Genomic DNA, 115,882 nt, shown 5'->3' on the forward strand with positions numbered 1-115,882 from the left:
CAGTGGGGTTCCAGTACCTGGTGTTTCAAAATATTGGGATAACAAGGTAATTCCAGTGAGGTGTTAATTTGGGACATGATGGGTGATTTTAGAGATATAACAGCAAATAGGCTCAATCTGTCATTTAAATCCCTTTATTTTACTTGAGTGCAGGATGCCAGGTGGAAGAGCTCTGCCTGCACGGTGGTGGTTAACCTGGATGGAGGGAAGGGGAAGGTGAGGAAAGGAAGGGAAGGGGAAGAAAAGCAAAGGAAGGGATGGGAATGCATGGGATGGGAAGGTAAAGGAAAAGAAGAGGAAGAAAAAGAAGCGATAGGGAGGCAAAGCAAGGGATGGGAAGTGAAGGCATGGAAAGGGAAAACAAGGCAAAGAAAGGCAGGGGGTGGGGAGGAATGGGAAGGCAAAGTAAAGGAAGGCAAGGCAAGACAGAGGCCACCTGAAGCAGCCTGGGTGGGTCTCCCAACCCCATTCTGAGGACAGGATGGGAAGTTCCACCTGTCCTAATATTTCCCCACCTCCCACTCCCAGGCCCTCCCAGCCAGGAGATGAGCCCATGGTGGGCAGAAGATGCCCAGGATGAGCAGGCTGATGCCAGAGGTCTCCTGGAAAGAGCCTGAAGGCATCTCCACTCTGAACTTGGGAGCCCTTGGGAACTCTGCTGATGTGAAGACAGAGGCCTCCAGCCTGCCCGGTGTCTGGGCTGGGTGACAGCAATGGCTCTCCTGACACCAGGTCTCCTGAACCCCCTGCCCCAGGGGTTTATCCCTGACCCTCTTCAGTGTGAGTAAGGAATTATCCTTGACCACTTCCTTCCAGATCCACCACTCCTTATCCTGTTTCACCAGCAGCTGCTGGATCCCTGGACCCTCAGGTCCCTGGGCGGTGTGAGGTGATCATCTCCCTCGGGATGGCTTCTCCAGTGACTTCAGATGGGAGTTGCCAAGCCAGAAGCCTCAGAGCACTTGGGAAAGCCCTGGAAAGGGAAGGTGCTGGCTTCTGGGAAAGGGCTGCACACTCAAAACAACCCTGGCAGTGTTCAAAGAATGGTGAAGCCATCCACATTAAAGCCAGTGTTTACTGGGACAAAACCAACTCCTGAAGGCTGCATCCATGTCCCAGCCATGAGCTGGCTGCTGGAAGGCCCTGAACTGCTGCTGCTCTGGCTGATGATGAGTAGGGGAAAGAGAGCAGGAGCACAAGGAACTTCTTGCAGGAATGATGTGATGTACTGAGATGCAAACCCTCAATCACACAAGCCATGATCCCGCATCTGTATCCCACGGAGCATCCCCACAGCTCTGGGGAGCTCTGCGAAAGCTTGGGCTGCAGGAGGGGAGCTGGGGTGAGATTTTGGGGCAGGCAGCTCCACTCGTGCCTGAGCATGGGCTGCACTTTGGGATAAGGAACAGGTTGCCTGGGGAGCTTGTGGCTGCCCCATCCCTGGCAGTATCCAAGGCCAGGTTGGACGGGGCTTGGAGCAACCTGGGCCAGTGGAAGGTGGGTGGGACTGGATGAGCTTTAAGGTCCCTTCCCACCCAAACCATTCCATGATTCTGTCATCTCAAGCACAGTCTTTCCTTTAACTCTCACCTTCACCAGGTGATTTATTTCCTTATCAGTCCCTCCACTACTCTTCCAGAAACCATCCATGAATGCAAGCCAGAGCATCCTGCTGGGACAAGCCACCGGCAGCTGGATTTGGAGCAGAAGTGGACAAACCACGTGTACCAGGTGAGGTCCAGTTCCTCTTCCTGTGGTGTGGTTTGCAGAAAGACGAGACAGGAGCCTTTCTACAGCCCCTGACCCTTTCAGAGGGAGGGTATTTCCAGCTCACAGCAATTTCTGAGCCCTCTCATTTCTCACCCTGCAGGGACAGGACAACATCCCCCAGAAGAGGCTGCCCAGAGCCCCATCCAGCCTGGCCTTGGACACTTCCAGGGATAGCAGTTCCCTGCTGCCTTTCTCATGGCCCCTACAAAATCTGTAAACCAAAATGTCACTGTCAGACAGCAAAGCTGGGGCTTCTTCTGGGCTGGGACATGGGACTGGAGAGGATGGGAGTGCTCCTGCTCTCTCAGGGCAGGATGGGAGCTAACAGGTATTGACACAGCGTGCTGAGCACTGCTCTGAGCCCGGGGGTCTCGGGGCTGGAGCTGGAGCAGAGGCTCTCTCTGCTCCCGTGGGCTCGGATCCAGCACTCGGTTGATTCAGAGCGACCCTGCCTGACTCAGCCAGGAGCAGGGCTGAGTCTTTCCAAAGGAAAACTAGCATTAAACTCTGCCACAAGGCTCTGGCGACCATATGGAGCTGGGAGAGGGGTGGGGGCCAGGCCTGACCTTTATTGTAGGGAGGGCAGCGCCGCTGACCCTCTCCCTGCCCCCCAGGGTGGCTGTTCCCAGGCCGCTCAGGTTGTTCCACAGGGCTCTCTGCTAAATAAGACAATTAAATCCTTGAGCCCAGGTTTCAGTGTTTCCATGTGCAGCCAAGTATCTTAATCTGGGCTGTTTGGGGAATTTTTATCCCGTGGATCCCTTGGTATGCCTGGAATGTTTGCTTTTCCTACTGTGTGCGTGTGTTTGAGGCACTCCTGTAAAAACAAGAGCTTCCTGCCTGCCTTGTAAATCTTTCCTTGATTGGCAGAGTGGCCTTTGGTGATTAATCAAGGGGCACGACGGAGCTGACACCCTCCAGGAGCTCGCTCCTTGCAAATCCCCGGCACGGCGGTGGGAGACCTGGGAGGGGACCCCGGGAGCTGGCTGCTCTCCAGAGCCACGTGGTGACATCGGTTTTCGGTAAGAGCCTGGGAGAGGAAGGACTAAACGGAAATTCCAGAGAGCTAAGGAAATGCTCCAGAGGGCCGGGACTTCAGAGGCATTTTCTATTGTATCATCAGGCTGAAACATGCGGCTCTGCTGGGGGGATCCGCTCGGTGGCCAGCCAGACCTTCCCACCTTGGCTGGGCTGGGAAGGAGGAACTTCATTCCAACCAAACCTTCCCTCCTTGGCTGGGCTGGGAAGGAGGAGAATTGTCCCAACCAAACCTTCCCACCTTGGCTGGGCTGAGAAGGAAGAGAATTGTCCCAACCAAACCTTCCCACCTTGGCTGGGCTGGGAAGGAGGAACTTTATTCCAACCAAACCTTCCCACCTTGGCTGGGCTGGGAAGGAGGAGATTTGTCCCAACCAAACCTTCCCACCTTGGCTGGGCTGGGAAGGAGGAGATTTGTCCCGTGGTAGCCTGGTGGAAACTTGCCATGGCAGAGTTCAGCACTTGGCATTTTAGAGGAAATTGTGAGATTTAGCAGGAACTTTTTTACAATGAAGGTGTTAAAACACTGGCACAGGGTGCCCAGAGAAGCTGTGGCTGCCCCATCCCTGGAAGTGTTCCAGGCCAGGTTGGACAGGGCTTGGAGCAACCTGGGCTAGTGGAAGGTGTCCCTGCCCATGGCAGAGAATTGGACTGGGTGACCTTTAGAGGTCCCTTCCAACCCAAACCACCCTGTGATTTGCAAGTTCTGGTCTTCCCACTTTTTCTCTTGGCTTTTGCCTACTGCTAGAGGCAGGACCTGTGCTGTGTGCCAAGCAGGGCCACGGCCAGGGCCAGGGCCAGGATGAGGAGCTCCAGGAACAGAGCACTGTGAGCAGGCAGCTGAGCCATGGGAGGCAGGACAGGTAGGAAGGAGCAGGGGAGCACTCGGGACACACAGGAGCACTCGGGACACACAGGAGCACTCAGGACACACAGGAGCACTCAGGACATGCATGCTGGCTGCTCCCTGGACCACAAAAAGATGATCTTTAAGGTCCCTTCCAAGCCTTCCAACCCATTCTGGGATTCTGGGAAAGAGCATTTCAGCCACTCACAGCGGTGACAGTGTGGGCAGAGCCCTGCAGCCTCTCCCTGCTCTTGGACAAACTTCTCCCGAGGCCCTGCCCGTTTATCCCGCTGGATATCAGAGGTGCTGATGATGGGTCCCCCTGGAGCCCGTTTCTCCACACCTGCAGGTTCATCCCTGCTCCATCTTTCCCAGGCAGTGTTGGGTTTGGAGGTGCTGCTCCACCCTCCACCTTTACACCCATCTGTGCTCCCTCCATGCACCTGCTGGAGGATGCTCTTCGCTGTCCCCTCTCCACACCTGTCCTGAGGCCACTCCAGCCTCTCTCCCAACCATCATCAACAGCAGAAGCTCAAAAACTCATGGCAAGAGGGTCCGTGGGTGTTTTCCAGGCATTTTGTGTCCCCAAGCAATGATCCCTGGGGCCATCCAGCCCTGTTAGCTGTGACCATCCCGGTGACACCCTCACTGCCACGGTGCCAGGGGATGTTCAGTGCCATCAAGGTCACCTCCCTGTCTGGCACGTTGTCCCCTCGTGTTCTTCCCACCACAGATCCCAGCATGGCTCTGGTGTTCGGATGCAGCTGGCAACGATCCCAGAGGTGACACAGGGCTGCTCTGTCCCACTCTGTCCCACTCTGCGTGGCCTCCTGGTCACCTCTAATTCATCAGCACAGAGTGGCTGCAAGTCTCCAGCACTGGTATGAGCCAAAGTGAGCAGGCAGCAAGGGGGTGAAGCAGCAAGATAGTGACAATTCCTGCTGTCTTTGGGATCCTGGGATGAAGAACAACCCCTGCCCAGCGCTGCACTGGGGACAACCTGCCTTTAAAGTGTCATCACTGGGCACTGGAGTGAACAGCCCTTTTCTCTCTCCTCAACCTCTCCTGCTCTTCCAGTTCACTTATTCTGTGTTAGTGAACACAAGGCCGAGCTGATTCTGCCCTGGCTGCAGAAACCCTGGCAGGTTTTCCTCATAGCCAGGAGGATGTGAAATTCCTTAGGGATCCAGAGGTGTGCTGATTTTCACCCCTGCAGAGCAATGGGGACCGGGGTGTCTGGCGTCCCTCTGCCCCTCTGGGTTCTGCCCCCTCCTTCTGCAAGTGGTGGCTCCAAATTAGGGTGCAGATCCCACACACGGGCCTGGGGAGGGGGCACGGACCCATGCACCCACTTGGATGTGCTCTAAAGTCAAGTGGGCAAATGTGGCCAGCGAGGAGGTGCTGCTGGTGGCCACCTGCCTGTGACACTGTTCCGGTGTCTCTGTCACCCCACACTCCCACCAAGCTCTGGGGCAGGGGATGGAGCCTCCCCCATCCCGGCGGTTCCCTGCCAGGTGGGCAGGAAATCACACCCAGCACTTTGAATTTCTCAGGAAAAAGAGAAAATTCCTCAAAGGTGGCAAAACAGCAGAGAGGGGCTTTGCTATGGAAATAAGGAGCTGTGTCCCCTGGGGCTGGTGGCTCCTGGGATCTCGATGGGCTCCACCTTTGTCCCTGCTGGCATCTCCTTGGCAGCTCCCTGGACAGGGTCCCACTGGTGCTGGCAGTTCAGGAACAGGGAAATAAAGGAAAGCAGAAAAGAACAATTTAACATCCAGGAATGGAAATGACTCAGGGGGATTAAAATGCAGGGAGGATGAGAAAGAGGAGGGTCCTGGCCGTGTTTTCAGCCACATTTTTCCCCTCACAAAATTCCTAAGAAGGGGCTTTGTGAAGGTGCCTGTGGCATCACCTCCCTGAGTGTTTGATCGAAGAACTGTGGCAGAAGTTCCTGGGAGTGGGGATGTGAGCATGACCAGGAGCATCCCAATCCCACCCATGCCCTCCCCAGTCACAGTGAGGAGTGTTCCCTGTTAGAATTTTGGGACTGGAATTCACCCTGCTGCACAGCAGCACCCCAGGCTCCGTGGGAACACATTCCCAGGGTGGGATCAGACCTGAGACACCCCAAAATGATGCAGATTTCAGAGAGAGGACAGGGAAGATGAGCTGGCCTCAGGCCTGGCAGCTCATGAAGGTGTCTCCAGGAGGATGGGATCCATCTGGCTGGGATGCTGCCCATGGGGATCAGTTCCCTTTGGGGGCAGCCTGCAGAATCCTGGCACTGGGAAATGGCACTTTGTGTGATTCCTGGCACTCCAACTCTCCTTCCCACGTGGTTGCACTTTGAATCCAGAGTTTGGGACGGAGGCAGGTACCTGGAGGGAGCTTTAACATTGCCATGGAGAGGTTTGAGGGGTTCATCACGGTCATGGGACACTGTCACTGGGGCTCACTGGCCATGGGACGCTGTCACCACTGTCACCATCACCCCGGGAGATGTGCTGAGGCTGCAAACCTCCTCTCCATCCCAGGCACCTTCCTCTGCCCACAATGCCCCAGTTTTCCAGGCTCAGCACAGCTGAGGGCTGAGGCATTTTGGGAGCCCGAAGACAGCCGAGGTGATCTCATCCCACGAGTATTTTCTTGGCTCACTCTCCTCGCTCCAACGCCTCGGCGATAAGGCTGGGCTGAGGTCAGTGGGAGGGTTTGGCATTGCGGAGCCGTGTGTCACCCCACGGAGCCTGGGACACGGCACCTGCACTTCCCTGGCTCCAGCCACATCCCTGAGTCCCTGCCCCATCCTCCAGGATGCTCCACCTGGGCAGAGGGTCCGTGCAGGCAGCCAGAGGTGCCACCACCACTGCCCACAGGTCCGGCTGCTATTTCACCTTCTCCTGGGGAAAACGAAAAGGTTGAGGCTTTTCTTGCCCCCAGCATTAGAAAGAAGGAGAGGAAACTCTTCAGATCACTTTCCAAAGGGGTGTTATCAGCCCAGGAGGGGTTTCCTGCTGCCAGAAATAGAGCAGTGTTAAGATAGGAAGGGAAGCAGGATGACACAGGCATAGATAAGGCTGGGGGCATGAGCCAGGAGAGGAACCCTCACTGCTGGGGGAGCTGGGCTGGCTCCCCTGGAGCTCAGCTGGGAGCCCCATCCACCTGGGAAAGAGCAGGGCAGAGCCACAGCTGGGTCCTTTTGGAGGTGCTGCTGCTGGGCTTGGTATGTTGGAGTGGTGCATCATCCATCCATCCATCCATCCATCCATCCACAGAATCACAGACAGGTTTGGGTTAAAAAGGACCTTAAAGCTCATCCTGTTCCACCCCCTGCCTGGGGCAGGGACATCTTCCACTATCCCAGGTTGCTCCAAGCGCTGTCCAACCTGTCCGTCCGTCCATCCATCCATCCATCCATCCATCCATCCCTGTGGTGCTGGGCCTGGGCCAGTGTTTCCAGACTCTGCACGTGCCTGGGGACACAGGGACCAGTGCTGTGCTCTCATCTCCTCCCCACACAAAACTAGACCCTCACTGGGGCTTCAGGACTGGTGCCAATTCCCACATTTCAACCTCCATCCATGGGGATTTGACTTGTCACTGGGAAAACTGGGCTGGAAAACCTGTTTCTTGAGCTTCCAGGCGCTCCTCTTCCTCCAAGCACCGACTCCATCTCTCTGCATTTTCTTTCCATGCTCCCCTGCCCTTGAGTCCGGTACCTGCTACACACTGGAGATTTACTTTTCCCCCATTTTTTGGGAGACAACCCAGAGGGAGCGAGCTGTGCTTGCAGCCCTGTGCCTGCTATTACACCCCGGGTGGACCAGAGCATGATGGAGCAGCAAAACAAGGAGACAAGGCTGGAGACCCCCGTGTCCCCCTCCCCAGATCAGCCTCCCGGCTCTGTGCCAGTCAGAAGATGCCGAGTTCCCTCAAAAGAATGGGAGCTTAATGTCCCGGAGCTAATAAGCAATTTTCCCCTGCACCTGCCTCTCCCCGCCGCCTCCCCTCCGGCCATCTGCCGTCTCGGGGCCTCTGGACTCTGCACCGACAGCCTGGGGCGCCCGGGGCCGAGACGGGGCTGGTGTTTCACTGCTTTGGGGCTGCTCAATGTCCTCCCAGAGATGAGCCGGGGTGCTTTGAGGGGGGAGTTTGCTCCTTGATGGCTTCCTCCATCCCCATCAACCCCCCCAGGGAGGTGGGTGGCAGAGCCCAAAAGGGGAAACGGAGGCTGGGAGAGCAGCGGGGAACACCCAGAGGTGCCAAGCCAGACGCGAGCTGGCAGGAATTACTGCATCCACAGGGAGCTGGCATCCCTAGCCAGGGGGATGAGAGGGTGGAGGACACAAGGAGGTGATGCAAGAGGGAGGAATACGAGGAGAGGGATGTGAAGAGGGGATGCAAAGAGGAGGAAGGTGAGGAGGGGGGATGCGAGGAGGGGGATGTGAAGAGGGGATGCAAAGAGGGGGAAGGTGAGGAGGGGGGATGCGAGGAGGGGAAATACGAAGAGGGGGCCATAAGGAGGGGGATGTGAGGAGGGGGATGTGAGGAGGAAGACACGAGGAGGAATGTGAGATGGGGAATGAGAGGATAGGGGTGTGAGGAGGGGGATGTGAATAGGGGGATGTGAGAAGGAGGATGTAAGGAGAGGGACACGAGGAGGGGGGATGCGAAGAAAGGGAATGTAAGGAGGGGGATGCGAGAAGGGGGGGCCCGCGGGGGCAGAGCAGATGGGGCCGGCAGGCTCGGGGTTGCCCCGGCCCCGCAGACAAAGGCTGGGGCAGATTTACGGCCCGGGACAGCTGGCGGGCAGAGCCGCCCCCCCGCCCGCAGCTGCCGCTCCCGCTCCCGGCCGCGCTCCTGCGCGGCGGCGGCCCCGGGGCGGAGCGGGGCGGGACCGGCCCCACATTCCGGGCATAGCAGCGCCCGGCCCGGCCCCCGCGGCCCCGGGACGCCCAGAGCCGCCGCAGCACCGCTCCGCTCCGCCATGCCCCGGTGAGTTCTGCCGCCGGGACCCCCGACCGGCACCGGGACCCCCCGGCACCGGGAATGCCTTGGCACTGGGACCCCCCTGACCGGCACCGGGACCCCCCCGACCGGCATCGGGACCCCCAGGCACCGGGAATCCCCCGGTACTTGGACTCTCCCCCGACCGGGATCCGAGACCCCCCCCCGGCACGGGGATGCCCCTCGGAGAAAGGACGCCCCCCCGCCACCGGGAACCCCCCAGCAGGGATCGGGACCTCCCTCAGCACCGGGACCCACCCGGACCAGCAACCCCGGGACCGCGACCCCCCCTGAACCGAGATGCTCCCAGCACAGGACTGGGACACCTCCCCCCCCCCCCCCCGGGACTGGGACTCTTCGACCGGGATCGAACCCTCCCGGCCCAGGGAAGCCCCCAGCCGGGACTGGGATCCCTCCACGGGAAAAGGACGCCCCTCGGAACCGGGATCCTTCTGCCTGGGACCGGGACGTGCCCCCCTCCCCGGCACTCGGACCCTCCCGGGGAAAAGACCCTCTCCCATGCCGGATCCACCCCCAGGGACTGGGAACCCTCCCGGCACTCTCCCAACCGGGACCGGAACATCCCCACAACACCTAGAGCCCCCCCGGAAAAATCCCAGGACCCTCCCCATGGTCCAGGAGGGTCCAGGACCTCCATGTCCGTGGCCGGGGATGCGAGGTCCTCCCCATCTCCCGGTGGCTCTGTGCCCGGTCCCACGGGGTCTCTCCATCCCCCATTCCCGGGCCAGTGCCAGTCTCGGGTCCGTGGGGCGCCAGCTCCGGAGCCAGCCCCAGCTGCCAGCCCCGGCCCCGGGTGCACCGAGAGTGCCGGCGCTCGGCCACCCCACCGCGGGAGGCTGCTCCGCTCTCCCACTGCCGCCACGGGATTCCACTCCTCCGGCACGTCCCGGCAAACAACCCCGAGTCCGTCAGGATCCGCGCCGTGTCCTGCCCCGACTGCTTCCCGACAATCCCGTTTTTCCCTCTTGCAGGTGTCTCGGCGTGGCCAGTTGCTGTTGAGGTCCCCCGGGACGCCCTTCTCGGGTGGAAACGTGGCTCTGCAGCCGGCACGGACGGACATGAGGACGGCGGAGGACTCGAACGGGACGGTCCTGCACCGCCTGATCCAGGAGCAGCTGCGCTATGGGAATCTCACGGAGAACCGCACTCTGCTGGCCATCCAGCAGCAGGCCCTGCGCGGCGGCGGGGCCGGCGGGGCCGGGAGCCCCCGCTCCTCCCTGGAGAGCCTCAGCCCGGAGGAGAGCCAGATGGTGCAGCAATCCACGCGGCAGGAGCCGCAGGGCCAGGAGCATCACTCCGACCACGTCTACTTGGAGAACAGCGTCTATCGGCTCTGCCCGCCCAAGGGCGAGGAGCTGCCCACCTACGAGGAGGCCAAGGCGCATTCCCAGTTCTTCGCCTCGCAGCGGGGAGCGGCCGGCACGGGGGTCCGGGCTGAGAACGGCCCGCGCGGGGCCGAGAGCGGGGCCCGGCGCCCCGACGAGGGGCTGAAGGACCTGAAGCACGGCCACGTGCGGTCGCTGAGCGAGCGGCTCATGCGGATGTCGCTGGAGCGGAACGGGGCCAAGGCGCAGAGCCCCATCAGCGCTTCCCACAGCTTCCCGCAGCTCTCCCGGCAGCTCGTCCCCCTGCGCGGGCAGCACCCCGAGGGCACGGAGCCGCGGGGACCGCCCCCGGAGTATCCCTACGTCATCCCTTCCCAGGACGCTTACCTGGCTGAGCCCCGACCCTGCTCCCGGGAAGGGCCTGGATTTCAGCATCCCGAAATCAGGTAAACTGTGGCCCCTGGGCTCTGCTTTTGGATGCCTCCCAGGAGTGTCCGGGATGGATGCTTGGAACTTGCAGGATGTGAAGGGCAGTGGGGGCGCAGAGAAGCTGCTCTTGTCCTCGCTGGCTCAGGCCATGGGGGTCTGCTGGGAGCCCCCCACTCTGCTCCTGTCCCCAGTTCCCCCAGCACAGCTTGGCTTTTCCAACCAGTGATGAAAATCCCATTCCCTCAGCAGACCCTGCCCCCTCCCCATGCACCGGGAGGAATCTGGGGGTAACTTAGAGGTTAATCTAGGAGCTGGAAACAGCCCAGGAAGCAGCTAAATGTGGAATAGGTATGGGGCAGGGCAGAAGACAAATATGCTCCCTGCTCCACAGAAACCCATCCCATGGTCCTGAGCTGGGAATGTCCATGTAATTCAGAATTGCTGCCGAGCAGAGCCTGGGCTGGTGCCAGGTGGTCCGTGTTCCCTCTGGCAGCTCAATGCCTCTGGCAAAGCCCCAGGCTGACTGTGAGATGGACATCTGGGGGTTCGGGCATTGCCTGGAATTTGAGGAGGTCTGGAAACAACCTCTTCCAGTGTGGAAAATGATGGGAAGAAGGGAATTTGTGGCTCGATGAGAGGACACGCTGCTCCCAGCCCTGCTGATGTATCCAGGCAGAGAGCGATAGCATCTCCAGCAGGAAAACCTTCTCCTTCCAGGGAACAAAGAGGGGAAGGGGAGCTGCGAGGAAGATGTATTTATTCTTCCTTGCTCCGATATCATCCCGCAGGAATGCAGGCCCTTGGCAGGCAGCCCGCGGGGGAGCGTAGCGGGGCCGGGCTGTGCACAGCCACCCTGCTCAGGGTATTCCAGGCGGGATGTTGTTGTGGGATGCTGGAGCAGTGGCACAAGGGGCAGCCAGGCTGTCCTGGCCCCTCCAAATATAGAAAGGACGTATCCATAGTTGGGCAGTGAGGACCTGTGCCAGCAGCCCTTGCTTCGCCCAGAAAATAAGGGAAATGGGGAGCGCTGCCGACTTCCAAGGTGCATCCTATACCAGGCTGCCTGCAGCATTCCCAGGAAGAGAGGAGCCTGGGGGGTTGGGAGTCCATCCAGACCCACTGGCCCGGTCCTGGAGGGGTCAGGTCAAGGCATCCCTGCAAGACGGGATTTGTGGTTAGAGAGCAAGCGCTTCCCAGCTCTAAAAAGCAGGATAGGCACTTCCCAGAGCCTCCCTCCTCCTTTGAGGTGACTTGCAGGCACCAGCACGTGCTTGGTGGGATGCTGGAGTTACAGCCAGCTCTCCCACCCTGCCAAACCTTGACACCCTCTCCTCCCCCGCTGCAGGGTGCTGCCCACTCCGGTGCCAGCCGCATTCCTGCCGCTGTGTCCGAGCACACTGGGTCCAGCCGGCGTGGAGGCCCTGGTCAGCGCCCAGGCAGTGTCAGCCGGCAGCCGCCTGGCCCGGGCAGACGCCGTCCTGCGGGAGAATGAGAGGCTCCAGCGGGAGAGCGAGAAGCTGCGGCGGGAGCTGGAGAGCTGTGCCGAGAAGGCGAGCCGCATCCAGAAGGTGAGGGAATGGTGGCAGCCCCTGCCCGGGGGATGCCTGACCAGCTGCTGTGAAAATTCAGCCCCTTTAGTGATTTAATCCCTTCTCCTCCCTCTGGCGGCTTGTTCCCCTCGGAGCAGCTGCAGCCGGGACTGGGGAGAAGGAGCCCATTCTCCAGTGACCCTCTCCCTCTGCCTGTCCCCCCATCCCAGCCGCCACAGAAAGCCCTTTGTGTGGCCTTGTACAAGGGGTGGCTGTTCCCCGTGGCTGGGCTATAGCAGAACCAAAGTCTGTGGAGAGACTCTTCCATAAGAAAAAAGACAGGAAAAATCAGTTTCCCCTCCCTCCCCAAATATGTGCTGGGGATCAATTTGGGGTACACTGAGCTCCTCTGGCAGCTCTGGTTGGGCTGAGCACCCCGGCGGAGCTTTGGCCAGCATGTCCCTTTCCTTTCCTCATTCCATGAATATCTAACCCTGGCCTGTCCCTTCCTCCACCCCAGCTGGAGAGCGAGATCCAGCGCATCTCAGAGGATTATGAAAACCTCGTCAAGGCGTCTTCCAAGCGGGAAGCCTTGGAGAAAGCCATGAGAAACAAGAGAGATTGTGAGATGCGACGGCTCCAGGATTTCAACCGGGACCTGAAAGGTGAGGGACCCTCTGTGTCCCCATTGCTGTGGGTGCTCTGTGTCCCCTGGCTGTTTCCATGGGAAACCAGGCTTTCCCCACTTCCTCCAGCCAAAATCTTGTATTTAAATCTTAATTGGGTTTGATTGTTTTGGACCAGAGCGGTTGGAATCGGCGAACAAGCAGCTGGCCAGCAAGACCCAGGAAAGCCAGGAGAGCAACCAGGGCAGCGTGGCCAAACTCCTGGCACAGAGTAAGTCCCGGGGGACACCCATCCTTGCCCGGCTCCCCGTGGCGTCTGCGAGCGGGGCTCGGCTGGAGGAGGAGGCGGGTGTCGGGCAGCAGCTCTCGCCCTTCCCCAGGGGGGATGGAGCAGCTCTTGGCGCTGGACTCGAGCCATTAATCCCGGCGGCCGGCCGGCGGCGTGACCCGCATTCCGCACATTCCTGCCGCAGCGCCGGCTCTTCCAGCACCGAGCCCGCACTCCCGCCCCACGCCGGCCCGGCCGTTCTCTGCTTCCTCCCTCCTGCACTTCGCAGCCGTGCCAGCCTGGGCTTTTTTGGGGGAAAGTGTACCTACATTTCAACAGAGAGACGTGGTGTTGCTGTTAGCAGGAGGAATTGCCTCCCCTTCCCTAAGGTGGCTGGATTCGTGCTAGGCAGGTTTCACCCTTCCCGAACTAAAATTTAGGCTGGAATGTGGCACGTGGATGCTTTTGGCCAAATGCCCAAGTGGCTGGAATGCCCCTGACCCCCATTTGATAGAAGATCTGGAGGAAGGGGTGGCACGGCCGGATGTCGGGGAGCAAAGAATCTCTGCAGGGCTTCATGGATCAGCCTTAGGGAAGCCAAATGTCTGAGACTTGTGGGGTTTTTTTTTTGCAGGCTATGAGCACCAGCAGGAGAAGGAGAAGCTGGAGCGGGAGGTGTCCCTGCTGCGCAGCGCCAACGAGGACCAGCGTCGGCGGGCAGAGCTGCTGGAGCAGGCGCTGGGCAGCGCCCAGGCGCGGGCGGCCAAGGCAGAGGCCGAGCTCCGGAAGAAACGAGCCTACGTGGAGAAGGTGGAGCGGCTGCAGGCAGCCCTGGGCCAGCTCCAGGCCGCCTGCGAGAAGCGGGAGCAGCTGGAGCTGCGGCTCCGCACCCGCCTGGAGCAGGAGCTGAAGATGCTGCGGGCTCAGCAGGTGGGTGCTGGCAAGCCACAGTGGGTCCGGCAAGGCACGGCGGGTGCTGCGTCCTCCCAGCACCTCCTCATCCTCACCGGGGCTTTGTTTTGGCTGCTGCAGAGGCAGGCAGGCGCTGCGGGCGGGGGGACGCCAGAGCTGAGCGCCCACACGCTGTCGGAGCAGCTGAGGGAGAAGGAGGAGAAGATCCTGGCGCTGGAGGCCGACATGACCAAGTGGGAGCAGAAGTACCTGGAGGAGTGCACCATGCGCCAGTTCGCCATGGACGCCGCGGCCACAGCGGCCGCCCAGCGCGACACCACCCTCATCAGCCACTCCCCGCGGCACTCCCCCAACAGCAGCTTCAACGAGGACCTTCTCCTGGCCAGCCACAAGCACCAGGAGATGGAGAACAGGTTAGTCCCACCTTGCCAGAGGCATTTTGCCCCCATCAAGGTTTTTCTGTGGTCTGGTTGGGCAGTGCCTGGATCCTTCTCTCCCTGTCCAGCTCTTCTCCCAGCTTCTGCCTTTCCTCCTCTCCAGGTTAAAAGCCCTTCATGCCCAAATCCTGGAGAAGGATGCTGTCATCAAGGTCCTGCAGCAGCGCTCACGGAGGGACCCCAGCAAAGCCCTTCAGGGCTCCCTGCGGCCGGCCAAATCCGTGCCCTCCATCTTTGCCGCCTCCGCCGCCCCGAGCTGGCCGGGGGCTGGCCAGAGTGACCGGTCATCTGAGGGCAGCTCCCGTGGCAGCACAGGTACACAGGGACACCTGTCCGCTCGCTACCTTCACTTGGCAGTGGGGACATGCTTGCAATTTTCCCCTGTGGTTTTGGAGTTAAAGAGCTTGGGGAGGGGGATTTCCTCCAGGACCAGCCAGCAATCACAGAATCCCAGAATGGTTTGGGTTGGAAGGGTCCTTAAAGCCCATCTCGTTCCACCCCCTGCCATAGGCAGGGACGCCTTCTACTAACCCAGGTTGCTTCAAGCCCCTTCCAACCTGGCCTTGAATCCCTTGCCTTGAATCCATAACAGACTCTCCTTCAGCAGGCAAAGCCACCGCTGAAGGGACAGTGTCCACTGCCCTTCCCTTGCCATCCCACTCCAAGCACGGCAGCAAGGACGGCAGCACGCAGACAGACGGAGCGGCCGGGAGCAGCGGGCAGGGCGAGGGCACCGGTGTGCTGGGTGAGTCCCCCTGGATGGCACGGGGCAGGGAGTTGGGAGGCCCAAGCCCGTGGGCTCAGCATGCCTGGGATGGGCTTTGCACAAGCATCAGTGATTTTTTAAGGCATTTTTAAGGCCCCAGTTGAGTGGGGTGGGTTCGAATCCCTGTGAATCCCTTCTTTCTCTGCAGAGAGCTCGGCTGCTTCCAGAGCCCCAGACCTGTCTGACATGGTGGAGATCCTGATTTAGGGCCACCCCGGGCTGCACAGTGGCCTCTCCACCCTTTCTGCCAGCATGTCGGGATGGAGAAGCCTCTGGGAAGGAGGGACCGAGCCGGGAGCTCAGCGGTGTCCCCTCGGCCGGTCTTGGCAGCGACTCCGGTGTGTGGGAGGGTCACTGTCCCCCTCGGTGCCCACATGGGTCCCCGGCTGCGCGGGGCGCGCTGGAGCCCGGGGACCCCGTGGTGGCTCCATCCCCCTCCCGGCTCCATCCCCATCCCAGCTCCCACCTCTGGGTCTTGGCCATCCACACCCACCCAGGTGCTTGGCTTCCAACTGGAAAATCCCTCTCTGATCGCCTGAACTGTACCCACAAGCTGAAGTCTGCGCACGAGGGCGGAGCCGGGAGGGATCTTCCGTGGGTCCCATCAACCACCTGGATCCACGTGGCCAAGCCGAGCACCAAACTTCCATCACCTGCATCCTGCTCCTGGGTTTTCATCACGGGTGGGCGAGGGCTTTGTGATGGGGTGGCAGTGAAACAAAAATGACAACGGAGGGAATGAAAGGTGGAGGAAAAGCGGAGGTGAAAGGCTCCGAGGGTGCCGATGGAGGCAGCGGGATGTGCTGCCCCTCTCCTGGCTGCATCCCCCAGCTACTGGCAGCTGGCTTCTGCCCGTAGCCAGCGCCGACATCCCGCTCCTCGGAGCTTCCCATCCTTGCCCTTCATGTAAATATATATATTTTTCTTTATTTCTTTCCCCTTTCAACGTGTGCATTTGCTGGCCAACTGCATTTTTTATTTCTCTCTCCCCAGACACGTAAAAAATGCGTTCGGTTCTCGTGCATTGTTTACAAAATGGAAAAGAAACAAAAAATTATGAAAGAGGAAAAAAACCCCCAAACCCCATGACTTAATATATTTTATATTAATATTGGTATTTCTTTTTAAGTATTTTTTTCGTGCTGTGAACTTTTTTTCCTGCCAAAGATGACAAGTTCTCGTTTGTGCGTTTTAAGTTATCTTTAAGTATTTAAACATAAACCTGGCTGTTTCGTTACGCCGCCCTATACCGAGATTGCTGTAGCATTCCACTTGGTATAACAATATTTTAATAAAAAAACCCAAATATTGATCCATGGATTTTCTTTTCTTCCATGCCATGGGGAGAGATGGAGGTGCTGCCAGGGGAAGAGGGTTTGGGGGTGCTGACTCCCTGGTTCACATGTCCTTCCCAGCTCCCCAGGGCAGAGATTTGGGGTGCAGCTACATGGAAGAGGAGAAAAATGCTCAAGAGCATTTCTGCATTCCCCAAAATCCCATTGGGATCCCATTCCCCCCAGCTTCGTGGGGGAAAAGGATGGAGTTGCCTGAAAGTGTCAATGTACTTTCCTTCCTGCTCTGGCATCCCTGTGTCCTTGGTTTCTGCATCCTCATGACCCTGCATCCCTGTGTCCTCAATCCCTGCACCCTGGTATCCTTGATCTGTGCATCCCATAACTGCATCCTGGTGGGATCCTTCTCCTCTTCCTCACAAAACCCCTTCCTGCCCTCCTAAGCCCCTGCCACAGGGACTCCCTGATGTCTTCCAACATGGATGGACCTGGTCCTCAAGCTCTCCTTGGCTTTGGCAGCCATCTCTAAGCCCTTCCCCCTCTGCTTGGCTCCTTGATCTTCCAGAAGACCAGAAGTTTTTCAGGTGTTGGACTTTTATTTTCTAACACCTGTGGTGTTAATGCTTCCCAGGGAACATCCTTGGGGACTCTGCCCTCTCCAGCCAGGCCAAGGCTTGCCCTTTGTGCATCCCTTGGCATTAACTGGCAGCTCATCTTTGTTATCCCACTGTCCCTGGGGACTTTGTGCTCTGCAATGGGGTTTAGCTTGGATTATGTGGAACAGCAGCATCAGAAACCAGTTTTGCTGCCAGCTCCTCCATGGAATCACAGAATCACGGACTCATGGAATCGTTTAGGCTGGAAAAGCACTTTTAAGATCATCAAGTCTGACTGTTAAGCCAGCACTGCCAAAGCCACCACTAAACCATGTCCCCAGGTACCACATCTACATGTTTTTAAACACTTCTGAGGATGGTGATTCCATCCCTTTCCTGGGCAGGATGCCTTAGGACTTCATCGAGGATCACTGGTCTTGGTGGGACAGCGATGCTGAATCTCAGCTCAGCCCCACCCTTCCCACTCAGGAATCTGGAAGGAGTGGGGCTAAAAGATGAAAATCTGGGGCAGGTTAGGGAGACTTGGACCAATGCAAAGCTCGGAGCTGGGATCCTCCTTGCACCCATGGCTTCTCCTGGGTGTTGCAAGCAGGAAAATAAGCTCCGCCCATGCAGAAGGACGAAGAGGACCCTGGAACGGGGCCAGGGATGGGAAGAAGAGGGTGGGAAGCTCACAGGGAATTGCTGAGGTTGGGAATATGTCTGGAGGATCCTGGCGGCCTCCAGCCAGGGCTGTACCTGCCCTGCCTCCTCCAGCTCCTGCCGCTCCAAAGCCCGGGAAGGCCGGCAGCATTCCTGGCATTCCACAGCTCTCACACCCCACGCTTTATTTACCCGAATCCGGATGCAGATTGGCCTGGCTGCAGGTCTGGTTGTTTGCAGGGAGCTTTCTGGGACCAGGGATTCAGGAAATGGGCTCCTGTTGAGAGCTTTGCCCATTGATCCTCACCCGCAGGGCTCTCAGTCTCTGGCAATCAGAAAGAAGTACAAAGCCCATCTGTGGATCCAGGAATTGGGCCATAGGGAGAGGATTCCTAAATCCAGCAGGTAGAGCAGGAGGTCCCGGCTCCTCCTGCCATACTTTCCAAGGAGCCTTGTGCTTTGGTAGGGATGCTGTTCAGCCAGAGCAACACCCGCAAGGAGCTCCACACCTTGGCCGTGGAAGCTGCTGTGGGGGTGTGTTTTCACCTGCTCCGTCGCTCTGTCCTCACAGGCATTTCCGTCTGCCCTTCCTACACCGTCTCCCTGGATTTCACCATCGGCATTGCCTGGACCCACTGTCCTTTACCCCATGTCCTTGTCACCATGGCATGGCTGAAATACCACGTGGGAGCCAAACCTCCTGCTCCCATCCTGGTGCCTGTGATCTCTATGTCCTTGATCCTTGCATTCTTGTGTCCCTGCATCCCTGTATCTTTCTGTTTCTGTGTCCTTGATCTCTCCATACCTGTATCCCTGCATCCCCGTGTCCTCAGTCTCTGCATCCCTGTTACCCGGTATCCCTGTGTTCTCCCTGTTACCCGGTATCCCTGTGTTCTTGTTCTCAGCATTCCCATGTGTCCTAGAGCCCTGCATCCCTGTACCCTCAATCCTTGCATCCCTGTCCTGGGCTCCCATGCCCTGGAAAGGGGTGCTGGAGATGCCTGCAGAGCTGCTTGCTGGGCTGGCACCTGGATGCAACTCCTCCTGTGGGTTGCACATCTGCATCCCTGGAGAGATGGGAAAGGGCTCTGCTCCAAGTGCCACCAGTGTCACCTTGGTGGCTTTGGGTGGGATGCCCTATCCCAGGGCAGCAGCTCTTGTGGGTGACAGGGAGATGGCTCCACTGCTCCAGGGCTGTCTGGGGAGTTCTGGTCCCTCTGTGGTCACAGTGGGCTGGGACAAGGCCAAGGATCTCCTTGGGGTTCCCTGGCCATCCACCAAGCCCCATTCCTAGCCAGGAGCACCTCGTGCCCTTGGTGCCACACCACAGCAGCCTCTCTGCAGCTTTGGTTCCTGCTTTTCCTCATTTCTCTTTGGAGAACGTTGGAACTTGGTCCTTGGAGCATCCTGGAATTTTGGAAGGTCCTTTGTGGGCCCGGGTTCCTCCTCATCCTCTCCTCGTGCAACCCCCCCTCCTTTTCCACTTGCTGAATGCTAGAGCTGAATGGGGAAAGACAAGCTCATCACACCCTCCTTCCTATGGGAAATGGTTTAAAAAACCAAAAACTCCTCACCAGAATTTGGGAGAAAGGGAATTTCACCCCCCTTCCAAATAATCCTGATCCTCATGGGGGAAGTCTGGCAAGGCTGTGGGCCAGCCCTGCAGCCGCTTCCCAGCAAACCAGTCAGGCAAACCGGGTGCTTTCTCTCGCCTCAAGTCCCAGCTTGCTCGTTGGACTGGCAGGAATGAAGCTCTCCCCGCTGGTCCTGCTGAACCCTTCCCTTCCCCCTCCCTCCCTCTCTCATCCCACCCCTATCCCGGAGGTCCCCCAGGCCTCCAGGCTCCTCTCTGTGTCCAGAACTGGTTGGGGGCTGCTCCCTGGGCTTTCTTCTGCCAGAGGGTCAATGCTCCCTTCCCAAATTCCTTTCATTGGGCTTTGCATTCCATTGCAGAATGAGCCACCCCAAGGTGTCCCCTCCCTGCAGAACATCAGCATGTCTTGATTTTTGCATTCCCATGACCCTGCACCCCTCTGTCTTCGATCTCTGCACCCCTGTGCCCTCAGTCCTTGCATCCCTGTCCCCCTGGCTTCCCATGCCCCTGCGAGGGGGTGGCTGGAGGTGCCTGCCGAGCACTGGAGATGTCTCTGTGGCAGGGATGGGATGGCAAGATGGGGGTTGTTATTTAGGGGTTGGCCATGACACGCTCCGGGATGCTCCATCCACTCAGCCTTGGAGCATGCCTGGGAGCTCCCTCCCCACCGTCCCCAGCCCCAGGTCCTCCTGAAACCCTTCCTCCAGGACCCTTGGTGGAGTGGGGACTGTCCAGGTGTCATGGTGGGGCCGTGCTCCTGCTCTCACAGCCAGGATCAGCACCAGGGCTTTGCTGGGCTCAGCAGAAGCGGTCGGACCCGCGGTGCGAGCGCGGCAAATTCCTCATTCCTCTTGCCTGCGCTGTGCTGCCTGCCTGCCATCTTTGCATGCAAACAGTAAACAGGCTGTTATTATCCTGGATGCTTTGAATAACTGTGGCTATTTTTTCTCTTCCCAGTATTCTAAAAAGGCAAAAAATTCCCTGCGGTTTCTGAGTCAACTTTTTTTCCTCGCTCTCTTTTCTTTCCTTCCCACCACCTCTGTGACCTTGAAAAACCAGGCGGATGAGCTCCCTGGCTGTCTCTGCTCGCACCCGCTCCCCAGCTGTGCTCCGGCTGCCGCTCCTGCTGCTCCCCATGGCCAGCAACAAGGGAATTCAGGGCTGAGCCTGGTGGTGGAGCAGCACTGGCATGGCAGTGGTGGGCAGGATCCGGCCTGCTGGGCATCTTGCTCATCTCCTTCCCTGGATGAGGAGCTAGGGATGCTCAAGGAGGTGTTAGGGATGCCAGAGGAGGCTGGGGATGCTTGAGGTGCTGGGGATGCTGGAGGTGGTGGGGATGTTGGAGGAGGATGGGGATGCTGAAAGCACTGGGGATTCTGGAGGTACTGGGGATGCTCACAGATGCTGGGAATGCTGAAGGCGCTGGGGTTGCTGGAGGTGCTGGGGATGCTGGAGGTGCTGGGGATGTTGGAGGAGGATGGAGATGCTGAAGGTACTGGGAATTCTGGATATGCTGGGGATGTTAATGGGTGCTGGGAATGCTGAAGGCGCTGGGGATTCTGGAGGTGCTGCGGATGCTGGAGGTGCTGGGGATGTTGGAGGAGGATGGGGATGCTGAAAGCACTGGGAATTCTGGACGTGCTGGGGATGTTCATGGGTGCTGGGAATGCTGAAGGCACTGAGGATTCTGGAGGTGCTGGGGATGCTGGAGGTGGTGAGGATGTTGGAGGAGGCTGGGAATGCTGGAGGTGCTGAGGATGCTCGAGGAGGTTTGGGATGCCCAAGGATGCTGGGGATCCTTGCGGTTCTGGGAATCACTGAGGTGCGGGGGGTGCTGGAGGTGGCCAGGGATGGTGAAGGCACTGGGGGTGCTCTGGTGGGTGCAGCTCACACAGACACCTGGGGCAGGGGCATGGGATGCTGCCTGTGCTCCTTGCTTTGCATCCCCAGGAGCTGGAAGGATGTGGGCAGCTGGGGGTTGAGAGGGACATGGGAACAGCCTGAGCATCCAGCCCTTGCAGGCAGCAAGTATTCCCTGCTTCACTCCACAGGTCCCCTGACAGGTCTGAGACTCCTTCCTTCTATTTCCTGCCTCTTCATCCTCCCTCTGAAAGCTTTCCCTGGACCAGGGCTTTTGGCACAGGGTGGTAGGGGCCAGACAGAGCATGGGATGGTGTGGAATGGGAAGGGAAGGGAAGGGAAGGGAAGGGAAGGGAAGGGAAGGGAAGGGAAGGGAAGGGAAGGGAAGGGAAGGGAAGGGAAGGGAAGGGAAGGGAAGGGAAGGGAAGGGAAGGGAAGGGAAGGGAAGGGAAGGGAAGGGAAGGGAAGGGAAGGGAAGGGAAGGGAAGGGAAGGGAAGGGAAGGGAAGGGAAGGGAAGGGAAGGGAAGGGAAGGGAAGGGAAGGGAAGGGAAGGGAAGGGAAGGGAAGGGGCATCCTGCTAGATCTGATGGAGGAGTTTTTTGGTTGCTTGCTGAGTTTAGCTGCAGCAGGAAAATTTGAGAGGTTTGTGGCAGGTCCTGGCACACAGGGCTGGATCCAGCATGGAGCGAAGGGCAAGTCCCTGGGGCGATGGGCCATGTCCCACCACAGGGTGCTGCAACATGCTCTGGCTGAATATCTGGAGGGAACCAGGGATTAATTAACTGCATGGAGAAAAATTGTGGTCATTAGAAGCTCATTTGGAAGCAAAGGGGCTTGGAAAGGGCACAAGGCTCTCAGCATTTCCTCAGCTGGACAGGGAAACGACATCCAGCCGCAGGAGACAGAGACGGCCGGAGCCATCGCTCCCGGCAGGGAAAGCCTTTAAAACCCACCCAGCTTCATTTCCCAGGTCTCTCTCTCCCAGCACAGAGTCACTGCCCACTAATGCTGCTCAGGCCATTTCAAGTGAAACTTCATTTTCAAGTGTTTTCCCATACAGAAGTGCCTTGGTTTCTTTTTTTTTTTTTTTTTTTAAATTAAAAAAGTTATCTTCTTCCTTCCAGGAAAAATTGGATGTTTGGCCTCTCTGCCCACTGCAGGGGAAACATGTCATTGTGATTTTCCTTTCCTCTCCTCCCCCCTTTGGACTTGAAACTCTTCTGAATAAACAAGAGTTTAAGAGTGCATGTTGGTTAATGAAAGAGAAGGGGCCCATATCCCACTTTCCCAGAAAATCACAGAAATACTGAATTTTCGGGAAAACATTTGGCTTCAGGCCAAAGGAAAGTTTTAACTCCTGACACCTAAAATTGTATATGTACAAAGTTTCCTTGAAACATGGTCGGGGGGAGAATCACTTTCCTTGAACTTCCTAATTTTTCATTCGAGAAAGCTGGAGAATAAAAAAATAATCCAAGTTTCAGGGAGAAAAACACAAACAGAGAAAGGCAGAATGTGAATTTTGGCCTCAATGGAAAATGACACAGGCTGGAAAATATTCCCACCCGCATTTTTACAGCCTTAAAGTGCAATCCTGTTATTTTTTTCCCTCTTGCATAGGGTCCAGCATGAAGTAACACTACCCAGCCTAGAGATCCCATGGCATGTCGCAGGAATTTGTAAGCAACGTTGTATTTGCCGAGTAAACAGGGGTCGGGACAGAGGGTAGGTCAGGGCCACGTGTGTCCAGAGCCACTGGAGAGCAGCTCCTGCCACTTTTGGGAAGGGAGGGCAAGCCCCCACCACCCTGACAGGCCATCCTGGAACTCCAGGCATGTCTTGGATCTACCAAAAGTTTAGGAGCATGTTTCCAAGGCAACCAAAACATTATTTTTTCCAGCTGCCAAAAAAAAATTTAAAAAAAGGTGGAATTAGAGAAAAAAAAAAAATGGAACCATCAGAGGAAATTCTAAGAAAATGAAATCAGACGGAAAACTGGCAGGCTGGCCCCTCTCCCTGGCCCTTCCTGAGGAATGCTGGATGCATACAAACAGGGGAGATGCTCGTGGTTGTCTCCAAGCACACCAGGGCTGCCCTGGCCAGTCGAGGCTATTCCTGAGCTGCTGCCCCATGCCCAGACCAGGAGCGGCTCCATCCCGGAATAGAGCCCCCCATGGAGATGTTACCCCCATGGCAGCTATTTTGGGTTGTGTGCCTGCAGAGTTAAATGTGTCTCCAGCACCCGGGAGGCTCCATCCCTGCAGCCCAAACACAGCTTGTCCTGCCCAAAAGCCCCAATATTTTGGTCCTCGCTTCTTCCTCTTCCATCCATTTTCCTCCCCAACTCCCTTGGCTTTGTGGCTGTTTAATCAGCAGCTTTGCTTTCCATCCCCATGTTCAGCTGGCTCCAAGGCTGAGCAGTGCGTGGAGCCATCATGGTTTGGGAATGCCCATGGATCAGTGGGGAGGAATGCTCAGCATCACCAGCACCCCAGCACAGGGCTCACCGGCAAATCAGGAAGACTGGATTGCAAATCCCAGGAATTTTTTTGTACTCTGCTCTCTTGTTTACGGCTGCTTGCAGGGTGTAATCCCTGCTGTCCTCCTCTTCTATGCCAGGCATTTGCTGGCAGCGATTCCCTGCCCTGCCACAGAGCTGCATCCAGGAGAGTGTGAGGGAAGCTGGGCAGACAATGCAGGAAAATCCACTCTGGCTTTGCAAGGTCCAAAACAGCTGTAAGGGAGGAGAAAACCCATGGAAAAGAGGGATGTGTGCCATGGCTGCAGCAGAGCTCAGGGAGGTGGCTTTGTGGTCAGGGGAACAGGAGTGAATGGGAATGGATATCTCCCTCGGGACTGCTGCACCATGGGCTGGCTTGGGAGGCTTGGAGAGAGTTTGGAGAAAGTGTCATTCTGTGGTGAAGCAAGACAGTCAGTCCATCACATCACCCCCCTTGGCCTCCGCTTGCTTCCAGGCGGGAGAATCAGTCCCAACCCTTACAAACCATATGCTCTTCATGCTCCACCAAACACCATCCCCACTCCCACGGTCCAAAGACCATCTCCAGTCCATGGTCCATCTCCACTCCCAGTGGCTGGTGCCCTGCTACGTGGGAAAGCACTGAAAACAACCCCAAAGCTGGAACATTTCCAGCTCCACAACCTCTCCTCGCTTCAGCACTGGGGATCCCTGGGGCTAGAACGAGGGATCTTTGAGGTGACCACGGCACAAACACGTAGGGATGGAATCCTGAGCAGTCCTGTTGTGCTGTGCATCCCTCTGGCTGCCCACATACACACACAGAGTCATGTGCTGCACAACCGAGGCACGGCTGTGCACATCCCCGGCTGTCACATCTCACTCACAGGCCAGGGAACAAAATCCTGGGATGACAAAGCAGGAGAATTCCAGGGTGAGCTCTACCACCATAAAACAGTCTGGAGAAGGGAGAGCTTTGGGGTTACCCAACTGCAGCCTTCCTGTCTCTTAAGGGGCTCCAGGGGAGCTGAAAGAGAGCTGAGCAAGGGCATGGAGGGACAGGACAAGGGGGAACGGCTTCCTGCTGACAGAGGGCAGTGTTAAGTGGGATATTGGGAAGAAATTCTTGGCTGTGAGGGAGGTGAGTCCCTGGCACAGGGTGCCCAGAGCAGCTGGGGCTGCCCCATCCCTGGAAGTGTTCCAGGCCAGGTTAGACAGGGCTTGGAGCAACCTGGGATAGTGGGAGGTGTCCCTGCCCATGGCAGGGGGTGGAACGAGATGCGCTTTAAGATTCCTTCTAACCCAAACGATTCTGGGATTCAGTGACTCCCTCCTGGAGACAAGAATTTGCTGGGTAACCCCGTGTGCTCCCCAAGCTTGACTCTTAGAGCATGACTAGAAAGCGCTGGCTGGCTCCAACGTGCCGAGGCAAGCGCTGCCTCTTCCTGCAGGTTCTGCAACAAACTGCTGGTGCTTTGCCTTGTGCAACACCTGGAGCCTTTCCAGAGGCTCGGCAGGTAGGGAGGTATGGGAGCCTGTGCCGGGAATGCTGCCGGCTCAGCCTGCGGTCCCGCAGCGTGAGGTTGCTGCTGAGCCCTGCTCCTGGCACAGCGGGTTGGGAATGCTGCTGCACTCACCCCCTTCCCCAGGAGCAGAACCAAGGCAGATTTTATCATACCTTATTTTATTTTATCCTGTTCTCGAACAGTTACCCAGGGGCTGGGGAAAACTCTCCTCCTGTATTCAGGTTTTGTGCAAAAAATTCCACAAATTCTTTCAAGACTCCCGGACTTTTTCAGCTTCCCTGCAATCTCGGGGCTTCACTGTCCTCCAAAACATGTAGAACGAGCAGCATTTCCTGGTGTTGAAATGCTGATGTAACAGGGTGGTGAATCAGTGGGGATCTTTCTGCCCGAACCGTGTTGTATCACTGTTAGTGCTGAAGTTTTGCTATTTTAATCCACAAAGCCCCGCACAATCCAGCCGGAGTAAATGGCGAGTAACCCCGCCGTATCCAATTTCAAACCTAGGAACTGGTGAGAACTGTATTAATGCAAAACTATTCTGGTTCATGGGACCCTGCTCCAAGCAGACGGGATGCCATGCAGTAATCCAAGCGGTGTGTAACATTATAAAGTGTATAAATAGCCCTTGCCGGGTGTGTCGGAGGGGCAGGGGGAATTAGAGGAGCTGTGTTTGCCTTGGAAAGATGAGCTGAAAGGCAGCGGTGGGCCTGGGGCTTGAATTCACACTCAATCCTGGCTCCTGCCATGTTACAGACACTAAAACAGGTTGGTTTTGCTTAATACCTTCAGCCTGCACTGCCTTTTCTGGGTCTTTAAGTAACACCCATCAAATTGAGGTGCTGGTCCCTAACTGCTGGTCCCCTTCCCTGCCACCGGCTCACCGAGGATGGGTTTGGCTTCTCCAAAGTTAGAGCCGCCTGATGCCTTGAACCCAACTCCTCAGCCAGCAGCATCCTCGTGTTCTCCCAGCTTTTCCAAGAAAAAGCTGACACAGCTGCAGATTGAGGAGCAGAGGCCATGGAGCCACCAAAACAAGGACAAATGAGTCCCCAGATGCCATGGCATGACGTGGGGAGATCCTTGGAAGTGACAGGGGAGCCCATCACCCTCAGGTTATGGCAGCCTGGTCACCAAGGGCCAAGTCCTGCTCAGATCCCAGCGTCCCCCTCCTCCAGGGTGAACGAACTCCAGTGCTGGAGTTTGGAGCGGACACTATGTCCACATTCTTCAGCCCAGGGCCGGGAATGTCAGCTCCTGTCCTGACGCCAGGAGCCTGCATTCCTCCCCCATGCTGCTCCCAAAGAATGCCAGCCCGGAGGGTGCTGGGGAGAGGGTGCCGCTCGCTCCGGGGGGATGAGGGGAGACTTGCTAAACCCGCAGAAAAGCCTTTCCCGAGCTGGCAGAGACGGGCAGGGGTTAGCACATGTGTGCTGCCGTGTGTTTACTAAACACTGCTCCCGGCGAGAGGGAATGGCTGGAATTCACCCCCTCGCTCCCCACCAGACCCCAAGGACATGCAGGCGGACCAGGGGAATTCGCTCCTCCAGCCTGTTGCCATGGCTGCATATTTCAGAGACTCAAGCAGTGAAAAAAATAAAAGAAGGAAACCAAAACATTTCAATGGGAGGGAAGAAAAATAGGAGGGGAAAAAATGCAGAAGAGTAATGAGAAGGACGAGCGAGTCCAAGAAATGGATTAGATCATCCTTAGAAACTGGTGTCTGAGGAGTTCTCCGTAGCTCAGGCTGTTCCAATATTTACTGTGTGTTATTTAAACCATGACTCCTGGCACCAGCTGGGGCTCCGCAGCACCGCGCACTGCTCGGGAACATTGTTAAAAGCTGGTCCGGGGCTCCAGGAGCGCTTGAGAGGGGCTGGAAGCGAAACATCCCTGTTGGCTGCGGAAGGCAGCCTGCTCCAGATGAGCTGCTGGCAGGACGGCAGCGGGGCTGTATCCCGAGAGCAGCACCCAGCGCGGAGCTGGCAAACAGCAGTGTGGGATGTAAACTCCTAAGTTATAGGATCAAATCCTTGGAGAGGCTGAGCAAGGACAGGCAAGGGCTGGCTCCAGCGTGAGAATGGAGCTGAGGCAAGCAGCGAGCCCAGCCTGAGAGACGGTGAGATGCACACCTGCAGGCAGGAAGGTATCCTGGCTCCTCTGATCCTGGACGGACTTGTTGCTATCGGTGCACTGGGTATATAAAATCACTCTGTGGGCAGTTTTTTATGAGCAGGTTTTGGCACATGGATTGCTACCTGTGCTTCATGTCCGTGACACTCTGGAAAAGCATCCCTTTCTTGTGCAGAGGCAATGCACAGCATCGTGAGCCTGGAGTTCCCACTCTGGCCAGGGTGATGCAAGTCTGGCTCATGTATCCCTGTGGTACCAACTGGAGTTTGCAGGGGAGCCACAGGCATGCCAGAATCCAGCTGGATTTAAAACCCTGCAATGATCGGCACCTTTGACTCCCATATCTCCTGGAGGAATCTGGATCTGCAGCAATGTTTATTCTCTCGTGGGATTCCCACTGTTAATTATGTGATATGGAACGATGGTGCCACGGTCTCTGCTCCATGCCAGGAGTGCCAGGGCTGTCTGACCACATGCAAGAGCTGGTCTGGAGCTGGATGCAAACAGGAATTTCCCAAGGGATGAAATCAGAGAATCAGGTTTAGGTGGGAAGGGACCTTAAAGATCATCTAGTGTCACCCCCTGCCACGGGCAGGGTCACCTTCCACTAGCCCAGGGTGCTCCAAGCCCCGTCCAACGTGGCCTTGGACACTGCCAGGGATGGAGCAGCCCCAGCTGCTCTGGGCACCCTGTGCCAGGGTCTCGGCACCCTCACAGTGAAGAATTTCTTCCCAAGATCCCATCTAACGCTACTCTCTGTCAGTGGGAAGCCGTTCCCCCTTGTCCTGTCCCTCCATGCCCCTGTCCCAGGTCCCTCTGCAGCTCTCCTGGAGCCCCTTTAGCCCAGGAAGGTGCAGCGAGGCGATCCCGGCTCCTTCCCGTCCCTTCCCAGGATCCCTCAGCCTGAGGGTCCCTCTCCCGTGCCGACAGCGACACCTGGCGGCCCGCGCCGGGGCCCGCGAATCCCGGGGGCTGGAGCGTGTCCAGGGAAGGGGACAGAGCTGGGAAGGGGCTGGAGAACCAGGAGCGGCTGAGGGAGCTGGGAAAGGGGCTCAGCCTGGAGCAAAGGAGGCTCAGGGGGGACCTTGTGGCTCTGCACAACTCCCTGACAGGAGGGGGCAGCCGGGGGGTCGGGCTGTGCTCCCAGGGAACAGGGATAGGACAAGAGGAAACAGCCTCGAGTTGTGCCAGGGGAAGTTTAGATTGGATATGAAGGAAAATTTCTTCATGGAAAGGGCTGTCCAGCCCTGGCACAGCTGCCCAGCTGGTGGAGTCCCCACTCCTGGAGGGATTTAAAACCCATGTGGACGTGGCACTTGGGGACATGGGTCAGCAGTGGCCTTGGTGGTGCTGGGGGAAGAGTTGGACTCTATGGTCTTAGAGGGCTTTTCTAACCGAGATGGTTCTATGATTCCATCTTTATATTGCGTTTAGTCACCCACTCCCCACGGCGGAGCGTGGCAGTGGTGTTTTCCAGCCAAGGGCTTTTCCCCATGATTCATTAAGGAACATTTCTCCCTGTCTGGTTTCATTCTGCTCACAATAATGAGTCTTTCATGACAACCCCATTGCATGTTCAGGACAAAGCTTATAAATGAGGGATAGGGAATCTGTTGCCCTCTCCAGGAGGGATTATCAGCATGGGCAGTGAGATGCAAATATCACCAAACTAAAAGCGGTTTTGAAAGTGAAATGCATGGCTGTAAACTGTCCCTACAGCTTTCACCCCATAAAAAATGCCTGTGGATGGTTTTCCAAGACCTGCTCTTTGCTTTTTTGTGGTGTTCAAGAGATGTGAAGCAGCAGAAAGTTCCTTTCCAGCTGACCTAACCTCACCCTGCCCCACGAGGAGATGCTTCCAGCAGGAAACAGGGGATGGGATTAATTGCTGTGACCCATTAGTGTCCAGCCCTGTCACCCACAGCTCAAGAAAATGCTGAAATAAGACCCATGGAAGTGGTTCAAGGTCAGGCTTCTGCTTTACAGGGAAAACCCAAGGAAATGCAGCTTATTTTTCTCATGCAAGAGAAAAAGCTGAGCACAGTGATCGCAAAGCAATAAAATTCCCAAGGAATTTTGCCACAATGGAGACAAAATTCTAATCAGCTTGTGAAAATGTGTGAGGATCCTGCAGCCATCATCCAAACTAGGGCAAGACCTGGCCCATGCAAGTTCCTGCTTCCAGGATCCCTTCTCACTGTCTCTGGGGCTTTAGAAGATTTCCTAGCACAGAAATCAATGTGGGAATACTGGATGTTTTAAGAGAAGCATTTAAAAATATTTGGGATTTTTTTTACTTTTTGAAAGAAGTTTTCATTGAATTTTGGTATATAGGGCTTCATGTGGTGGGAGCTGCTGGAGAGCAAATGGTCTGGCCAGGAAATTTCTGATTCTGAAATCACCCACGAATGGTTGGATGGGAGGAGAACAGGTTGCCTTTCCAAAGCCTTTTTCCTGACTCTTCCCACAATTTCAAGATGAGGATCTATGAAAACACAGCAGCACTGAAAGAGCAGAGCCAAAGGCACAAAGCATTTTAATGAGGCAAAAACATCCTGCTAAGTCTTTTGGTTTACTGGTGTTGAGCCTGTTCCAAGCCCAAAGAAAAGGACTCCGAATCTATTAAAATAGTTGGCTTGTGGGATCTGCAACGTAAGCATGATTAAAATCCATCTATTTTTATCCATTTGAGAATATATCAGCCAAAGGAATCTGTTTTTTTTAAGAAGTAAAATATATTTGTCTTCAATAAAAGTATTCAGGTGAGCTCAGTGGGTAACAGCACTGCCCAGTGCTGGGAAGAGAGAAAGGTACCTAGCTTTGCTGCTTCCCAGCCCCTTTGTTGGCTGGTGCTGGTGACATTCCAAGAATTGTAATGCCACTTGGACAGAAAATGGGAGACGAGTTAGATCTCTGTAATCTGAAGAAATTCAGGCTTGCTGCAGCCCAGAGCAATCTAAACCCTGAGAGGAGTGGGAGAGTCCTGCTCTTTCCTGCTTTTGGTTTTGATGGATCCAGGGGCTCCACAACCTCTTCTGTAGAGGGTGTGGGATTTGCTCAGTACTTCTTTCTGCTTCTCATTTATCCCAGTGAAAATGGGGATTTTAATACTTTCTCAGAAAGAAAGTCACATAAGTATTTTCCACTTCCTGGGCAAATGCTCCAATTGTGCTTTTGTAAAAGAGGGATGGGATACAGTGACTCCCACAATTAATTATCTCCATTCCTGTATTGTGTGTGGGCTCTGAAAAACCGTGGTAAACCGTAAACCAGCTCCAACTGCCAGAGCACAGGGAAACACTTGCATAAGTGACCTGTAAAACACAACCACATCAGTTTATAACTGCTGCTCTGGTGGCTTCCCAAGGGAAAAGGGGAAGTCATGGAAAGGACTGAGCTCTCTGAGGATGGGTGCTGTGTTTGGAGTCGTGCTGAACTACAATGAAAGGTCTGTTGTTTGAGCAGAAACATAATAAAACCCCTGGAGACAAAGTTTGAAGGATCATTTGCACTGAAAAGCCAACAAAAGACCAAGCAGGTTCAGGTGCCTGCTTTCTTTCTCTTCCCCCTCCAACAGATACTCACCCGATTTTCCCTTAATTTTTCCATTGAAAATGGTTTTATTTGTAATTTTCTGTCCTGCTACCAAACTCACCTGAGCATCAAGCTCTGATTGAGTTGTGAGCTCCGTTCTGAGTGCAGAACAAATTGTAACAGTATGACAAGCCTTGTTGTGCAACATCCATGGCCCCAAATCCTGGCATCCACTGGCAAGGAACACGCTCCCCATGACACACATGCCAGCCAGCAACCCCCGGGTGTCCTGGGGAGGGAAGAGGTGAGACAGCCAGCCCCCAAACACAAACAATTCATTTCATATTTAGCAATATCATGGCATGCACACTCCCCTTATAAGGCAAACACAAGAATGGCATGTGCCTTCCCAACCACATGCTGAAACCATGTTCTGAGGCTCTGCTCTCCCCCAGCCTCCCTCCCTTGCTTAACGCCACAGCAGCTCCAGCCAGCTTCATGTTCCCAGGATGTTTTTTCCATTAAATGCTACATTTCCAGGAACTTGTACACACATTTCCGTCTGCTGCTGTGTGAGTGACTTTTCCTCTCTGTATATCCCAGCCTGAGCAGTCTGACTCTGCCAGAGCGGAGCAGCCTTCCTTCTCCAGGGCAGCTTTATGGGCCTGTGTGCACAATTAGGAAATAAAGAAAGGAAAAATAGAAGTCTGGTGCAAAGGGGAGCAGGTTGGAAGTCTGAAGGCTTTTATCTTTGCCTCAGTGCTATTCCAGAAACAGCGGACACCAGCCTTCCCAGTGCCTCCTGTTTATAGTTGATGAAAAAAAAAGAGTTTGTGGGAAGGTCTGTACATTTTAAACTTTGAAATTTCAGCTCTTCCCTCCCCTGGAAGACTCCACGGGTCAGTGCTGATTGGAGTGAAGCCATCTGTGTATTTATATTACTCAATGTGTTGTCCGTTCCCTCCTTCTCAGTACTCCTCAGGCAAAGGGACGGCAAATTCAGAGATGTGGTAGAAAACGAGCAGCAAGCCCCCAGTTTGTTCCATCCGATGAGAGGAGAACTGGAAATCCTGGGGCACCTTGCTCTGTGAAAGACAGAAGTGGGAAACCCCTCAGGAAATGGCAGGAAGTGAAGCAGAGCAAATGAATGGGTTTATCCCTACTCAGAAGTGTATGGACGCATCCTTGCCCATGGAAAGGGGTAAATAAATACTAAATGAAGGGGAACACTAAATAATAAAGGGGTCAATCAATACTAAATTGCTTAGGAAGCCTGCTGCTTGCACAGGCTCAGCTGTGCCATCTTTTCCTAGGTCTCCTAAATCTGAAGCCCCTCTTGCCCATTTCTAATGCCCATCCACAAGCAAAACCAAAGCTCCAGAGCATTTCTGCAGAGAAGCCTTGTGGGCAGAGGTCCTTGTGCAAACGATGAGCTGAAAGATTCCTGGGCCACAGAACCAAGGTGCAGTTGTGTTGGAAGCCATCCAAGCACTGAGGTCACCTGGTATTCATAAAGAAGAGAAGCTGCTTGAAGGGAAAAATGTTGGAAGACTGATTGGAAGAGGCAGAAGGACTTCATTCCTGTGTCTGTGTGAAGGGGCCAGCTCTCCTCTCCAGGGAATGCTGCACAGTCACTTAGAATCATAAAGAGGAGGTGGGAAAAGCCAGCCCCTATCGCAGCAGCATGTGTGAGCGAGTCTGGACATGGAGCAGTCATTCCCAAAGCCCTGTCTCCCATCTCCCGGCACCCACGTAAACATCCCTATATCGTGTGTCTTCCATGGGGCCCTCATGTATCAAATTCCCATCAGTGCCATTAATTGTCAGCTATTTGCTTTTACAGATTTGTTTTACATCCAGAAATGAATCCCAGCTCTTCCGTGTCTCTTGGGACCTGGCCGTGGTAAGTGCTGATACAATCAGGCTGGGAGCACACGCAGTGAGGCATCCCAGTGTCTATCCAAGCAAAACTTTTCCATGCGAGTGCTGCGAGTTCACAGCTATTGCTAGCAGCTTGCCACGGACAGACTTTGTGTATCCTCTTGCAATATAATCTTCCCCAGAATGGTTCTGAAAGACTGTGAACTCGATCCTGCCAAAAATAGTCTGTGCAGCCAAACAAAATCAACACAAGATCTTCAGTGTTTGAGCTGGCCCGTGAGTTGCATTTTTCACCTTTTTCCAATGAGATGTTTCTTGACATCCATGAAACCTTCATTTGGCTTCTAATACCCCCAATTATCCTTGCAGCCTGCATTTTAATTACAACATCAGAGCCGGGCAAGCAATTGGCTTCATGGGCAAGAGGGGCCCAGCCAGGCTTGTAGCCCCGTGAGCGGCCATGCACAGGCTGGCAGCTGCAGCTCAAGAATGTGTTTATTTGTGTTTGGTTTATGTGGTTTTGGTGACCTTTTGTTAAAATCAGCCAGTGGCTTCCAGGAGGCAAAGTTACATACTCACTGAAAAGAAATGCAGGGAAATAATCCTGCACGTGCCCTTCTGCTGAATGTCACATTTGTGCTGAATATTGTGTCCTTGTGCCCAAGGCAGGGGTGGCTGAGGTTAAGGTTAAAGTCATGTTATCCATGGTGGCTGCATGGATATTGTCCCTTTGATCCTTGTGAAGAAGGACAGCCCAGAAATAAGTCTGGGGAAAATGGGGTGCAGTGGAAAATGGATGTTTGGGTTCCTGTGGGTCCTGCCACCATTACAGGGTGTTACAGATGAGAAGTGTCTGTGTTTTTCTGTCTGTCCTTCCAACTCTTTGACAAACTCATGGATAAAAAGAGCTGTTTGTCTCCTGCCTGGTGCCTACTCCACGTTTTTGACCCTGCTGGGCTTGTCCAGCCTCCAGAGAGCAGCAGCAATTTCTGCTGTTCCTTCACGCTCATTGTGAGTGAAGCAGAGATCTCTCCAAGTGATAAATCCATGCCAACACTTGCCTGGCTTTGGCAGTGTCTTCCCACATAAGCTGCCTGCTGATGTCACCAGAAAAGGGCATCAAAATTTTGCTTGGTCTCTGGCTGGTGAGCCTCAGTCTTGGTTCTGATCACACCAGATACCAGACGTTGTCTGTCTGTCCGCGAGTCTCTAAGTGAGGTGCATCAGAAACCACGCGGAGTCTGGGATTTAGGCTACGTCTGCAGGGCAAATAAACACAGATGCCCTGGCGCCGGCTTTCCAGGCTGAGGAAATGGCCTGTGGAAAAGCTGTGGTGTGGAGGGCTCTCTCAGCAACCAGCACTGTGCAGCCTGGACCACATCCCCCAGCTACAGACCTGCATGTAATTTCCAGCTCCATTCCAGTTTGGTATTTTATTTTTTTTATGCCTCACACTGTTTAAGTAAGTGATGGTCATTGTGGGGAGGAGTGCAAGCAATTTCTCTTTCACCCCAGCAATTAGAAGAGCAGAACTTCCTACACACCTTCCACTCTTATGACTGTGAGCTGAAAGACTCACTGATTAAATCCCTCCATGGCCAGTTAGCCTGCAGTGTTCTCCTGTCATGGTGTCCCACAGGAAAAAATTCCTCCTGGCAGGTCAGGAGGGAGCGTAGAATCCAAAGCCATTAAGGGATTTAATGGTCATAAGTGAATATTGTGATGCTTTTGCTGAAAATCTCAACCAAGCAGGCAGCTCCCAGTGATGGATTTGCTAAGAGCGAAGCTGTCGCTGCTCTGGGGATTCCAGAGGAGCTGGAGAGCAGCCAGGTGTGACAGCAGGTAGGAAGGTGACAATGCAGGTGGCTCTTCAGCCCAGACGAGTGAGGAAGGAGGTGTGTTTAGGTCAGCAGCCAGCTCAGAAAAACAAAACCCCTTTCCTAAGCCAATTGGAACAGAGGTTTTGTGTTTCAGGGGAAAGGTGGACACCTTGAAAAAGGGTTTTGCACCAAACTACCACAGAAATCCTTTTGAAATTCTGTACAGCAGATGATTTTGGGAAAAGGTCAGGAATGTTTGTATAGGAGATTCAAAGCCTCACACTGGAATTTAATGTTGTTTGCATCGTTGGACTTGATTATTATTGCATTCTTTTAAAATATATCAGCTGTCAAGCAGCCCTGCTGCTGGCATTCCATACTGTAGCAGAACAGGAGACGTGTTTACAGTTTGGATTTTACTTCAGGATTGTTACAGGCAGCAATGGCTTGGCTGGACTTGAAATCACCATCCTCTGTGGGCCAAAGGCCCTTTGTTACAGCTAAATGAAATGCTGCTGCTGCTTCTTAGCTCTGAAAGGACTGTAAGATAAAAAAGCAGATTAAAACATTAAATATAACATCACTATGTTTTATATACTTATAAACAGTGTGTTTAAAAAAACCCCTTATTTTTTAGTTTTAAAAAAATGACCAAAAAAGGAAATTCTCTTAAACTAAAACACTGGCATTCCAGCAGCATTTCCAGTTGGGAAAGCTTCTGAGCAATGTGTTGGGGTTTGGGTAGTGGGGGAGCTATAGGAGTAGCTTCTTTGAGAAGCTGCCAGAAGCTTCCCCTGTGTCAGACAGAGCTGATGCTGGCTGGCTCCAAAACAGACTTCTCATTATTACAATCTGATTAGTAATAAATTCCATAAATCTCCCCAAATCAAGACTATTTTGCCCATGACAGAAATTGCTGAGAGGTCTCTCCCTGTCTTTATCTCAACTTAGGAGCATTGTATTTTCTCTCCCCTGTCCAGCTGAGCAGGGTAGTGATGGAGCAGCTCTGGTGGGCACCAGGCATCCCACAGTCTGTCACTCTGGGATCATCTTTTTTCCAGGATATTTTGGCAGAGCATTTCCAGTTGTGGCTGTGACCCCCTGGCCCATCCTGGATGGATGGCTGGGCCAGGCCAGGAGAGTTTTGGAATGGAGGCAATGACAGCTAAGGGGGAGCATGGGGATGTGCAGGGTCTCAGGGTGAGCATGACCTGGGTGACCTCCAGGATGGGGTCAAAGGCCATAAGGGACCTGGAAAAGGCTCTGGAGATGCTGGTCAACAGTGGCCGGACATGAGCCCAGGTGTGCCCCTGTGGGCAAGAGGCCAATGGGTCCAGCAGGACTAGGGCAGTGACTGGGCACTGTGAAGCCCCTCCAGTGCTGTGTCCAGTTCTGGGCCCCCACAACAAGAACGACATTGAGGGGCTGGAGCGTGTCCAGGGCAGGGAATGGAGCTGGGAAGGGGCTGGAGCCCCAGGAGCGGCTGAGGGAGCTGGGAAAGGGGCTCAGGCTGGAGCAAAGGAGGCTCAGGGGGGACCTTGTGGCTCTGCACAAGTCCCTGACAGGAGGGGGCAGCCGGGGGGATCGGGCTGTGCTCCCAGGGAACAGGGACAGGAGAGAGGGAACGGCCTCAAATTGTGCCAGGGGAGGTTCATATTGGACATCATGGAAAGGGTGGCCAGGCATTGCAAGGGGCTGCCCAGGGAGGTTTGGAGTCCCCATCCCTGTAGGTGTCCAAGGAAGGCCTGGACGTGGCACTCAGTGCTCTGGGCTGGGTGACAAGGTGGGCATCGGTTACAGGTTGGACCTGATGGCCTTCAAGGTCTTCTCCGACCTCAGCAACTTTGTGATTCTATGACCGGCACCACGCAGGGACCGAAGATGTTCTCCCTCCTCCTCTTCCTCCCGGCGCCGGGCGGGATGCGGGAAGAGGCGGGAAGAGCCGTGAGGGGGATCCCGGCCCCCCCCCGTCCGCGCTGAGGGGGCGCCCGCGGCGGCGGGAGCGGCGCGTGCGCGGGGCGGGGCCTGGCGGCGGCCGCGCCGTGCGAGGGTCCGGCGGGGCGGGGGGTCCCGCCCGCTTCCCCCCGGCCCTGCGTCCGTCCCTCCGTCCCCGCGGAGCGATGGTGCCGCGGCGCCGGGAGCCCGGCGGGGGGCGGCGGGGCCGGCCCCGTGAGGCGGCGGGGGAGGCGGGCGCGGGGCCGCGGCGGGGCCGGCGGGTGCGGGGCCCGCGCCGCCATCTCCTCCGCCTCCTGCCGCCGCCGCCGCCGCTGCTGCTGCTGCTGCTGCTGCCCGCCGGCGCCCAGGGGCAGCCCGGCCTCGGGCCGCACGCCCCGGACTGGCCCCCCAGCGGCCCCGGGCCCAGCCTCAGCATCTACCTGAGCGAGGAGGAGGTGCGGCAGCTGATCGGTGAGTGCGGCCGGGGGCGACACGGGGCCCGGGGGCAGTGCGGGGCTGAGGTGGTGGGGCTGGGGTGGGGGGAGTTCGGCCGCTCAGGAGGGGCTGAGGGGACTTCTGCGGGCCGGGGTGGAGGTTGGGGGGGCTGTGGGACTGGGCTGGGAATGGTGGGCGTGGGGTCCAGGAGGTGCTTGGGGGTGTCTGTAGGAATGTTGGGAGGGAAGCAGATCTGGGGATGCAGGAGAGGATGGAGAGGGCTGTGAGTGGGGATGAAGGATCTCCAGCTCATGATAGGATGGGGGTCTGTGGGACTGGAATGGGAATGGGTGAATCCAGAGGTCTGTGTGGGTTCTGTGGGAGTGGCTGTGAGTGGGGATGAAGGATCTGGGCTCAGGAGCGTGGGGGGCTGAGGCACTGGAGTGGGGATGGTGGATGTCAGCAGGACCAGGGGTTTGCTGTGGGGTCCAGGGGACTGGGGATGTTTGTGGGACTCCTGCAAGGGACGCAGATTTGGGGGTGCAGAGGAGGATGGAAAGGGTCGTGAGTGGGGATGAATCCCCTCCTGGAGCTCAGGAGGGGATGGAGAGCTATGAGACTGGGGTGGGGATGGGTGATATCAGGGATCTGTGGGTTTTGTAGGACTGGGGTCACGGTGAGAATGGATGAGTCAAAGGGGTCTCTGTGCTGCCTTGTGTGTGTGTGGTTGGGGGAAGAAAAGGGCACAGGGCTTCACCCCTATGGTGAGGGACTCCCCAGGTTGGAGGGACCAGGGGTGGTGTCCTGTGGGAGCAGGGTAAGCCCTGGAAGAGGTGAGCTCAGGCCCGTGATTTAATTCGCCAGGCGAGCAACATGCAGAGGGCAGAGAGGAGACCTGGCAATAATTGGGTGTGTGTGTGAAAGGAATCTTAATTTCTAGGCAGGCTGACAATTGCTACGCAAGGACTTGGAGGCAGTTCCTGAAGTCCCCCATCTGGCCTGCTGTGGAAGGCTTTCACAGGAGCTCTGTGCTTGGAGAGTCTGACTTAAACAAAGATTTGTTTTCTGTAGGCTTTGGCTTGCATAGCCTCTTGTTTAGAGTTGGTGGCTGGAGTCTCAAAACAAATCTGTTGGTGTCCCCGGTGATTTGTTTTTCCCAAGTGCCCTGTATCTCTGCAAGCTGGAAAACTGGCAGTGCAAGACTTTATTTGCGTCAAATGGACAAAATAAAAATATCTCCAGTTAATTTGCGCTCTGTGAGCACACAGCTGACCCAAGTCAGGGGATCTGGGAACTGAAGGACACAGTAAACATTTTTCCCTCATGGTTTACCCTGGTGATCAGTGTTCTGCTGTTGTCATTTGTACGTGGCACGTGCTTGCTTCCAGATTCTCTGGTACAGATAGAGGGTGAAAATGTCTGGCTTGCTGGTGAGCTGGGCTTCTAAATAAGTAGTTAATCTTGGGAGTACTGAGTGGTAAGGTTTGCACTCTGCCTGGTCTAGTGCCTGAAATCTCTGCTAGTTGGATTTGTTCAGGCTTCTCTGGCCCACTGGCATAATTATTCATCATGAAGTAGCAACTGAGGAGGCAAGATGTGCTGTTACTATTTTTTAAGTGAAATTCTTTCCTGTAGCCCCCCTTATGGGTGTCTATTACTACATGGCTGAAGGCACTTAGTACTCAGCTGTCTGTAGCTGGTTTATATCACTTTAAATATCTGACATGAATAATCTGTTCTGCCTCTCTGACCCCAGAGACTTGGATAAATTGGAATCTAATGTGGAGGTAAACTGGGGCTTCCTTCAGTTAGTGGGCTTCAGATCACTGGAAATCTGTTGCAAACTAAACCTCCAGGATCTAAATTGTGTTGTTGGCATGAGCAGATTTAATTTTAGGGGTATCCTCTACACACGCTCTCTGTTGTAGGCGAGGTGTAGTCTAAGGAGGCATTTAGACACGGGCCAATTTACCAATAACTTCATGTATTCCCCTGGCAGAAGAAAATCCAGAGGGACAGACAGTTTTGTTCCAGGTCTCCATGATTCTGAAAACAAGCCCAGCTGTTTCATATGTTCCATTTTGTAGTGTCTGATTGGGGTTTATATACAATCAAGTTCATGGTTTAAAGCCATGTATTGATGTGTGAACTTGCAAAGAGCAGAGAGGGGGTTCAGCTTCTGGAACTTCTCTGAAAAAAGCTGTGGTTCAGCGGATGCTGGGATAGTCAGTCACGGGGGATAGGAAAATGAGGTTGCTTGTGAAGTGTTAAGTTCAGTGAAGCTGCTGATAGAAACTGGATTCTTTCCCCTTTTGTCTCTAAACAAACTCTGGTCTCTTCTACTGTCTTGCTGTGGCTGAACAGAAATTCTCAGACTTTCTGAACTGCTCATAAACCCAAATGTTACATGGAGTTACTACAATTACTACAGCCTGTGTTGTTTTCATGCTTCTAAATATCACCCCTATACATCTTTAGGTAACAAATTTGATTAGGAATAAATGTAAGCACACATGTGGCTGCTGAATCAGTCACAGACAACGATGCAGAGCTGGAGCATCCCCAGGGTCTGGTGGAAGCTCTGTGGGGCCATATCCCCGTGCTGTCTCTCCAGCAGCCAGGCTGATACGGTTCACTGGAGTGTCTGATGCTGCTGCTTTCCCCAAACCCGGCGTTCAGTGTCTTGCAGAACCATGGGCTGTGTTTTAATCAGGTTGTGGCTCTTGTAAGAGAAACTTCTTGCAGATTATTTGTGGCTGCTGTTCTTTGTGGCATGGAGGAAGGACAGATACGGTGATTTATAGTGAAAGCTGCCCGCTGCTTTTCCTGTATGCTCACAGCAGATTTCCACTGTCGGGCTGTGGGATTCTGACCATGTGTCTGCCTTAGGAGGAATTGTTTTGAAGTCTTCAGGACTTTATGTAGAAGAAAACTAGAGGAAACTGGCTCGTCTTGTTGTGTGAGGTGGATTTCTATTTCAAAACGCTGCAGAGTTCTCAGGGTCTAAAAGCAGGACTTGCTATATGGCAGGCAGATGGTGTCTCTGTCAGAAATACCTCTTGCCATTCCCATGGAAAATATTCCCAGCCATCCAGACTGCAAGCCTTTGGGAAAAATAATCTGTGGTTTTCACATAATTAAATATGTCAGATTCTACTTGCACCAGGCAGGATTTGGAGATAGAGGGGATGGAGGTAGGAGGGAGTTGGTTGAGTGGACTTGGCTGAGATGACTCCAGCGATGGCAGCAGGAGCCAGAGGTGTCAGGATGAGAGCAGTGATGAGGTACAGGGTGAGGGAGAGCTGGGGAGATGGAAGGGAAGTGCTGCTTTTGGGGGAGAGACATCCAGAGCACCACAACCATTTTAGGGGTGTCTGTGAGCTCTCTTGGCGCCATCATCCGTAGCTTTTTGGAGCTGGTTCATATGGAGAATCTTTTTTGGGCCTGTGCTTAGACCTGAAGAAAGTTTTGTTAGTCTTACGCAGTGGCTGTGCAGGTGTGATAACACCACCTGATCCTAGCCCTTTTTCCAGTGGTGCTGAACACACAGGTGGTGTGAAGTTAGTGATGAGTTACTCAGTAGGAGGCCTCTACTTGATTTAGTGACTTTCATTCCAGTTTTCCAGTGAAATCAAGATGTGCTGTTTGCCTCATGTTGAAATGCTCCATTGTTCTGCTTTTTACAGGATCCTGGGATGTGAAGGCTGGTATATCCCTGTTTTGCAGGTAGCAATCTAATGTTTAGAGAATAAGGTAGAAAATATTCATTATTATTAGATAGGTCACTCTAATAATTAAGGATTGGATCTAGTCTGTTTCAATACACAGTGTTATTTGGCACTTTGTGCATTTGTGGTGTATCTCTTAGACCTTGATTGTGAGTTCCTAGCAGTTCTGAGCTCAGCCTCACGGGAGACTTCAGGATCTACCCTCTGATTCTGAGGACCAGAATCAATAGCTGCCTGTGAAAACTTGGCTTAAGCAGTTCTCCTGGCATTGCAGGCTGTTCTTTTGCAGCATTCATAGCAGCAACAAGGTGCTTAAGCAGCAAGGACAATCCTTTTTGTCCCTGCAGGGTTTTTTTTTGCAGACTACATGCCTTTCAGCTGTAAAATTGGTCTTGTGGATAGCCCTCCTATCACATGGCTCTGGGTCTTTTTAGAGGTCTGGTCTGAATGTTAACTGAGACTTGAGTCCCATGGGGGGGAAATACCACCACAGCTAGGGGCTATCATAGTGCATGTGTATGGGGGGCTAAATTAGAATTGCAGGGGAATTTTAAAGTCAGAAGTCCTACAGTGTTTACATCGAGTTTCCAAATTTCGTGTTCTCTGGCCTGGTTTCTTCTGAGTAATCACTGAATGCTGTCTGTTGTTAGTTTTATATTAGCACTCACTTAATTACAGAGTTAAATTAATTTCACTTATGTGACTTTTACTTATGTGTTCTAGGATTTCATTAAAAGCCAGTGTGCAGTTTACTAAAATGAGTTGCCTGGCTGGAAGATGCAACATTGATGCAAAATCTATTACAGCAGAGGTTTTTAAATTGTGCTGCTGACTCGCAGAGTGGTTGAGGTTGGCACGGACCTCCGGAGGTCATCTGGTCCCACCTCCTGCTCAAGCTGGGCCACCCAGAGCTGGTTGTTCAGCACCACATTCAGGAGCTTTCGAACCTCTCAGAGGATGGAGACTTCACCACCTCTGTGGGCAGCCTGTGCCAGTGCTCAGTCACCCTCACTGTGTGAGTTTTTCTTGATGTTCAGGCAGACCCTCCTGTGTTTCAGTTTGTGCCCCTTTCCTTGGATCTTGTCACTGAGCACCAGTGGGAAGAACCTGGTTCCATCCTCTCTGCACACATCTTTGATGAGATCCCCCTAAGCCAGCCCTTCTCCGGGCTGAACAGCTCCAGCTTTCTCAGTGTCTTCTCATGGTAGAGGTGTTGCAAGTCCCTTTAATCCTCTTTGTGGTCCTTCACTGAATCCTCTCCTGTAGCTCCATGGCTCTTCTCTTGGGGAGCCTGGTGCTCCAGGTGTGGCTTCATGTGGGCTGAGCAGAGTCCTGGGAAATTACAGGCCAAATGCAATTTTGTATGTTAGAAATGGAGTCTAAACATCGTCTTATTGCAGCAGATGATCTTAATTGTCTTCATTTTATACTGTGAAACAGCTTTGTTGATGTCACTGTTTTTAGGAGTTGGCCACAAGAGTTCACATCAAAAGCGCTTTATGGTACTTGCACTGAGTCTATAATGACTGGAAATCCTCTTGTTCCTTCGTTGCCTGGTTATTATGAAAGGGAGCTGAAAGCATGTATTCTTTGTGATTCTTGAAAGGCTTCAGGGCCTTGTAAAAATCCCACTCAGCCTGTGTTGGACAGCATCACAGTCTGGAGCACCACCAGCCAGCCAGTGCTGTGCTCTGAGTGAGGGTTGTTAGCAGCACCCAAGATCATTCTCCACGGGAGTTGGGGAACTCACAGATACTGGAAAAAATGCAGCAAAGAGCCTCTAAGGTTGCAGGAGGATGGAAGAGTCGTCCCCCAAGGAGCAGACATTTGAGTACCCCAAGGTGTGGAAGCAGATGTCTGTGTGGTACGTGACTTACAGTTCAAGATCAGGTTCTGTTATATACGTGTTCTGAAATTTTCAATTCGTAGCTTTTAAGTGCTTGGCTCTGAAGAACAGAAGCTTTTTTCCATGCTGTATTTTTGCTGTGGTCCACTGCCTGTCTTTGCAGGAGTACAAAATCCCACTTCGTGGCACCAGTAGAAAGGGAAGATTTACATAGGTGCACACGTGGATGGAAAGCCTACTTCTAATCCTGACAGACGCTATGCACTGAAACAAAACTGATCTGCTGGAAATGTTCTGCTATATCCAGTGAAGTGCAAGTGCTGGTTTTAGGATAATGATTCTGTTACCTCGCTCTGCAAAGCCCTTTAACCTGCTGACAGTCTGTGATGGGTGCGCAGTAGCCGGTGGGTTTGGGGTTGCGGGCGGGTGTTACCCAGCCTGCTCTGGAGCAGTGGGGCTGGGGACAGGCAGATGTTCAGGGCTGTGTGCAGCAGCAGCAGGTCGTGACAAGTTCCTGCGTTGTGGTGTCGAGCAGCCTGTGTTCGTTCTGGAGCCTCCCATTGTGCCTGGCTGTCTGTCTGTCTGATTTACCTGTGTTCATTCTGGAGCCTTCCATTGTGCCTGGCTGTCTGTCTGTCTGTCTGATTTACCTGTGTTCATTCTGGAGCCTCCTATTGTGCCTGTCTGTCTGTCTGTCTGATTTACCTGTGTTCATTCTGGAGCCTTCCATTGTGCCTGGCTGTCTGTCTGTCTGTCTGATTTACCTGTGTTCATTCTGGAGCCTCCCATTGTGCCTGGCTGGCTGTCTGACTGACCAAGTGCCATGCTTCACATCCATATTGAGGCTTACGAGAACAAGCTGCAGTTGGGGTTCATCTGGCCCTTTCCATTCTGTTACCTCCCCTTTAGCTTGCAAAGTTAAATAACAGTGGACCGCCATTTCTTTGGATATGTGCAAAATCGTATAATCCACTGCAGTGTTGGTAATGCTTGCAAACCTGCAGAAGAATAAACTTCTAGAAGCTTGAAATAGCCAGCAGAAGGCCTTCCTCCTAGAGAAGGCAGCCTCTGGCCTGGATTAGAATTGCTTTGAAACCATATTCTGTGATGCCACTAAGGCAGAAGTCTGTGAAATAAACTTCAGTCCTTGTGTGTGTTGATCTGCTCGGCATTGCTGAGGTGGGTGGTTGATATCTGAATCCTGCTTTAGCACATCAGCTGATGTGTTGGGATTTAAACTGCTGGGGGTTCTGTCCGAATCCTGCCTGGAGAAGGCTCTTTCCTTCTGCAAACTGGTGTTCAGGCGGGACTGTACGGGCAGAGCGCGGCTGGGCTGCCTTGTGCAGCTCTGTCTGTGCTCAGGCCTGGGAGGAAACAGCCATTTCAGCTCCCCAGAGGCCAAGGTCTGTCTAGTGATAAATGTTTGTGGCTCTTGTAACATTTGTGTGTCAGGGACTTGGAAGAAACCTGACCTCAGAGACTGAAGGCTGTCCTGATGGTGGTGGGGGGAAAAATTCCCAAAGCTGCATTCCTCATTGCTGTGGCTTTACACCTGCATTCTGTTTGGCAGCATCCTATTTATCCCTGTTGATTGTTTGGCCTCTTGGAATACATGCTCTCTTTCTCCCTCCAGTGCACTGACAGAATGGGAACAAGAGAGAGGAAATGGAGGCACAGCTCCCTGCGTGCATGTGAAAAGCCAGCAAGAAGGGCTCAGGATACTGGGAGGAAGGCAGGGACCGAAACTGTCCTTAACCACCACCTGCTCAGAGGGAAATACAAGAGATAGGGATCGTGTTCACAGGCATGAAAAATCCCAGGGTGGTGGTTTCCTGAGAGTGGGAGCTGTGGAGGCAGCTGTACTGTACACTCTGGGTATTTTAAAGGGTGAAGCCTCGTGTTTTTCTCCTCCCCTTCTGCTATTCAGAGTTGTGTTTGGATACTGGAAAAGCTGAATTAATGAGACAAATTCCAAATGTGTTGATTCACGGTTGTGTGTGCTGAGCTCTAGTGAAATGGCTTGATGACTAATTCCTACCTGAAACTGTCCAGACTGGAATATCATGGAGGCTCCTACTTTCCCTGCAGTGTTTAGTCAGAGTTACTCCTCTCTACTTTAGTGTGCAGGATTGAATCATACTCGAGCTCTCAGCAGCGAGAGCAGGAGGTGCGTGCAGGCTGAAGTGCATTTAATGAGTTGTGCCTGATGAATTGAGTTCTTTTCCCCTTTTCCCCCGGAATGGCAGCAGCACCAGCAGCTCCCATGTCGGGATGAATGCTAACACACTCTGCAAACGCCTTGTGATGGCACAAAGGGCTCGATGGCAGAGGCTTCAAACGCATTATTCCTTTTCCATCGCTGCCTTTGTCCTTCTTTCAAGCGGGTAACTCACATATTTGCACTGACTGCTCTGGAGAGCTGGGAGCAGAAGCAACAGCATGAAACTAATGCGATGCTTTAGAATTTCCCTGCCACTTACTGGGTGTTGAATAGCTGTAATTAAATTAACCAGCATATTGATTTCAGCACGCTGCTTGGGAAAGAGCAGAGCAGGAACACAGGCATGGGAGCTGCTGCTTGGGAGGCTTGGAAAGCTAGAGCAGGCTGATAAACTAATGATGGTTATCCTCTCCAGTCTGTTTCGGCCTTTATGAAATTAGTTGATGGCCTTGCCGAGTAATTCCTAATTAAAGAAAAAAAGATTAAGCTCTGTGGGTTTAGAGATGGCCACAGGAGTGAACAGACCTGGCTTAGCTTGTTTAGAGCTTGGTTTTGTGTTAAACAATCTGTGTCACTCTGATGAAAGTGTTCAAAACATCTCAAAAGATGTGGACAGTCCATTATCCCTTCAGCATTCTTGTTGGACACAGAACCAGGAGTATGGGCTTCAAGGCTGAGAGGCCTGAAGCACTGAGGGAGGGGGTGTATCAGTTCTTCCTAATTAATGTTAAATTTATTTGTACTCTGTTGGGTACTCATTACTGGCATAGCCATGGCACTGGCAAGGGACACTGTTCTGGAGGTGACTTAGGGTCTTGCCTACAGGGATGACTAAATCAGCATGTGGGTGCATTAGTATAACTAAATGAAATAAAAATAAAATGGCACAACTTCTGTGGGTAGGTGACACTGAAACACCACAAACACGTTATTCACGAGCCCAAATGACATCTGGCATACCGTGGTGGTAGTGTTTTAGCTGGGAAGATGACAGCAGCTCCCTTCTAAAGCTTTGGGGTACTACTGAGCACTTGATTGGTTGTTTTATTTTGAGGGCTGTGCTCTTGGCAACTGCAGTTCATGAGGAGTGAACCTTTTGGTTTTCTATTCTCAGTGTTAGCTTTAATTCAAAAGGAGCATCAAACTTCATATTACAGTAATGATGAGATTTGCCATAGCTGCTAAGTTAAATTTTTATTTCATAAGTACACTTTATTCTATATTTTTCCCTAAAGTTAGATTTATTCTTTTGTATTATAGAGTTTCCTTTCAGTTGCTTCCAGCCCTGTACCTTTGCCATTCCTATTCCCACTTGTCCCATTTCCCCTTGCCCTCTGTGTAGGTCGTTGCCACTAATTTTCCTCTGCCTTCAAGTATCCATTTTGTACATGTCTGCTGCATTTCTCCTTTGGAATCAGCGCTTCAGGTAACTCATATGCACCATCCTACCCATTAAAGCAACGTGGCTGCTGGTTTTGGTGAGAGTTTACTAGTTTCTCTTTTTTTCCTTGAAATGGCCAAATTTCATTTAGAAAGGTGCTCTCAGGAGCAGAGTTCACTTGCATTTTGCTCTGAGGTGAGATATACGGTTTTGGTTTGGGTTTCCCCCCCCCCCAGTAAGAAGTGTCATTTAACTATTTCTGCAGGGTCTTTATATCCTACTTAGCAGAAAAGTGGAGATTTTTTTTTCTGTAGGTGAAGGAGAGTAAAACATGGTTGAAATGTAATTGTTGTTGTTGTTCAGAGACAAAGGGTAAGCAGGTGGGTCCTAGGAACAATAAATATCTTCTATTTAGTATGGATCGAGTTAAATATTGATTGTTTTTCAGCAGCTGGCATCTCCTAGGGGAGCTTCTTCCTGTGGAAGTGAAGAAGTCCTCCCTCTGACTTTCCCAAAGGCCTTTCAGTGGAAAAAAATGCCATTTGCCTGGGGTGTTGAACTTGCAAATGGTATTTAACAGCATCAGTGAGGTGAATTGGGGGTGAACTGCCTGTGAAGATTCACAAGGACTTAATGAGAGCTCTTAGTTAAGAGTTTTTCTCCTGTTTGCTGGATGTTGGGAGACTTCCTGCTAAGATTTCCTGCCGGGGAGTCTTGGTTGGTTTTCAGGGGTGCATTAATTGCCTTAAAGATATGTTGAGTATTTCCTCAAATGGAATGCCTTGCACGTTGTATTCCCCCTCCAGCTCATGAGAAGTTAGCTCTGCACAGGTAACAAAATAACCACAGCCCGTGTTCCCTCTGCTGCTGCTCCCTGGAGCTGGGTGAGCTTGCAGAGCTGTGAGTATTGCTGGCTTCGTGCTGCTGCTTTGTCTTTCGGCTTGACACTGATCACCATCCTTTGACACTCCCTGGTGCCTGTGTTAGGAGACTGAAAAGCTGCTTCTTCATCATCTCCACGTTGCTGAAGGTTTAACTTGGTTTTGCCCTGTTTCATTTTTCATCAGTCGTCTTTTCCACAGACTCCCAACCTTTAAGGTGTTTAAAAACAAGTATTTCAGCCCAAAATCCTGACCAACAACTCAACTGGCAGACTGTAGCTTTGTGGAAAGCTTAAGTAAAAATGCAAATGGAAGGCTGTGGTCAGTTACTTGTTTTATTAAAGCAAAGTTCACTTTGTTGTTGTATGTACTGGATATGTACAAATAGGATGTAATAAGTTTTTTATGTGCCTGTATTTTCAGATGCTTAGTATTGCATCCCAAATAGTTTGCTATTTTCTGAACTAAATTGATCCATGTGGATCAGCTTGCATCTTTTTTCTTGTGTCTTTGAACTCCCAGCTGTAGTTTCAGCCCTGGGCAAGCTGATTGTTGAATTAAGTGCATTGAAACTAATAAGGCTTGCTCTGGGAACGTGTTCTTTCTACCCTGTAAAGAGAAGAAGTTTCAGTAGTCAAGAGCTGATTTTTAATCCTTCAGTCACGTTTCCTTGTGTTTGAGCTGTATTTTTCAGTGGACATTTGCAGAACCTGCTGCAAAAAAAGCAAAGTTTAGCATTTAAAGTCAGTGTTTCAGACTTAGGGTGCACTTTAAATGAAAGGAAAATGGAAGTAAAAAGAAGCTGTCTTTCTTCAGCAAGGTAAATTGTCCAGTGGCAGGAGAATCCAGTGTGTTTATGGAGTGGGATGAGCAGGCTTGGGAGGGGGGTGACGTTGGAGGGGTGTTGAACCTTGAGGTTTGTACTCTCTCATGTGAGTGTTCATCCTGGAGTGCAAACTTCTGGTCTGGCCAGAGGACTAACCCAGATGAGCTGCTCAGGAGCAGAGGCCTCATTCTCTGGAGTACGTAATAGAACAAATAAAATATTTATTTAAGGATCATAATTCACTGAACTGGGTAAATCTTCCCTATTAATTGGTTTCAGTGGCTGTGAGCCAGGATCAGGAGTGGCTCTGCTCTGGGAGGGCTGTGGTGGTTCGATGTCACACTGCAGAGATTTCTCAGCTGCTGATGAAGAAACTCTTTTAAATTACAGACCAGAGCATTAAGAAAACAACCCCCAGTTTCACTCATTTCTCTGCTGGAGAGCCACTGGACAGATAATTATGTCAGCTATTGTTACCAGACTGCTTTTAATGAAAATGCTGCTTGTTGCAGTATTCTAGCCCTAGTCTAGTAGCAAACTCTTGCATTGCACACTAATTTTTGATCTCCCCATTTAAGACAAAATCTGCCCAAATTATGTTACAGAGATTTGAAGTGATTTAGTAATGAAGTGTAACCCCAGGTAAGAGACTCCTAAACACTGCTGTCATGTTTAAGAAGAACGTGTTAGAACTGGTGCATGTTGCAGGATAGATAAAAATAAAATCCAATTTTCCCATGGTGGCAGAGGCAAGCTTCTTTTGTATATTGTGCTTAAAATGAAGAAAAAAAAAAAAAAGAGTTGAAGCTAGATCGCATTTGCACAAGGGCGTTTGAAAAGAAGTGTTTTGTTAGGCTGCTAGACTGACATGATTCAATTTTGTCATGAACACAAGGGCTGCCCAGCATCCTTGGCATCTGGGAATGAAAGTTGGCCTCTCCCCTTCCTTTCTGAGCTTCTTCAGATGTTTTGTTATGTTAAACAGTGCAAAGAATGACAGACTTTCTCTGTGCTGCTGCTTAAATTTACCTTTTTGTTTGCCTTCAACTTTAATTTATTCTTTCAAGTCTGTGCCCAAGGTACAAAGATGGGGAAGTTAATAATGAGATTTAGAGGTTGCCTGGGTAAAAGGGTGGTGGTTTTGCCTTGAAATCCAGGCAGAGCATTGCTCTGAACTGATTTCATGTGTGTTGGTGTAGGTTAGTCAAGTCCAAGTAAGGAGAAACCAGATCCTTCCGTGCTGTGCGTTGTCTGCATATGGACTTGTTTCAGGGAGCTTTGCCAAAGCAAAGCTGCAGCCCAGCTTTTCAAACTGGTCAGCATCGATCACCAATATTCTGCTTAAACCAACAGAAGCCTTTTGGAAAAGCTGCTTTTTCTCCTCTGCATTTTGTGATATTTCTTTGTAAGATTCTCCACCCCTTTCTTTATGTTTTGCCATTTTGTGTAGAAAATGATTGAGGAGCTGCCCATTTCCTGTAGCTGTTTGTATTGCATCTGTGTTTTCCTCCTAGAGCCACCTGTTTTCTCCTTTTATTATTCCATTTAGGACACAAGACATTAAATCCATCTTGGATTTGCCCTACTTAGTGCAAAGGAAGAATTGAGCACCTTCAGAGGAACCCAGCATCTTGCAGAATGACGTTTTCCCTCCCCTCACCCACCACGAGGTTTAGGTTTAGTAGTGTACTGAGCATTCTTGAAATCTGAAGCAACTGAGAAACTAGAACTTATTTCTCTTTTCCACTGCAACCTGCTGCCTCAGCTGCTGCATCTTATGCTGCTGCTGACTTTGAAAGAGATTTACATTAAAAAAGTGAAAGTTTGAGGTCGCTGCTTTAGGCTGTGTATTGGCAGTGACCTGCTTCACTTGATGCCATTTTTCTAAGCTACCTACACCCAAAGCATACTTTGGAAAAACCTTACAGTATCCAAATGAAGTCACAGGACTGTTTTAGTATAAGCTCCATCTAAGTGCTGCTGCAGTCTCACCCTCCATGTGGGATACTCCTGGGCATCCTCACTAATCCAGGGAGTTAAACTCACTGAGGAGTGTTCCCCCACTTGTTTCCTCTCCCTGCCTAGTGCCAGCTTGACTTCTTGCACTTGGCTTGCTGAAGGCTTAAATAAGGAACGTTGCCAGGCATGTGTGAGTGTGCAAGTCTGAAGGAAAAGGGGGAAATGCAGAATTGAAGCAATTCTGAGTTAAACTCCAGCTGTCATGGTGAGACTTGGATCCCACACCCCATCAGTGAAGCACGGCTCTGGCTCTCATTGCTGTTCTCTGCAGTGCCCTGTGTGATTCCTGATGTGTCTGTACCTTCCCAGTGCCTTCCCTTGCAGCTGGAATGTGGTGCAGCTCCTGGCATCGCCGGGATCGGGATTGGCACTGGGCTCCCCTGTGGCAGCAGAACACACCTGCCTGCCTGCAGCACAGGCCGGGGCTTTTTCTCACTGGCAGGTTCAGCTGCAAATTTTTGTGTGTTTTGCTGGCCTGATTGCGATAAATTATACTGAGAGAGTGCTTGGGGAATTCAGGATTGAGTTGGGGAGTCAGTGAGGGGATGAAAAATTAGGAATGGAAGGATGGTCTGGAAGCAGATCTGTCCTGTGGTGGATTGGAGATGGGGAGATGGGAGCTTGCTTGTCTGGGGAGGACCCTGGTTCTTAGCTGTGCATGGGAAATAGAATTTTGTCTGTAGTTCAGTGTGGAAAGATGTGCTAGAGGAAATGTTTTAATTGCTGATAAGCTTAAAAGGGGAAATTACTGTACAGTATTGAAACACTGACTATTTCCCAAGGGCGTATCTATTGGTTTCCAGGCTTGGAGAAAGCATTGACCCAGATTGCTAGGAGAAGAAATACCTAGTGAGAAGCAATTGGAAGATACTGCCTGTGAGTTTAATCACAGAATCATGGAAAGGTTTGGGTTGGAAGGGACCTTCAAGCCCATCCCATTCCACCCCCTGCCATGGGCAGGGACACGTCCCACTAGCCCAGGGTGCTCCAAGCCTCATCCAACCTGGCCTTGGGACTTCCAGGGATGGAGCAGCCCCAGCTTCTCTGGGCACCCTGTGCCAGGGCCTCACCTCCCTGGCACAGAGAATTTCTTCCCAGTATCCCATCTAACCCTGCTCTCTGGCAGTGTGAAGCTGTTCCCCCTTGGCCTGGCACTCCAGCCTCTTATCAAAAGTCCCACTCCATCCTTCTTGCAGAACTTCCTAAAGTTTGTGATCCACAAACACTGGAAGCACAGAGGATCTGCCTGTAAAAGGTCACTGCGTCCTCAGGTGTTAATCCTTCCCTAGACACTTTCTTTAGCTCCCTGATGGCAACAGGACGCTGAGCCAGACAATCTTGTGCCTTTTTTAGGAATTCAGAGCTGTAGGACAAAACCTCTGAAATTATTTTTCTGTGCCAGTCTTGAAGCATAATATTTTGAAGCAATATAACACAACATTGATTCTCGTGCAGCTCTTACATTTTGCTTGTGAAATTTATATAATTAGTGTCTCCTGTTAGTGTGGAGCTTTTTCTGGCAGTACAGGCACAAAACATCAGTGTCCTGTAGAATTAATCTATTCAGTGTTGTACCACCACTAAAGCTTAGAGGTTTGATTGATCTTCTGTAGGGTAATTTGGTTTTGTACACCTTTAGATGATATTGCACATCAAGATACTTCTGACAGCTTCAGTTAGGATTGCATTTTGTATTACTTTTATGAAGCTGGGTTTTTGCAACAGGCAGTTTTATTGCCATGTGCCCATTTGATTACAATGACCTGTTTCTCTACAAAGTTTTTATTAAATCAAGGATTATCATCCTGAAATTTTGAAATGTTTTTGTGAACCTCTGGTTGCTGGGACCATTTATCAACAAGAGAAGGTTTTCTTTATTCTGGAGGCAGCTGCCTTGTTCCAATTTCATTATTTCACATTGCTAATCCTTTTGTTTTCCTAATTTTAAAAACAATTTGTACTTAATGGGGCTCATTTGGATAAAAGTTATGCCTTTAAACCTTCTCATCCTGATTGGATCTAATGCCAAGTGTCTGATAGTTATGAGCTCTTCTTCACACTCCTGTGTTTTCTAACTCTTGAGTTGAGTTTCATGTATAAACATGTAGACATGTAAAAATGATCTGGGCAGGGATTTTTGAAGTTTGCTGTTGCTTTTATGTGTTTTCAAAGTTGGGGGATTTTTTCTGGGTCTGTGTTGGCTTCCCCCTCCTCGCTGGTTTGCTGGTGGATATGTTTTTGCATTTCCCATTTATTATTAAGTGGAAATAGGGACTATGTGTACGGGCAATATTGAGCTTCTCTTTTAGATACTGTCTCAGGCTGTTTACATTCAACACTTAGAGCAGCACCTGCATCTTTTTCTGCTCAACATCTTGTGCAAGACAATTCCTTCCTGGAATTACTCCATTATCTTGATTCCTTTCATGCATCCAATCTTTGGGGTTCTCCCCTTTGCCACCCCCCCTCCGTACCTGTGATTAAACTGTGGGGGTTTGGTTAAGTTTTGGGACCCTTATGAGCCAGCAGGGATTAAAAGTATTTAACAGCAACAAGAATGAAGAGGAACATCTTGGCTGCATTTCTGTAGCTTGTGGAAACAAGGTGGATTAAGTCAAGTTCTGAAATAAGAGAAAATGTCACTTTGTACTGATCCATGCCTGGCTTTTGCACTAAACAGGAGGAATTATTTCTTTTGAGCTGATGCTCCCTTTCTTCAAATACAGCTTATCTACACAGTTCAGTGGTTAGCTTGGATTTATTTTTCCTTAATTTCTTAAGAAAACCCAACCTTTCATGATTTGCTGGATTCTTGAAATGACTTCAGGATGCCTTAAATGCTGTTGTCTTGAAGTCACAGCCTCTCCAATATTCTTGACTTTCTAGCCATAAAAAAAATAATTCATGGAATCACAGAATGGTTTAAGTTGGATAAAGCTCACCCAGTTCCATCCCCTGCCATGGGCAGGGACACCTCCCACTTGCCCAGGTTGCTCCAAGCCCCATCCAACCTGGCCTTGGACACTTCCAGGGATGGAGCAGCCCCAGCTTCTCTGGGCACCCTGTGCCAGGGCCTCCCCACCCTCGCAGGAAAGAGTTTCTTCCTAATATTCCATCTAAATCTCTCCTGTTTCAGTTTAAAATCATTCCCCCGTGTCCTGTCACTGTCTCACTTTGAAAAATGTCTCCCTGTTTTTTAAGAGCTCTCTTTAGGTACTGGAAGGCCACGAGGAGGCATCCCAGAATCCGCTATCTACGTTCCCATTTGCACTGTGACTGTTTGATTTGAACTCCGTTCCCTCAGTGTGGAATATTCAGTGTCTGATTTACCCCGTTGTTCTCCTGGCATGTCCAAGAGCCTTGATAGCTCTTGGAGCACTGGAGGAAGAGCTGTATGAGACAAGGCCAAATGGTACTGACTGCAAATCCAGTGTGGTTTTGTCCTGGAGGATATGGAGCTGGGATTAATTTTACCCCTGCAGGGAAGCAGTGCTTACTCTACCACTAATTGCTCTTGACACCCAGGGCAAGCTGCAGGGTCCTACTCCGTGTTCAGCGTGACCTTGGATTGTGTGCTGCAAAAAATAACAGCAGCTGCAGTGTTTATAATATCAGAGTCTGTGTCTTATTTAGGGAAATGCACCTTAGTGCTCTGTAATGAATAGTATTGTGGGGCTTTCAGGTCTCTAGGTGTGTTTAAATGTTCAGAGAGCAAAGGGTAGCCACAAAATGTTACTATTGCTGGGTGTACAAATGTCACCTCTCAGTCTGTATGAGGGAGAGTGACTTTTTACACGAGCAGACAGTGATAGAGCAAGGGGGAATGGTTTTAAACTATAAAAGAGAGATTTAGATTAGATATTGGGAAGAAATCCTTCCCTTGAGGGAGGTGAGGCCCTGGCACAGGTTGCCCAGAGAAGCTGTGGCTGCCCCATCCCTGAAGTGTCCAAGGCCAGGTTGGATGGGGCTTGGAGCAGCCTGGGTGGGACTGGATGGGCTTTAAGGTCCCTTCCAACCCAAACCCTCCTGGGATTCTGTGATCTAATTACCTTGAAGCTAATTCCATACTGCTTAGGTGTCTTGGGCTCAAGGAATGAGCTATTCCAGAAGGAATTACCTGTGATTAACTGGCTGATAATCCAGAGCAGTTTGGTTTGAGTGAACACAGTTGTAAACAAATCGAGCCATGATTCCCAGAAGCAGAACAGGGGATGTTCAGGAGAGCCTGCAATGACTCTCCTGGATGTTTGTATGAAAAGTTGTGTTTCCTTCCACTATATTCCAGCTTTTACCTGTTCCTTAGGCTGTGGCACCTCTGAAGTGATTGCTCTGTAAGGCTTTGGAGCACTCTGTGAGAGCTGACGTCTGTGGGCCTTGGTCTCCAAACCTGCCTTGGAATGTATGGACTGGGGGAAGTGTTTGCTTGAACTTGCTGTGGAGCTGCTGGTCCTGAAAGCTGTTTGTTCCAATGTGTTTGGTCCTGTTCTTCCCTGTCTTACTCTTTCTCCTTGCAGGTCTGGATGCAGAGTTGTCTTACGTGAGGAATGATGTGGTTAATCACTATGCCTTGTCCTTCAATCTCCTCATACCCAGCGAGACCAACAATCTCCACTTCACCTGGCATGCCAAATCCAAGGTGAGCAGGCATGACTTCTGCTCTGGGTACTTGAGACATGAGCTGTTCTGCTTGCTGAATACCCACTGCTATCTTTTAAGGGTTTTTTTCTTTGCAAAAATTAGCATATGCAATGTGCAAAATACTTACTTATATGACTGCAGGCAGCAGGTTAAGATGGTTGGTATACGTCCAAGCTGTTCCCTATTTTAGAAAGTTTAAGCACTTATTTCAATGTATTTTGTACTTCTTGCTTCTGGCAAGGTCCATGCATGCATGCATGCAAGCCACTGGCTGTGGAATCTCTTCCTTTGGTGCATTGGACACACAGAAGGGCAGCCATGAACTGAAGCCTCTGGAAATCATACATAGAGCAATTGTTGTAGAGATTTCTAGAAACATATGCTTGGAGACATGGAGAGCCTATAAAAGCAGCATTCAGTATGTTATTACTGAGCCCTGATTAAATGGAAAGGGTTTTTATGTCACTTAATCACTATGCCTGGAGCATGCAGCAACAGCTGTCAGAGAGATTGCATATGCTCTTACATTCTGAAGCATTTCCAGTTACTTAACAATTTATTTTCATATATGAAATGATCTGTTTAGTCTCTGCCAGATGTTCATTCTGGTTTTTTTAAACTTGAGTGATGGTTGTTCTTCTGCCCTGAAGCAGGAAAGGCTGCAGGAGGAGCAGTAGCATTAAACAACTCCACCAGTGCAGGTCCTGAAGATTCCTCCTGCCACTGTTGTTCCCTTTGAGATGTAACTTGTTAAGAGAAGTGACTTTGGGCCTGCAGTGGAATTGGGTCAAGAGCCAGGCAGCCGCGATACCATATTCCACATGCACAGTGACACTTCAGTCACTTGCCATTTGAGTAGGAGTTCCCTTGTCACAGCTTCAGCCGTGGGCTGCCTGCATCACTGGGCCTGCCCTGGGTTTCCTTGGGCCTGGCTGTGAATTGTGAGGAGGGATTTTGGAGCTTGTGGAGCCCTGCTTCCCATTCCTGTGATTCCACCCGTCAGCATCTTCCGTTCTAGCTTGGTGTAGTGCAGCTTGGAGGAGCTCAGAAACTTTGTGTCTCTTCTCTTGGCATCTTGACTGAAAAATAAATTCATAACAGAAGTCAACCCTATTATGTTTTAGAAAGGGGGAAAAACTAACTATTGGGACAAAGTCAAACAAATTCATTCAGCTGAGAGTGGAGGGGTAGGATGAATTTCCAAGATCTTGTGACTTAAGAGTAGGTCCTGTACTTTTTTTTTGAATGAATGTTTGCAGAGTCAGCTTCTTAAGTGGAAACAAAGTCTTGACTATAGTTGAATAAACTATTTCTAAGCAGTTTTGTTTGTAAAACTGACTGGGGGAGGGGGAATTTTTTGAATTCTTACAGCTTTAACAAACTGACTTTTGAACAAGTAAGTTAAAAAGTATTATCAAGTGAGGTTTGTGGGGGAATTTTTTTTAATACAGCACTCTGAATTCTGCCCCGGATTTTAAGAGCAGTTTCTCTTTTGGCTTTCTTAATTTGAACTGTCACAAAAGTCTTGATACTTAAATGTCACATAAGAAACTTGCAATATGGATGCCTAAAATTACCAGCACTCCTTGAAAATAATGTATGGGTTTTTATTTTCAAGAAGAATTATGAAAAGGGATGCTGCATTTCTTTTTACTCCTGGGCAGATTTCTGATGTGTTTTCTCTCTCCCAACTGTTGTTACAGGTTGAGTATAAACTGGGATTTCAGGTCCATGATCCCATGGCTATGGCTCTGCCCCAGGCCAATATTTCTCTGCAAGGAGAAGTTCCTCGCACCCTCTCAGGTAAACTTCCCACCCCCATCCAGCTCATGGATGAATAATGGTTATTTAGCCACAAATGCAGTTTTAATAAAATGCTTAATAAAATTGACATAAATTAATTTAAAATCTGCATCCTTTAGTGCTCTGATAGCTGAAGTGATGAGGCGTGAAGACTAAAATAGCATTTCTTGGTATGGAGTTCTTTATAATGTGCTAATTTATGATGTTTATGATGTACTTCATAAACATCATCTCAAAAGGCCCTTATTTAAATGTTCTCTCATGCCAGTGTCTGAGAATGGCTCCCACTCCCCTGTGACCCCTGTGTTGTGTTCACAGTGTTCCGTGTCGAACTCTCCTGCACTGGCAGACTCGACTCCGACGTCACAATACTGATGCAGCTCAACTTAACAATAAATTCCTCAAAAAACATCACAGTTTTGAATTTCAAACGAAGGAAAATGTGCTACAAAAGTAAGAGATTAAGTTTCAGATATTTAAAAGTTCTTGCTGTTTAAGTATGATAGGACAGGGGAGTGGGATGGTGTATGATCCAGGACAGGAGTAAGAGAGTGAATTTTGGGGAGGATCAGAAGAAACCAGGTAAAATTCTGCCTTTCAGAGAGGAATGGGGACTTCTGGTTAAAGCAGAAGCTGGTGAATGAACAACTTTCCCCAAGAGTTCTGCTGCACTGACTGACCTTTTTTTAGATATATAACAAAAAGCATTTTCTCTGTGTTTGGAAAGAAAAAAGCAGTTGCCTCAAAACTGCAACATTCTGAGGATTCAAATTGTTCTAAGAATTACCAAGAAAATCTACTTACCTTATAGATTGGGATAAAATTGGCTGTTTAGTGAGTGTAGGAGGTATTAGTCTGTTGGATGTGAAGTACAAAATGATCTTGGGACATGATCCAGATTTTGGAAATCCTGGACTGACTCTTCTGTGTTACCACTTGGGAATCTGCAAGCGTAATTTATTCTTGGATTGTTCCTGTTTACTGTTGCTGCTACCTAGAATTTTCATAGTATTTTCATAGGCATCAGAAGAAAATTCTTTTGGAGAATCCCAAGAGCTGTGCCCTCCTTAAAAATGGCTGTGGTGTCCCACTCCTAGGCAGTATTGGGGGATGGCCACCTCTCTCTTTGCATGCCCCTCCTGCCTCTGTTCAGCTTACTTGGAGCCTTTGAGGACAGTAGCTATCATTCCAAAGGGAGGTTTATCACTTTTCTTGAGTATAAATTCTAAGGATAAACTTGTGGAAGGTATGGATGGAAGAGGCAACCATTCCTTGTAGCACATAACGTTGGGATACTCATGTTCCTTGCATTGAGGCTTCAGGAAGACCATTCTTAATTCAAAGTGTGTATCTCCTTCTAGTAAAAATGGAGGTCTGGCTGATAATGTTGATGTTTTTACCTTTATTTCGTGTTTTCCTGGGTGTTTTTTCAAACACTCCAAGTGAGGGAAGTCAGCCCTGCTGATCCATTCACAGCTTACTGAGCTGTGGATGTGTGATGGAGCTTTCCATAGGCACCACACAATTCTCTGGGCGGTGAGACAGAGCCACTGCCTGAACCATCAGAAGTGCTCCTTACAAAGATCTCATTTCTGCAGGTTCATAAAAACCAAAAAAAGGCTTTGTTTGGTGTGAGTTGATTGGTGTAGAGCATACAGGGGGTTCTGATTGAATTTAATGCATAAGTTAGGAATATGCAGGAACATGCTAGTGGTTTTGCTCAGGGAATTCCTGAGAGTTCCTCCTCAAGTTCAAAAAAGGGATAAAAAAATAAAAGCTCTGATTTTTCCCTCCCTTGGCTTTTTCCTCCCTTTTTCCTAAGCTAAACTGGCTTACCAAGGAATGGGAAGGGACTGTGCTGTGTTGGACACAGCCAGGAGTAGGAAGGGGGATGTGCAAGTGGGATTGTGCCTTTGCAGCCACAGAAATCCATGGGATTCCCTCAGCTGCCTGCAGATCCTCAGGGGGGTTCGTCTGCAGGCATCTCCACAGCCTGCATCCCCCAGGTTTGCACTGCTCCTCTTGGTAACCAGACTCAGAGGAAGCCTCATGAACATTTACCCACTTTCTAAAGGACATGAGCTGAGCATTGGCCTCCTGCCTTCAGTTGCATACTTATGAGTATTTAAATGGGTATCTCCTTTTTCATCTTGTTTTAACTCTTTAACTCCTGACTGGCATCAGCTGAGAAGGCACAGTGTCCATGGCTGCATCTCTGATCCCTTCCTAGGATGAGCAACATTAGACTGGAGCCAGGATTTCCTCCAAAAGATCAGGGCAGTCTTGACTGAACATCCCAGGAATGATTTTCTCTCCCATTCAGAACTGATTCTGTGAGGTCTTTGTTTAGTGCCTTAGCAAACATGTATTCTGCACCTCTTCTTTCTGCTGCTTTGGACCTGGGGCAAGCTGCAGGGTTTTAGATGGATTCAGGGGGTTCAAGCTTTGCCTCACTGGACATGTGTGTCAGTGGTGAAATACCTGACCTCCTGTGTGTTTCAGTGGTGAAATACCTGACCTCCAGTGTGTTTTAATTCTACCATGGTTAGGTATTTAAATGGAAATGTGTGGATAAGTGTAGTCCTCGAGTCAGCTCTCCTTTTTGGAAAAGCACATCCATTTTTCCATACCTGAGGCAATGTGAAGGGCTGCAATAATAAATGTACTCCAAACTTCATGGCTTTCTCTCATCTCTTTAGAGCTCGAACCAGAAGTCAAATCTCCAACAGCTGATAAAAACAGCAGCAAGGCTATCTGTAAGTAATCCTGAATGTACAACTTGGGGTTTAAAAACTGAAAAACTTGATATGTGCTTTGATTCCACAGCTTTCCCCTATGAAAACAGTTCCCAGGTAGTCTCTGCTATACCCCTTACTGCAGTGGTTTTTTGGTAATTAATTGTTTTAACTGGTGAAGAGGAAAAAAACCTTTTCCAAGTCTTGTTAAAACTTTTGTATCACATCTGAGGGGCTCTGGTTTCCGTACAAGACTGATCTATTTTCTTGACCTTAGGACCTGTCTGGTTTGCTGTTCACTATTGAAGGAATAGAATGAGGTAGTTTCCTTTCCTCCCCTTCTGGCTGGAAACGTCATTGTCTGACTGTGGCTCCATAATTCCCAAAATGGGAACGTTTTTGCCAAAATGTTGTTGGAAAGCAGTGGGAAAGAGTGCTCTGTGCTCTCTTTACCTCCCACTGTCTCTTCCAGGGTAGTTGTTCTCCAGGATTCCTGATTGAACATTTGGGGTGGCTGAGGCTGCTGCCTCTCCCTGCCTCCAGCCCCTCTGCTTGTGGTGCTGTAACAAACTAACAAAACGTCGTTTCTTGGAGGTTTTATTTGGGGCTTTTTGTTGGTTTTTCTCCTTTTTGAGGAGGATTCAGTAACTTTCCACCTCTGTTCCAGTCGATCCTGTAAACGCAGCTCCCACCACTTCGACCCGGGTGTTCTATATCAGTGTGGGCGTGTGCTGTGCTGTGATATTCCTGGTGGCAATAATCCTGGCTGTCTTGCACCTCCACAGCATGAAAAGGATAGAGTTGGATGACAGGTATGTGTTCAGGCTTTCCCAGTGTGGTTTTGGGACTCCCAGATTTGTGGGAGTTTGGTCTCAGAATGAGCACTCTGGGGTAGTTTGCAATTTCTGCTCCCAGTGGCAAGCTGTAGCAGATACTGCCTGGGTAGGGTTGTGGTAAGAGCTGTGCTGCAGAAAGGCAGCAGTTGCAGGTGCTCTGCTGTTTATGAGGTGGAAGGGTTGTTCAGGTTTTGCCAGAATATTTGTGTGGAGGGGGAAGATTCCGACAGAATCAGATCTGCAGGGATTGTCAGGATTGAAGGAAAAATTGACTTGGGCACACTGGAAAGGCAGGCTGAGGGAGCGGGGGGTGTTCATACTGGAAAAAAGAAGGCTCAAGGGAGACCTTAGAGCCCCTTCCAGTGCCTAAAGGGGCTCCTGAACAAGGGCCTGGAGTGCCAGGACAAACGGGAATGGCTTCCCACTGCTGGAGTTCTTACCTTTATTTTACCTTAGATGGGATATTGGGAAGAAATTCTTCCCTGCGAGGGTGGGGAGGCCCTGGCACAGGTTGCCCAGAGAAGCTGTGGCTGCCCCATCCCTGGAGGTGTTCCAGGCCAGGTTGAACAGGGCTTGGAGCAACGTGGGATGGTGGAAGGTGTCCCTGCCTGTGGCAGGGGGTGGGACTGGATGAGCTTTAAGATCCCTTCCCACCCATAACATTCTGTGATCCACAATTGTGTGAAAACATTTGGGTTTTACTGACATCTGCAGGAGACTGAATTTCAGTTTTCCCTACTTTGATTGATCTTCCAGTGTTCACTTTGGCCTTGGGGTGCAGTCTGAGCATTACAACTGCTTGGTTTTAAAACTGGCAATGTTGGGCTCTCCCAGATATATTTCCAGTCCGGAAAAACTGTAGCACATGCATGGGAAAGGGACTTGTAACATGAGTCCAAGGGCATTGGAGTGGGGATTAAACACGGAGGAGAAGGGAGGCTGGAAGAGCAGGTGGACTGAGGCTGTGTGAACAGCCTGCATCAGATGCAACTGTTCAGGAGCAGGCAGTGTGAAACTGGATCCTTTGGAAAACAGTCGGCCTGTGGGTGGTCACCCCTGTGAAAGGATATCTTGAACTAAAGGATGTCTTGAACTGCTTCTGTACTGCCTGCAGCCTCATGGAGTAGCTTTATCTTTTCATCCTCCCTTTATCCATTCATCTGTTCCTTTCAGTTTTCTCCCTGCCACTCCCTCCCCTGGTGTCCCCAGCCCATGTGGCTTTGGTGGTGCCAGTGCATCGAGCAGTTGTGGTTTCTCAGTTGATTGTAACCAAATGAATTTGTCAGCCTTCCTCAAATCCTTTGTGCCTGATTGTCTGATTGAGGAGTTTTAATCAGCTGAAGGTGTTAAAGGATGTGCAGCTTGCTTTAATTCAGAAAGGAAAAACATTACATTTATAGTGTGGGATAGTGTCATCTGTGAGGTTTTGAGGTGGCCAGCCCGGCAGTGTGATCAGGTGTCCTTCCATCTACTCCATTGCACTGGATTTCTGTGGAGATACAAGGTAAAAATCCTAAAAAAACCAGCTGACCTTCTGTGGAGATAAAGCTAAAAATCCATCTAATGTTAGTCCTCTTTGGATTGCGGGTATTAATAATTTGCTCTGAATCACTGTATATCCTGCTAATAAATTCTGATAAATTCAGGGGGCTTCCTCTGTCTGTGGGAGGGGATTGGAACAAGATGATCTTCAAGGTCCCTTCCAACCCAGACCACTGAGGGATTATATGAAGTTTGTGCAGCTCCTGGGGTTTAGCTCTTCAGGCACCATGAGATGATGACTTTTTTATTTGAGCCTGAAGGTGCCTGGCCTGGCAGAACTGTGGGTGTGCTGCTGTGTAAAAGCTGTGCTCAGGCAGTGCCGGAGCAAAGGTGTAACAGAAGCAAAATGTGCCTGAAAATCAGGAGCTGTGGGGTTTGTTTTGAACAAACTCACCGAGAGAAGCAACAACTTCTCATTTGGTTGTGAATAATAATCTCAGACTGTTTCTGTAAAAGGTTTGTGAATGGAATATGACAATGTCATAAGGGTTAACGACCTCCCAGGAGCAACAGAGCCTGGAAAACCCACTGGTGCTCTTAATTTCAACCTCCAGAATTAAATAAAACCGAGGAGGGTTGTTAACTGGAAGCTCAAGCCAGGCAGCCGAGTTTACAGGCTGCACATGGATTATTTAGGAACATTGTATTGGAAAGTCCACAGCAAATGCTGCAAATCTCAGAGCAAAGGCACTGGAAGAGTGCCAAGGAAAACTGGCATGGTTTAACAGCAGGATAATGGGAGTCATTAAAGCAAGAAGGCATCATTCAAATAGCTGACAAAATATGCAAGTGAGGAAGCTCAGGAATCGAGTTAAACCGAAAACCCAGAAAGAAGCCAACCCAAAAGGGAGTTTTTCAAACTTGCAACAGGCATTAAAAGGATAAATAATTCCTTTCTCACACTTGCCTCCAGCCAAAGGAATGCGCAGGGCTGGTGGGTGATCAGGTTACAAAAGGAGTTTCCAGCCAGAGCAAGAAAAGGAAGTGCAAGTTGTGCCTTGGTGTGTGATGTGGACACCATGCCAAGACACTCCTTCCTGGGGAGCTCGCTGCAGAGTGCATCATCCTGAAGCAGCTCATGGATACCATAGTGGGAACAGCTCAAATAAGCAGCAATAAATTGCCAGCACCAGAGAATATTCATTCAAAAACTCTGAAGGAAGTTAAAGGGGAGTAGCTAGACCAGCATCTGTGGCTTTTAGCCTTGTGCTAAATGCTGTGTTGGAATCCTGCACCTGGAAGCCAGGGAATGTGGGAATAACTGTAAAAAAATGGTTCCAGGGAGAGATGGAGGTCAGCTATAAATGAGTAAGTTTGTATTCAGTAGATTCTGTTCCAAAGAAAAAATTCAGTGGGTGCATCCATGGTTATGGTATAATGGGGAAGAGTGGACTTGGATTTCTGTTTTTTAAAGGAAGCCTGGCTTCAGAGGTAGCTGTGGGCCTGGAGGGCATCGCCAGCCATGTCTGACAGTCCTACAGGGGGTGGCTGGCACTGCTTGGTCAGTGCTCAGCAGCAGCCCAAGAAACATTAAATGTTGATTATTTGGCAAAGCAGAGGTGATATCCTAAACCAATTTCCTCTTTGTCCTCCCAATGCAGTCAGCAGTGGAGAAGCTTTGAAGTTGGATAAAAGGGGGGGATGTTTGTGTGTTTGAGGGGGGGAACATCAGAAAAGCTTCTGGGCCTGCCATCTGACCTGCTGACAGCCCTTTTTGTAGGGTTTTGATTATGAAAATAAGGCAGAAATCAGCCTGCTGTGGTTTAGGCTGTGGTTTACCTGTCTCATGGGTACTCTGGACCCCTGGTCATTCTGCCCAAAGAAAGCATCTCAAAAAGCACATTTTAGGTGGTGCTGGAAGGGGCAGCAGGTACCCTTAGGGAGGGGAGTGACAAAGTAGGGTCAGTAGAGCAGTTTGGGCTGTAAAACAGAGCCCTCGTCTGAGTGGGACATCAGTGCCATGAGAGAAATATGTGCAAAGCTTCTCTGGCATATAATAGCTGTTCTTGGTGTGACAGGGTGGTTCTGGTAAGGAATGTTTTGTGACTTTGATTGTTCAAAAGTGAGGAGAAGTACTAGAAAATAGAGCAAATTCTGGAAAACAAATAGGAGGGAGCTGTTCATGCTCCACAAACCGTAGTGCCAAGATTTATGAGTTACCTGAAATATATTTTCATGTGTGCGAGACTTCAAAAACTCTACTCATTTCAAGTCTTGCCTGGAAAATCTCCTGATTTTCACCTCGGGAAGTTAATTTGGAATGTGTTGGAGTGGCAAGCAGCGATGTTGATGTGTAATTTTGTTTCCCAACAGCATCAGCGACAGCAGCAGCTCGCAGGGGCTCTCGCAGCCCTCCACGCAGACGACGCAGTACCTGCGGGCTGACACGCCCAACAACGCCACACCAGTAACCAGTAAGTGTTAATCTAAGCACAGACCCTCCTGCCACACTGCTTTGGTGTCAAGTACAAGAGGAGAGCATGAATAATCCTCTGGCTTTGTCACTTTGCCTCTTGAATTCACACAATGTGTGTTTTATCCAGCCATGCTGTAGTCAGGAGTGAGTTCGGGGGCATGTGAGTGATCATATGAGCATGAGACTGTGTTTGTCCCTTGGGTTATTTTCCCTGCACCCAGAGCAGTCAGCCAGCTAGGCTTCACCAGTAGCGGTGAAGCATCTGTTCTTTAACACTGGGAAGAATCTACCTCGTGCAGTCCAAGCAGAGAGAGAACAGGATGTATCCACCCAGCCCTGGGATCAGTTACCAGAGCAGATGATCGATCCCCTGTGCGTGAATCCTGTTGTGTTACTCTTTTCGTCTCCTGTTGCTTTCAGCTGTGCTTGAAGTGATACCAAGTAGCTGAAGAGAGAGAGCAGTGAGTGGAAAGGAAGGGTGGCAGCAGTTTCTGTACTGGTCTGGTAACTGATACCACAGAATCACGGAATATCCCAGCTGGAAGGGACGGGCAGGGATCATCCAGGCCAGCCCCTGGCCCTGCACAGACACCACAGCAGTCCCACCCTGGGCATCCCTGAGAATGTTGCCCCAGCCTCGGGGCTGTGCCCATTCCCTGGGGAGCCTGGGCAGTGCCCAGCCCCCTCTGGGGGAAGAACCTTTCCCTGATCTCCAACCTAAACCCCTCTGACACAGCTCTGGCCATTCCTTGGGGTCCTCCTGTCCCTGGGCACAGAGACAAGAGCTCAGAGCTGCCCCTCAGGAGGAGCTGCAGATGGAGATCAGGTCTCTGTCTCCTCCAGGTTGAACAGACCAAGTGCTCTTGGCTGTGTTCTGAGTTAATTCTGTAGCTAATTGAACATATTTATTATCTGTGGAATTTTTACTCCTCAAATTGTTGTCTGGTGGAGGACTGTCCCATCCAGCACTGCTCCAGGGAAGGGACTGTTCCAGTTGGAGGGAAGGTGGCCAGCATAGGGACACACACGGGGCTTTTTAAAGCACCCCAAAGTCTCTCCCACTGTCCTCTGATGGCACTTGGTGACAGTGACTGTCCCATCATGAGGGAGCGCAGCAGAAAGGTTGTCATTACTCTCAGCTCTCCTGTGTTCTCCTTTTTTCCTCCCCATGTGTAGAAGCAGGTGTTTACCTGAGGTTGAACTGCAACTCTGGGAGAGATTTGGCTTGCTTCTAAATTGTTCTGTATCTCCCTAAAAAAAAAAAGGATCTTATTTGTCATCTGAGTTCATCTTTCCCTCTCAAAGAGCTGCCTTTAAAATTTATTTCTTAAAAGCATTAAATTAAAAACAGTCTTTTAAAAATTTAACGTATGAAATGTTAAAAAAATACCTTTTCACAGGGTTTGGAAGAGACCTTATCCTGCAACTTACTCTAGAGCTGCTTTCCCTCTTGTCACCTGAGTCCTCCCCAGCCTTTTTATTTTCCATCTCTTAGAGTCACAGAATCATTTAGGTTGGAAAAGCCCTCCCAGATCACCAAGTTCAGCTGTTCCCCCAGCACTGCCAAGGCCACCCGTGTCCCCAAGTGCCACACAGCTTTCAACTCCCTCCAGGAGTGTGGACTCCACCAGCTGGGCAGCTGTGCCAGGGCTGGACAACGCTTTGGGGAATGGGATTTTTCCTCATGCCCAATCTAAACCTCGCCTGGCACAACTCCTGGCCCTTTCCTGTTGTCCTGTCCCTGTTCCCTGGGAGCACAGCCCGATCCCCCCGGCTGCCCCCTCCTGTCAGGGACTTGTGCAGAGCCACAAGGTCCCCCTTGAGCCTCCTTTTCTCCAGGCTGAGCCCCTTTCCCAGCTCCCTCAGCCGCTCCTGGTGCCCCAGCCCCTTCCCCAGCTCCGTTCCCTTCTCTGGACACGCTCCAGCCCCTCAATGTCTTATCCCAGCTCAGGTTGAGCTGTTGATGTCCTGTCAACCTCAGGTTTTTTGTTTGGCTTTCTAAGTGACACAGGTTAATTCAGCTGAGTTCCAGTTGCTGGAATGTTGTCACCCAGAATCCTCTGGCCAAGGGCAGGGGACCAAGCCCAGGATGGTGGTTCAACCCTCCTCACCTTGCCCAGTGTGGTGGCCAATGTGCCCAAGTGGCAGCTGTTTGCTGGGGGCAGCCCTTGCTTCTCAGTGTCTCTTACCTGCTTTGGGACATGCCCAGTAGCACTGGAAATGGTGAAAATAGGAGAAGAGAAAAGGTTGGATGTGTGAAAGAATCAAGATTGACATTCCTGGTCATTTCACAGTTGCATAATTTTGTTTTCAGTAACATTTAAATTTTGAAGTATTATCAGAGTAATTCTCAAGATTTCTCTAATGATCCATACACATGTACAAAAATATTCCAGCTTTTCTGACTCTACTGGTGTATCCAAATGTCTGGAAGTGCCAGAAGAGGGCACTGGTAGTTTGTTAATGCCCTGCTGGGGTAAGGCATCTTCCCTGCTCCAAGTTTTCCAACACTCTCTCTATTTCCTCCTCCTGAGGGCAGTGCAGTGTTGATCACCTTCAGTACAGGAGTTTCCTTCACCTGGAGTTAATAATAAAAGTTGTTTGCATGACACTACAGAGAATTCCTGTGTGATTTCTTTCCCTGCAGATGATTATTCTTGTGGTTTTTGTTGCTTAATATTATCATCTTTCTAAAATTAATATATAACACATTTAAGACCGTGCTGCTCCGCTGTGTGTGGAGCCATAGGTGGTGCAGAGGTGAAGCCCTGTGCCTGTTCTCATTCCAAGGGTATTTATGTTGGATTGTTTGGCTCTGCTGGCTCCTCAGGTTATCCCACATTACGGATAGAGAAGAATGATCTGAAAAGTGTCACTCTCATGGAGGCCAAAGCTAAAGTGAAGGACATAGCCATCTCCAGGGAGAGGATCACCCTCAAAGACGTGCTCCAAGAAGGTATTTACAGCACTCAGACACTTCATTCCTACAACACTGTGTAGTTACATAAATAGAAATACATATTTATTGACAGATTTTTCTGAAATCATTCACGGATGACATTCCTGATCTTCATAGCTTTGGTGGAGGGGAGGAATGATGAGTTATGTTTGCATTTGGGGTGTGAGGGGTGGGGAAAGCAGCTTCCAGAGTTCATTAGGCTGGGGGAGCGAGCAAGCGTGCTCAGTAAATCATTCAGCTTGTCTGCCTTAATGAGCTGCTCCCTGAAGTGAAGGGTGGCTGAGGAGTGAGGTAAGCAGTCAGGGCTCTCAGTCAGCAGCCAAGGTAACTCACTTTTGGGAGCTCCTACAGGAGAGCGGCTCTTACCAACATAAAAATCAAAGCAAAACCAACCCAAAGCCCAGAAAAACTTCAATTGTCCAAATGTGGTGTCTCAGTTTGATAACTTTGATTTGGAAATCTCATCAGCAGATGCAACATTTACAGGCCTTACATAAAAGATTCAGAGATTACCTGATTGTTTTCATGGAATATCGTGAGTTGGAAGGACCCACAAGGATCATCCAGTTCCTGAGTTATTCACTCTTTGTTTAATGTGCACTTCAAAAGTGTTCATGCACAACATGAATTGGTTCTTGTTGATACTGAGTTTGAAAAATAGCCTTAAATATTTGGTTTTCTTTGTCATTCACCTTCACTGCTGCAATTTTGAGTCTCTGTTCCCTGAGAAATCAAACTTCCTAAAGCTGGAGATTAGAGATAATCATCCTTTGGAGACAGAATGCTTTGTGTTAGTCTGAGCAGCAATGGAGGATGTTCCCATTCTCGTTCAGTGAACCTCTGAAGAGGCAGCTCTGTGCTCACTTCCAGTGTGGGCTCTGCAAAAACCTTCCTTGGTGTGTGGGATGCACTTTGTGTTCCTGTGGGCTGCCTGGAGCTGGGATGCTGGGAGTCATCCATGACTAGAAGTGACTCAGTGCCCCAGCAACGCTTCAGATGTTTGGTGACAAAGCTGCCCTGTTCTGCCAGATGAGGCACAAAGAGCTGTTGAATGCAGTTTGGACCCAGTTAATTGTGGGATCTCATCTCTTAGCCTCCAGCTGTTAATTTGACTCCCAAGCTTCGAAAGTTAATCACAGAGTCATTAAGGTTGGAAAAGCCCTTTAAGGTCATCGAGTCCAAACACTCCCCCAGCGCTGCCAGTTTCAGCCATGTCCCCAAGTGCCACATCCACATGTCAGAGGACTTAAAAGACCTGACCAATTTTAGGTCAGGATCGCAGCAGTGTTGGGTCTCTGCCACTGAAGAACAAAAGAGCTTCAGAGGGGAAGAAGGGGATAAAGTAAATGTGTGCATGGAACTCAGATACATTTTATGTATCTGGGCCACAGATTAATTTTAAACTTCAAGTAGTTTCCGTAGCTTCACCTGCTTTAACATTTTGGAAATATGTATTTAGGCACTTTTCTCGAAGTGTTCCAGAACCAAGACAGGAGGGTTTTAGTTGCTTCAGTAATTCGTAGTGTGTAGTTGTGGTTGCCTGAGAGCCTCCTGAGTTCAGCTGCTGCTTAGTGAGATTGCAGTGTGAAGACCCTGTCATGCAGGGTTTCCTTGCAGCCCCAAGGTAGGTGACAGAAATGTTGCACTGCCCCTGTTTAAGACCTGTATTTCATACTATCAAAGATCTTTCAACCTAGTCAGGGAGGAGGAATGCCTGGGAAGGGGCTGTAATGCTGGAATAGACTGCGTGGAGATGATGCACACCTTGGTGCAGAAAGGTTTTGCCAAGCTGAGCAGTAAAAACCAATTAATTCTGTGTGTGTTGCCAGTTGTTCTCAGCCCAGCTCCTCAGAGTAGCTCCTCTTCCTGCAGCAGCATCAGTAATGTCTTGTGAATGGAAAAATGTTGGAGAGTCTGAAAGACCCCCCCAAACAAACCCAGCACCTTCCAGCTGAGGTGAAACTTTAGAATAATGTGATGCTGGTTATTTCAAACTGTTCCATATGAGCTGGCTGGCCAAAATTGCTGTTGCCTTGTGAATGTCCCCAAAAAAAACTTGGTCCTTGTGAGAAGTGCCCTGGCTTAGAATTCCAGACTGGGTGGGTGAGAAAAAGGACCTGGAGTTCTTAGTGCAGGGAGTTGACTGAAGTGCCACAAATAAACCATCATCATATTGATATTTAATTTCACTGGACTCTGCTGCTATCACTAGTTCACTCTCATGCTTGTCCCCTTAAGTTTTATTTATGTAAAACTTCAGCATTTGCTGCCTGTAATTGTGAATCCCCCTCATGCTGGAGAGTGGTTGGGTTCTCTCTTAGTGACTTTTTAGGGTTTAGGGACACTTTAATTGCAGTTATTCCTCACTTTCTGCTGTGAAAGGTGCTGTTTGCTTAAGACACTCCTAATGTTATCAGTGTTTCTTAACCACACAACACTAATTGGATGTTCTCTTCCTAGGCACGTTTGGGCGCATTTTCCATGGAATTCTAATAGAAGAAAAAGACCCCAGTAAAGAGAAACAAGTTTTTGTCAAAACTGTTAAAGGTATGTTGGCATAAAGGAGTGGGTTTGTGTGCAGGTGTTTGAATTGTGCTGCAGGCTGAGGGTGCCAAAGCTGGCTTTACAACAACCCCCTTCTCCCCAAAACACGCAAATGATGAAAAGCAAAAGCAATTTGGACGCTTCCTTCAGCCACAGAGAACAGCAATCTTATATGGAAGAAAAATGCATGTGTTCTCCACCAGTGCCTTCAGTCATTGCCCTTGAATACTTTTGTTTATTATTCTTCTAAGTAAAAATTATATTGGTTTTTTTTCCCCTAGTATGTCATTGTCTTCCCAGTCACAGCCCTGTCCCCTGCAAATTGCTGAAAAACACCTGAAATGCCTCTTAAAAATCTTAGACAAATGCATGGCTGTACAAAAGACAGGGCATAATTTCTGCCCTCCTTAAGGTTTACAACAGAAGCGTGAGAACTGGCATTTAGAACTGAATTTATCCAAACAGAGCCCCTGTACTCAAGAAATATCTTGTTGGAGTGATTGAAATGGGACTAGGTAGACTTAAGGAACAAGGTAGGTGTAGATGAAAACCATATTGCAAATGTCCTACATGTCTGTCACATGTATCCTACATATATCCCTACATTCCACATATCCTACATGTGTCCCTTCCTCTGCAATCATCACAAGATCTCTGGTAGCTCACAAGAGTTTTGCCGAATTCCCAGTACAGTGGTTGTTTTACAAGTTATTTTTGTCATTTCAGTTGGGTGTCTTATTGCCTTTGGTTTTTCATTTGACAAATTCTTTAATTATTTCTTGCAAAAAAAATAAGTGTCTGTAAGAATTTCAATTCATTCTACTTTTTTTTTTTTTTTGCCTGGCTATTAATTTTTGAAGATACTGATTGAGAAATGGTGAAGCTGCTGAATTTTGTTGTTGAATCTTTCTGCTACCCATTTATTCTCTGCCACCTTTAAGAAAAGTATTTTACTTAAGGGAAGCAGCTGCCTTGGTCTGTTTCTGACACAATCAGATGCTTGTGCTGCTCTTTTCTCTCACATGTCCTAGAATCATAGAACGAATCATGGAGTGGTTTGGGTTGAGGGGGGACCTCAAAGCTCCACCCCTGCCATGGGCAGGGACACCTTCCACTAGCCCAGGTTGCTCCAAGCCCAGTCCCACCTGGCCCTGGACACTGCCAGGGATCCAGGGGCAGCCACAGCTGCTCTGGGCACCCTGTGCCAGGGCCTCCCCACCCTCACAGGGAGGAATTTCTTCCCAATATCCCATTCTTCCCAATATCCCATCCATCCCTGCCCTCTGGCAGCTTAAAGCTTGTCCTATCCCTCCATCCCTTGTCCCAAGTCCCTCTTCAGCTCTCCTGGAGCCCCTTCAGGTGCTGGAAGGGGCTCTGAGTTCTCCCTGGAGCCTTCTCTTCTCCAGGTGAACACCCCCAGCTCTCCCAGCCTGGCTTCTCTTATTTAAAAACAAAAAAATATCCTTCTTTCCAGTATTTTGGGTACATTTTCTGAATTCTGCCTTCTTCTGTTCCCTTTCCCTGCCAAACAGTTCTGTCTTTTTTTTTCTTGACTCTTATTTAATATAGTTCCCAAAAACTTAGCCCTTGGCACACAAGCTACTTTTTCTAGCATTGGATTAAACAACCCAATAACATCTGTCAAAAGTGATCTTAATTTAGCTGCCCCCCATGACCTCTTATTGAATTGCTTTCCCAAAATGGGACTTCCAGTGGACTCCTAAATCCATAATTCTCCCTTACAGTGGCTTGTGTCAGTGACACAGCGATGTCCTAAAGGAAGAAAGCTCTTCCCTTTGCAGGGAAGGATTTGCTGCAGTGAACTGGAGCGAGGTCTTCAGAGAGTGATGGCATTCATAGGATCACTGTAGAGAATTTCCCAGCATTAAAAAGGATCTATATGGAAAAAGTGTAGAGTAGGTTTTGCTGATACTTGTGGGGCTTGGGCAGCAGAAGTTTGCAAGGAAAACAACTGTAACATCCCCTCGCCTCACAGCAGCTCACTTGCAGTGCTGATATTACACAGCTTCATTTTCACACCCTGGCTGTGATTGCTGTGTGTGCAGCTGGGACATGTAATAAGTTGGGAACTTGATCTCCTTGGAAGAAAAAAACCTGCAAAAATTCTCTTGTAACCAGAGTTTTTCCTTGATCTCATTCAGTGGCCACACACACACTGCTGTTCTGGCACGAGCAGGAGCAGGGCAGGACCATAAAAGCTTGATGGATATGAGAACATTAAACTGACTTAAGTATCTCTTTGCTGAAGGCAATAAAGCCTGAGGGTCATGGAAAATAGACAAGGAATAAAGGTTTTGTCTGTGGAATTAAATTATCCCTTCCCAAAAGTATGAGCTGCTCCAGAACTGTCTTGTTTTACCCAGAGGTGCACTCTGAAAGTGATAAAATGAAGTCCAGTGGTGCCCCAAATGTCAGGAAACAATGGGGAGGGGGATGGAGTATTTCAGGTCTTTGGAAAATGTGAACTGAGGATTTTTTAGCAGGTACTGTGAGGAAGAATAACCTCCTTGAGAGAATAAGCACTTCATTCTTCTCACCAGGGTCAGAGCTTGAGAAACTGAAGACACTGCACTGGCTGTTCTGACATTAGGGGAGTTATGGCTTTAAACCTGGAATTTCAGGAGAATCCTAGAATCCCAGAAGGGTTTGGGTGGGAAGGGACCTTAAAACCCATCCAGTCCCACCCCTTGCCATGGGCAGGGACACCTTCCACTGTCCCAGGTTGCTCCAAGCCCCATCCAACCTGGTCTGGGACACTTCCAGGGATGGGGCAGCCACAGCTGCTCTGGGCAACCGGTGCCAGTGTCTGACCTCACAGGGAAAAATAAATAAATAAAATTGTCCTCCTTATGTCCAATATAAATCTACCCTTTTCCTGTCCCTGCAAGCCATGATCAAAAGTCTCAGTCTTTCTCACAATCCACTTTTTAGTGCTGAAAGGCCACAGAAAGGTGTCCTTGGAAAATTTTCTTCTCCAGGCTGAACCCCCTCAGCCCAACAAGTGTTACAGATGGGCCTTGAGCTGTAGTTTGTGGGCTGTTAGGAGAAGAGCTCTGCTCCACTAGGACAGGTGTTAAGGTTGTGCTGTTCAGGGAATGGTTTCTGGATGAAAATCCATGAAGAAAAGTCATGCCCTCAGTGCCTGTCACAGTGGATCTCTTTTCATGTGTCCCTCCTTCAGCTGTCAGTGTATTACAGCATCCATACCCTTTCAAGAGGGGTTATTTCCAATAACATGGACAGAGGGAACGTGCTGTCAGTTTTCCCATTTCCTGTGCCAGGGAAGGTGAATGTTGTGGCTGTTGTGCTCATCAGGCAATAGTCACATCTGTGGGTATTTCCTGCTCTGGGTGGAGAGTGACTGCAGCCTTGTCAGTTTGTCTTTTCCCTGTATTCTTTCCCCATGGTTGATTGTTGCCCTCAAAGGACCATAAGCACAGATAGTTGACTGCAGTAACTGCAGCAGCCCTTCGCACTTTCCTTCCCTGGTGTTTTCCAGAGCTCCAGTGAGATGCAGAGCATTGCTATAAACCAGGAGGGTGCTCAGTGAATCCCTGGATTTCTCTGAGCTTTGTGCTTGCTCCCCTTCCGAAGTGATCTGGATCCAGAGATCCCTGGATTTCTCTGAGCTTTGTGCTTGCTCCCCTTCCAAAGTGATCTGTTCTTAACGGGGTCAGTAAGACGTGAAAACCGAGAGAGCCTGGACCTGCCTGGGAGGTGGAAGAGCCCATCCAGGGAGTTCCCAGGAATATGCTGTATTCCCTCTGGTCTCAAGCTGGGGTAGAACTATTAGGTCAGACTCTCAAAGGGCAAGTTTGAGCCTGATTAAGCAGTATCAGCGCAGGGGGTGAATAGGTTGGGGTGTGCTTGTTCAGCATGATCTGACTGGTTTCTCCTCCGCCACAGAATTTGGGGTCTTTCGTTTGAACGCTTCATGAAGTTATTGAAGTACTTTTGAAGTGATTCGGTGATTACTTATTCTGTAGCTCATAAATTGATAGGATGTAGAAGTTGGAGATGCTTCTCTTGAAGTCTCAACACCACATCTCTTATAAAGGCAGGCTGAAGGAGGATTCATCCCTGGGTTTCACTCCACATCCTTGAAAGAGTTTTTTCTTTCATGGAACTTTAGTTCACTCCAGGGAGAAAGTTGTAACATGCCCGTGGCAGTGATAAAGTTTCTACGTGCAGGTTCATGAAATACGTGGGTTTATAAAGTTTTTTTCATGCTATATCATCTGTGTCTGGGTGCCTGAGCCTTCTGATATGTGCAGTGCCTTGTGCCAAGGAGGAGAGCTTAAAAGGAAAATGGATCTCTCTCAGGTTTCTGGAAGCTCTAATAACTTTGGACTACAAAGATCCCAAGCCCTGGGGAAAAGGTGTGACTTGTTCAGCCTGTCCCTACATCCTTCATGTTGGCCATACAGTTATTGTGTTGTCTTTGCACTTTACACTTCCACTGTGTTCATTTGCTAGGCAAGGTGCTCAAAGTCATAATTACTTTCACACTTAGACATTTCAATGGAAAATCCACTTTCGTTCTGTCTTCAGACACTGATGAAGACTGAGGATGTGTGTCATTGCTAGAAGGAACCAAGGATTTGTTATCTAGAATATTTGGGATTCTGGAATCTTTGGATTAACACAACCTTAATAAGTTTTTTTGGAGAGATGAGAGACTTAACTGGCATTTGCTTTCTTTGTTGTTTTTTTTTGTTTGTTTTACAGAAAAATTGTGTTATGAGGGTGGAATGCTTCACTTTCCAATCTGAGGTTTCCAATCTCTCTCAGTGTTGGAAGTGTCTCTGATGGCATGTTTCTCCAAGCTGGCATTGCATCTCTTGCCAGTGTCTAACAGATCCCTTCTGCCTTTCTTGGGAATTATTTACATCATCTGATGTCAGAGGAGGAAAAAACCGCACAGGTTTCACCTTTGATTTAAAGAACACATTGTTTAATGGTGCTTTTCCTGTGAAGTAGAAAATTCTTAGCAAAACAAATGGAATTGTGTTATTCCAGGAACATATGAAGTGAGGGTGAGCTGTGCAGAGCCCTGACTCATTTAGGATGTTCTGGCCAAGGTACACTTTTGGTAAAAACAACCCAGTGTGCTGTTCAAGATAACCCGGCTGCTCCCATTTCATGTTCTAACCACTTAACATTTTTCTGATGTACAAGGAAGGAGTGTTTGGAAACAAACAACCCATGGAAAGCACTGGAAATAAAGTTGGTGTGTGACCAAGGTCAGCTCTTTAAACTTCATTGTTCTACCAACTTGTAACAAAGCTTTGAGTTTTGTCGTCTTAGGTCACTAAAAGACTTTCAGCATTCTTGGCTATCTCTGACATTTTACTCTTTAGATGTTTTTAATTTATTGCTGATCTAGTTAAGAGGAGATGCCCCTGGATCCCTGGAAGTGTTCAGGCCAGGCTGGATGGGGCTTGGAGCATCATGGTCTAGTGCAAGGTGTTCCTGCCCATGGCAGGGGGTGGAGCAAGATGAGCTTTAAGGTCCCTTCCAACCCAAACCATTCCATGATTGCAAGATTGGTGACCCTTTAGGACTTCATGCACTTGGGAAGTGTAGGAATAGAAATCCTGAGAATTCAGGCCGTGCCAAGCAGGAGAAAGCAATAGGAGCATTTAGGAGACTTAAGCACCTCTGTGCTAATCAAGGTGAAGGTTTCTTGTTCACATTAAACATATACCAGAACTTGGAGCATCCACAGTTGTTCTGAATAGCTCATGTTTAAATTGATGGAATTTGCTATTCTGGGCAGTTCATTCTTAAAAGTACAGCCTTGTGAAAACAGTTCTAAGTTTAAGTTCATACCTTAAACATACAGTATTTGAATTAATTGTTCAAAGTATTTAACTTCCCAAAATCAGAGTGCGGGATCCTGTTTCAGAAGAATATAGTTTATGCCAAAAAAAATTAAAAATCAAGAGCTACTGCTCATCTGAGCTAAATTCTTGAGTGTCTTTATAAAGGAAGATACTTGAATTTAAAGAATTGGGATAATTAGCAAATTTCTGAATTTCAGATTTCTGAAATTGCTGAATAAAAATGCACTCGATTTGTCATTTAATCCTAGTTCTTCAAGAAAATACCCTGAGACACGTAAAGGAGTACAATATGCTTCAGAAAATACCGAGGGGATGATTTCCAAAGGATTGTACTACGTCATTTAAAGATTTGTTATTCCGTGTGCTAAAAAACACTCACCTGCAGGACACTTTATTTACATACAGTTAAAATCCCTACTTTTGTATATCAATTTTATCACCTGCTTCCCCTTGACCCTTGGGACATCAGTCATGTCTCTCTTTCCCACTTTCACTTTGCACTTAACACTTTCAGGTTCATTTTGAGTTAAATGGATTGTTGAACAAAGAGCCTTTTACTTCCTCCTCTTTGCTGCTACTTCTTGGATTCTGGTGTTACTGTTACACAGGGAACTAAGACTATCCCCAAATCCTGCTTTTCTCAGCCCTTCTCTGTGGTTTAAAACTGCGTGTGCATTTGTAATGGAGGAAAACCAGAACAGCATTCCCTATTTTAGTAGTGTCATGTTGACTCACTCCCAGGATTTATGAAAATTCAGCTTGGATTTGTCAGTGTGAGCTGCCTTGCTTTGCAGAATAGACCCACGTGGTTGATACTTGATGCCTGGATACCAGGATTGGAAGAGAAATCCTGCTCTCTGGAGCTTTTAGCAGGACTAAGTGTGGTTTCCTGTGCTGTAACCTCCTCCTGCTGTGGTGTGGAGTGCATGTCTTACCTTTACAGGAGACTGGAATTCCGTAGGATGCAGGGCTGCCTTGCAAAGCAGGGGGATGTTGATGTGTGGAAGTGAGGACCTGAACACCTCCTGCAGCTCCGAGCTGCAAGCAGGAGCACGGTGTCCTGTGCTCAGTCCGTGGCAGGAGGAAGCATTGGATGCTCCACTTGACCCTGTCTGACTCCCAGGGCCTCTGGAAATTTTAAAGCTGAAATATTTTTTATATGTACTTTCCTTCCTGCCTATGAAAAAGTAGGTTGGATCATGACTTCTTGCATTCCTTTGATGCCTTTTCCTGGTCTTAAAATCAAGAGTCATACACGGTTAGAAGGGGAAAAGGGATTTTACCTTGGTATTTATTTTTAAGGATCCTTAGGTGCACACGTCCAGGTCACGTGCATCGAGATGCACCCCGCCGAGTGTGTGTGCTCCCCCCCCCACCCCCAACACTGGCTATAACATTATAGGTGTTACTAATTAGCAGATCTATCAAAGATTCCCTAATGAGAGGCTCAAGTGAGCCCCCCCCTCCCCAAGAAACCTTCCCCTGGATGGTTCTATCTTGGTTTACAGAATGTGTTCTGGAAAGGACCTTGGGCTCTGGGGCACACTGATCCCTGGCTATGAAGCTTCTAAAATGTTGAGTCTCTCAGCTTGACAAACAAGTCCAAGAATGTAGGGAAAAGCACTGAGAATACAGAAGTTGTAAAAAGGTATAACAGGGGTATAAAAGAAAAGGCAAAAATCTTCATGGCATCACTTTAGCATCCTTCTGGTGAAGGAAGGTTGTGAAAGTTACCTGATAGGAGCATTAAAAATGTCCTGTGCAACAGATGTGAGCACGGGCGTTGAGTTTCTTCCAAAGACTCGTGTAGAAGGGTTAAAGCAATACTCAGGCATGCATTCTCTTTGAACTGGGGTGAAATTCTGCCTTGGGAGCAGTTCTACCTAATTTATTACAATGCAGAAGCAGCAGTAATTAACAAGGATGTGTTGATACTGGGAGCATTTATCACCTGGAGCTGTTCTAGTCCTGCACTCTCAATTCCTGTGGTCACACTCAGTGACCAGTGTGCCTGCCTGTGTGCCTGTCACCCTTCAATAACTGGAGCTTGTGCACTTGGGTTATTTGGCAAAGCCCAGAAGGCTGAAAAATAATAAGGGTAGTAGAAGCTTGTGAAAACAGGCAGGTGTGTAGAAAATGGGCTGTGTAAGTGTTGTGCTGTGGGGGAGTATTACTTTGCAATATGAAGCAGGAAGAGGTTCACAGGGGAACAAGCCATTACAAATGGTCCAAAGATGAGAAAAGCTGCAGGTAAAACATCTTCTTAAATATTGCTGTTGGAAACATTCATCAGAAGCCTTGGAGCTCCTGGCTGTAGCGTTTGCAGAGGTGCTTCTGACAGGAGTGCTGAGAGAATCTGCTGTTACTGCCTGTAGCAGGCTGTGAGAGGGTTCAAATGTGACTTAGTTCAATTTTGAAACCTGTGGTTACATGGATTTTCAGGTTCTTTGTCTTCTGAAGAAACAGATTTCAGTGACCACTCTACAATCAGAAGTCTTAAACTGTAGTGCTGCCTGAGAGGGGGTTGTAGTGAGGTGGGTGTCAGTCTGTTCTCCCAGGGAACAAGGGACAGGACAAGAAGAAGTTGCCTCAAATTACCCCAGGGGAAGTTTAGGTTGGATATCAGGGAAAATTTCTTCCCAGAAAGGGCTGTCCAGCCCTGGCACAGCTGCCCAGGGCAGTGGTGGAGTCCTCATCCCTGGAGGATGTGGCACTTGGGGATGTGGGTTAGGAGTGGCTTTGGCAGCACTGGGGGAATGACTGGACTCGATCTTGGAGGGCTTTTTCAACCTAAAAGATTCTGTGATCCTACTTAAGCTGTGCTTTGCTATTTTGAGGTTCTGGGAGGTCTGACTTACAAAGTGACTCATGAAAGCATCCAGCTACTCAGTTACCCTCTGCAGTATCCAGGTAATTGCTGCTTTTCATCTCTGCTACGTCCTTTGGGGTGTGGAGTGACTTTTCCTAGCAAAGCAGAGCCTGGTGCCCTGCAGCTGATGAGTGCCTGGTCTCAGAGCAGGCAATTTCCTTCAATTTAACATCATCACAGAACTTCCCCGAGATCTTTTCACCTGATGTTTCATGTGGTTGATGAGTGATAATGAACAAAGATTTTAAAATACATTTTTGCAGCAGGATTTTGAGAAGTTGGTAAAAATAGAATAGGTGTTTTTTCTCCCCTTGAGCCAGGCAGGGCCCCAGCACATCCCAGCACAGAGGGATCAGCCTCTTCTATAAAATCAACAGTGCCAGGAGCCCCATTGTGCCTGGCTGCATGCAAATCCTGTGATATCAGGAGATAAACCTGCAGCTCTGTCAGAGCTTGGAATCCTGCCTTATTCTTGCTCTGGGCCTCAGGGCAGGCTTTCACAGCCAGGCTTTTGGGTGAAACCAGGGCTTGGAGAGCACCTTCCTCTCTGGAATGCATTTACATCTATCTCAGTCTTGGTTTTAAGCACCTTCTGAAAGTTGGACTTCTTTGGTCCTAATTGAACATCTGGAATATTACTGGGTGTTACATCTTCCTCTGAACTCACCTGAAGTTGCTGCTCTTTGGTTTCTCAGCTGCTGGTGCGTGATCACCTTATGGCTGTTCCTCACGACCATCCAACTGCAACTCCATTCATGGCTGAGCACTGACATGTTCTTAATCACAAATAATGTAAATACCTCAATTTAGCTTTTTTCAGGGCTTTGAGGAAGTCTTGCAACAAGCCCTTGTTGCCTCGCCCTGGAGCGCTCAACTTAAATTCAGGGCTGTTCCTGGTGCCCAAATTTAATAAATGGGAAACTGTGACCTCCTCAGTTGTGTCTCCAAGCAGCTGCTGTAATTTCAGAAGTTTCTGGCTCTGTGGGAGGCTTCCCCCCCCCTCCCCTCTGTAGCTGCGTGTGTGGCTGTGCTCATATCCCACAACTTCACAGATCTGGGGCAGACAAAAGGAGCCGGAAAAGCCCGTGGGCATCCCGTGGGTTTGACAGGATCCTTCCCCTGTCTCCTTTGAGTGGCTGCACAAACAGCTCTGAGAAGAAAATGAAGTGTAACACTCAGGGATTGACACAGCTTGGGGATTTTGGGATTCTACGTTGGCCCAGGCAGGAAGATGAAATCAGTAGGATTCATCTCAGTATGTCCTTGGAACAACGTCTCACCGAGCTGGGATTGCTGTGGCACAGCAGTCACTGGCTAGGCTCTGGGACTCTGGTTCTCTTATCAAAGCCAGAAATGGTGGGTTTGCTGGATTGGTTTTAAGGGTTTTCAGTACAGGATGGTCAGATTCACCAGGCCCTCACAACAAAAATGTCAAATTGCCAGAATCACCTTTGTCCTGGTCTGTGAGGATCCGTGTGTGGGTTGCTCAAAAGTGGTTATAGTCTACTAAATGTGGCAGAGTTTGTTTAACTGAACATTCTTCTTTGTGACTGATGAAAATGGCCTTTAAAGGAAGCCTGATTGCAGTGGGGACTGTTGCAGTAGCAGTATTTTTGTGTTGTTTCCCGCTTTTGACAAGAATCACTCCAAGAAGTGGTGATTAATGTTGTGTTTTGAATTATATCTTGTACAAACCCACAATAATCAAATTGTGTGGTGATTCTAAATTGGCACTGGTCTCAACTGGGGGAAGATTAGCCTTGAACTGCTATTGTTTGCTCTGAGTCTGTTGAATTTGTTGGTGTTGGGTACGTTTTTTTCCATGCAGAAAACAAGGAAATAATATTGATAAGCAAACACAATGTGGATGGTGGGACTGTTTCACAAGATAAGATTTCAGTTTCCTTATATACTCGCCTGGGAGTCAATCGTCCTTTTGGGTGCTCAACCACTGTAACGTGGAGAGAAAACAACAGAACGTCACAGTGACCTGCTGGAAACTTCCCTGAGTGCTGGAAAGGGAAAGGCATCGGCAGAAGAGCTACCATGAGGAGATGAATGAATGGGTGCATTGTCCAAACCAGCCTGACTCGTTCTGTAGATTTTAAATCCACTCTTAAACAATCTCTGATTGAAAGCTTCAGATCATTGCTTGGTGGCTCTTATAATTAAAAGCAAACCAGTTCAGCAAGGGCCAGAGGGTGTGTGAGGAGTTAATCAGCTTAAACTCACACCCAGGAATCTCTTTCCTCCCTTCATCATGTGCTGGGTGAAGAGGTTGAGGTCTTTGGGCCCTGTAATTAGTGCTTTTACACCTGAAGCTCTGTACAGGTAACCTGCTCCTCTGACTTACCAGAATCTGCTTTGCCACCTCCATTTTTAATGCTGGCTTTTAGAACTGCCTGATTCAGTCATTCAGGGCTGTGTAACTTCGTTTTAATGGAGGATCTTGGTTTTTCTTTCCTCTTTCCAAGCCTTTTGCATCTGTCTCATGTGTATCAAATTCATCAAGTGTCCAGCCCACAGGGGTAGGACCATCTCTTTCTCATGCCTCTGTTGGAGTGCAGACCAGAGACTTCAGCTGGCCATGGCTTAAGTGTCTCCTGCACTGCAAGAACCTGTTCATACCATCCCCACATATGCACTTGTTATCAAACTGAGGGATATCTGGATTTGTTGGTGTTGGAAAAACCCCCCAAGGCCATCGAGTCCAACCATTCCCCCAGCACTGCCAAGGCCACCACTGACCCATGTCCCTGAGTGCCACGTCCACACAGATTTAAATCCCTCCAGGGATGAGGACTCAACCACTGTCCCAGGCAGCCTGTTCCCATGTCTGACCATCCTTTCTGTCAAGAAATACTCCCCAATATTCAATCTAAACCTCCCCTGGCCCAGCCTGAGGCCATTCCCTCCCATCCTGTCCCTGTTCCCTGGGAGCAGAGCCCGACCCCCCCGGCTGCCCCCTCCTGTCAGGGACTTGTGCAGAGCCACAAGGTCCCCCCTGAGCCTCCTTTGCTCCAGGCTGAGCCCCTTTCCCAGCTCCCTCAGCTGCTCCTGGGGCTCCAACCCCTTCCCAGCTCCGTTCCCTTCCCTGGACACGCTCCAGCCCTCAATGTCCTTGTAGTGATGAGCCCAAAAACACTGGTTGATGTATCCCATAATATACCGCAGCCATAATTGTCACTAATTTAGTGGCACCTCTGGGCTTCTCCAGAGTGCTCCCATCATTCTTCACTCAGCCAAAGTTGTTTTCTTTTGCAGGGCTCAGGCTCAGTTAGGAAAGGGTGTCAGGGCTGTACAGGGAACAGGATCAGATCTTGAAGGAGGGAAAAGAGCAGAGGATTTCTTGCCTATTCTTCCTCCCAGGGCAGTAAAACCTTGGCTTGACTCATCCACAATGTAAATTCCCTCTAGTGCAGCAAGGAGAGCTCATTGGGCTGTGCTGGGCTCTCCTGTGCCAGCTCCCTGCCAGAACTAGTCCCAGCACGAGGGAGAAGAGGAAAATGCTCCCAGGTGTGAGGAGGGTGGGATTGGGAGAGCTCTCGTTGACGTCTCCTTAAGCTTCCCTGGAGGTTCTTGCCACCAAAGGGGGCAAACCCCCCCCAAATACACAAATAGTGGTGGTGAAGGGGTTCCAGGCACCTCTTGTGCTTCTGCCCTGTGGATGCTCTGATTGCTGTGGGTCACTGGAGTTATCACAGGTGCCTGAGTTTTAGCTGGCAGCAGTGAGTTTTATTTATTTATTCGTTTTTAAAGGTGGGGAAGAGAACAGCAAACAGTTCTAAGGTTACCAAGAGTCAAGTGTGTCAAGCAGAGAGCATGGAGATAAGTACATCTAGACATAAACAGCCTCCAGCCATGGGGCAGTAAACACAACTGTACCTGCAGTGGTAACTCAGCAGCAAAGCAGTGTCCTCGGAGCACATCCGTGGTGGGGAAGCACTTGGCACATCCCACTGCTTCCATGGGCACCAGTCCCGTGCAGGATGGGGATGGGACCACGCTGCCCAGTGCAGCTGGCTTGTGCCTGCCCAGAAGCTGTCAGAAAGTGCAGAGCTACACCCTGCCAGCACCTGGAATGTGCTTGATTTCCTTTCTGGGCTTCACCCCACTCCTTTCAGCAAAAATGAGCCTCAGAACTTGGCCTTGAACTTCGGGGCTTTTTGTAAGTGCCATTTTAAAAAAGGAGGCAAACAAGTTCTGTTCGTGCTCAAATGACCTCAAGTGACTTGCAAATCTGGACCGAATTTTAATTAATGTGTTGATTTGTTTCCAAAGTTTATCTGTGGTTCCTCTCTCCCTCAGATCAAGCCTCGGAGGTGCAGGTGACAATGATGCTGACGGAAAGCTGTAAACTCAGAGGGCTTCACCACAGGTAGGGCAGGCAGGGCTGGTGGCAAATCCATGTCCCTGTGAGGTGGAAGTACCTGGGCTAAAGCTCCCTGGGAAGAGGGAGCTGTTTGTTGGGAATTCAGCAACACTTCTGTAGAATCACGGAATGCCACGGTGGTTTGGGTGGGAAGGGACCTTAAAGCCCATTTCTGCCATGGGCAGGGACACCTTCCACCAGACCAGGGTGCTCCAAGCCCCGTCCAGCCTGGCCTTGGGACACTTCCAGGGATGGGGCAGCTCTGGACAACCTGTGCCAGGGCCTCACCCCCCCTCCATGGAAGAATTCCTTCCCAAGATCCCATCTATCCCTACCCTCTGGCAGTGGGAAGCCATTCCCTGTGTCCTGTCCCTCCATGCCTTGTCCCAAGTCCCTCTCCAGCTCTCCTGGAGCCCCTTTAGGCCCTGGAAGGGACTCTGAGGTCTCCCTGGATCCTTCTCTTCTCCAGGCTGAGCATTCCCAGCTCTCCCAGCCTTATATAGTAAAGGCCTTGCCTAAAATACAGGAGCAGCAGGTTCTTGGTGAAACATACTTAAAATAGAAACCAAATGAACCTGCCCCGCTCTCATCATTCCAAACGAGCTCTTGTCTTCCCTTTTATAAGGCAAACTCATTAAAAAAATTCCAAAAAGCTTTTCCCCCCTACCCTGCCTTTAAAGCTGGGACCTTCATGGGTCTCTAGAGCTCATGGATGTGACACCTGGCTGTGAGAAATCTTCAGGCAAGAGCAAGAAAATTCAAAAGTCAAAATTAAAAACATTTGTAAGTCATTGGTGACTTTTACTAATGGTTTCCACTGGAAAATACAGGTATTTTAAAAAGTGATTAATGGAAATTGAAACTGTATCCAGTTTGGTTTGAGTTTCTATGAATTTACATATTGATATATATATATAATAATATATTCCTTCTGAGGAAGATGTGCAGAGTCACTGCAGCATGGGAGTTACCTGAGCCACAAAAGGCTTGGAAAGGACCTTTAAAGTGGCTGGTTCAGAACTCAAATGTTCTGTTCTGTCACTTTGCAGTGGATCAAACATGATGTTGTGACTTTTTTTTTATTAAACTGCTGTAGTGGAATTATATGTTTTATATCTGTAGTTGATTTAGAATGCTACACTTAGCAGTTCAGGATATCGCACTTCTGAGTACAAATGGTAACCTGTATTCACAACAGTTTATGTCAGCCCTCCTGGACCAAGTGAAAACATTTGGAGGGTTCTTCCTAACAGGAAAGTAGTCAAATATTTTGTTTATTAAAAGAAGTAATGTCTAGGGCTTCAATTACATGTTGTGCTCTGCATCTCCTAATACAAGATTCAATGCTTTTCTTCCATGCTGAATTAATTTTGTTATCACGTTTAGGAATCAAAAGTATTTTTCTCAAATTCCAGTTCCGTAAGGTTAGGAATTTCTCTGTCTTCCAGGAATCTGCTGCCTATCACTCATGTCTGTATAGAAGAGGGAGAGAAACCAATGGTGCTGCTGCCCTACATGAACTGGGGGAACCTTAAGCTCTTCCTGCGACAGTGCAAGTTGGTGGAAGCCAACAATCCTCAGGTACCCTCGGGCATGGGAGACTTTGTGCCCATTAAGTCTCCAGTTGGTCTGGCACCTGAGTTTGTGCCACCAGAGGAATGGTTGTGGCACTCTCCTGTTTGGTGTGACAGCAGGAGAACTGCAGAGGTGGCTCCCCAGCAAGTGTTTTCCTTGATTCCCACCAGGAAAACATTCCTGGCTGTTTATGCTGGGTGTTCAGAGGGCAGGAAGCTGAGTCACGTCTCACTAGGGTAGGAGCTCAATCAGTGCATCCTAAAATAATATCAACAAATAGAGAAAATTATGGATTAAGTTAGGGGAAATTGTGTATGGAGAAATTTCAGATTTACTGATACTACTTTTGGTATCCCAAGCTATAAATACGTGCAAGGTTTTAATTACGATGGGACAGTGAAGTTGCAAAAGGAGCTGCAGGAACAGCCTTTGACACTAGTTTTGGAGAGCAAAAAGGATTTTGACTGGAAGCAAGCTGGTTTCCAGGGAAACAAAGTGAAAAATGTGTGGGAAGAGGGGTAAAATGGACCATTTTTGCCTATGTCCACCTCTAATCAAAGGAAAAGTAGATACAAAGAGTGAGGCAGTTGCAAGATGGGAGTATTTTCCCTTGGCACATCAAAAAAAGAAGTTAAAAGTGAGGCACCTCCATGAGTGTCAGTAGGTGGTCATGTCTGTGGGGACTACAAGGGGAGAGGAGGGGGCACTGGGACCCAGCAAACCCAGTAACCCTGCAGGTGCTGGGCTGGAGGGGCTGATGGTTGCTACTCTGGGCTCTTGCAGGCCATCTCCCAGCAGGATCTTGTACATATGGCCATCCAGATCGCCTGTGGGATGAGCTACCTGGCCAGACGGGAGGTCATCCACAAAGACCTGGCTGCCAGGAACTGCGTGTGAGTACTGTCCCCTCAGCAGCTGCAGCTCCCTGCAGTCAGCCTGAGCTGCTCTTCAGAGTGCAGGTTCTGGGTCACTGGTTTGGTCAGTGAAATTGTTTTCCTCCAAAGCCAAGGAGAAGCAGGAAGAGTGGTTTTAAAGGACACAGAACATCCTCTCTGTAAATGCTTCAGCTGGGTTTGTCTATCACTTTTTCAAAGGTTTGGAAAGAATTAAAGCTTCCCTTCAACTTTAATAAATCTTGGAATATCTTTGACAGTTTATCGATGGATAGATTTTTGTTTGAAGTTGGTTTTCTTCATTTTTTTTCCCTTAAAAATTGAGTTAAAGACTTTGTTCCTTGGTAGATTTCTTAGTTGCCAAATGATGGATAGATGCAAATGTGCTCTGGAATGGCAGGAATGCCAGAGTGGGGTTTGAGACCATCTTCAGGCTGGACTATACCCCAAAATGCAGAGATGGAGGTGTTTGGTGGCCTTCTAGAAACCCAGTCACTCAGTGACCACCATCTCTGCTCACTCTCCATCTGCTCTTGTGCCACGTAAGGATGTTCAGGATGAGAGATTCTGTTCCTCATTTCTGCTGCCTTTCCTCACTGGTGAGCACACTGAGGAGGAAGTGGGACCACAGGAGACAGAGATCACAAACATCAGGGACATCACCTGGAGCTTGATGTTTGGAAAGAGCAAGAGCTGCCAGTAGCCAGGGTCCCCTGAAGGACTTCGTTCCACTCCTTGTTCCCCAGGTTTGCTCTGGGTGGTGAAAGGCTGGGAAGTGCATCAGACCCATGTCCTAATTTTGGGAAGGGAGCCAGGATTCCAGTGATCTTGGCAGGTTTAAGGGAGGAAATGCTTTTGGTCTCATGTCCCTTTGACACAGTTGGGTCTAATTACAGTGGACATGAGGATTACACAAGTCAGGGCTCTCTAATCGCTGGGGAACTTCCCTTTGGATTGCATTTGTTTTCAGATGGGTCTTCTAGGAAATTCCCTGAACAATGACTAGATCCTGGTCTGTAAATTTTGAGGATAACAAACTGGCCTGAAAGTGCATAGAGATAAGATAAATAAAAAGGTATCTGAGATAGTAAAGAGGGAACCACACAGATTGAGCATTTATATTTCATTTTTCTCATCAAAATAAATAAATAATTGGCAAGATGAGAAGACAACAAAAACCAATTTGTTACAATGCCCCCAACCCAATGTTCCTTCTGTATTTTTGTCCTACAATGTTGAAGCCAACATCTTTGCCATATTCTGACGTCATCTGTTCATGAGAACACTGAACTTTATTACACACAGTTTTAAGTTCAAAGAGTTTGAATCACACCCCAGAGGGGGCAAATTCTCTGAGCTATTTCAAGTCATCTTTTCTTGATTAAAATAAGTTTCCCTTAGTACCCTATTTCTGACAAGCATCAATACCTTGTGGAGGGAATAAACAGTTTTTCAGCAGATGGCTTGGTTGGAGACAAGCTTTTGGACCACAAAGAGAACTGGTTGCTTAAAGGGGTTACTGGCTCTTGCTTTGCTTAGATCTTTGCCTCATTATTGCCACAGAAGTACTAGAGCTAAAAGGTGTTTAATTGCTCTGATAGGGCATCTCCCAAGGAGCAGGAGTAACTTGAGGCAGTTACTTGTTTGCTTTAACGGTATTTTTTTGCACTTGTAAATGTTTGGTTTTATTTAATCAAGCCTGCTGATTTCTTTAGTGCTTATCAGTTGGCACAGAATAAATAGGTGCTGTGATAATATTTGCTAATCACAGAGTAAGTGTGTCTTGATGCAGGAGAGTGCCAGTGCTTGAGATGTGGATTAGCACTCCCCAGTTAGATCCCGAGTCTGCAGCTTAGGGCTGGGCTGAACTGTTTGCTGTGAAGCTGTGCTGCTGGCTTGGCTGAACGTGCTGTTCTCTGTGCCCAGCATTGACGATGCACTGCAGGTGAAGATCACGGACAACGCGCTGTCCCGGGACCTGTTCCCCATGGACTACCACTGCCTGGGGGACAACGAGAACAGACCAGTCCGCTGGATGGCTCTGGAAAGCCTGGTCAACAATGAATTTTCCAGTGCTAGTGATGTGGTGAGGTTTTTTTCCCCGCCTCTTATATTTTGAAAATGTGTTTTGTTGACATTTTTCTCTTTTATCAGCTGTTGGAGAATCACTGAATCCCAGAATGGCTTGGGTTGGGAGGGACCTTAAAGCCCATCCAGTTCCACCCCCTACCATGGGCAGGGACACCTTCCACTAGCCCAGGTTGCTCCAAGCCCTGTCCAGCCTGGCCTGGAACACTTCCAGGCATGGAGCAGCCACAGCTTCTCTGGGCAACCTGTGCCAGGGCCTCACCACTCTCCCAAGGAAGAAATTCGTCCCAAAATCCCATCTGATGCTGCCCTCTGGCCATTCCCCAGTGCCCTGTCCTTCCATCCCTTCTCCATAGTCCCTCTGCAGCTGTCCTGGAGCCCCTTTAGGCACTGGAAGGTGCTGTGATGTCTCCCTGGAGCCTTCTCTTCTTTGGGTGAACCCCCCCAGCCCTCCCAGCCTGGCTCCAGCGCAGAGGGGCTCCAGCCCTTGGAGGATCTCTGTGGCGTCCTCTGGACTCACTGCAGCAACTCCACATCCTTGTGATGTTGGGGACCCCAGAGCTTGAGGCAGGGGATCATGGCACGGGATAGATAACAGTGGCCTGTTCAGAGCATTATCTCTGCACCCACTCCTGCGTCAGCTGCTCATGGCAGATGGCTCAGGGCTCAGTCAGGCCTTTTGTGCACACCCACATTGCCCCTTGCTCCCTGTTCCCTTGGCAGGAAACACAATCAAGTTCAGGGAGCTGTACTGGGACTAGTCTGCTTTTCATAGAATATTTCAAGTTGCAAGGGACCCACCGGGATCATCAGTCCAGCTCCTGGCCCTGCACAGACACCCCAACAATCCCACCCCATCCCTGGAGCATTGTCCCAGTGCTCCTGGAGCTCTGGCAGCCTCGGGGCCGTGCCCATTCCCTGGGGAGCCTGGGCAGTGCCCCAGCACCCTCTGGAAGTCAAGATGGACATCCATTGTTCACCCTGTGCTCTGTCTGCTCAGCAAAGATCTGGTCAGGCACAGCTTCCCTTCATAAATCCACACTGGCTCTTCCCAGATATCTCTGTGCTTCCTACTCATGGGAGCGAGTTCCAGGATAACAGGAGCTCCCTAACACTAGCAGGAGCTGATGTTTGACTATGTGGCCCATAGTTCCCTGGATCCCAGTTCTTCCAGAGGATGCCTTTATTCCAGTGACCAGGAACCTCCCCTGGTGGGAGGTGACCTTTCAAAGATAAGAGCACTGTTGCAGTGACCTCAGCCTGCTCCCTCGGTGTCCTTGGATGCCTCCCATCCAGGATGGTGGTCAGGTGCCAGTTTGGGAAATTTTAGAGAAGTTTTGGTTGGTTTTTTTTTCCTCTTTGGTCTCTGTACTTGTGCTGCAGCCATATAAACAACAAGGAAAAGAAGGAAGGAAGGGAAGGTTCCAGCTCTGCTCCACGTGTATTCATTGGAAAACACGTGGGGGTTTGTGTTACACCAAACTTGAAGACAGAAGAGGAAATGGAGGTTGCCTGTAAAAGCATGTTTTTAGAGTGCTAAATGAACTCAATTAAATGGTGGGGTTTTTTTATTTCTACTTTATTTTTTTTTAATCTGGAACATGAAAGCATTTGCTGTTTGTGAGGACTGGGAAATCAAAGCTTATGTAACAGTGGCAGTGAGATGTGGAATTTTATTAGGATGAGTAAATCTCAGTATTGTAACCATTTTTGAAAACTCCAATGCATTTCAGCATCTCTTCCAGCCCATTTTAACCCAGAAGTCCTTTTTTCATTGCACAGGGATAAATGCCACCCACCTTTTAACACACAGTTCTAACTGCAGACACGTGACCATCTGAGTTTCGTAGAGTTCAAAAGTGGACAGTTTTTCTGGGTGTAGAAAACACCATCTGCCCTAAGTATCAGCTTTGCATCTACCTGGACTCCTTTCACAAAAAGCTGATGTCAGATGTTTTTGTGGGTTTGGTAGGAACAAACCCGTTCCATGTAACAGGGAACGGGTGATGAAGTGTGGTACAAACAGTGTCTGCGTCTGCAGAGATGCCATGGGACGTGTTCCAGGCTTGCTTTTTGGATGACTTTCCTTCAAATGTGTTCGCTGGCTTGAAACTTTTCCAATAATGTGTTGCTCCCCTGCCAGCAGCTCTATCAGTCAGCCAGAGTGTAGGAAAACAAACCACGATTCCTGCTGAATCTTAATTCCGTGGTTTTCCTGCTGTTGGACATGAAGCTCTGCACTTCTTCGTGCTATTTTTATGCAGCTACCTCTGGAGTTAGAACAGCTGTATTCCCAGAGTGGTTTTGCTTGAATCACCCTTTATCTCATCTTCATGACCACCCCTTGTCCCTCAGCACTCTTCTCCACCACGGGTAAAAAGGGGCTTTATATCCTTCTGTGGCTGTTTGGAGCGTGGCCACATCTGCACCCCTGCCCTTCTCTGCCCTTCCCACCTGAAAACATTCCTTCCCTAAGGCTTTGCTCAAGGCAGTGGTGGGATTTCTCTTGATTAAAACAAGAATCGTGGGAGCCTTGCAGGATTCTGCCCCTTTTTAATAAACAATGATGTGTAACTTGAGCAGTGAGTCACAAGCATGCAGTGTCAGCCCCATTTCTGTTTGCTCTCCCGGGTCTCTGGATACCAGATAATAAATCATTTTCCTTGTACTCGGCTTACACGTGCATTAATTGATGGATTTTTCATCACTTTGAGCTCCTTCTGGCAAGGATTGTCAGCTGAATGTGTTGAATGCTGATCCAGCTGTCAGGTTTACTGAGATGAAATCTCTTTTTTTCCCTGAGTCCTGTTCCTGAGCATACTCTCCAAATACACAGATGATTCGGAATCAAAAAACTAAAATTTTGTTCAGTCTGCTCTTCTGAGCCTTTGAATTTCACAGACTTTTTTGAGGCATTTTTGAGACATTTTGGAGAAGTAAAATGTAAAACAGTAGATAACAGTTTTATACTAGACAATGGTGCAGCGTTCAGTTTTGTTTAGATTTAGGTGTTCTGTAATGTCTTGTTAAAAAACACATGATTTTTAGCACTGAAATCTTAGTGCACTAAGATTTTAAGTTTAGTTCAACTTCTTAGAATCACAGGTTGGTTTGGGTTGGAAGGGACCTTAAGACCATCTGGATCCTGCCCCCTGCCATGGCAGGGGCACCTTCCACTAGCCCAGGATGCTCCAAGCCCAATCCAGCCTGGCCTTGGATACTTCCCGGGATGGGGCAGCCACAGCTTCTCTGGGCAATTTAACGCCAGTTCTGTGATTCTTAATTAGCCTAATTCGAGACACATTGAATGTGGTTATATAGAGCATTTCTGTAAAGCTTTCTTACTGTGTATAGTCTTCCTTACAGCTGATTTGTGCCCTGCCTGGAGGAGCTCTGGGGGTTCAGCATGTTTCCTTAATGCCTGCCCTGTTCCTTTGCAGTGGGCCTTCGGGGTGACTCTGTGGGAGCTGATGACCCTGGGACAGACCCCGTACGTGGACATCGACCCCTTCGAGATGGCAGCTTATTTAAAGGATGGCTATCGAATAGCTCAGCCCATCAACTGCCCTGATGAACTGTGAGTGCCTCTGCTGGGGAAGGACTTTGTGTTTGGTGTGTTAAGCCAGGCTGGCCGAAGAGAGAGCTGGGCTTGCCTTTCCCTGCCTGTTTGTTCTGCCTGTCAGACAAACCCTGGGGTAAACATTCCTCATGGAGCACTGCCTCCAGCTCTGGGGATGTGGAACTGATGGAGCGAGTCCAGAGGAGGCCATGGAGATACTCTGACAGCTGGAGCCCCTCTGCTCTGGAGACAGTCTGGGAATGTTCAGCCTGGACCAGAGGAGGCTCCAGAGAGACCTTAGAGCCCCTTCCAGTGCCTAAACAGGCTCCAAGAGAGCTGGGAAGGGACTTGGGACAAGGGATGGAGTGACAGGACAAGAGGGAACAGCTTCCCACTGCCAGAGGGCAGTGTTAGATGGGATATTGGGAAGGAATTCCTGCCTGTGAGGGTGGTGAGGCCCTGGCACAGGGTGCCCAGAGAAGCTGTGGCTGCCCCATCCCTGGAAGTGTCCAAGGCCAGGTTGGAGGGGGGCTTGGAGCACAGTGGGCTAGTGGAAGGGGCTGGAATGGGATGATCTTCAAGATCCCTTCCCACCCAAACCATTCCATGCTTTTACGGCAGTTGAGCAATTTCCAGTGACCTGTGTACTGCTCCTTCCTGGATTGCCATGGGTCATATCCTAAATCAACCCAGCACCTCTGGTCACAGCCCCTTTGCTTGTCATTCCTGGTGTCCATCCTTGGGAGGAGCTGTTCAGCATTGTGAACCATAAGATCCAGGGCTCCTTGTCGATCTCTGGTTGCTCAGCCAGTTTTCCAGTGGCAAATGCTGTTTTGCCTTTCAGGCTGGGGCTGTGGTTGCCTGGCTGACGTTCCCCTGTGCTCTGTGTGCCTCTGTGTTGCAGGTTTGCTGTGATGGCCTGCTGTTGGGCCCTAGATCCTGAGGAGAGACCCAAGTTTCAGCAGCTGGTGCAATGTCTCACTGAATTTCACGCAGCGTTGGGAGCCTACGTCTGAAACAGCAGCAGAAGGTGGAATTCCCTGCTTGGGAGAAGCCATGGCATCCATCTGCAGCTCCATGCATCCCTCGGACTCGCACACGTGATGTGTATAAAGCAACACTACAGGGAGAAAGCACTTCTTCCAAAACACTGTGCCTTAGAATGCCTTAGTAGTCTCAAGTTTTTTTGTAAGACCTCTTGGTGTTGAATATTTTCTAGATATCACTTTTGCTAAGTTAAATTGAGACCTTTTGGTTTGCCATCAGGATTTGTAAAGTGTAGAGATAGTGAACTGAAACACGAGATTTGGATGGACTTTGCACTCTGACAACAGACACGTGATTTTTTTCAGAAGGGTTTATGGAACTGGTAGAAAAGTGAGGAGAGGGGAAATGAAAAGCCACACTGCAGAAAATTTTCCCTGCGTTTAAAAAAAAAAAAGTTGAAACTGAATCTTTCTGACCAGCTCTAGTGTTTGTACTTGTATGTATCTGGAATAGCTTTTTAGTATCAACTTCTTCTATTTTGAGACAACAGCACATTATGGTTGGATCCACACATCTTACCTTTTAACCTGTTCACAAATGTTCTTGGAAAAGCTGGTCTTCAGGATACAACATCTCCTTTCTAAAGTGATGATGTAAAAGTGATCCCAGTTTACCTCATACAGAGAGTGGGGAAGGTGGGGTAAGAATGGTGCCCCTCCTTTCACATCAAAGGATTTTTGAGATGGTTTTATGTGCTAACTAAAGGCCTTCAGAGAAGCGCCAGAGCAGCCCCTCCTGGGTGGGAGTCTGTCACCTCAGGCTTCTGCAGTTTCTCTTGTTCAAAAAGGTACTGGTTGTTTTTTATGGGCTTTTATGGCCTGAAATGGGCTTAAATATATAAATATATATTTGTAAAGACACCTGCAGAGTAAAGAATGTTTTTCTATTACACCTCATGTGAAAGCTTGGTCCCTCACCTTGCCCTTTGTGTGGATTGTGCACGTTGGTGGTGGTTAGGTTGGAGTTGGCAGGAAGGGAAGATGGATTACCTGCCTCCCTGTGGAACTGCTCCCTGAGACTTCAGGTGTTATCCTGCTGCCTTCCTTAACCCAAAGGTCCATTCCACCCTGGGTTGTTTTAAGTTGAACGTTGCCTAAGAGGACTGAGCCTGTTTTTTCAGCAAAATATGTGATAGATTCAGGCTTTTTCTATGTGTAACAAAGTTACTTGTAGGATAGCTCCCAGTTCTCCTGGTGAACTGGAGGCTGCATCCTCTGCCTGGTGGCACCACGAGGCGGGTTGTGCTTCAGAACAATGTGGGGCATGAAGAGTTGCCTTTTGTCTCTCACCATTTGCAGCCGAACACCCGCTGCCTCGAGTGTTTGTGCAACTGCAGGGGTGGGACATTGCCCTGACAGGCTCCGGAGCCATCGGAGCATTTCGGGAGACTGCTGTGCAAGTACGAGCAGCTGGATTTGGCTGGGTCATGCAGATGTGCAGCTTCTGTTCTTTCTGCAGTTGCTGAAGAAAATTAATCCTCTCTAATTAGAGTCACGTGAGGTAGAGCCTTGTGTGGTCTGTGTCCCTCAAAACGCCAGAGCTTTCCTGTCTGTACTCCAGGGTTTGGTACCTGTGGCCAGTGACCCAAGCCTTGCTTTCTCCTGGAAGGAAGTTTTCCTGCTGGCTCAAGTTTGGGCATGTTGTGATGGGCTGTGCTTGCCTGACAGAATTGGAACTGGTTTTGTTTGGTTGAGTTTGGAGTGGCTGAGTGTGGGGACAGCAGCAGGGCTTTGGGTGTGTGGTCTCTCCATTCTGACCTGGAGAACTGGTACCAGTGGCAGGACTTGACGGTGACGTGGGTGTTGAAGTCAGCAGTGGCAGTTCCTGACATCCAGGTCGGTGTTGCAGCGGGATCTGTGGAGATCACAGCTCTAAAAGTGAGGTTGGAGAACAGCCCAGGGTGAAAATGATCCACCTGTTCTATGTGCCCAGGGCAGAGTTGCATGCACACAGGATGTGTTTTGTGCAAGCTCTGCTCACACCCCAGGGGTGTCACAGGTGACATCTGACCACTGTGGGCTGCACGTGGCTCAGGGATGTGCTGCACCTGGACCTGCTCCACTCAGAGCTGTGGGAGCGGGAAGTGCATCAGCTTTCCCTTCCCCAGGCTGCTGCTCCCCTGCTTTCATCCACAGAGACTGGGAAGTGGTTCAGTGTGGGTCAGGGTACAGATACAACTCTTAATTTTGGAAATTTGCTTTCATTTAATCAGGCTTCACCTACAGGGATGAGGCTGCCACCTGCTCCACCCAGGGCAGTGGTGGAGTCCCCATCCCTGGAAGTGTTCAGGAAACAAGTGGATGTAGCACTTCATGGTACTGTTTGTTGGGCATGGTGAGCTGTGGTCAAGGGTTGGACTCAGTGATCTTGGAGGTCTTTTCCTACCCTAATGATACAATGATTCTACCATAGGCATTCTGCTGATAGCAGAGCTACCTTGAGTAGATTCCTTGCAGGGATTTGTTGTACCTGAGACTGCAAATAACTTTCCTGCTGGGATTTTGCTGCATGTGCTGTATCTTAGCTCCATGGGCTTTTGGGGAAACTCTTGAGGAGCAGGTCACTTGGGTAGAAGACTGGAAAGACAGACTTCTGGAAGGAGAACATTGTCAGTAACTTCTGGTCTTAAAGAGCATGGAAAAGTCTCAGTGTGACCCTGGATGGAGCGTGGCTGGGAGGTGAGGCAAGGAGATGAAGAACAGAAAGCTGTGGTTACAGGAAAGAAGAAATGAGGAAGATTATGGCTCCCAGGTTTTCTTTCTTGGGAGAGTAATGCCAGAAGTAAAGACGAGGCAAGAAGGAGTAAAAGGCAAGAGGTGTTGAGCATTAAGTCGGTGGCTTAGGTGGGAAGCCAGCTGAAGGACAGAGTGGGATGGGATTCCCTTTGAGGACAGAGGGCAGAGTTCTTGGGTGGACTCATATGGAGGAGTCACTCTGGAGTGAAGGATCAAACCGTGGAGAGGGGAGAAGGCTGAGAACAGACAGGGCTTCGGAAGTGATGGTTTGAGAGCTGCAGAGGTGTTCAGGGAGATGAAGGGCACCTGGAACCAGCGCTCAGAGAATGGCTGCACTGTGGTTTTTCCATGTAACTCAAGACACCTTGGAGGATCAAAACACTTTCCTTGTTCAGCCTCAAGTCCTTTGTTTCCCATGGTAGCTGTGTCCAGATTTGCAGCCAAGGGCGAGGCTGACATGGCAAAAGAAGGTGGGAATGAAGAAGTGACCTTGTTTTATTTAATTATTTTCTTCCCTAGAGTTTGACTCTTGGAATCAGCTCCCCAGAGTGTTCAACAACCTTTGTGCTGGGATCTGAGAAGGCTTCCTGCTATTTTGTCTGGGAGGACACATGTTGTGTGCTCTAAACTACAGTGTGGAAAGGTCAGCTGGTGCTCATCAGAGGCAAATGGAAATACTGCCATAACAGCGGAATTCCTGTCAGGGCATTGAGTTGAAACATTTTTGTGGTAGCTGATGGATGGGAATCATTTTGAAGAGAAGGAAGATTAATAACAATAAGGAGGAAAAGTCACCAATCCAAGTGCTGGTGTTAAAACCCTCACCCGGCACATGAAGGGCGCCCATGCAATCCCACTGGGAAGCAGCGCCCTTGGAGTATTTTGTACCTCACATCAGATATTTTTTCAGCACAACACATGTGCAAATGACCCATGGATTTTGTGTGCTCGAGGCTGTGGTAACTCAGCTTGAGAAACCCCTGTCAGGTGAATTCCTGCTGGTGCCAGTGGATTGTCACAGGATGCTGTTTGAGCTCAGCACAGGAATTTCAGTGAGGAGCCATGGGAAGAAATCAAAGAAATGTGTTTAAAATAAGCAAAAGGGCTCTGATAACTGGTGTGAGGGATTCGGTATCTCCACAGAGTTCCTGATAAGGAGCCAGCCTGGCAGCTGGAATCTGCAGAGCTGCTGCTGGGGGAGTGAGGCACTTAATGCCCTGGCACATCCAGGTTATTCCAACCAGATAAGGACATTCCTGCAGCCATCCGTGGGCTCCACGCAGTGATGCTCCTGGTAATTGCTGCTTCCTCACGGGTGAGGATGTGGAGAACCTATCTTTGGGAGTGGCTTGCAAATATCAGATGGAAGTGGCATTGCAGAGAGGGAGCATTTTGGGGTGGAGGGAATGTGCTTTATTCCTGGTGGCTCAACCCCGTTCCTGTGCCTGTCCTGACCTCAGGCTGGGTCTTGCTTGGAGCAACATCTTAGTGCTGCTGAGAAGGGACTTGTATTGCTGTGCAGCAGCTCTGAGCAGGAGGCAAGGTTTGGCTGGAGGATTTGGCAGAGGGGAGGAGTGTTTTGGGTCAGTTTTTGGCCTGATTTGGAGCTGAGTGTTGGCTCAGGACTCAGCAGAGCTTGGCGTGTTCTCACATGACTGAACTTGATGTCCTGCTGCCGGACATGGTGGCTTTGCAGAAACTTCCAATGAAAACATTCTTCAACTAAGAAATCAAGAATTAGACAAATTTAAACAAAATAACATCCCGAAGTGTGTTTTTGAGTCATCTGCCAGCTCCTGTGCATTCCTAGGGTGGGAGAGGCTGGATCATCAACCTGTCTCGTCCTCTCCCTCCTTTCTGCTCTCAGCCCCTTCTGCAGCTCCGGCTGGCTCATCCATACTCTCAGCTTCCACCTGGGTTTCTTAAACAGGATCACTTAGTTTATTCCAGCTCTTTCTTTGCTTGGGAAGTTTTATCTCAGGCTCTTCAATTGTGTTTCAATCCCATAGCTTTGGACCTGGCGAGCTGGGTTATGTCTGGGAGAAACCCTTCAGGATCCAAGAGCTCTTGCCTTGCCTTGCATCCATGTGGAGCCAAAATACAGAGCAAGCAACGAGAAGCCCTGGCACTGGCTGGGCTGCAAGGAGTCCCTCAGCCCAAGCTGTTTGGCTCCTGGGATCAGACTGGAACCAGCTGGTAAGAGAAGGATCTGTGTGGTTCTGCTCACATCAGCCTGGAGATGACATGATGTCTGGGACCTGTCCTGATGTGGGAGAGACTCGGAGCAGAGGCTGGCACTTGAGGCTTGCTCTTGGAGCTGTCCAACACCTTCAAAAGAGGCGTTTTCACTGTTGGAATGGGTTTGAAATTCCAGTTCTGTGCAGGTCCCAGGCTTGGCTGCCCTGTAAAAGCCAGTTGCTCTAAGGGTGGAAGTCAGGGGAGGTGGCTCCAATATATTTGTGAAACCTCTGGAACAGACTTGGAGAAGGCTGGAAGCTGAAGCTGTGAGTGCTGAGTGCATTTCAGCTGCAAAGCCAGTCGGAATCTCCTCTGGACGTGCCTGAGATGCGATAGCCTGCGCAGGATGCAAATCAAGTGCTGCAGCCAACATATAAAAGATGCTTTCAAGCTCACGTGGTCCTGAGACTGCTCAGCCCAGGCCCTCTGTGTCCCACCTCATTCCAGGCAGCCTTGGGTCAGCACTGCTGCGAGCACACCTCGGTTTCTAAAGCCCCTTGCCCACAGAGAATCCAGCTGTTCTCGGTCTTTCCAAATGGAGCAGAGCTGGTGGGACTTGTAAATAAAGCTGCCTCCAAGCCTTGTCTCTGAGCCAGGAGAAACTCAGGGGTGGATACACCTCCCCTGTGGAGTCAGGCTGAGGAGGTTGGGGCTTCAGCGTGGAGAAGACAAGGTTGTGTGGAGATCTTAGAACAGCCTTCCAGGATCTGAGAGCACTACAGGGAAGCCAGGGAGGGACTCTTCATCAGAAACTGGAGTGACGGGACAAGAGGGAATTGATTCAAACTGAGAGTAGGTTTAGATGGGATATTGGGAAGAAATTCCTCCTTGTGAGGGAGGTGAGGCCCTGGCACAGAGTGCCCAGAGAAGCTGTGGTTGCTCCATCCCTGGCAGTGTCCAAGGCCAGGCTGGACAGGGCTTGGAGCACCCTGGGCTAGTGGAAGGTGTCCCTGCCCACAGCAGGGGGTGGCACAGGATGGGCTTTAAGGTCACATCCAACCCTTGACATTTTGGGATTCCATGTAGGAAAAGTGCCATGCTGGGGGTGATTCATGCTCTACAAGGAAAAATAAATGCATTGTCTGCCTGTGGTGATGCAGATGGGACAGAGGTTGGGAACAGCTCTCTGGGAAGTGCTGAAACAAAGTGAATAATAGGGTTTGATGGAAAAGGCTTGAAGGAATAGGGAAGTGGAGTGACATGCAGACATGTCGAAGTCTTAGGAGATGGGGAGACAGGAAGCTGCTGTGGAAAGAGGATATTGATACCATGGGCATGACGAAAGGAGGACCTGAGCAGGGACATGGTCAAATACCAGGGGAGAACAGCTATGTTGGCCTGACAGGAGGCTTCAGGCTCTGTGCTGGGTAAATGTCATGTTTGAAGTATCTCTTTTTATGCATAAACAGTGTTTCATGGAGCAGCTGGACAGGATACCCCTTGGAAAGAATCCAGGCTTGGTCCTGGCTGATGCACAGCACCAGGTGTGGAATTAGGGGAGAGCTGCTCTGTACCAGTGACCAAACCGGGGTTGGATCTGCAGTCCTGCTGAGCAGGGAAAGAAAAAGAGCAAAGGGGGTGAAAAACAGGGGGGGAAAAAAAAAAACCAAACCAATGAAAAACAAAAACACACACAAAAATCCCACAGCTAAACTAATATTTAACCTTTAAAGAAATGGTGGCTGAGGCTGCCTTGCTGAAGGATTTATAGGAGCATAAGGAATGGTGGAAATGCAAGGCCAGGGGAGGTTTAGATTGGATATTAGGGAAAATTCACCAAGAACAGACTACCCAGGGTAGTAGTGGAATTCCTGTCCCTGGAGGGGTTTAGAAGCTGTGTGGATGTGGCACTTGGGGACATGGTTAGAGGTGGCCTTGGCAGTGCTGGGCTGGGGTTGGACTCGATGATCCCAGAGGGTCTTTCCATCCTGCTAGTTGTCAGTTAGCAGGAAATAGCACAGGGGAAATTAGACATGGGGAGAGGGAGTTGCTGGCAGCATCTCTGGGCTTCGTGGGAGTGGGAAACCTGTGCTGCATCTCCAAGGGGCCCTTCCAGAGGGTGCTGTTGCAGATTAACTACCAAATTTTACTTCTGAAGCAGAGGAGTGGTTTATTGCAGGACTGAGGAGACAATTGGCCTTGAACTCTTACAAAACCATGAAGGGATGGTGAAAACCCACTGAAAAGTTTGCTGGCTTGATCCTCTCTCCAGCAGGATGGTGCTGGCAGCTGAGTTGTGGGCCCAGCTGGTCTACAAATGCCCTTTGTAGCCTGGCTGATGGCAGCAACTGGGGTGGGAATCAGGGCCATCTCCATAGAAAAGGTGTTTTCTGTGCCAGTGTTCAGCAGAAATCCCGGCTGTTGCTCTTGGAAGACAAATGAAGCTTCAGGTGACCCCGTGCCCGTCCTTCCTTCTCCGACCTCGTGTTACCTCAGCATATCCTGGTCCTACCTGCAGAGGCCATTCCTCGCTTTGTTTTGGCACCATTGGGATATAACAAAGAGCGTGGATTCTGGGAAGAGCTGTGAGTTCCAGCTCTGCTCAGCTTTTGGGAAAACAGGATCGCACGTCAGAGCCGCGTTTGGGTGTCTGCAGGGAGTTGTTGTGCCCTGGGGCATCCGTGCTGGATCCTCGGTGCCGGTGCCCTGGGATGGTGTTGGCTGCTCCCCAATCCCTCCGTGGTGCCAGCGCTGCGCAACGTCAGAGCCTTGGCTTTTGGGGTGCGTCCTCCAAAGACTCTCAGCCAGAAAGCTGTACCTGGGAGCAGCAGGAATGCTGCTTCCAAGAAACAGGAGGGCTTCCTGAGGCAGAACCGACCACAGTTGCGTTGCTGCCTCAGGTCTGAAGACGTGTGGTCACCCAGGCTGGGGCCACCTCTGGGGCGGCTTCTCCTCCTTAACCCTGGTGTGGTTCCTGGACCCGCAGAGGAGATTCTGCTCCTTGTTCTAACTTTACTTACCAGATACAATCCCATTCCCTTGGATGTTTAAAAATTAGAGTCCAAGTAATTTTTGGTGCAAAAGTCTGATGAGGAGCAGCTGGGGGGGCTCAGCCTTGAGAAAAGAAGGCTCAGAGGGGACCTTCTCACTCTGTCCAATTCCCTGAAGGGAGGGTGGAGTCAGAGGGCTTCGGGCTCTGCTCCCAGGGAACAAGTGGGAGCGGCCTCAGGTTGCACTGGGAGGTGTTTAGGTTGGATATTAGGAAAACATTTCTTCACGGAAAGGATTGTCCTTTTACAAGGGCCAGGAGGCCATAAACACCCAAACAATTCCTGGTGTGGGTAAACTCTGCATTTACCTATCACTGCAGTGAAATTTATCCTCTTTTCCCCTCTCTGATCCGTTCCACAACACCTCACATTCAGTTTCTGGCTGAGGAGCGAGTGACGTTGTCGTGGAACATTGGAATTACAGTAAGGCTTTATGGATAAATTAAAGTTAATGCAGCTCCTGACCCAGGTGTTAGGTTTGTCCTTTTCCCTGGTGGAACACTGCTGTAATGAGGAGTGCCCCACACTGTGGACAATTATCCATACTGGAAAGCTTCAGCATGACTCCCAAACAAGGGAAAAAAGACTTTAATAATGAAAAGTGTAATGCCCTCGGTTGTACACGCAGGGTTTTGCTGCAAGAAGGGACTTGTGGATATTGTCTCCGAGTCTATAGAAACACATCATTCTCTCAAAGCTCCTTTGTTCCTTTGGGTAGCCCGAGCCATGCTGGGTGTGTGTCTCTAATCTTGAAATCTATGAGCTTTAAGGAAAAAATTAAGTTAATTAAAGCAGTTTTTACATGTATTGTCAGGCGCTGCTTCTGAGTGTGGGACCAGACTGCCTGGATCCATGATCACTGAAACGCAGGAATCTCTTCCCATTATCCCTTCCCAAAATCTGCTTAATTTGGACCAGAGCAGTTTGAAACTCTGGTGTTTAGGGAATTAATACCCTATTTCTCAACATGTCAGCTCAATAGAAGCCGAATCCCAGGGGGGAAATTGGGAGCCATAGGAAAGAGAGGTGGGTGGGAGAGCACATTAAGCAGCCGGCACTCCCACAAATATATTTCCTCCTAGCGAGTCGTTGATGAGGTGCTCTGGATTTGCAGGAAGCTTGAGTGCTGCCACTTCTTTTTATCTCCTTCCTGTGTCCTGGCAGAGTTCATCTGACAGTAATTGGTGACAGGTTTGTGTTTTCCTCCAGCTCCCTGCAGCAGAAACTCTCCCTTCCCTTCACTGCTGTCAGCGAAGTCGTGGTTCCAAGGGCCTTGGTGGTCGGACCCCCATGTGGAACTTGTTGGCCCCCCATGTACATTCCTCAGCCAGAAGCAACACCTTGTACCACTTCCAAAGTTCATTTGGGCTTCTTTCACCTGACAGTGGTGCTGGGCAGGTCCTTGGGGTTCCAAAACCTGAGGCTTTCCTGGTTTATCTGTCCCTGTGGGGTGAGGTGGCTGCGGGGCCAGAGTCCAGGTTTGGTGAACTGGTGTTGCTGCCCGTGGCAGCCACCACAGATTGGATGTCAGAGCCACAGAAAGCAGCAGGAAACTGCCAAATGGGGCTTTTTTAGCATTGCTTTAATTTGCTCCCTTAAAAATCCCAAGGTCTGGAGTGCTGTCCTTACGTGAACACCTCCTCAAGGTGCTGCAGCAAGTTTCCAGCCCTGAAGAACCAAAACCTGGAACACAAATGGGCTCTAATAGGGAAAACATCTTCATGAATGTCATTCTATAAAAAAGATTTAATTCGTTTGGGGGTTTTTCCCATATTGGAGGAAAACACTTTTCCTTCACGCGTGGCGCAGATGCCGGTAACACGTCGATCTTTGAGCATTGCCAGGAGCTTGGACACCCCCAGCACAGGAAAGAAGGAAATTGTTTGTGTTTGACTGCAAAAATACGGTAATCTGGGAGGCCATTTGGTGGAGGAAGCAGCTCTAAGTGTCGATTAATTGCTCAGAGTTTGTTTTTAATTTCCCAATCTCATTCTCATTTCGTTCTTTCCCTGTGCAGCCCACAACCCCCCCTGTGCTGGGCTGAGCCCCAGCGTGGGCAGCAGGAAAGGGGTTGGGATTCTGCCCCTCTGCCCCCTCAGGTGAGACCCCACCTGCAGAGCTGCCCCAGCCCTGGGGCCCAGCACAGGGAGGACGTGGAGCTGCTGGAGAGAGCCCAGAGGAGGCACCAGGATGAGCAGAGGGATGGAGCAGCTCTGCTGGGAGGAAAGGCTGGGAGAGCTGGGATTGTTCAGCCTGGAGAGGAGAAGCTCTGGGGTGACCTCATTGTGGCCTTGCAGTGCCTGAAGGAGCCGACGAGGAAGCTGGAGAAGGACTTTGGACAAGGGATGGAGTGACAGCACAAGGGGGAATGGCTTCAAACTGAAAGAGAGTGGGTTTAGATTAAGTGTTAGAAAGAAATTCTTCCCTGTGAGGCTGCTGAGGCCCTGGCACAGGTTGCCCAGAGCAGCCCCATCCCTGGAAGTGTTCCAGGCCAGGTTGGATGGGGCTTGGACCACCATAGACTAGCGGAAGGTGTCCCCGCCCCTGGCAGGGGTGGCACTGGATGAGCTTTAAGGTCCCTTCCAACCCAAACCATTCCATGATTGCATGAAGACAAGTCACTCACTTTGCTCAGCTGCTGTGTCTCCTGTTGCAGGCCTCCACAACCTTTCCAGAAGCTGCAAAGGGCAACTCAGAAACCACAGGAGAAGCTTCCACGAGTCTGCTTGCAGCAGATGGTGCTTGTAAGGATAAGGGCATTGTGTCCTAGGAGGGGCTGGTTTGTCCTGGGGCTCTCCCTTCAGGGCAGTTCTGCTGTCAGGATATATTTGGGGCTACTATGAGTTCCTCTTTTGGGAATTCCACCCCTAGGAAGCTTCAGGCTTGTTCTGCCTCTACCAGCAGTGAGGTGAGCACGTGCCATGGGAAAGGGATGCTCTTGGAAAGCAAAGCCCACATTCCCTGGGACTGCTGGCAGGAGCTGCTCCAGGTGCTCCCTAAAGGTAAAAGAGGGGAAAAAGGCTGGACAGAGACCCCCTTTCTCCCAGCACAGGAGGACCTGGAATGTGCAGCCCCCATGGGTGAATCCTGGTGGGATGTGGTGCAAAGCAACCTCTCTTCTCCCTGCCCCCATGAATCCTTTGCAAAACGTGGCTGTGGCCATCTCACCCACCCCAGAATTTCCTTCATCGGGGTCTTTAGGGTAAATTCCTCTGTAATTGAGTCCTGCAAAGCTGTCAAATGCGTTGTAAACCCAATTGGTGTGTGTGGGGCCCCCTGCTCCAAAGAGATCCAAAATTTCCTGAGCCCTTTGGCCACACTTTGAGGAGGGAATGCTCAAGTCCTTACGTAGTTGTGCCCTGCTGGGCTGCATCCTGGTTCCACTGTGCAGGGTTTGATGCCACCAAAGGCTCATGAACTTGCTTGACGTGTTCAAAACGTGCTTCCCCGTTGCAGCTTGTGCCAAGCTGTCCCTGTGGGTGGCACATTCCAGCCTGGCACGCTCCAGCCCAGAGAGCCTCGTTCCTTGGCTTGTCCAAACAAAGGCAGGTGGCTGATGTGCTCGGCGAGGGAAGCAGGAGCGATGCGCCGAGCTCGGCCTGAAGGAAACAAACGGGTGGGAGCTGTACCCTTTGTGGGGAGTCCTCCAGCAACAACAAAGTTGTTGGTCAGGCTGAGACCTGGGCAGGGTCCAGAGAGACGTGGGAGCAGCCAGCACAGCTCCAGTGACCCACGGGGCGGCTCCTCCACATGCTCTGGGCAAACAAGGCAGCACGTGCGTGGCAGCACCTGTGCCAACGCTAGCAGGAGGCAGCAAGGGCTCAAGAGGGCTGGCAGGTTGAAGGCACCTTTTCTAAGCTCCCAGGAATGTCAGAACCCGGAGCAAAACATATCTGCATTATCCTTTGACCCCAGCAAGGTGTGGAATCCCTGGGAACGAGCTGGCTTTGCTTCCTGAATGTCCCTCAGGATTCCAGCACAGCACTGGGTCACCTGTCGCTGCTGCTGTGTCCAGGGCTGTTCCATAAGAAGATACTATGAAAAATTTCGTCACAGAAAGAGTTGTCAGGCATTGGAACGGGCTGCCCAGGGAAGTGGTGGAGTCACCATCCCTGGAAGTGCTCCGAAAACGTGTGGGTGTGGTGCTTGAGGCCACGGGTTAGTGGTGAACTCTGGTGCTGGTTGATGGTTGGACCTGGTGACCTCAAAGGACTTTCCCAACCTTGAGGATTCCCTGACCGTTGGGAGCAGGGCAGTAAGGATGCTCCCCCAGCACGCAGAGGGATCCTCCAGCCCAGCAGCACAAAGGACAGTCCCACCTGGGCTGGGAACAGCAGGCAGGTGTCACCTGCACAGCCAGGCCATCCCTGGTGCCGCAGAACCTCGAGAGGCCGTGCCCTGCTGGCATCCCTGGCTCCAGGCGGGGCTCACGTCAGTGGGGGGGTTCCGTGTGCTCCGGGATAAGGCCGAGCTGTGGAACATCCTCCCCGTGGAGCTGCTGGGTGTTTGTTTGCTGACGGAGATAAAGGCTGGCGTGGGCTCGGCCGCACGTGGGGCTGCGGCTCTTGTGCAACGCCGTGAGAATGAAAACAAACCCCAGTCCTTCCTCTTCCCTTCTCCCCTGGCATTTAGTGGAAATGCTGCCGGGCCTGGTTGGTGTTTTTATGTTTGTTTGTTGCTTTCTGTCTGGCCAAAGTCCGTGTTGCTGCAGATTTTCGGTTAAGCTTTTTCCTGGAAAGCTCTGCCGTGGAAAAGGAGGAGTACCCAGGGAAGACTTGGGGCTCTGTGCAGGTCCTTCAGGGGAGGTAGTGGTGGGATGCACTGACCAGGGCTGAAACAGGGCCATCTCCTGGACTGGAGTTGTCTCTCTCTTACAATAAAAGACATTTCATAAAAGTCTGTTGTCTCTCTTTTATAAGCCCCTGTAAGCACCAAAAGACTGCAGTAAGGTCTCCCCAAACTTTTTCTTCTCCAGATGAACACCCCTGGCTCTCTCAGCCTCTTGGTGGCAGCTGCTGCTCTTCCCAGTGCTCTGTTCCTCTGCTCTTGTCCCCTCCAGGCACGGGTGTCCAGCAGCCCTGGTGGGGAACCATCTTCCATGATGTGTTTAAACATGAAGTGTTTAAAGTGTCTTATCAGCCCTGGGCAGGTGCTCTGGAAGGTAGGCATGATGTGGTTGTGGCTGTCTGGACTTTATGTTGGATGTTCCCCCTGGACCCTTCTCGTGGAGCTGTTTCCTCCAGCCCAGCCCCTTCTAACCCAAGCCATGCTGGATGCCCTCATTGGACCAAAATAGAACAATGACTTCCAGGGTTTTCCTTTGAGAGTGTCTTGAAGGGGAACAAATGGGAAGGACTCAAATGGGCCATCTGCTCCCCTCCCATCCGGCCACGGTGAGCCAGGCCCTTGATGCGGGTGGGTGAAAGGCGAGGTTTGCCAGGAGCATTGGTGTGAAGGGCGTGAGAGGGGCAGCACACAGGAGCCCCTTGAGCCCCGCCACACCAGGGACCCACTCAGGTGGAGAAGTCAACAGAGCCCATGAGAAAGTGCTGTCCCTGCCAGCCTGCTGCCCTTGGAGCAGCTCCTGCCCTGGGCACCTCTGTCTTCTGCTCTGAACCCTGGCTGGGCTGTAGGGCAGGGACTGCAGCAAACACAGTCAGCTTGGATTGGGCCTGACCTGGTCCTCAGAGCTGGGGAAGGGAATCCTGGGAGCGGGGAGCATCTCCTGATGTCCTGGTTAGAGGCAGGACCTCACCAACAGGTATTCCCATGGGCAGGGTGAGTTACAGGAGCCCTGGCATAAGGAGATGCCGGGGCCTGGCTCTCCTGTTGGTGCCTGGGGTCTGGTATTCCCAGCCTGGTGTGGAGGGAGTGGGCAGGACCTGGACACTGGCCAGGTCTGTGAGTGTGCTGTGCCCTTGTCCCCAGGCAATGCTGTGTGTCCCATGTGCTTCCCTCCTGCACCTGGCGAGACACAGTGTGCCAGCAGGATCCTGAAGCTGGCAAGATCTTCCCAGAAAGCTGGGCACAAGCCCCACAGGGTTTGCAGCTTGTGCTGGAGCTGTCACATCCTTGTGGGCTCCTGTCTCTGGGTGCTGTAGATCGTGTTTCTCTGACCTCAGGTGCCCTCCTGGCTCTGCGTGTTTGGTGAGGAGTGAAGGTTGGGAGGAAGGCTGGTGCCCTGCTGGTGCCCTGCTGGTGGCTCAGGTTCTGCTCTGCTCACAAGGATGTTTCTGTCTCTCCTCTGGCCCTGAGGGCCCCCAGGTCCTTGTTGAGCCCAGCCTGGGAGCCAAGTTACATTGGCAGTGCTGGGTGACCTTGATGTTAGCAGTTCTTCCACCTTTATTTTGGCAAAAGGCAGGTCCTGGCAGCCCTGCTGGCAGTGGGGCACCTTGTGCCTGCAGGGGGGATGGGAAGCTTGGCATGCAAAGCCAGGACAATGGGATGGTCAAGCATGATGACAAGCAGCAGCTCCCTTCCTGTTTTCCAGGAGTCTTTCCAGCTGCTCCCTCAAGTTGGTGCCAGCCTGGCCATGTCCCAGACATTCCCTGTTGCCCAGACTCTTGCTGTGGGTCGGGACTGAGTGTCCTGAAGATGTTTGTCTGCTCCAGGAAAAACCCCAGGGCTGAGCCTCCCGAGCGGGGAGCGAGGCCTTGGCTGCGCCACTCCTCTGCAAGAGGCAGCACGTTGTGGCCTCTGTCCCTGTGCTGGGCAGAACAGGGAGGGACAAGCCCCGGGCCTGTTCCCAGCACTGCACATCTCTTGGCACACGGGATAACCCTCCCACGGGCTGGAGCCATGAGCGGCCGCTGCCAGGGCTGTGCCCCCTCCAGCCCTGTGCCCTGGCCACGGTGGGTCCTGCTGGGCGAGCGCAGGGGCTGCTGAGCGCTGGGGGCTGCCCAGGCATGACCCAGCCCTTGCCAGGGATCAGGCTGGGGATCAGGCAGGGTCAGGTGTCCAGGTGCAGCAGATGGGTTGGTGCAATGTGCCTGTTCCTGCTCGGCAGGGAATGTTACTCACCTGCCCGGGGAGGCACACGCACTCCATGGCTTGGCACCTCGTGCCAAGCCTTAATCTCCATTGCTTGACAGCTGGGGAGCTGCTGACGTCAATGCCATGGCTCAGGGGGCTTTTGGGGAGGAATGGGCAAGTCTCCGCACACGTGGGCTTAGCAGGAAAACACCGCGCTGAAACCGCAGCGGGAGAGCGCGGGGAAGGAGGAGCAGGAGAAAGGACAAGGGTGCGGTGCCAAGGGATGCCGCTCCTGGGCTGATTCACAGCCAGCTCTGCCTGGCTGGGCACCATCACCGATGCAGGAAAATGCCACCCTGTGTGTCCAGCTTGCTGGGGATCGCTGCTGGATTCCCTTCCCCTGCCCGTGCTGAGGGTCTGATGTGCCCTGGAAGCATCTTGCTGATCCCATGGGGCCAGCTGGGATCTCTGCCGTGGGCAGCTGGGTGTGGTCTGCACTGCTGGGTGACAGCGGCTCTCCTCTCATCCTTGTCTCAGGGCCTAGGGAAGAGGTGTGGGTCTGTCCCTCCCTTCACTCTATGTCATTACAGAAGCTGCTCACCCCTGTCTGGACATGGCTGTCCTGCCTCAAGGGAACATTTCAGGATGCTCCTTGGAAGCCATGCCCACGTCACTTTTGGCTTTGGTCAGCTCAGCTCTGTGGCTTTCCTCATGAAGGAAATAGGCCACACGAGTAGGTTATGGGAACCACACCCCGTGTCTCTTGTGGACTGATACTTCCTCCACGAATCCACAGGTACCCAGGGTGATCCATGTGCTACTCACTGGTCTGGGGAACGCTGAGCATCCGTTGTTTCTCCTTGCAGGGATGGTCTAGGTCCATGTGTCTGTCTTGCAAAGTCTCGCTTATCTTTGGAGCCTGCAAAAAGCTCTCTGGAGAGTCTTGGCTGCTTCCACTTGTGACCTTAGCAACACATCCTGATGGCAATTGTTCTCCAGGCTGGAAATCCTGTCTGCTCTGCTGCAGGACTCGTGGTCCCCAAGCAGCTCGAGGTCTTGGGCCAAGGCAGTCAACCCTTCCTGCAGGGAAATCACTCTTGTCCTGTGGCACAGGGCAGCCACCCCTGGCACTCCCTGGGCTGGGCTGCTCTGCTTTAACATCCTTAAAAATCTTTTATCAAAAAAAAAAAAAAAAAAGCAGCAACCCAGGGAGTGAGGAGACAAAAGAAGAGGAAGTCAGGAGTCACCACAAGTAGCTCCAAAGGGATTTTTTTTCCTGGCTTAGGAAGCAACTTGGTGGCAACTGTGCTGAAGCTCAACCTAGGTCATACCTGGGAAGTGGAAGACCCTGAAAGCCATTCCAGGTCCTGAGCTGAAAGCCAGGAGGGGCAAAGAACCCTGTAAATAATCCACTTCTCAAATGTAAGTTGTTTTCTTTTGCCCCTCACCCCTGCCAGCACAAAAGAACCTGAGTAACCCTGGAGTAAATTACTCCACATCTTGCCTTAGGTTGCCTTTGGTTATGTTTGCACCACTGGCATGGGGCTGTGTTGCTTCCTGAGCATATGTTTTTGAGGCCTTGGAAACTGAAAGCTGGATGAAATCCACCAGGCAAGGGTTTTAGCAAAGTGTCTGAGTTTTCAGATCTCTGGGGAAACACTGGTTACGGCTTGGTCCAGAGGAGGGGAAATAGCACAAGTTGTGCCATGGTCAGTTTTTCTGGAGAAAGCTGGATTCCTTGCTGAGATTAGTCAAATGCTGTGATTCAGCCCTCCCTCAGCAAATGAGGCATCCAAAAGTATGCAGGGAGTTTCTCTTCCTTTAAATTCTGCTCCAGAGGGTACAATGTGGGCTGTATAACTCAAACTTCCCTTCGAAGAGATAAAAACTGCGCTTGGTTCCCCAAAAAGCCTCCCTTGATCACTTTTCTTGAACAAGCATCCTCTGTGTATCACATTACCTTCTTGTCCCCCTGGCCCTGGGGTGCAGTGGCAAACCCCACTATTTTCTAGCTGATATTCCAACAATATTTTCTGTCTGATATTCCAGCCAAGGCTTCACGTGTGCAAGTTTCTGTAGCTGGGCGTGTAGGACATGCTCTGCAGCCCAGCCCAGGCTTTGGAGACCCACGATCAGTTCTGACCATCCCAAAGGCATTTTGAGTATCAAAATGATGAACAAACCAGAGAAAATTACCAGAAGCATGCCAGAAGCTTCCCTAGAAACTCAGCTGGGAAGACTCAGGAGAAGTTCTGTGCGCACCTTTAGCAAGAGGAGGCTGAGGAGGAGACACGATGTTTTGGTTGAATAAAATACGAATAAAATATGAATAAAGGGTGTTGCTTTCTCTTACAGACCTGACCTACTTCTCCAATGACCCTGGCACTGGCACATGCTGTGATTTTAGCCACGACTTACAAAATTTGGGCTCACCTGAAGTGTCAGGGAAACTGAGAAAGGGAACTGAGCGATCCCATGGAAAAGATGCAGCCTGGTGGCACAAGGGTGAGGGGTTAGAACGGGGCATGGTGTTCTCTGGAATCCCTGAGTGCCCTTATCTGTCAGAAAGTGGGATCTGTGCTTCAGGTTTGCTTTTGGGCTCATCTCTGTAACCCCTGTGAGTGGTGTGGGGGTCAAACTGCTGCTGGTGCAGCTGGGTTTGCAGAGGCTGAGGGGATCCTGGATTGCTCCCTCTCCGAAACACCCCCAGCCTGGGTTTGGGCTGAGCCTACCCCTTCCCCAGGAGGGGCTGCCAGCCTTGGCTGGATCACTGCACAGGAGGGAGTCACTTAATCACTTCCACTGCTGAATAGCAGCATCTCATCAGGATTTGGCTTTCTCTCTGAGCCAGAGTGGCAGATGCCACCTCCCTGGTGGCCAAGGACCAGGGGTCCCAAACCCCTCTTTGAGACACTGATGACCCGAAAACATCAGCACAGGCTCTGCTCTGCTTGCTAAAGAGCTCCCAGGAGCCAGGGATTGTCTGCCTGAGAGCTGGTTCCTTTGGCCTCTTTTCAATCAAAAATCACATGTTTTCCGTGGAAGAAAGGTTGTGAAAAGCTGACAACTGAGAATCCAGGGGTTTCGGTTCTGCTGTCACCCACCTTGGTGACGGAGCTCTCCCTGGGCAAAGCCTGGCCAGGCTGGGTCAGTCTCCTGTGTCCTTACGCACTCCAGTGGTTTTGCAACACACAATTCCTTTTACTTGTTCTTGCAGCTCTGGGAAGAGCACAGCTGGTGCTGAGAACCCAGCCCAGCCTTTCTGCTCATGGCTTCCTCCATTTTGAGCAGCTCCGAAGCACTCACAGGCACTGTCCCCTCCTGGGCCTCAGCTGCCAGGACTGCCAGCACTGATCGACCCTGCCACGCTGGCCCTTGTCAGGGTAAGGTTCCAGATGTGGGACACAGAATCCCAGACTTGTCTAGGTTGGACAGAACCTTAAAGCTCATCTTGTTCCACCCCCTGCCAAGGGCAGGGACACCTCCCACTAGCCCAGGTTGCTCCAAACCCCAGGGATGGGGCAGCCACAGCTGCTCTGGGCAACCTGGAATATGTTTATGGAGAGATCCCCTTGAACGAATTGCAGAGGGCTCTGGGATAATTCAACTCCCAAGAAATGGAGGGAAGAGACGAAGAAGGAGGGAGAGGTCAGAAGGAATTTCCCATCATTTGCTGCCTGGACCACTGAGTGTTGCACGTCCTCAGTGCTGAGATGGGGGTCACAAGGAAAGAGAGGCAGAGCTGTGGGATAGTAGAGGAGAAAAGTAACGTGTTTAAACACCAGACTCTTCGAACCCAGGCTCCTTAGCCTTTCTAATCCCTCAAACTGTGCTCGGTGCTCATCCATTTCTCCATACCAGGGGCTGACACTTCCCTGACCGGTCATTTCTGAGAAACAGCCTTTCCTGTTCACTGAGGTCATTTGACAGAACAGCTTTCATCTGCGGCTGGTTGTGTGGTTTGGGAGTTTTTGCTAGCAGAGAATGTTTTGGGAGGAATTGTCTTACTCTATAAAACCTCCTCTTCAGCCCCAAACCCAGCAGCTTTCAGAGAAAAATCAGAAGGGGTGGGTGAAGCTTCCCCCCTCGCTCTACCCACCTCCCTGCAGATTTCCTAAATCCATGGAACTGGGTGGGGGAGGCTGTTCTTTACTCTCAAAAATGCAAGGCTCAGCTTGACTGTGCCAGACTGTTGGCCAACCTGGTTACTGTGAGCATGAAAGATCTCAATGAGAAGCTCTCCCCACCACATCAGCCGACATGAAAACCTGCTTCTGGAAAAGTACTTTCTTCCTGCCTTTTAAAAGCCAATTGCAGGGTGTTCCTGGTGGAGCCCAAATATTTTCCAAGGGATAAATAATTATGTTTAATTAGTTTTCATTAAGGTGATGCCAATCCACCCTTCTCTTTGGAAACTCAGCTTCTGAAAGGGCTTGAAAACAATGAAGCAGGGAAAATATTGTACCTGTACCTCACTCATTTCCATCTGTCATGGAAAAGGACCACCACACTCCCAAACTCCTTGGGGAAAGGGAACAACAGATTCCACATGAGACATCCATCCCTCCCTAGTCATGGGAAGCCATGGAGTCTCCTGCTGGGGGACACGGGGGTTTCCCCTCTGGCACCTGTGTTGCATTGTCTGCACAGCCAAGCTGGCACAAACCCAGCTGTGGCCGTAGATCCTTGGTCCTCTCTTGGCATACGACTGGGTCACTGGTTTCTGTTTCATGGAATCGTCATTCCATCTGGAACATTAAATCCTAGAATCACAGAATGGTTTGGATTGGAAAGGACCTGTCCATCCCATTCCATGCCCTGCCATGGAATGGGACATTTTCCACTAGCCCAGGCTGCTCCAAGCCCCATCCAACCTGGCCTTGGACACTTCCAGGGATCCAGGGGCAGCCACAGCTTCTTCAGAAACCCATTCCTCTGCTTGAATCTGTGATGTTTGATCAAAAAATGGTTTCCTCGAGTTCTGCCTCTTACTGGTCTCATTTCTGCTGTTTTCCATTGAGCTCAAACGCAACACATTCCCATTTAATGGAGGAATTGAAAATGGGGGCAAAACCTCTTTGGATCTGCTTTTACCTGGGTGCACACTTGTTTTGGGCTTTTTTTCTGCTGCAGTCATTGATTTTCTTCCCATGTGCTGAATCCTTCCCGAGGAGAACCCTTCCTACAAGAGTTTCTTGTACACGTGTAATGATGGGAGAAAACAAAACCCACCACCCAGAGGTCTCCACACCTCCAACTGTGCTACCAACACAGCCGCCTCTTCGTCTGGTCCGGATCCAAGCCCCAGCAGCGGCAGGGGAAATTCCCAGTCCAGAGGAAGCCATACCAGCATTCCAGTCAGCCTTTTCAAAATACTTGCTGAGGAAGAGCACACACCCTCTGAGTCCATCGAGTGTCCTGTTTACCTTTCTTCTTGGACGCTGCAGGAGAATGTCCCTGTATCACCTGGCCTAAGAAAAAGGGAATTCTCCACGAAGGCTTGAAACAGCCCCTGTCCTGGCACTTCTCAGAGTTGAAGAGGTGCCAGCAGCCCAGGTGAGAATTCCTGGGATGGGGATTGCAAAAGAGGCTAAGAAACATTTGAGACTTGGCACTGCGTGGTGGGGACGGCTGCGCCCTAAGGAGCTACGGGTCCTCTTTCCCTCTTTGCGCCCCGTACGTGTCGGGTTTGCTCTGTGCCACAAGATTCTGCTTCTGTGAATAGCGGTGCTGTCCAGTGAGTAGAAAGGGACTCGGTGCTGCAGAGTTCCTGTTGGCCTGGGAACCCATCAGAGATACCTTGTGCTCCTGGACAGGGAGCAGGAGAGGGGCTGGATTTGCCTGGGTACCTTGTTGTGCAAAGAATGAGAAATTGCTTCTTAAAGGACCTCACCATGTAAACACTGAGTGTGTTAAATCGAACCCCACATCACACTCTGGGCCTTGTGTCCTCCCCATTCCTGCATGATTCCCAGGAATGCTTCCAACACCAAGCTGGCAGCCAAAGCACAGCATCCTGCACACTCCTTCATGTGGATGGGGCTTAGAGCAACCTGGTCTAGTGGAAGGTGTCCCTGCCATGGCAGGGGTTTGGAATGAGATGGTCTTTAAGGTCCCTTCCAACCCAAACCATCCTGGGATTCAGTGAGTGATGATCTGCCTGCAGCAACCCCAGGGAACCACAGCTGTCCCAAACTCTCCATATGGAACATCTTTGGACTGTCCCAAAGGCAGCTGGGACACCCCACGCTCCAGTGACACCCCAGCCCAGTACTATTTCCCCAGCAAGGTTGTGCCTTCCCTGTGGGAGAGCACTGCCATGCCCTGGCGTGCCCTGGAATGTGTCCACGGGCTCTGGGAGGAGAACCACCCCCGTGGGTGCTGGTGGGAGAAGCGCAGCCCCCGCTCGGGCACTGGTGCCCTCCTCACAATGAGGGGCACAACCTGTTGCCCTCCCCCAGGATTTAGGTGCTGAAGGTGATGTTCCCGAGGCTGGTCCCTCCAGGAGAGCTGTTGGCTGTCGCTCAGCGCTCTGTGAGTGGCTCTGCCTCTTATCTCTGGCCATGGAGGGCTGTGCTGCAGAACAAGGAGTCCTGGGCCAGCATCCAGCTGGGGATGCCAACAGCTCTGGACAGGCTGTTCACAGAACAGTTCCTCCCGGTTCGGTGCTGCCGCGCTCTCTTGTGAAACGTCCTGGCTGCACCAAGGATCAGGGCTGGCTCTGGGCACACAGGCTGGAGGAGGCAGGGAAAGGCTGGTTGCCTGGGGAATCCTGCACAGAATCCTGCCCTTTCAACCCGTGTGTGCCCATGACCTGTGAGGAGGATACCCCGTGTCTTACGCCAATTGTTATTTTCCCAAGGATCTGTCTCTGGACCACGGCACAGCACTGCTCCATGAAAACCCAGAAATTGTCCATCTGAATGGCACCAACTATATTCAAGTGCCAGGGACCCGCTGCCTCTACCCACGTGTTTGATGGGTTGTGCCCACACCAGGCTGTGATCTTTCTCCTCTAGCTTCCACTTATCCCCAGGTTTGCATCACATCCTTGGCATCTCTTCTGGGAGTTTTCCTGGCTGACAGGACAGGTTGGTGTGCTTGTCCTTGGGTCTTCCCCAACATTTTGGAGGGTCAGCAGCTGCTGCCAGTGCCAGCACCAGCAACCTCTGCAGGAGCTAATTTTCCTTAATTTGAGTAAGTTAGGAACCTGCTTCCTGATGCATGGATGGACCACGCAAGATCTGCACTGCTTTTTGTGGAAGCAGAGGAGAACTGGCTGAGTCTTAATTCCTCGTAGCATCTTCCCATCGCTCTGCTGCTGCTCTGTTTGTGCCCAGACTGGGTTTGAGTTGACATCGTTCATCTAAGAGCAAACCTCCTGCTGGGACTGGAAAAGGAGATGAGTCTCCAGGTGCCTATGGCCTTCTGTTGGCATCAAGAGCCCACAGAGAGGGCAGCTCGGATCCCTGGAAGACCCCAAATGCCAGAGCCTCTGGGGATGGGAGGAGATACAGCCTGAGTCATGCGAGAGAGGAACTGCTGCTGTGCTCCACCTATTCCAGTTATGTTCCATCCCCTGCCTCGCTCGCTCTAGCACGGGGAGCAGGCAACAAACGATGAGTCAGGAATTGTCCAGAGAGTCTCCACGGGACAAACATCATGCTATCATCTTTCCTTGGCTATCTCCTCAACAACTGCATCCTACAGCTGGCCTGGCAGCTCCTCCTCCTGTTTTGTTTGCTTCCTCCTGGCCGCAGACCGCTGTCGCTGGAAGGGGAAGCGTCGACGGTGCCTCTCAGTCTATTCTACCTAAATTTAAACCACTATTTTTGTCTTTCCACGCTCATTGTGTTTTAAATTTGGAATAAAAAAGTCACATGAGGAAAGCTGTTGTCTGATGTTTGGTGCCTTGGTGATGAAGACCTCGGGCCAGGACAGCCCAGTCTCACGAGGGACAGGGTTGTGTTTCCTACAGGCATTCCCCAAAGGAGCAGGGGGGAGGCAGGAGCGGGATGGCATGTCCCATTTCTCTTCCCAGTTGAGTGTTTCCAGTCAAGAGGCTCCTTCAGCAGCGTGTCGGCACAGAGATAACAGAGGCGGGCACGTTTCAGGGAGCGGTTCCCAGAAGTGGGCTGACATTTCTCACTGGTGTGACCTGGGTGACCCTGCAAAAGAAGGAAAAGCCAAGCCAGAGGTCAAACAACAGGAGCAGGCATTGAGGAAATGACCCCTTGCTGAAATTATTGAACTCGTGTGGGTAACGTGTCTTTGGGAGTGAGTCAGAGCTTTTCCCTTCATGGTGCTGAGGAGAGCACCGGGGTCTGGGGTTCCTGGTGTCCCTGGGGTGTCAGGGATGCAGGAGTCTGGGCTGAACAGGGTGAGGACTTTGGTGGCTCCTCACCAAAAGAAGGGCAGTGCTTGGGATGGGATGAGTGGGCAGCCCCCACTGAAATCACCCCACAGGCTGTTTGTGAAGAGCTCAACTGGCCCCAAAAAGTGTGGTGGTGTCCATGCAGCTTCCCATTGTTCTGGCTAGACAGTTCCCACCCCTGCCAGATGAAGCCAATTCTCCTTAACTCCAGCTCATGAGGAGATCTGGAGAAGGGAGGGAGCTGATGGACAACTGTGCAATTTGAAATGCTGACCAAACTCCCCCAGTGGCCTCTACCATCCCACCCCTACGGTGGCAGTGTGTGGTCCTCCCTCCAGGTGAGTAGCTATGGGGAGTTTCCTCTCTAAAGAACAGCAGCTCCTGTCCCTCTCCTTTTGCTCAGGGTGCAGGGAAACTTTAAAATGCCACTTCCAAGGGAAAACAGGCAGCTTGCTCCCTCAGCTGGCAGCTCACTCTTGAAATGATTGATTTTGGGAGAGCTTCAGGGGACCGCCATTGACCACATCCTTTTTACACTGGAATGTGTCTCCCCTTACAGCTCTGTGCTGGGGTGTCAAAGAGAGCTGGATGGGGTCTCTGTGCAGCCAGCCAGTATGGATCCAGCTGGTGGGATCTCGGCCATGCCTTTTGCTCTGGAATTAAAACCTTAGATCCTTCATCTGACTGTCAGCTGTCAGACACAGGAATACAATGTTCCCAATTCAAAACAAGTCCTTTCTAAGGTAAGTAAAGTCGAGCCCATCAGGAAGATGGTTGGTCAAAGGAGTTCTTCTGCGTGGGAGTGCTCCATCATGGCTGTCAGAACAACTTACCAATTTCCCTGTAAAAATAAACATCTGCCTCAATTTCTAGGGTGAGGCTGAGCAGCCATGGCAGAGGCTGGGAAGTCAGTCAGTCACTCTCTCGGGGTGGGTCTGAAGTGGCTCAGGTGGAGTGTGAGGGCAAAATGTGTGTCATGGGAGCTGGAAGATCCTCACCACACCTGCTCCTTGCTCCAAGCTCACTCCCTTCTTGTGTGACTCGGGTCCTTGCTGTCCTCGGAGCAGCTGGGAACAGTCAGGTTCCCCTGATGAGGTTGTAGTGCTGATACCCCAAGGCAGGGACTGTGTGGGCTGGACTTGGTCCAAGGATGTGGTACTGAATCACTCCTTCCACCAGCCCATCCCTGGCAGCGTCAAGGGGACACGAG

The 115,882-nt window shown here is 50.5% G+C and overlaps 2 protein-coding genes across 3 annotated transcripts; both read left to right on the forward strand.

Annotated features, from left to right (window-relative positions):
- Nucleotides 1-8,604: 8,604 nt before the first annotated feature.
- On the forward strand, nt 8,605-16,267 carry AMOTL2 (angiomotin like 2). Of its 2 annotated transcripts, none has more exons than XM_082287952.1 (10): nt 8,605-8,647; nt 9,652-10,451; nt 11,780-12,002; nt 12,484-12,628; nt 12,768-12,860; nt 13,492-13,787; nt 13,890-14,182; nt 14,310-14,521; nt 14,811-14,951; nt 15,121-16,267. In XM_082287952.1, the coding sequence occupies exons 2-10, from the start codon at nt 9,739-9,741 to the stop codon at nt 15,177-15,179; spliced, it is 2,175 nt and encodes a 724-aa protein (XP_082144078.1). In that variant the 5' UTR covers nt 8,605-8,647; nt 9,652-9,738; the 3' UTR covers nt 15,180-16,267. The 2 variants fall into 2 exon arrangements, with proteins under 2 accessions (XP_082144078.1, XP_082144079.1); XM_082287953.1 differs by having other exon boundaries at nt 14,814-14,951.
- Nucleotides 16,268-36,468: 20,201 nt separating this feature from the next.
- On the forward strand, nt 36,469-92,223 carry RYK (receptor like tyrosine kinase; the record flags this gene model as incomplete). The annotated part of the gene is made up of 15 exons (XM_082287692.1): nt 36,469-36,754; nt 54,135-54,256; nt 55,962-56,061; nt 56,380-56,514; nt 58,761-58,817; nt 59,464-59,608; nt 63,488-63,588; nt 66,421-66,546; nt 69,010-69,096; nt 82,138-82,207; nt 83,650-83,782; nt 84,560-84,669; nt 86,596-86,755; nt 90,198-90,334; nt 91,221-92,223. The coding sequence occupies 15 exons, from the start codon at nt 36,469-36,471 to the stop codon at nt 91,330-91,332; spliced, it is 1,881 nt and encodes a 626-aa protein (XP_082143818.1). The 3' UTR covers nt 91,333-92,223.
- Between the last annotated feature and the right edge of the window lie 23,659 nt (nt 92,224-115,882).

Source organism: Coloeus monedula (genome assembly GCF_965178545.1).
Source record: "Coloeus monedula genome assembly, chromosome: 10".
Classification (NCBI taxonomy): Eukaryota; Metazoa; Chordata; class Aves; order Passeriformes; family Corvidae; genus Coloeus; species Coloeus monedula.

Coding starts and splice junctions, on each gene's coding strand:
- AMOTL2 (XM_082287952.1), top strand. CDS start 9,739: ATGAGGACGGCGGAGGACTCGAACGGGACGGTCCTGCACCGCCTGATC. Junction 10,452..11,779: donor TTTCAGCATCCCGAAATCAG/GTAAACTGTGGC, acceptor CCCCCGCTGCAG/GGTGCTGCCCACTCCGGTGC. Junction 12,861..13,491: donor GGCCAAACTCCTGGCACAGA/GTAAGTCCCGGG, acceptor TTTTTTTTGCAG/GCTATGAGCACCAGCAGGAG.